The sequence below is a fragment of the Brassica napus genome, chromosome C4 (genome assembly GCF_020379485.1).
Source record: "Brassica napus cultivar Da-Ae chromosome C4, Da-Ae, whole genome shotgun sequence".
In the NCBI taxonomy this organism is placed as follows: domain Eukaryota; kingdom Viridiplantae; phylum Streptophyta; class Magnoliopsida; order Brassicales; family Brassicaceae; genus Brassica; species Brassica napus.
In genome coordinates, this window is record NC_063447.1 from 11,491,183 (window position 1) to 11,630,288 (window position 139,106).

At 36.1% G+C, this 139,106-nt stretch overlaps 18 protein-coding genes and 1 long non-coding RNA gene across 26 annotated transcripts; 8 read left to right on the plus strand and 11 right to left on the minus strand.

Moving 5' to 3' along the window:
- Positions 1–8,737: 8,737 nt before the first annotated feature.
- On the minus strand, positions 8,738–18,330 carry LOC106451165. Of its 2 annotated transcripts, none has more exons than XR_007322010.1 (4): positions 18,320–18,330; positions 9,700–9,819; positions 9,428–9,568; positions 8,738–9,358 (listed from the first exon to the last, which is right to left on the minus strand). It is a non-coding gene; the product is annotated as an uncharacterized LOC106451165 (long non-coding RNA). The 2 variants fall into 2 exon arrangements; XR_001289512.3 differs by lacking the exon at positions 18,320–18,330 and adding an exon at positions 10,051–11,118.
- Positions 11,246–14,055, plus strand: LOC106451162 (serine carboxypeptidase-like 46). Its single transcript, XM_013893032.3, has 10 exons — positions 11,246–11,763; positions 11,866–11,967; positions 12,055–12,150; positions 12,454–12,546; positions 12,639–12,718; positions 12,811–13,092; positions 13,171–13,295; positions 13,413–13,505; positions 13,577–13,694; positions 13,773–14,055. The coding sequence occupies exons 1-10, from the start codon at positions 11,511–11,513 to the stop codon at positions 13,920–13,922; spliced, it is 1,392 nt and encodes a 463-aa protein (XP_013748486.1). The 5' UTR covers positions 11,246–11,510; the 3' UTR covers positions 13,923–14,055.
- Positions 16,258–17,661, minus strand: LOC106451161 (histone chaperone RTT106). The gene is made up of 2 exons (XM_013893031.3): positions 17,370–17,661; positions 16,258–16,832 (listed from the first exon to the last, which is right to left on the minus strand). Exons 1-2 carry the CDS (start codon positions 17,592–17,594, stop codon positions 16,443–16,445), a joined length of 615 nt encoding a protein of 204 aa, XP_013748485.1. The 5' UTR covers positions 17,595–17,661; the 3' UTR covers positions 16,258–16,442.
- An 8,434-nt stretch (positions 18,331–26,764) lies between the features above and the next one.
- LOC106451160 (uncharacterized protein At2g33490) lies at positions 26,765–30,907 on the minus strand. 4 transcript variants are annotated; one of them, XM_013893028.3, is made up of 11 exons: positions 30,620–30,907; positions 30,238–30,310; positions 30,002–30,076; positions 29,733–29,794; positions 29,556–29,624; positions 29,341–29,369; positions 28,894–29,101; positions 28,573–28,815; positions 28,234–28,296; positions 27,133–28,059; positions 26,765–27,052 (listed from the first exon to the last, which is right to left on the minus strand). In XM_013893028.3, exons 1-11 carry the CDS (start codon positions 30,728–30,730, stop codon positions 27,044–27,046), a joined length of 1,869 nt encoding a protein of 622 aa, XP_013748482.1. In that variant the 5' UTR covers positions 30,731–30,907; the 3' UTR covers positions 26,765–27,043. The 4 variants fall into 4 exon arrangements, with proteins under 4 accessions (XP_013748482.1, XP_048609582.1, XP_013748484.2 ...); XM_048753625.1 differs by having other exon boundaries at positions 28,234–28,287; positions 30,620–30,901; XM_013893030.3 differs by having other exon boundaries at positions 30,002–30,093; positions 30,620–30,889.
- Positions 30,908–32,486: 1,579 nt separating this feature from the next.
- On the minus strand, positions 32,487–33,699 carry LOC106451159 (NAC domain-containing protein 41). The gene is made up of 3 exons (XM_013893025.3): positions 33,383–33,699; positions 33,056–33,300; positions 32,487–32,963 (listed from the first exon to the last, which is right to left on the minus strand). The coding sequence occupies exons 1-3, from the start codon at positions 33,561–33,563 to the stop codon at positions 32,634–32,636; spliced, it is 756 nt and encodes a 251-aa protein (XP_013748479.1). The 5' UTR covers positions 33,564–33,699; the 3' UTR covers positions 32,487–32,633.
- Positions 33,700–37,853: 4,154 nt separating this feature from the next.
- LOC106454728 (glycolipid transfer protein 1) lies at positions 37,854–45,275 on the plus strand. The gene is made up of 7 exons (XM_013896844.3): positions 37,854–38,022; positions 43,818–43,949; positions 44,044–44,099; positions 44,334–44,464; positions 44,539–44,674; positions 44,790–44,921; positions 45,021–45,275. The coding sequence occupies exons 2-7, from the start codon at positions 43,832–43,834 to the stop codon at positions 45,054–45,056; spliced, it is 609 nt and encodes a 202-aa protein (XP_013752298.1). The 5' UTR covers positions 37,854–38,022; positions 43,818–43,831; the 3' UTR covers positions 45,057–45,275.
- An 817-nt stretch (positions 45,276–46,092) lies between these two features.
- LOC106454726 (CRIB domain-containing protein RIC1) lies at positions 46,093–47,580 on the plus strand. The gene is made up of 5 exons (XM_013896841.3): positions 46,093–46,275; positions 46,363–46,519; positions 46,598–46,698; positions 46,795–46,873; positions 46,952–47,580. The coding sequence occupies exons 2-5, from the start codon at positions 46,462–46,464 to the stop codon at positions 47,374–47,376; spliced, it is 663 nt and encodes a 220-aa protein (XP_013752295.1). The 5' UTR covers positions 46,093–46,275; positions 46,363–46,461; the 3' UTR covers positions 47,377–47,580.
- LOC106454727 (50S ribosomal protein L28, chloroplastic) lies at positions 47,306–48,788 on the minus strand. The gene is made up of 2 exons (XM_013896843.3): positions 48,409–48,788; positions 47,306–47,816 (listed from the first exon to the last, which is right to left on the minus strand). The coding sequence occupies exons 1-2, from the start codon at positions 48,599–48,601 to the stop codon at positions 47,584–47,586; spliced, it is 426 nt and encodes a 141-aa protein (XP_013752297.1). The 5' UTR covers positions 48,602–48,788; the 3' UTR covers positions 47,306–47,583.
- Positions 48,789–48,989: 201 nt separating this feature from the next.
- On the minus strand, positions 48,990–50,874 carry LOC106451156 (multiple organellar RNA editing factor 2, chloroplastic-like). Its single transcript, XM_013893023.3, has 4 exons — positions 50,408–50,874; positions 50,245–50,342; positions 50,081–50,146; positions 48,990–49,377 (listed from the first exon to the last, which is right to left on the minus strand). The coding sequence occupies exons 1-4, from the start codon at positions 50,794–50,796 to the stop codon at positions 49,235–49,237; spliced, it is 696 nt and encodes a 231-aa protein (XP_013748477.1). The 5' UTR covers positions 50,797–50,874; the 3' UTR covers positions 48,990–49,234.
- A 1,028-nt stretch (positions 50,875–51,902) lies between these two features.
- LOC106451155 (heterogeneous nuclear ribonucleoprotein 1) lies at positions 51,903–53,750 on the minus strand. The gene is made up of 2 exons (XM_013893022.3): positions 53,254–53,750; positions 51,903–53,162 (listed from the first exon to the last, which is right to left on the minus strand). The coding sequence occupies exons 1-2, from the start codon at positions 53,473–53,475 to the stop codon at positions 52,188–52,190; spliced, it is 1,197 nt and encodes a 398-aa protein (XP_013748476.2). The 5' UTR covers positions 53,476–53,750; the 3' UTR covers positions 51,903–52,187.
- A 3,230-nt stretch (positions 53,751–56,980) lies between these two features.
- On the plus strand, positions 56,981–58,378 carry LOC106451153 (mitotic apparatus protein p62). The gene is made up of 3 exons (XM_013893019.3): positions 56,981–57,269; positions 57,334–57,428; positions 57,605–58,378. Exons 1-3 carry the CDS (start codon positions 57,186–57,188, stop codon positions 58,182–58,184), a joined length of 759 nt encoding a protein of 252 aa, XP_013748473.1. The 5' UTR covers positions 56,981–57,185; the 3' UTR covers positions 58,185–58,378.
- Positions 58,351–59,952, minus strand: BNAC04G11100D. Of its 2 annotated transcripts, XM_013893020.3 has the most exons (4): positions 59,695–59,952; positions 59,288–59,616; positions 58,713–58,766; positions 58,351–58,636 (listed from the first exon to the last, which is right to left on the minus strand). In XM_013893020.3, the coding sequence occupies exons 2-4, from the start codon at positions 59,542–59,544 to the stop codon at positions 58,579–58,581; spliced, it is 369 nt and encodes a 122-aa protein (XP_013748474.1). In that variant the 5' UTR covers positions 59,545–59,616; positions 59,695–59,952; the 3' UTR covers positions 58,351–58,578. The 2 variants fall into 2 exon arrangements, with proteins under 2 accessions (XP_013748474.1, XP_013748475.1); XM_013893021.3 differs by having other exon boundaries at positions 58,351–58,766; positions 59,695–59,951.
- Positions 59,953–62,027: 2,075 nt separating this feature from the next.
- LOC125585789 lies at positions 62,028–65,093 on the plus strand. Its single transcript, XM_048755462.1, has 5 exons — positions 62,028–62,765; positions 62,952–63,656; positions 63,857–64,143; positions 64,263–64,344; positions 64,413–65,093. Exons 1-5 carry the CDS (start codon positions 62,028–62,030, stop codon positions 65,091–65,093), a joined length of 2,493 nt encoding a protein of 830 aa, XP_048611419.1.
- Positions 65,094–65,683: 590 nt separating this feature from the next.
- LOC106453486 (uncharacterized protein At4g04775-like) lies at positions 65,684–66,106 on the plus strand. Its single transcript, XM_013895732.1, has 2 exons — positions 65,684–65,812; positions 65,882–66,106. Exons 1-2 carry the CDS (start codon positions 65,684–65,686, stop codon positions 66,104–66,106), a joined length of 354 nt encoding a protein of 117 aa, XP_013751186.1.
- Positions 66,107–66,453: 347 nt separating this feature from the next.
- LOC106453485 lies at positions 66,454–68,256 on the minus strand. The gene has a single exon (XM_013895731.2). It carries the CDS (start codon positions 68,254–68,256, stop codon positions 66,454–66,456), a length of 1,803 nt encoding a protein of 600 aa, XP_013751185.2.
- A 1,237-nt stretch (positions 68,257–69,493) lies between these two features.
- On the plus strand, positions 69,494–72,396 carry LOC106454723 (actin-related protein 2/3 complex subunit 2B-like). 3 transcript variants are annotated; one of them, XM_048753627.1, is made up of 10 exons: positions 69,494–69,648; positions 69,805–69,871; positions 69,970–70,177; positions 70,363–70,538; positions 70,675–70,752; positions 71,266–71,398; positions 71,488–71,579; positions 71,686–71,742; positions 71,838–71,883; positions 71,992–72,396. In XM_048753627.1, the coding sequence occupies exons 1-10, from the start codon at positions 69,590–69,592 to the stop codon at positions 72,186–72,188; spliced, it is 1,113 nt and encodes a 370-aa protein (XP_048609584.1). In that variant the 5' UTR covers positions 69,494–69,589; the 3' UTR covers positions 72,189–72,396. The 3 variants fall into 3 exon arrangements, with proteins under 3 accessions (XP_048609584.1, XP_013752292.2, XP_048609585.1); XM_013896838.3 differs by having other exon boundaries at positions 69,495–69,648; positions 70,357–70,538; positions 71,841–71,883; XM_048753628.1 differs by having other exon boundaries at positions 69,495–69,648; positions 71,841–71,883.
- A 20,682-nt stretch (positions 72,397–93,078) lies between these two features.
- Positions 93,079–94,897, plus strand: LOC106451152 (probable peroxygenase 3). The gene is made up of 6 exons (XM_013893018.3): positions 93,079–93,333; positions 93,470–93,619; positions 93,771–93,856; positions 94,215–94,309; positions 94,390–94,515; positions 94,602–94,897. Exons 1-6 carry the CDS (start codon positions 93,231–93,233, stop codon positions 94,759–94,761), a joined length of 720 nt encoding a protein of 239 aa, XP_013748472.1. The 5' UTR covers positions 93,079–93,230; the 3' UTR covers positions 94,762–94,897.
- A 13-nt stretch (positions 94,898–94,910) lies between these two features.
- On the minus strand, positions 94,911–98,048 carry BNAC04G11120D. Its single transcript, XM_013893016.3, has 3 exons — positions 97,553–98,048; positions 95,461–96,944; positions 94,911–95,383 (listed from the first exon to the last, which is right to left on the minus strand). Exons 2-3 carry the CDS (start codon positions 96,856–96,858, stop codon positions 95,192–95,194), a joined length of 1,590 nt encoding a protein of 529 aa, XP_013748470.1. The 5' UTR covers positions 96,859–96,944; positions 97,553–98,048; the 3' UTR covers positions 94,911–95,191.
- An 11,591-nt stretch (positions 98,049–109,639) lies between these two features.
- Positions 109,640–111,825, minus strand: LOC106453484 (the record flags this gene model as incomplete). Its single annotated transcript, XM_048755464.1, has 1 exon — positions 109,640–111,825. A coding segment is annotated over one exon (828 nt), but the record flags the coding sequence as incomplete, so codon positions are not given.
- Between the last annotated feature and the right edge of the window lie 27,281 nt (positions 111,826–139,106).

Sequence of the window (139,106 nt, forward strand, 5' to 3'; positions counted from 1 at the left end):
TGCATTTTTCCATTGTTCCCAATCATGTCTCTTTTGACATTCATAGACAGATTTTGGTTCTGGATCATCGATTTCTTCATTTATTTCACTTGACACAATATATGAGAAAGCATCATCAAGATCATTTTGTTCATTTCTATTCCATATCCTTTTATTATGGATGTAGTTGATAGAAATTTCATGATTACTTTCCGACTCATGATGCTCAATTTTCTCAGTATCCTCATTGTTTGTTTCTTCCAAAATACTTTCTGCTATTTTAGATGTGTCATTTACCTTGACATCCTTTTGTTTTCTAGGATTTTTATTCTTAGAACCAGCAGGTCTGCCACGCTGCAGGCGTGTTTTAGACTCTCGTGTATCGTCCGCTTTTCCTTGCTCATTTGATATTTTGATACAAGCAGGAGCATTCACGGCTGGTATATGAGATTTAGTTACCGTCTTGGTATCCGCAAATGCATCAGGTAGCTGATTAGCTATACTCTGTAAATGCATGATTCGTCGAACTTCTAGTTCAGACTCTTTAGTATGAGGGTCAAGATATAGTAATGAAGGTACACTCCATTTGATATCATTTTCTACATTTTTGTTTTCTCCCCCTAGAACTGGGAATACTTTCTCATCAAAATGACAATCGGCGAAGCGAGCCGTAAAGACGTCACCAGTCTGTGGTTCTAGATATCGTATAATTGATGGAGAATCACAACCAACATATATTCTCAATCTTCTTTGTGGTCCCATCTTTGTACGTTGTGGTGGTGCTACAGGCACATATACCGCACAACCGCAGGTTCTAAAGTGGGAAATGTTTGGTTCTCGACCAAACGCTAACTGCAGTGGGGAATACTTATAGTATGCACTCGGTCTGATCTGAATGAGTGCTTCTGCATGCAAAATGGCATGTCCCCATACAGAGGTTGGAAGTTTTGATCTCATGATCAATGGTCTTGCAATCAATTGTAGACGCTTAATTAAAGATTCGGCCAAACCATTTTGCGTATGAACATGAGCAACCGAATGTTCAACTTCAATTCCCATTACCATACAATAGTCATTGAATGCTTGGGATGTGAATTCACCAGCGTTGTCTAGTCTAACTCTTTTAATAGTATAATCAGGAAACTGTGCTCGCAATTTGATTATCTAAGTTAGGAATCTCGAAAATGCCACATTTCGAGATGATAATAGACAAACGTGTGACCATCTACTGGATGCGTCAATTAATACCATAAAATAGTGGAATGGTCCACAAGGTGGATGTATATGTCCACATATATCACCTTGAATCCTTTCAAGAAACTTTGGTGATTCTTTATCGATTTTGGTTGGCGATGACCTTACGATCAATTTTCCTAGAGAACATGCAACACATGTCATTTTATTCCCTTGAGAAATCTCCTGGATTTTCAGTGAATGACCATGTGAACTTTCTATGATTTTACGCATCATTGTAGTGCCTGGATGGCCAAGGCGATCATGCCATAATGTGAACTCTTCTGGGTTCCATTTTACTAAAAGATTTGATTCGATCTCATCGATATAAGTATGATGTAGTCCCGAAGGAAGTTCTGGAAACTTTTCTAATATGTGTTTTCTGCCACATTTCTCAGAAGTTACATACATGTATTTCTTTTCATCCTCAGTTGCAGACTGAGTATCATATCCGTGAAGATATATGTCTTTAAAACTCAACAAATTCCTTTTAGAACTTGGAGAATATAAAGCGTTATTTATGGAAAATTTTGTTCCATTCGGCAAAGTAAAGTTTGCTTTACCAGTTCCTTCAATCACGTCTGCAGGGCCTGATATTGTATTGACGACAATTCTTGTCGGTTTTATATCAGAGAAATATCTATTTTGTCTCAGAATAGTGTGCGTTGTTCCACTATCTGGTATGCATATTTCACGAATTTGTTTCTTGGATTTTGCTCCGTTAGCATTATGATCCATTTCTGAAATTGTCATAAATATAAAAGGAAACATAAAATTCATTCATATAAGGAAAAAACACAATAATTATACATTAAGGTGACGTTAAAAACATCATTATTTGTTTAACAGGAAATGTAATAATTATACATGACAATATTGAAAACTATTCAATAGTTTTATTATAAGCATTTCGGCTCTCTTCAGGAGTAATCTAGTCCAGCTCATTAGCGAAGTCGGAGGCATCGAGGTACGAAGTTCCTTCAAAGTTTTCAGTGAGGTTCACTTCTTTAGCTTTGCCTTTCGTGGACTCTTGATATAACTTACAGAGATGTGAAGGAGTACGACAGGTACGAGACCAACGTCCTTTACAGCCACATCTGTAACACACTGTCTCACGCTTCTGGGTGGTATCCTCTTGAGTTTTTTTACCCTTGGAAACTTTCCCGGGTCTAACCCACTTGTTAGATCCCCTCCATTTGGGATTGTAAGTTTTTCCACGTTTGTTGTTGAAACGGCGACCATGACCTCGATTGGCCTGGTTTCTTCTTTCCGAATTTTCTATCGCCATAGCATTCACTTCAGGGAATGCTTTGGCTCCCGTAGGTCGGGAATTGTGGTTTTTGATTAAGAGCTCATTGTTCTTTTCAGCTAACATGAGCGCAACCATCAATTCAGAAAATCTCGTGTACCCGCATTTTCTGTAAATTTCGGGCAAGAAGTAAAGTTGTTTGTGGAAAGTGATATATGTTTTATTCATCATTTCTGCCTCAGAGACAGGATTACCACAATACTTCAGGAATGCAACTATCCGCAGGACAGCGGAATTGTAATCCTCAACCTTCTGAAAATCTTGGAACCTCAGATTTTTCCACTCTTCTAGAGCGTGAGGAAGGTTGATTTGTCTCTGGTTATCGAACCTTTCTTTTAAAGTTTGCCACAGTTCAGCTGGGTCCTCGACGTTTGCATAGTCGTGCGTTAGATTTTCATCTAAATGCTTCTTCAGGAAGATTATCGCTTCGGCTATATGCTCGGGTGGTGATTTATTACCGATTATAATTGTTTCAGTTATCTTTTTCATCACCAGATATGGTTTCACGTTTGTGACCCATCCGGCGTAATTTTCGCCAGTTATTTTTAATGCTGGGAACTGAAGTTTCTCGATGTTTGCCATTTTGAATTTCTAAAGCACATAAATAAAAATTATTAGAATATTATTAATATTAAAATGAACCGTTTACATAAATCATGCAGGCAATTACAAGGAGAAGCGATGTAAAGAAAATTAAACCGATATTCATCTTAAATTCACTCGGAGTAAATTCTCCAACGAATAAACCATAAATAGAAACACAAATAAAAATGGCACATAAAAACAAAAGTGCGCGAATCATCTTTCTTGAAATGGAAAAATCGGAGGAGAGCGATTTGAAATTTTTGAGAGAAGATGAAATGTTTTGGATGATGAAATGGAGTGAAAATGAGTTGTATTTATAGATGGAAATCACTGTTCATGACCGTTTGAGAAAGGGAAAATTTTTGAAAAATTTTCTTTGTGACCGTTGGTGATAAATCGAGTGCACCAAAAATCAGTCTGAAAATATTGTATTAAACAGTCAATCAAATCTATAAAATTTCATAAAAATTAATAAAAGTAAAAATTATGGCAACAAATCATGCGACGGCTCAGCCGGTCAATGCAGAGTAATAAATTATACGGCAGCTCGGCCGACCAATTAACAATAAACAGAATATAAGGCGGCTCGGCCGTCCAATTAAAAATAAACAGAATATAAGGCGGCTCGGCCGACCAATTAACAATAAACAGAATATAAGGCGGCTCGGCCGACCAATAAATTAATCAAATTATTAATAAATAATATAGGCGGTATTCCGGCCATTTTAACATGATATAAATAATAGTAGATGCGGTATACCGACCATTATAGCAGGGTATAAATGATACAAATAAATTTTACCAGAACTGAGAACGATCGTGCTGATAACGTATTATAAAATAACTTATGATTTTATTGTATTGAGAAATTTAAATAAGAGTAAAAATTTATACCCGTAGGAGAAGATAACACTGATAACAAGAGAAGATGTGTTATTAGAAGGAGAAGGAATGGTGTGTTACAAACGATCGAAACGATCGTTTATATAGAAATGAAAAAGTGAAGTTACTGTGCATGCATAGTGACAGTGGACTCCACAACGTTTATAATGTCAAAAGTTTCGGCCATAAATATTGACGTTTGATTCTTTTTACGTTTATAACAATATCAAGGTTAAACTTTCCTCTGCTCCGCGGGTTAAGAACTTAAGAAGAACGTCAAGGTTATTAGGTTAAGCTCTCCTTTTGACCTTAAGAAAGAAAGAAAGAAAGAAAGAAAAGAGATTACCGTCATTTTTAAGATAAACGTTAAATTTTAATGTATTAATTGGTCAAAGTTTAAAGTTTAATGTGAATCTACATTGGATAATTCCAAGCTTGTGGAAACTTAACATATTATTAGATGTTTAATATGTTAAGATAAACACAATAAGGAAACCTAGAAATAGGAAAAGGAAGTTTCGATTTAGGTTAGGTTTGTGTTTTCTATATCCCACATGTTAAAGAGACATGTTAAAGGGAATTGTCTTTCATATAAATATAGGTCTAATGTAGAGGTGTTCCATATGATCTAAGAGAAACATATTGAGAGCTTTAGTTTTGAGTAGTTTCTAAAGCTAATAAGAAAAGTTGTTCTTATAACTCTTTGTGTTTCTAAGAGATCTGAATTGGTATCAGAGCTTGCCTCACATGAGTTCAATCTATTCGGTGAAGAGAATAGATTTGAAGCTATGGCAGCTGAGGTGGATTCTATCACAAGAAGCAAGACGTGTGAGCATGTGGATAGATCGGCTGGTGTTAAATATACACGGGTATGTGACACACGGATGGAAGCGTGTAACACGACTCACGTAGGAGTGTGTAACACAAAGGTGGAAGCGTGTAGCACAACGAACATACCAATGGAGTCAAGGTTCTCAAAGGATGAAGACGAACTAGAGATAAAATTGTTGGGTGTTGAGCAGAAGGCCGACATCCTTACCAGAGCTCACGTACGCAAGATGGCGGACGTGACCAGAGTTATCGTCGCAGTGAGCTTAAGCCACAAGACTCATCGCAACTTAAGTGAAGAGGTCAGGAGAAGGTTATACAAGAACCAGGCCGATTCTAAGAAGAAGCGGTACGGAAGCGAGGAGAGCATCCGGTCTAACCTTGAGAAAGATGTGAATTCAATGGGTGGATTCGCACACCATGGTGTGGTGAAGGAGGATTACTTGATGATTAAGTTCAAGCAAATGAGAAGCTTAATCAGAGTTCAAGAAATTGATCTCTCTAATTCAAGTTGGAATTAAGGGGGTGAATGTTGGATAATTCAAAACTTGTGGAAACTTAACATATTATTAGATGTTTAATATGTTAAGATAAACACAATAAGGAAACCTAGAAATAGGAAAATGAAGTTTCTATTTAGGTTAGGTTTGTGTTTTCCATATCCCACATGTTAAAGGGAATTGTCTTTCATATAAATATGAGTCTAATGGAGAGGTGTACCATATGATTTAAGAGAAACATATTGAAATCTTTAGTTTTGAGTAGTTTCTAAAGCTAATAAGAAAAAATTGTTCTTATAACTCTTTGTGTTTATAAGAGATCTGAATCTACATATATAAAAGATGACAATATCAATCTATCCACCCTAAAAGATTGAGACATGATGATGTTGCAAGTTTTGTTGGGGAGAGTCTAGGTCTACCAATCTGGCAACGATAATGTGGATGAGCTTTTTAAGAATGGCTTCATGATCAAAAACCACATAAGCTTTGGTTTTATAAAAAGATCTGTATAAGAGATAGTTTATTATACATTTTCAAAAGTTATTTCGAAACTAATTTTTTATTTGTGTTTTTAGTCTTACAGTTTGGCTCGGTTTTATCGAGTTAAAAATTTAACTAGTTCTGTTTTTGGAGATGTGTCACGTGGACAGATTTTATCCATCTTGATTCTTAGTAGATTGTTAATAAATGAAGTTCTCTTTGGAGAACTAGAAACATAACAAGAGTTTGAGAACAATACTAAAAGTCATTTCTACAACAATTCTTGTAAGCAACATTTACAGTTGATGATTCTCTTTTGTATTCGTACAGTGTTCTAACAAATACATAAAGTAAGTGGATTTGGATGTGTCCTAGCTTATCATTAAAATAATCAATATATGACTATATAGTAGATATATATTTTGATATAGAAGAGAAAAAGGGAGGGGACAAAAGGTACAAAATTGGTTGAAACCCTAAATGAGAAGTGGGTGTGATAGGCATGCGGCTCTTTGATTGATTTCCATTCCCCACCATATACACTTTTGCACCATTCCCCGAATCCTAATAAAACAAGCTTTTCTTACTATCGGAGAGCCTAACACATATTATTGATTTCCTATTCTGTTAATGAACTTTTCTTCCAAAGTTTCAGACCCTTTCCAGTTTGACCTAGTTAACAATCTTTCTACAAAAGTGATGTGTGATGGGAATATAGGATTGAACGCAGCAACTCTTAACATATGGGTATTGTTTTTTATGTGTGATTTACTGTTTACTATAAACTAGGTGTTTTCCTGCACAGTGTGTTTTTCTGCACCATGTGCAGTAATTTTTTTTTAAATCTAACTTATTTTTAAAATAAATTTTATTAAATATTATAGATTTTACTATTTTCTTACTAATATTTAATATAGATTTGATATAAATTAAATCAATTTGTATAAAACTAATAAAAATAATATAAAATTGTATAATTATCAAATATGTAACCTAAACAATATTTATAAAATTTATAGATATATAAGACTAATGATCTTACGATTAGATATTTAAATTTTTAAAAAATTGTATAAATTTTTGAAAGCTTTAGTAATACAAATTGTATAAGTATACAAAATAATAATATTTCGAAATTTGAAATGTTATATATGAATATATTTATTTTATAGATGATATATGAACTATTACCATATTTTTAAAAACTTTACCAAAAAGAAATATCAATATTAAATGTAATATATGAATTATTACCATATTCTAATAAGTTTGTCAAAAATATAAATCAACATTAAATGAAATTATCCATGTCATATTTTTTCGGAAGTTATGTCATCAATTTCAGTAGCCATGCCATATTTGTTTTGTGAAATTGATTGTAAAAAAGACACGTGGCAAAATCACTTCGTAAATATAGTCTAGGGAACAACTGAAAATGAAGCATATTATGTTCACATAGAAATATAAAACAAAATTTCCCGCTTAGATTTTACAGATTTAGGATTTAAATTATACTCAACCTGCTGGAACACTACATCACTATTAAATGGAGTAAACAATAATGTTATGATTGGTCAAAGTTGAATTCAACAAAGCTAAGATAGCACCATTTAACGTAGGTAATTAGGAAAGTTCAAAGTCCAGACACCTTGAGAATGAAGGTAGAAAATGGAACAAAAGTTTGACTAACAAAAGCGGTCGGGACCTATTGATTTGGTCCCCATCACGTTTTGATTTGGTGAGGTAAGTGTAGACAAGGAGATTGAACCCCATCACGTTTTGATTTGGTGAGGTAAGTGTAGACAAGGAGATTGAACGCATATCTTCTTTTGCTATAGACTAGAGACTTTTCCGGGCTACGCCCGGATTTATTTTTATAAATTGTTAGCTGTTTGAAAATATTAATTTATTCATATTAGAATAGTTACTTTATATATATTGGAAACAGCAAAAAATATAAATTATCATAATGAAGTTTAAATGATTATAATGTAAAATAAAAAATAATAATAAAACACACACATGTTACATTACTCAAAATATTATTACAGTATAAAAAATCAGGTTTAAACTCAAATCATTTTAAATTTTGATTTCCTAACTTATTCATTCCCTCTTTCTTTCAGATTTGTATTACTTAATTAGTGGCTAATGTTTTTTTTTTAGTTTTATCAATAAAACTAATCTTTCTAGAAGTATGCATGAAAAATATTTCAACTTCAAAAGTGTTGGATCTGATAAATATTTTTGCAAATACATTGATAAAAGGTAGACATTTAATTGCTTATTGTGTATTTTCTGAAAATCCATAAAAGTTGAGAAAATAGAATGGTTTCCATGAGGTTTTTATGTCGTGCAGATATCTCTACTAAGTATTATATGTTATTCTCTGCTAAATATTATTTTTCTAATTTTTCGTTTTCAGGAAAATTAATAGAGATATTAATTTATAGTTATTTAAAATCTATGATAAAATGATACATTTATGTAAAACATTACGGTGTCATTTTACATTAATTAATTAATATAAAGAAATATTAGTTGACAATTATGAATTATAATTTTTAAGAAAATTAATTGAATTTGTTGAATTGCTATGAATTTATAGTTATTTAAAATCTATAATAAATGATACATTTATGTAAAATAGTAGCGTGTCATCTATAATAAATTTTGCAGATTTTTAAGTTTTATAAATTTTAATTATTTATTAGTAGGTATAACTTGTGACTTATGAATTATTCATGTTAATATCTTATGAAAAAAGCAAGATGCTAATATTTATTGACGGAATTCGTGGTGTTTTGCTAATAGAAAATAATGTGTTGCTTTCTAAGAAACTTGGGTTTTGTTTTACTTGTCGCGTCATTGGTGTTCTTCATAACAATACTCTGTTGTTTCATTAGTCAAAAAAAATCTCTGTTGTTTCTTCTGCATATATAACTAATTTAATATATACATTAGTGAAAGCAAAGACAGTAAAATACTGCAGAATATAGATTAATACACGTAGAAAAAAGAGACTCTCAAATCTCCAAACAATAAGCCAAAACTCTAATATACTAAGAGCAGGACTTGGTTATACTTGTTTCTCCGTTGGTTGATTCAAGAGGTAGAAAAAGTGTACAATCATAGCAACATGCTGATCACAAGCACATACACACATATACAGATGTTGGCTCATAAGCTGTTTAAAGAACACTATTGAAAGAAGCATAAACTTAGGCGAAGCTCTGCCATTCAAAAAGTTTATAATCTATAATCACAGTAGTACGATAAATGTTTCCTAAAGAAAAAGGTGAGAAGAAAACCCCTTCAATTCCACAAATCATTTTGGTTCTAAGTAAACTGGTGAAGGGCAATAAATTTCTTCTCGCTGAGCAGTAGAAATGGCCTGGCACCTAATCCCTATTCTCAAATATTGGTTAAATTTTAAGATCAAGGGCCAAGAGGCAAACAAAATCTCAGTAATTGGAATTAAAAAAAAAAACTGTCAGCATCATTATAGCATACCTTTTGTACTCTCTGATATGTTTGATCATTGATCATCATCCACCTGCTGATACATTCCAACTTTAAAACAATCAATTGAATAAAAGAGTATATATAAAAACCAAAGCATACTTACAACGTTTACTGCCCAATTGTTCTGGATACAATTTACTTTAGCCCTGTTCGCTATCTCAGTTCCCGTAGTGTAAACACATTCTACGATATTTGGGTTACTCAGGAACAGAACCGAGCTACATGTGCATATATCTTTTAAGCTCTGGAAAAACAGCAAAAGTGAAGACTAACAACATATGATATATATTTTTCTTAAAATACTATACAAACAAAATTAATAGGAATCTGCACCTTAATTTGTGATTAAATAAGAAAAATATGTAGAAAGAAAACCTTGTTAGAGAAAGACTTCGTGCGGGGAATTTTTTGAATCCCCTGATTCCTATGGTTGGTCTTTGGAACAATCTTGATTCTCATTCTCTCAGATCTTCATAGAATCACAGCACCAATAACCTACAGCATGTGCATGAATGCATCAAATCATTAAGAAAAGAAACATGGTGTTGATTTCAGATGAGAACATAGCATATTTATCCTAAAAACAACAGTTTTTGAAGTTTATTCTATAATATACGACGCTGCCGAAGGTGGGGATTCCGCTGGATAAGCAAAGAATGGATACATTGATAATCCTAACTACTTAATATCATATTCGATGAGAACGATCGTAAGAAAAAAAAGAACCTTTCTTCTATGATGGCCGAACGACGAATCTAATGGATTTTACGGATATCCCTGCAACTTCCGGCGACCAGAGCATCCTAATCCTCCTTACTCAATCCCCCGCTAATCATCTGCTTATATAGTATATGATAGATTTACCATCCCAACAGACTTTTGTGAGCGTCAACTAGATACTTTTACAAAGACTTGTAGTTAGGTGTCGTCTAACAGTTTAATTTTTTTCATAATGCCATACATTTAAATAAAAGTCTGTGTTTTATTCTTTATATACATATTTTATAATGTTCTATATACAACTAAAATTGTCGAACGTGATGCCTTAAACAACCGGTTCATTTGCCTATGCTCCAAACCGGACTTGTTGTAGTGAATTGTTATCCGTTTTGAAAGGATGCGGTTCAATTTGCAAATGAAGGATAGACGAGAGACGTTAAGACTTAAGACTTAAGAGGGTGTGGATGGGGCATCAACATCTCTATAATTTTCTCAAATCTTTCGTCTCATTTACATGAGTTGTTTCTATCCACCATAGTACCATGCGTAGAGAAAAATAGGACCACACCCATGTCCTTCCTAACTTTTTTCTGTTTTTATTTATAAAATGAGAGGAATTGAATAAAGAAATTTAACAACAATGATAAAAGGACAACATGACTTTTTGTGGTTTGAGTGAAGTCCAGCCACGCTAAGCTCCATTTGCTGATCACATCATCAACCGTTTCTCATTGTTTATTCATGTTCGTTGTGAAAAGTTAATTGCAAATTTCTATGCAATAAAAAGGTTGAATCATTCATAACAAGGCCTTAAGAGTGACTACAGGAAGAAACATAAACCTACTAATTTATGGAGCAACATTTTAGGAACGCTCCTGCATATGTTAGTTACTACTACTACTACTTCAACAAAACAATAAAATAATATACAAATATTATTGGATATCTCAAAACTCCAAGCCAATAATTTCTCAAATGAGAGTTCTCTAATTATCAAATACCAATTTAGAAAGCTTTCTATAATGCTACTTATTTAGTTATTTTTGTTATTTGACACAACCTCATTAATTATATAATTTTACCTTCCATAATACAGCTAATGATATATATACAAATCTAAACTACTGGTAGCTAATGTGAGAATAATGAATAGCTCAATACTATAATATATAGCTTGTTATGTAATAGTTACATACATGCGGAAATGTTAACGTGCAACTCACTGCATTAGTACTCGACAAAGATTATAAAAACTATAACAAAAAATTATAAAAATTAACTTACCTGTAAATCACGCGGCTTACGGCTTTTGCAGAGAAGCAAAAATATTTACAAAATACTCTCGATATTAACAACAAAAAGATATGAAAAGGTGATTTCTTGATATAAATGCCGTACCATATGAGAAAGAAAAAAGCCAGAACCCAAAGTTTATCTTCTATTCTCTATTGACTTAGACAAGAACCATGATGTCTCACCGGCAATGCCTAACGATAGTGACTGCCCTAATTTTGCTTCATGCTCTGAGTTTAGTGAGCTCCACTGTTATGTCCCGGGCTGACCGGATCACCAGTTTACCCGGTCAACCCAAGGTAGGGTTTCAGCAGTACTCTGGTTATGTCTCTATAGACGAGAAGAAACAGAGAGCTCTGTTTTACTACTTGGCTGAAGCAGAAGCCAAACCCATCTCTAAGCCTCTCGTCCTTTGGCTCAATGGAGGTTAGTAGTTGAATCTTTTGCTAAAAACCAAATTCAAAATTTAGAATCTTTTTATCTTCTTTATTACACTTTGAAACCTAAAGATTATGATCTTTCATACAGGACCTGGATGTTCATCATTGGGTGTTGGTGCATTCTCTGAGAATGGACCTTTTAGACCAAAAGGATCAGTCTTGGTGAGGAATCAGCATAGCTGGAATCATGGTAAAAGTCTTTATATATACTTTAGAATTTTTCACATCTCTGTTCAAGAAATATAATTGTATTAAACTGAGTTCTTGAATTATGCAGAGGCGAATATGTTGTATCTGGAAACACCTGTTGGAGTTGGATTCTCTTATGCAACTGAGAGCTCTTCGTATGAGGGTGTCAACGATAAGATCACTGGTAACAATCACAAATGAGTTTAGTTTTCTTGTGATGATGATAATGGGGTGCATGCGATATGTTGCTTGTTAGATCACTTTCTACAGGAAAATAATGTTATAAATATACTTCCCATTAAAAACAGATACAGCTTTTTTCTATGTTTGTTCTTTCTCAGTCTGACAAAAAGTTGATAAAGGTTGGAGCTTTTTGCAGAATCCAGATCGCATCTGAAGAAATTATTCTCTTCTTGTTTGTCTTGACATATCAGACATTCTAATCTTTGTCTCTATGTGGCATTTTTCTTGAAACAAAATTTTACAGCAAAAGACAATCTTGTGTTCTTGCAAAAATGGTTCAAAAGATTCCCTCAGTATCTTAACAGAAGTCTCTTCATCACTGGTGAAAGCTATGCTGGTAAAGATTTACTCTACCTCTATGTTGAACTTTTCATAGTTAAATGTATTAGTGTTACAAAAAAATGTATTAATTACATATGAATTTTTTAGGTCATTATGTTCCTCAGTTGGCTCAGCTTATGATTCAATACAACAAGAAGCACCATTTGTTTAACCTCAAAGGCATTGCTGTGAGTTTTTTTTTTTCATTCATGCACACTTTCAACTTTGTGATTGTTAACCGGTTTTTGTTTTGTCTTTAATTGATTTCTTGGTTTTGTAGCTTGGCAATCCGGTTTTGGAGTTCTCTACCGATTTCAACTCACGAGCAGAGTATTTCTGGTCTCATGGGTTGATATCGGATCCAACTTACAGAATGTTCACATCTTATTGTAATTACTCACGGTTTGTGAGTGAGTACTATAGAGGAGACGTCTCAAGTATGTGTTCTAAAGTTATGAGTCAAGTTAGCACTGAAACAAGCAGATTTGTAGACAAATATGATGTTACTCTTGACGTGTGCATTCCTTCTGTGTTATCTCAATCCAAAGTAGTTAGCCCTCAAGTGAGTTCAGAAACCAATAATATTTTCTGATTATTTTCTATACATGAATATACTGATTTTTTTTTTTGAATGGTTTAGCAAGTGGGGGAGACGGTGGATGTATGTGTAGAAGACGAGACGGTTAACTATCTAAACCGGAGAGATGTGCAGAAAGCTCTCCATGCTCGGCTTGTCGGAACTCGAAAATGGGCCGTGTGCAGCAAGTAACGTCACTTCTGCTGGATTTTAACCTTAAATTGTCTATAGTCCATTTGATTCGCTTTTTAAATGATGAAATACCTACAATTTACAAAAGGGTTTTATTATGATGATGACGACAGTGTGCTGGATTACGAACTACTTGATGTGGAAGTACCAACGATAAATATTGTTGGAAGTCTTATCAAAGCTGGAGTTCCAGTTCTTGTGTACAGGTAACTCAAATGTTTCTAATGTGAGTTGTGTTTAACTTGTCTTAATGTGTACTATTTTGTAATAATAACAGCGGAGATCAAGACTCCGTGATTCCATTAACGGGAAGTAGAACATTGGTGAAGCAACTGGCTCAACAATTGGGACTGAGTACAACCGTGCCTTATCGTGTTTGGTTCGCAGGACAACAGGTTAGCTTCGGGTTTTCCAGTGTCAAACCGTTTTAAAAGATGTGGAACGTACGTAGTAATTAAGGTGTGGTGTTATAGGTTGGTGGTTGGACTCAGGTTTATGGGAACGTATTGGCATTTGCAACGGTGAGAGGAGCGGCCCACGAGGTACCGTTCTCGCAGCCCGAGAGATCACTTGTGTTGTTCAAGGCCTTCTTGGGTGGTAATCCTCTCCCTGAAGAATTCTGATGTTATTTCCATTTTCTGAGCTTGTAAGTAAAAAATTATTACATCCTTTGGTGAAAAATATTCCAAAAAGGTTATACATTTGATTATGGCAGATGTTAAAAGGAAAATACTTGAAAATTTTCTTTTCGTGACATTAGGTTTCGGCCGATCCCAAAAAGAAATGTATTGATTATCTAAATTGATCGGACCATATATATGCAATAACTATTTAAAACTTTTTAAAAAAGCTCAGAAGTCAGAAGTCCATGTTTCATAAACAAAACAAGAATATGATTTGCTCAATACAACTAACACTTAAAAAGGATCAAAAGTAGATTAGCATAGAGAGAGATTTCTCATATAGAGAATTAGTAACGCCTTGGAAAGCAACACCGTTAACGTTCCACAAACCAGCAACAACATAACGAGGTCAAACTGCATCATTCCAAAACCCAAAGATAGTAGTAGTATAAATGATTGCTTAAAGAACACTTATATTTCCATCTTTTATGGCTTTATCAAAGGACCTAGAACAACCTTGAGATCGACCACCAAACGATGGAAAGGAGACTAAAACAATTAGGGACCTAGGCCCAAAAATGGTGGAATCAAGATTTGAAGTTACCAGGTTCTAAGAAAAGGAAAGCAACCCTCATATTATCCTTCTCCGTAGTATTCACATCTCTAAATGGACATAGTGGCGGTGGATGTAGCTGACCGTAGCCACTGTAGTAGCCTTGAAACCTCGTCTTGGTTGGTGGTGGAGCATCCATTATTGGTGGGTATAGAGGCGACGGACCTGCAAAATTTATACAGAATATAAACGCATGCATGTTATTTATCATTTAATTTTCGAAGTACTGTCATATAAAAAAATAAAAAATTTACCAAAAAGAAAAGGAAATTATGAAAGCAAATGTGATTTGATCATTTGAGGGTTGCCTTGTGGTTGATTTGGCTCATGAGAAACATGATAAGATGTCATCGTGAAGATTTAGATTCGTAACTCGTTTGGCAATGTAAACTGGAAAGTTCAAAGAACATTGATTCAGAAAACTGATAATTTGAAAGAAATTCAGAACATACACGCCATTCTTCTGTCTGTTCTCATTTCTTTTTTAATTTTAAGAAACTAACCTGATTAGTAGTGACTAGAACAAAACCGAAGTTGGCTTTGTTGAGGGAAAGGCACTTTAGCAATTGTGGTGTATTTGACGTGTTGGCTTTAAAACAATTAGTGAACATATATTTTTCAATCATTTGAAGCTGAATAACATATACATATTAACCATTAATAATTTGGAGATCATAGATGAATATTTTATCTCCCTATACCTATGACGGTTCTGGTTGGCTTGCAACAATGTGACGAGCTACTTGGCATTTTGATCCAGTTTAATCCGAATTGAGTCGGTGCCTTCCGGTTGGGCTCGAGTCTAAAATTACAAAGTCCTCTCCTTTCTATCTACTATAGCTTTTTGTTCCAGTTAATAATTTGTAATTTTTTGTTTCCACAAAAACTATTAAATTTAAAAGGATTTTGATGCTACAAAAAATTAAAAACCATGAAATGTGGAATCACATGTCGCAATCATTATGATTAGCACTCATCTTCATCATTTAAGAGGTGGGCGCGATTCCTCAGGGCTCAATTTCATTGACCATCTTTAATGCAACACTTGTTTATAAACATTCCTCAACATTATTACTATCTCTGTTCCCAACATTATTACTATCTACGTTCCCGAAAATAAGATTTTCTAAATTTATTTTTTGTTTTAAAATAAAAAATTTTCTAAAAATTTAAGATATTTTAGTAGTTAATGTTTAAAAGTTATATATTTTTAAGAAACATTAATTGAAAATATTTAAATTGGTTAAATACTATTGGTTGATATTTATTAAAAAATTATAATAACATAAATAATAAATTTAATTGTAAATATTTATTATATTTTTAATATGCGTGAATACTCTAGAAAATCTTTATTTCGGGAACATAAGGAGTATTATTTTTACAATAAAGGCAACACAACACATTTCCCATCTGAGAGCATCTCCGATGTAAATTTTTATATTTTTCTCTAAAACATAGATCTCAGATCTCTCTATTATAGACTATATAATAGAATTCCTCTATTTTAAAGGAAAACATAGAAAATTCTTGCTTTTTTGTCTCTATATTTAAAGATAGAAATAACAATTCTCTATATTTTCCTCTATAAATAGAGAAATTCTATCATGAAAACATACATTAGAGCAAACCCACTTCTATAATAGAGTTTCTCTGTTTTAGAAAAAAAATATAGAAATACAAACAAACAGGGTGGGTTAGATATATCTAAATGCGAGTACATTTTAACTTAACGTCTGAAATATTGCCATTGAAACTCAGTTGTTAATGCCCACTCACAAGAGAATTAACCATTAAGTTACAACAATATAGGATTAAAGAAAGAAAGAGAACCTAATTAAGCAAATTCTCATCTGAATAAAAAGGGAAATTAAAGAAGAAGAAGTGGAAATAACGAGAGGGACGTTTCAAGGAGAGGCAGAATGAGGTCGATCAAAGTGAACAAGCTGTGCCGCACATTTGGGGCAGTCCTCGACAAGCTTAGGAACCATGAAGTACATGAAACAAGCTTTGCATCCAGCAACAACAAGCACAGCTTCTTCTTCTTCTTCTTCTTCTTCTTCTTCTTCTTCTTCTTCTTGTTCTTCATACTCTTCCTCTTCCTCTTTCTGATTCTCTCTTGATGATGGAGAAGACTCGGATGAAGACTCCTCACTGTCGTAATATGAGCTATCTTCTTCTGAGCAAAATGTTCCACATGATTCTCCACTGTCATTATCTGCATTCATCATCACTTTCCTTGGATCCTCTTTCACTCTCATTCCATTTTTCCAGTTTATATAGTAAATCTCTCCTGTCTAAAGAAAAAGAAACCCACCACCAGATTTGGATCAAAAAGTAAAAGATGTAACTCCTTTCCCATATAAAATGCTTTTTATCCTTTTTATTAGTACTCTACTTTCTTATGCACCACCCAAAGTTGTGTTAAGACAAAAAGCTTTGGTCCTAGATCTATAAATAAGCAAATGACTATGTACTTTATACATGTACATATGTAGTAGTATAGAATTGATTAAACAAGAAAGGATACATTTGTTTGCTTGTTTAGAAAAATCATATCTACGAGATGAAAGATTGACTGAAAAAGTATTATAACTATAAATAAACTACGAACTGAGCAATATTTATACGATCTTGGAAACAATAAATGCATCAGAAGGAAACAAGAAGAGCATTAAATAAAAAAGAGTTCTTGCCCCTAATGTACTAAGAAAAATGCATTTAATGCAATCTAAAGTACGAAAACGACACGAGTTCGAAGTTTCTGTAGTGATTAATTTAACCTAAAAAGCGTTTAAAAAAAAGAACGAAGATGAGGAATCTTTTTTGGTTACCTTGAGATCAAGACACTGCTCCCAGTGACAAGGAAGAGATATGTGAGAGTTAAGCTCCAGTGTTCTGTCTGAGATCGGAGGAACATGTTCGTTGCTGCTCTCTTCGGTCGTCGTTGACGATCTTCCGAACCTGTCTCCAACTCTTCTTCTCCGATCACTCAGAGAAAAATTCTGCATTGATTTCTCAAGAGATTTTGTTATCGAATCCATGTTCGGTGCCTTCATCTTCTCCTCTCTCTCTCCCTCAAGAGTAAAGAAAGAGGAACAACGAGAAGATTGTGATGAGAATATTTTTGAAGAAGAAAACAAAAAAAAGAAAGTGAGAGATTGGTTGTTGGTTCACGCGCGCGGTGAGGGTAAAACGCGTGGAGATTCGTTGGTTAAAAGAGAAAGTGGACCAGTAACTGTCAGGACACAAAGTGAATACAGAGGCTCGCACTTTGTCTCACGTCCGTGTTACCGTGTTAGTTGAAAAATTCAGGAGTATACTGGACACGCGCGGGATAGGTGCGTGTAGATATTTAGCTTGTGCGTGTTATTGAATTGGTAAGAGAATAAAAGTTTAAATCTTGGGAAGGGTTAAAGTGGCAAACCTGAGAATTTTATTTTTTTGAAAGAAGGGAAAATTCTGTAAATTTGTTTTAAAATTATAATTAACGTAGGTTTCGAAAAGAATGCCCAGAACATGCTTTATTCTGTTATTACATTTTCTTTTGAGAAATTCTTGGGTTCATCCGGTGAACCTCTAGATTCACCAACCAATAGTGTTTGAGTATTAGATATTTGATATCTTTTAAAAAAAGAAATAAAATTAAATATCCAAATTAGATTATATTTTTAAAATAAAATAATAAAAATACATAAAAATAGTTACAAAAAATAAATAAATTAATATTGTTAAATCTTCAGCAAAATACTAAACCCTATACCCTAAATACTAAACCCTAAACCCTAAACGTTAAACCTTAAATCTTGGATAAACTCTAAACCGTTGGAAAATCTTAAACCCTAAATCATACATTAAAAACTAAATATTAATAACACTAAACCCTAAACCCTAATCACTAAACCCTAAACCCTTGGATAAACCCTGAACCCTTGGATAAATCATAAACTCTAGGATTTAAATCATAAATATTTTAAAATTAAATCCTAGAGTTTATGATTTATCCAAGGGTTCAGGGTTTATCCAAGGGTTTAGGGTTTAGTGATTAGGGTTTAGGGTTTAGTGTTATTAAGATTTAGTTTTTAATGTATGATTTAGGGTTTAAGATTTTCCAATGGTTTACGGTTTATCCAAGATTTAAGGTTTATAATTTAGGGTTTGGAGTTTACGATTTAGGGTATAGGATTTAATATTTTGCTAACGGTTTAACAATATTTGTTTTTTTTTGTAACTATTTTTATGTATTTTTATTGTTTTATTTTAAAAATATTGTCTTATTTGGAAATTCAATTTTGTTTTCTTTTTTAAAAGATATCAAATATCAATTACTCAAATACTATTGGTTGGTGAACCCAAGAATTTCTCTTTTCTTTTTACCCTTGAAAACTTACAAATTTACATAAACACAGCTCACACTGTACGTTGATTGTTTGAACAAAAAACAAAAACTCACAGTATACATTGGCTAGTAAATTTTAAGTATTCGCCCACGGATACTTTTGAAATATTGATTCGAAACATGTGAATACTACACTGTTGGCCTCCCGCTTTTACAAAACCAAATTGAATTTCTGGAAAATTTCAGCAACATTTTACGAAAATTTCACCAATTCTGCAAACTGATGTGACGCCCTTTGTCACCAATGCAACTCATGTTGTCGGTTTTTTTACATGGACATCAAATTAACATTTAACAGTTCACAAAGGCTTGAGGTTTCTTCTAATTTTGTTTGGTGGCTAGTTATATTGAACAAATGGAACGTTTTATATAGCAGAGCAATAGTTATGAAAAAACTGAAGGTTTGAGGTTTGGTGCATACATTAAAACTCAATAACAAACACGATGACATTCCTGGGACAGTGCAACTATGCGACAAGTATTAACCTAAAAATTGAAACGAATTGGTCATGAAATGGCAATATTAAATAGCCAAACCTCGTAATGCAATATGATGCGTGGAACAAAATAATTGAAGGATGTTTTCTTGTATTTTTGAGTGTTTTATATAAAAAGTTAACCGTACTATAAAGAAGTGAAGGCAAAATGTCAACATTTAAGCCAATTAGAGTAAAGGTTTTTTCTAGTGGATACCGGCTTTCAAACTTTAGCTCCAATGATAAACTGGAAAAGAAATTCATAGATATTTCACCTTATAAATCTTTAGAATAATAAAGTCAAAAACATCACGTCAAAAAGAAAATAAAAAACTAAAAGCCAAGACCATCACTACGTTCCGACTATCATTTTTAGGTTATGTAACAATACACAAGCATGAAACAGGCCACAAAAGAAAGACGATTTATATACGTTTCGCACAACCAATTGAAAGCCATATGACACTTTAAGTTTAAGATATTTGTTATTAACATCAAGCATGCTATATTTATATGTATAGTGTGGTCAGGGTTATATAGTGTGGTCAGGATGGTCTTGACCATAGCCAAGCGAAACGTAAGGCTGTAACTCTTAAAATTTTAGAAATAATTTACTTAAAAATAAACCCTTAAATTTGTGAAAAAAATATTGTTTATAAGAACTCTTACTAATAGCCAGAGCCGGCCCTGAGTGGAAGCGGACCAAGCAGTTGCTTCCGGCCGACAAATAATAATTATATTTTCGGCCGAAATTTGACAGTAAGTTCCTTTAGTTAATTTGGTCATGGCACTATGGTTAACTGTCCAAGGTGATGAGTTCGAACGCTTCCCCCATCATAATACAACTATTTTTTATTCAGTGTTAATACTTAATACTAATCGGCCCAATAATTTTTTTTTGCTTCTGGCCCCTAGATTCCTAGGACCGGCTCTGCTAATAGCTCCCATAATCTAGGACCACCCTTGAGCGTACTATATTATGTATGATGTATATATGTATGTATAAAAAATGATGTATACATGAGCATGTGTACGTTTATTACCAAACTGGTAAAAATGAAAACCCTTACCATGATATGTCCATACGTACACTCACACATGCAAAGATAACTATTACAAAAGTACAAAAGAGAAGAAACTGTAGGGGGGGAAAGGAATTGTGATAGACGAATATATGTATTAGTCTGAAGGAAAATGATGTTTCTGTAAATCTTTTCAACCAGGAAAAAATAAAACAAAATAAACAAACAAAAATAGTGAAAAGAGAGAAGTCGAAGGGAATCTGTCGGAAGTGTACAAAGGGAAAGCGACGAACCACTCCAATCTAGTGTTGTTGTTTTTGCTTAGATAAAAAGATTTTGCTTTTACCAAATAATATATAATAGCTTATTGCTGGTAAAGAGGGTTTCTTAGTTGTAATATATACAGAAAGAGAGACAATGGGGCCTGAGAAGGGAATCTCTGAGGAGAGATAGAGATGTTTCAGATCGAAAGTGACATCAAAGTGTGTCTGTGACCCTCTCTCTGTATCTCTGGGTCTCTCCTCTCCCTTCTTTATCAAAACCAGATACACCATTCAGCTCTTTCTTTTACTTTTCTTTTGTGTTTTTAGTTTGGGAGATTAGTAGGAACCGAATTGAAACATAATCTCGTTTTGTTTAGTATGCATGGTTCAACAAGTTAATGTGGTTCTTATTTACTTGTTGCTGTAAGTTTTCTTTATGAACTATTCATATACTTGTCGTAAAAATCCAAGTATGGAATTTGAAAGAATGCTGAGTGCCATATTAAGATAAAACAAACAATTTGTAGATTTTGCTAACGAAAAAGTTATGACAACTTAGAGCATCTTCAATCAATCTCTTTTTTTTCTTTTATAAAACTTAAACATATATGAGTTTTGCTCCATTGTGTTCCTCTATAATAGAGGAACGTTATATTTTTTTCTAATGCTATTTTTTACCTCTGTATTTAGTTGATCAATTTTAAGGACCTTTGTTTTAACCCAAAAAGTGAGATCAATGTTGATAACTGTATGGTTCATCCAATCTTCCATGCTGAAAAACATTTTGATAATTGGTTCTTATGAAAACTTAGAGCTATGAGTGTTTTACTATCGAATATGTTCCATTAAACAGTGAACTCTAGGCTGATCTCAAACTATGGAGCAATCGTTGATGTTAGGATTCCAAAGAGTAAGTTGTTGCCTCATAATGTGGGGGTGGAAAAAGAGTGTAAGTAAAGGTATTCCCCGTGAATTGTTGTGTTGTATTGATATGATCATATATACTACAAACGGGTGAGTGATATCAGGGATCACCACGATTCTAGGAGAATATACTAGGAACAATATCCTAAGATATCTGAACTATACAAATGATGTTCTTATCATCTAATACCCGCCCGCAGTTGCAGTGTGGGCTCTGTCACACCAAGACTGGAGCGGAAGCTTGTGAATAGCGTAGTAGGCAAGCCTTTGGTGAAGATATCGGCGTATTGCAGAGCAGCTGGGATGTGATGAACTCGTACCTGACCCATTTGAACTTTTTCTCGGACAAAGTGTATGTCAATCTCTATGTGCTTTGTGCGCTGATGTTGCACCGGGTTTGTGGACAAGTAGACAGCACTCACATTGTCGCAGTAGACCAGTGTTGCCTGTGATAGTGGCGCCCCCATTTCTAGTATAAGGTTGCAAAGATAACATGACTCGGCTACAGCATTTGCGACTCCTTTATACTCGGCCTCGGCGCTGGATCTTGAGATCGTTGGCTGGCGTTTGGCAGACCATGATATAAGGTTATCGCCTAAGTAAATGCAGAAGCCACTGGTGGAGCGCCTTGTGATTGGACAGCCGGCCCAATCGGCGTCTGTGTAAGCCGTCATCGACATATTTTGGTTCTTCAGTAACTATAAACCCATGTGTTTCGTGCCTTGCAAGTATCTAATAACTCTCTTCTTAGCTTATAGGTGACCGTCTCTAGGGTCATGCATGAAGAGACAGAGTTGTTGAACAGCATAAGAGATGTCGGGGCGCGTAAAGGTTAGGTATTGAAGGGCACCGGCGAGGCTTCTGTACTCCGTAGGATTGGAGAGTTGTTGGCCGTCGTTTTCAGCAAGTTTCGACTTCATATCCACAGGCGTAGAGCACGGCTTGCAAGCAGACATGCATGCTCTGTTGATGATGTCTTCAGCGTAGTGAGACTGATTCAAGAAGAGGCCTTTGTCGTTGAACTTGACAGAGATGCCAAGGAAGGAGCTGATGCGACCACAGTCTGACATTGGAAACTCTGCTTTTAGAACTTGGATGATCGTGTTCTTAAGCGTTTTTGTCGATGCTGTGACTATAATGTCGTCGACATATAGAATTAGATAGGCCACCAGTCCTTGTTTCCTGTAAACAAACAAGCTTGTATCTGATTTGCTTTGAATAAAGCCAGTGTTAGTTATAAATTTCACAAATCTTGCATTCCAAGCACGAGGAGCTTGCTTAAGGCCGTAGATGGAGCGTTTTAATTTGCAAACATGATTTGGCTTGTTGGGATCAATGAACCCTGGGGCTGGAACATGTATACATCTTCGTCCAATGTACCGTGGAGGAAGGCATTGTAGACGTCGAGTTGGTTAACTTGCCATCCATTGACGAGAGCGACGTGTAGAAGTGTTCGTATCGTGGCTGGTCGCACGACTGGGCTGAAAGTCTCGTCGAAGTCTATGCCATGCTCTTGCGATTTTCCATTGGCTACAAGCCTGGATTTGTGCTTTTTGAATCTTCCCTCTGCATCATACTTATGTTTGTGTAACCACATAGAGCGCACAATATTAGTGTTAGCAGGACGAGGAACAAGATCAAAAGTCTCACTTTTAACAATAGCATCATACGCTACTGTCATAGATGGATTCCAATTTGGATCATTGAGAGCTTGAATATAGCTTTTTGGTAGAGGTGAGATAGCCTCTGTGTGAAGTGATAGAATCGGTTTGGGCTTTGATATTCCATGTTTAGAACGAGTAGACATGGCGTGCCGTGGGGCCTCCCTCGCCACTTGGGTCGGAGGAGTTGGCTCCTCAGAAGGAGGATTGGCCGCAATAAGAGGAGATGGAGTTGCAGCCGGAGCTTCGAGAAGTGACTTGAACAAAGGTGATGGCTCGTCGTCTGTACGTAAGAAGTCGTAGTGAGAGTCAGGTTGTTTCCTTGACGTCTCATACAGGAAACATCCTTCATCAAACGTCACATTGCGTGAAATGATGATCTTCTTAGTAGACAAGTCGAAGCATCTATAGCCACGGTGATATGTAGGATAGCCAATGAAAATGCACTTAGAGGATCGAGGAGAGAGCTTTGGGTGGTGAGAGTGATTTATGTTTGGATAGCACAAACAGCCAAAGACTTTTAAATGTGAATAAGAGATAAGCTTTTTGAAAAGTACCGAAAAAGGTGTTCTGTTTTGTAGAGTTTTGGTCGGTAGGATGTTCAGAATATGGACTGCCGTATGAAGCGCTTCTACCCAGAAAGAGGATGGTAGCTGAGCTTGAAAGAGAAGAGAGCGCACTGCATTGTTAATGGTACAGATCATTCTCTCTGACTTTCCGTTCTGCTGTGACGTGTACGGACATGAGAACCGGAAAGTCATCCCATTAGATGCGAAAAAATCATGAAACCGTGAGTTGTCGAACTCACCTCCATTGTCACATTGCAAAGACTTAATCTTTGTTCCAAACTGATTTTTGACATAGTTTGAAAAATGGAGAAATTTTGAGAATGTTTCATGTTTATACCGCAAGGGATACACCCAGAGGAAGTGAGAGTACTGATCGAGAAAGAGAACGTAGTACTTGATCCCACTCAAGCTCTGGATTAGCGATGTCCATAGATCTGAATGTATTATTTCAAAAGGTTTTGTGACTGTCGAATTTGAAAGAGAGAAGGGAAGCTTTGTATGTTTTGCAAACTGACAAGCTGAACACAAATGAAAAGAATCTCGTTTATTGCAAGGTAAAACAGAAGTAGAAAGCAAAGAATTTAAAGTTTGATTGCTGGGGTGAGCCAGTCTACGATGCCACACATCTGAGGAAGCAGTAAGAAAAACAGATGGTTGCTGCGTCGCTTTATTTGTAGAAGAATGAAATGGATATAGATCTCATGTGCTATCACTGCGGAGTAGTGTCTCCTGTGTTCGAAGATCCTTCACAGAAAAAACGAACGGGTCAAATTCCACAGAACAAAATTTATCTTTTGTAAAGCGTCGAACATAAATTAAATTTTTGATGATAGATGGAGTACCAAAACAGAATTTAGAGAAAGAGGTTTATGGTGAGTTTGAAAAGAGAATGATCTGGTGGAGTTGATCGGAATCTTACCACCATTGGCCACTGTGACAGTTTTTCCGATGCTATTACTAAAAAAAGACTTAAGATTACCTGCCGTGTTACTGAGATGAGCTGTGGCTCCTGAGTCCATGAACCACTGGCTGTCGGTTGGGTCGATCAAAGTCATGGTGTTAAAGGCTGAAGCGAAGTCCGTTGTTGGTTCGAACTTCTGGCTGCCGCCATTGTGTTGAGGACCCTGATGGTTTTGTTGTTGTGGGCGTGGTCCGAGGAGACCTTGTTGAGCGAAGGATTGCTGCGGGAGTTGCATCCAAGGATTGAACTGCTGTTGAGGCCACATAGGGAAGCCGTTGTTCCAGTAAGGAGTGTTCCATTGTTGGAACTGCAGCCGCTGATGATTGTTGTTGTGTCTCCCTCTGCCTCGGTTGCGACCACGTCCTCTGTTAGAGAAGTGGCGTTGTTGTTGATCTCCTTGGGATGAGCTCCTCTGTTCTGTTGTGGAGGTAGTGACAGCAAGTACCTTAGGCGAAGATGGTGAGCCGTCGGTGTTAGCCGTGCCTTTCTTGCCTTTGCCCAAACGATCCTCCTCTAGAATTAACATCGAACGTGCCTCCTCGAAGGTTGGAAAGGGTTGTCTGTGCATGATGACGTTGATAATGTTATCATACTTTCCGTTAAGACCATTCAACAAATATGTAACTAGAGTTCTCTCTGTTACGGGCGCATCATGATTAGCCAGGAGATCGGCTATAGACTTCAGTTCTTGACAGTAGGCGTGGATCGTGAGATCCCCAATCTCTTGATTGCGAAGCTTGTGATCAAGTTGGATCGCACGAGCTTCTTTGTTGTTGCGGAAGAAGTTCTCAAGTCTGATCCAAATTTCTCGAGAAGTACCGCCCGTTTTGAATGTGGTTTTGAAGAGATCTTTGGAGAGAGTTCCGTAAAACCAAAGTTTGACTAAGCCATCACGTTTCTTCCAAGGTTGATCGTCGTCGTTGGCCGGTACGAGCGATCCATCAAGATGTCCAGAGACATCAAAGCTTTGGCAATGAGTTAAGAACAGCTCTCTCCATGCGTCATAGTTACCATCATCAATATCCAAGAGAATGGGGATGTTGTTTTTGATGTTGGTGACGCCGTAAGCGCGTTCAATTGGAGGTTGTTGAGCCGCTATTGATGATAAACGAGCGAGAGAAGGAAGAGTTTGAGTGAAAGAAAAGAAGAAGAAGAAGAAGACGAGAGAAACGTAGAAAAGAGGTTTTAGGATTTGAAACCCTCTGATACCATGTAAGTAAAGGTATTTCCCGTGAACTGTTGTGTTGTATTGATATGAACATATATACTACAAACGGGTGAGTGATATCAGGGGTCACCACGATTCTAGGAGAATATACTAGGAAAAATATCCTAAGATATCTGAACTATACAAATGATGTTCTTATCATCTAATAAAGAGAAAATAGTTGCATGTGAGCTACACGACAAATCAAAAGGGTTAAGTGTGAACTTCAAAGAGGGAGATCATGAATTGGGGTTTGGAAAGTGCTTTATCTTTCTTGAGGAAGTTTGCACTACAAGTGGGATTCATATGGCGCAAAATTTCCCTTTTTGTAATAAAAATAATACAATCAAATTGTTATTATCACATAAGCATCTTGACCAAGATCATGCTGATCAGAGTGGGAATATGATGCGATGTTTGAGCGTGAATGAGTCCATGTATATTGGTTAGAACTTAGAAGTAACTCAGTGTTTAAAATTTTTAGTTTTGAATCTCCACACTGGAGAGTTTCGTGATATCAAAATACCACCTGGAAGAATACAACAGCTCAGGCCAGGTAGCAAACCTTGAAAGTTGGGAACAATCAATATAACGTAAAGATCTTGGAGCATGGATGTACAAGAAGAAACATAGAGCATCATTTACTCTCTTCATTTATTCCCTCAAGAGAACAACATTGACCACGACCTTTTCCACTTCTAGTTTATATAATCAATGTCTAGGTCACAAACGCAGACTTCACATCAGTGATCAAACCAAAACCTTCGTTAAGAGTTTTTAGAATATACACTTTTAACTGAGTCTATATGAAGAAGTTCAGAAAGAAGAAACTCAGACATTACTTTGACCCCTATAGTATAATATTATGATTTATACGAAAACCAAAATTCCTCAGGCAATTATTTATTACTGTATGCCTCTCATCCTCGGAACAAAACAGGAGGATATTTACATATCTGCAACTAGAGTGAATGTCTTCCTCCTCCTATAAGCGTGTTTAGGTAGAGCTACAAACAACTTACACCTTTAAGTCCTCTGCAATTCACCCATTACCATAAATATCAGAACAATCATGGATTTTACACTTAGAACACGTATCAGAACTTAAGGTTTACCTCTTGTTTGGACATCGTTAGGTGGTCTGCAAGCTCAGGGAGAGCAGAAGGAGGTGGATGGGTCAATGACATTGGGGTTAAAGGAGGCGAGGGAGTCGTCTTAGACATATCTAACTCTGCTGCTCTACGGTTGCTAGTAGGTATAGAGAAGCTACGAACGATTGCAGTTGGTGGTGTTGGGAGAGGAGATGGTGAACTTGAAATTAGAGGTTTACTAAGCAATTGGCTTTTTGAAACCAGAGGTGCTGAGTATCCAAATGCCCTAGAGGACTTAGCATAGCTGCTTGGTGGTGGTGGTCTAGGAAGCTCATGGAGCTCGCTTATTTTCGGGGTTGAGACAAAAGTAGGAGAAGCAGTTGGAGATGATGATGACACTTTTGGTAACTTGGAAACTGGATTCCTTGGGATAGGACCCGAGTACAAACGAGGTGCTGAAGACAGAGGCTTGTTAGGCAAGGGTCTACTTGTAATTGGACCAGAGAAGGATCGTCTCTTGAGTGTCCCGATACGAGAGTACATTAGTCCATCTGATAAAGGCGGAGGCAACCGAGAAGATATATTCTTGTTACTCTCTCTCAGGACTTGTTCTTTCAAGGTTGCCATTGGTCTAGAAGAGAGCTTTGCAGGTCCACGAACATCCAATGGGGATGAATGCCATATCTGTTTTGTAATTGCCTTTGCAGGGTTAGATGAAGCCATGTTGTTGTTGCGAAGACTTGTAATCGATGAGGGACTTCTTGTTGTTTCCGCAGGTGTCGGCAATGCATAAGTGCTGAACTTCCGTGTCAGAGATGATCGCATCCGTAATAGTTTATCTGAAGAAGGAAGAGTTGTCCGGTTCTCAAAAAAGAGAGGTGCTGATTGGCTCTCTATCCTAACATCTCTCCTAAAAGAATAAGACTTCCTGTAATTTCCTTCCTCATGTTTCTGATGAAAAAGCCAAAAATAGTTTAGACTGGTGACATACTCGTGCAACTTTCAAATAATTTGAATGGTTCTCCTGTTAGGTGAATGAAATTAAACTCCTTGAACAATGAGCATTCTGAGATTTTTTCTAAGTCAATTGAAAGGAAAAGTAGAGAAGAGAGGATCATAAGTTACCTGCACAGTGTTTGGTCCTGCAACTAGTGGAAACGTGATGTCTGACTGACCCAACTGCATGCACTAGGCGAACATTTTTTCAGGAAGCAGGTTTAAGAAATAATATAGCACCAATTTCAACTAATTCGTCCTCCCTACTACAAAATCGTAGTCATGTAGTATAAACCATTTCCAGTTTACTAACCTCATTTCTAATTTTATTTGTTATATTAGTCACCTTGAGAAGAAACATTGGCACATGGAGTAAACTATTCTACTAGTGGTCATCAGAACTCAGAAGCACCAAAAAAAAGACAGAAAGGAACTATCATCAGAAACGTAAACATATGAAACAATCACCTCTGAGGAGAGAACGGGTGAAGAATCCGCATGGTTGTCCTTGTCATTCTCTCTATATTCAAAACTCAACTCTCCATCAGTATGCACCTCAGAACCATCGTCGTCATTGTTTTCGATTTCATCATCCCCATCATCATCGTCTAATCCACTGAAATGGTAATCAATATGCTGCGACTCAGTTACCATCTGCACATGTGGCTCAACTTCTTCAAGGGAATTAAGAGCCTTCTTGAAGAAGCATAACTGCAGAAATCCAAAAATAGGGACATGAACACGGTGCGCTCTGGCGAGCGAAACAGAAGGACAGCTCAAGATGAAAACCTGTGCTGCATGGTGCCGTGCTGCCTGAGTCAAAAGACTACGTGTTTGCCCTTGTTTTAAGGATTTTAAGCGGAAAACAAATAAAGTTGTCTCGTTATCATATTCATCATGAGCTTCTTGTATCTGCTGAGTCGAAAAAAATTCTCCTTTCCCAGCCTTCGACCTCCCTTTCTCCTTCTGTCTTGCAAGCATCCCTTCGTAAACATTCCTGAAAGGTAAAGAGTTCCATGAATAGATTATTCACTTTTTCCCCACTAACATGAGAGGAAGTCTAGATAAATGAGACCAATCAGATTTCTGAATAATTCCCCTACAAAACTCAAGTATCTCTAAAAAGTGACAAATTAACTTTTATTTTTTAATCATGGTATAGGTGTATTTTTTTTTTTTGGACAACTCATGGTAATAGGTGTTTAGAAACGAAAAAGACGGCAAGGCAAAAACAACCTTTTCTCATCACAAAGCCGCATCATTTCCTGCATCACCAGTAAAACACATTACCATCGTCACTTAAAAGGGCTGAATCAGAAAGCATATTAAACAACACTCTAAATCTTGCTCTGTACTCAACATGGAAGTTCATATATACGCAGCAAGAATGGGCAGTTCTGATTTCTGACCAATGCCGAAAGTAAAATAGACTAGATTCCAAGTGAACAAACCTCAACTATGCGGAGTTCATTAAGAAGTGACTCTGAGGGGATTGTGATTGTTTGGAATATATGAGACCGCTGAATCAACAATACAAATATTTAACTGATGTTTTGGTGGTTAAACAGAGGAAATCAAAATTTAAAAAAAATATCGAAGAAGGTGAAACTAAATCCCAAAAACCTCACATATTTATCAACAAGTTTTTGCAGTTCAAACTGCAACTTTCCCAGCATAAGCAACACTCTACCTGCATAAGAAGAATAAGAGAAGCAGGATGTTTCTTTTTCAGATGCACATTATATATATATATATCAAAGCAACGTAAAAGAAATATAATGTTATGCGTAGAAAACTTGGAAAAGGATAAATGCACAAACTGTGGGTTTCAAAAATCTTAAAACACTAACGAGATAGGTAAAACGATGTATTTAAGGAATCTGCTTGCCAAGCTTACCACTTTCTTCATCGTCATTTAAAGCAGTTTTCTCAAGAAGACAAGCACCCAATTCTCGCAAAGATTCAGAAAATTCTGCAAGCAAACGAAATCTGCAGACGATAAGAATAATATAATACATTTCTGTAAGCTGCAATGCAACAGTGCAAGTATTAGAGCAATCGAATTAAGGAAACATCATTATCCATCAATTCTGAATTAGCAAAGCTTCTGATTAACAATAGAGATTAGATTACCATATGCGCTATTAGCAGTAGCAGCCGCAGCAGAGAGCAAGCTATCATAGCAATCCCTCATCTCTTGCACGTCCTGCAAAACATTTTGAGAGACATTTCAATAATCTCATCCCAGAAACACAGGCCACACACCAAGTGAAGGAGAATGATTCAATTCAACAAGTTGCAAGGAAAGCTCCAGATCCACCCCAAGCTAACATTGGATCCAACATCCGAATCAACACCATTTCCTAAATTGTTCCTAATTAGCTCAAATTCGCAACTAATTTTACGTACAGCGACGAAGATCCGATTGAGATATATGATTGAGAAGCGCTTCTCATCAACAACACAGCTAACAAGGAGAAAACGAAGGTAAGTCGAGAGAGAGATTGGCGGCTACCTGCGAAGCCTGGGCCAGCTCGTCGTTCTGAACAAGAGCTCGGAGATCTCTCGGATCCTTAGATTCGTGCCTGTGAAGCACCCCTCGCAACCGTCGGAGAGAGGTTTTCATGGCTCTTCTCCGGCGAATCAAGCGAAATCCAATGTTTCGAGAAACGGCCAAGTTAGTAGACGATCGGTTCGTATCCTTTCTCTCTAGCTATGCCATTTGAAGAACGTAAGGAAGAAAATTAAAACTGATAATGGCAGAAAAAAATCAAAAGAAATTAGAAAATTAAAAATTAAAGAAAAAAAAAGAAAAAAGCGATTGTTTAGAGGAAAAGGAAAAACTTGAGCCTTGACTTCGTCGTCTCTTTTGATTCTCTTTCGTCCTTTTTTTTTTTATGATTTTCTTTTTTTTTCATATTATTTTTATTATTCTCGCTCATGTTTACGTCGGCAAGTGCAATTAGTGATGTCAGCAAACAACATGCTAAATTGCTAAGGCTTTCAAGTTTCAATTACACCTTGCCATTTTTAATTTTACATGAGATAATTGATCAAATTTAAAACACACAGATTTTCATATTATTAATATGATCTTCTAGTGTGTTATTCAATCTTATTATTAGATGTTTTTTTTTTACAAAAGGCTTTTTTTTTTAACACTGACAAAGGACTTTTTTTTTTGTCATACTTATTATTTGATGTTGTTCAATGTTTATTATCTTTAATTTAACGATTTTAAGTTTTAACCCCTCTATGTAGGCTATTATTCTCAATGCTAAGTATAACTTTTTATATATTCTCGAATCAAAGTTAGATGTGTAATCTTTTAGCTTAGTTAATTGAATGATTTTGCTGAGAACCAGGATTTATTGTTTACTTGCACGCTATTTTGTTATAAAAAATTATTTACATAAAGCGATTAGTATCTTGAGAGAGTCCAGTCCTTTTTGGGCCAATGGTTAATTTAATGGTATAGAATATTTTTAATATTTTAAACATGTTGATTAAAAAAACATTTTGAACCAAGGGTTGGATAAAAACCTAAAGAGTCTGACTAACAAAAGATTACCATGAGAGCAGAATAGATCTTCACTCCTTGTTAACCAGATGATTGATTACTTAAGTAGGGTCATACATGTAGATAAGAAAATGGTGTATTAAGCCAAGTTACAAAAAAAAGGTGTATTTCATAAGAATATAAAATTGCAGCTGATCTACAAAAATTAAAATATGATTTATTGAAATGTTTGACAAGTAAAAAGCAGGGGTGGGCACAGCCGGGTATTTGATATTTTCGGTATACTTGGTACTCGGCTTGGTTTATACGAGTAGTAAAAAAATTTACTTGTACGGTTTGCTAAAAACGAGTACTTACAATTTTAAGTACTTCCTAAATATTAACGGACTTGCAAGTTACTTGACTTGTTTTATTATTTGTTACATGTAAATAATTTGCAAGTTTTTAATAATTATTTGTAATTTTTTTGCTAATTCGTCGAAATTCAAAACTCTAAGTAAATATATTATGCATAGAGAATATTTCATTGTTTCCCAATATTTTAGTCAATTCGAGAAAGATAATATCTAAGAAAGAAAAAAAAACATCAAGATATATCACATATGTTTGATTCACTTATGGAAATAGAAATATAAACAAATTATTTTACTATGATTTAAAAATGTATATTTGTTTATCAACAAAAACAAGTAACAAACCAAACAACGTCAAAATAGTTACTTTGATTTAAATATTTGATACTTGTCTTTTACTTACGAATAATTTAAATAGATTATTTGATACTCGATTTGGTCAAACCAAGTACTTGACTTTACCAAGTAGCGAGTACGAACCAAGTAACGAGTAATTGTGTCCAAGTAAAAAGGTGTTCAAAATTTTAAATGAGTGGTATTAAAAATACAAAACAATTAAAGGCTACCAACATTGGTTATAGATTGCATTATCACTTGGTAATCATACTGATCTTACTTATAAAGTTTTAAAAAAACGTGTTCCCAAGTTTTACTATTTACAGGAACAAATGAAACTTATTTCCCCGACAACTAGTTTCTTGATGATGATTATCAGAGTCACTATTTAAACATGTCTGAATTAAAGCACTTGAGCAAACCGACGAAGACGCTGAAGGAGAACTACAACGAGTCAAGTTCAAAGTGCAGCATTTTCCTTTTTTCACGTCATTTCTCATAAAGTCATAGAATATCGGACAAGTACTCTTGTTGTCGTCACTTTCTATCTCTTCCTTCTTCTCTCTCTCATCTTCTTTTTTCTTCTTCTTATTATTATTGCTCCTCTTCTTCAAGAACACTCTGCATAGAACCCAATTCATGTTCTCGCCCTTTTTTGTCAAACAAACAAAAGAAAAGAGACAGGTTTAGTCTAGTTTCAATAAAAACGAATAATTTGATCGAATATGTGAGTCTCATGTACGTATGATTCATGTTGAGAATCAACAAGACGATACTCATGAAGAACCCAACTCGTTCTTGTCCCGTTCGGAGGTTTCCCTTTATAGAAAACCAGAGTTTTCTTCATCCCAAGAACCTTCTTCCCGATTTGCCTATCGATTCCGGTCGCTTTCCAGTAACCCGAACCGGTTGATCGGTTCGACCGGTTTCCATTTGGGTATTTAGCTTCCCTCATGCTAAAAAAATACCTCTCTGAATTACAGTCACCTGGATCATCCATACATACATGCAAAACCATCAAAATTTTGGATTGAATGAAACTCACAAAATAGGATTTGTATTCCATTACCTGGTAAATCCCATGGTTCGGCTTTACAGATATCGATTTCCGGTATAACATAAGCTGGTAAGAGTAAACCGGAAACTTTTCGACTTAAATAGTGAACCACTAGCTCTTCATCTGTTGGGTGAAATCGGAACCCTGGTGGTAATCTCAGCTCTCTGTTCTTAATGGAGCATGGTTTTTCCATCGTTTTAAGGATTTTTTAAGGTTCAAACCGTAGAAAGAGATACAAAAAGAAGCCGAGAGGTTATTGAAATGGAGAGGGATCAGGGAACGTTGAGTTTTATTTTATAGCAATGGATGCAGTTGAATATGTGTTCCTAGTTTTATATTCTTACCCATGTCGTAATGAAGTGAATTTAGTAGCATTACTATTCTAAATTGACCAAGAAAGCGATCTAGAGCATTTTCCAAGTCACAACGTCAATGGATTGTTCTGGTCGGACCGCACATTAAAAGATTATATAAACCGCTGTCCTGATCATTTTCGACCGTTAGTCACCTTTTGCCGGTTTACTTACTTTCCGAACATCACACGAATACCATACCAACAAATACATTAGGAAGCATAGTTTCGTATATTTGTGTTAGAAGAACTGGTAGTGGATAGAGATGCGTATGCAACTAAATTTCGATAACATTCGATGAAAGAGATTTGATTTCATGGGGTCCATGAAAGTAATTAATGCCCTGCAGATTCCTCTACTCGGATGTATGGTCCAGTTGTCTTTTCCGAATTCAGATAATGAATTGCATAATCCCTGGTTTTGGTAAACACTATTAGCATAAGTATATTTCATTAATATGGCCTTTTCTTTCTTTTTTTGGTCAACCCTTAATATGGGGTTTTACAAACCAACACGTTACTCAATCAACACTCTTACGTAAAACGGAAGAAAGGAAATTCTAAAATGGTTGGCTTTGTGTAAACATAATAAAATTAACGAATAAAATTGAATGGATGTGCTTCAAGTATTTCCATTTCGAGGAAAACGTTTCATATGGCATATTGTTGTATTATACTTACTTTTATTGATTGATTATTTTTATGCTTTGATCGTTCGCTGAGTTTGAAGTGGCACGAACGTGTTTTGTTATGCCAATGTTCATATATGTAGTGATTTAATTGGGGAATGCATGGATGCATTATCAGGGCCGGCTTGAGATTTTGGTATCTTTAGAGCATCATTATCCCTAAAACCCCAAATGGGGTTTCTTAATTTTTTTTTTTTTTTTTTTTTACTTTTTCGAATTTAGAAAACAAAAAAAATAAACGAACCAATCGTGAGCCGCCACTAACCCGCGAACAGTGTAAGAAACCCTTAAGAACCGACTACTATTTAGTAGTTTTTGTAACAGGTTTCTTAAAAAAAAGTGGGTCCTACGCGGGACCCACACGCTAAGAACCACTCTAGTATCTCCGGATAAAGATGCTCTTAGATGATTTAGTAAATATTTTAATAATTTGGAGGCCTAAATTTTTTTCTACAAATCTGGAGCTTGAATTTTTTCAAAAATTTTGGAAGTCTAAATCGAATGTTTCATCACGTTTGGCCAGGCAATGTGCATTATACATGTGCCGTTGCAAGAACAAGTTGCTCGTGTAGTCGCATAACGTCTTTTAAGAGATATTAACCATTTCAGGGCTTAAAGAAGTCGAATTAATATGGTTGCCAAGTTGTAGAAAAACAAGATAAACAAGTAAAATGTGCGATTAGGTAAATGCGTAACCGTAAGGAGAACATGGAAAAGTCAAGAGGACCCCTTCAGTTGCTTCTAAAACGAGATAGACCCTCCTCTCTTTGAACTTATTTTGTTTCACACAATCCTCCGTACAAACTACACACCTCACAGTCTCACAAGTCACAAATGATGAACCCTTGCTCTAACAAAACTCAAAAGGCTATATGAATGAAAGAAATAGGTGCATATGGAGCGAAAATAACATAAACAAAAACGAATATAATAGATTGCATGAAACAACCATGACAAGCACTTGTAAATGTAAAATCACATACCTTTTTTTGTATTAGTGACAAAATACGGTTAATGTATATCTAGACTATTAATGTTTTATGGAGAATAAAATTTGATTAGTTTGGCATTAAATGTGGGGTCCAAAGAGAGATAGTGGAGACTTCAACAATGCCGGTTGCGTGAGGAGAAGGTTAAAGTCATGTACAATGTGGATTTCTCGTCAACGAAATTCATGATATCGACTTCTTTTCTTACAAGATGAAGTTCTCGTTACCTTTGGACTTCAAATGACGACGTAGACGCCCGTAGAATATCGTTTAGGGAAAGGTTTATTTCAGCAATTCTGCCATTATTTATATATACAACCGGTCAACAATTTCTCAGCTCCAGTTCATTACACGCATATTAGCAATATCTTATCACAACATGTGCGCGAGCGTAACGTGTGCTGTTCGTATCTCCATATATCATCTCCATCCGGCTGCTCCACATATGTAATCCATCCAAATGATCCATCCAAATTTTAAAAGCTGTTCGTCTCTCCATCTAGATGAACCATCTAAATGAATCATTTGGATGAATTTTATGTTTGTATTTTTATTTCTATTTCCATCCAGATGAGTTTAATAAACAAATTACAAATATACGATTACTTTGATTTAATCATATGTTTGATATTAATTTAACTATATTAAATTTTATTATTTAGTATAAAATATATTCACACTGAAATTATTTTAAAATTAGCATTTCACATTTATAAATTTTTATTTCATAGAAATTTTTTTATTTTTATTTAAATTTGTATTAAAATTTAACTACTACTTTAACTTTTCATAAAACTCAAAATATAAACTCAAGTTTGAATAAAATTTCAAACAACTCAAAGTAAAAACTCAAAGTGCAAACTCAAATTGTATAAAACTAAAATTTAAAAGATGAAAGCAATGGTAAGAGCATCATGTACTCAAATTTTATAAAATTAAAATTAAAAAAATGAAAGCAGTGGTAAGATTTTAGCGAGAAACCGTATTTTTACGGTTTTAGCGAGAAAACACGCTTTTACTGTTTTGGCAAGAAACCATGTTTTGCGGTTTTGGCGAGAAATCGCGTTTTGCGGTTTTGGCGAGAAACCGCGTTTTGCAGTTTTAGCGAGAAACCGCGTGGTGGGAAAACGTGTTTTGGTGGTTTTGGCGGGAAAACACAATTTTACGGTTTTGGCGGAAAAATGTGCTTTTACGGTTTTGGCGGGAAAATGCGCTTTTACGATTTTGGCGGGAAAATACATTTTGTGATTTTGGCGGGTAAACGTGTTTTGGCGGTTTTGGCGAGAACCCAGGTTTTCACGGTTTTGGCGGAAAAACGCGTTTGGCGGTTTTGGCGAAAAATTGTGTTTTGTGGTTTTGACGGAGAAATGTTTTTTTGTAGTTTTGGCAGAAAAAATGTTTTTTTGTAGTTTTGGTGGTAAATTGTTTTTTTTTGTGGTTTTTTCATTTTTCATGAGTGATAAAATGATATTAGATTTGAGTTTGTAATATATTTATCAATACATGTTTGTTAACACAATACCTATATAAATATCGATACATGTATAATATAATTGATAATAACAACATTTATTATGCAAATACAATAGTGTTAGGTTCTTAAATATTTGATTCGATTTATTATTTGCAAGGTAAAATTCTAACATTATTGTATTTGCATAATAAATTTTATTATTAATATTAATTAGATCATATAAAAGTATAAACTCTAGAATAATTAAATGTTATTATTATTAAGTAGATTATAAATGGTTATATGCAAATATAATTATATATTGATGGAATATTATATTTTCGAAATTATGTATATCTAATAATATTTTGATGAATAAAAAGAAAATTAAATAGGTTGTTAGGATTTTATCATGAAAATACAAAAGAAAAAGTATAAGCAAATTTTTAGGAATGGTCCATTTAAAATATCACACATGAAAGAAGTCATGACTTATATCTTAATAGTATAGATTACATGAGGATATAATAGACATTATACTATTTCGACAAACTCATCTCCATCCAAATGATCCAATTTGGATCAGCCAGCTGATTTTCAAAATTAAGCCTAAATTTTTAAAACTCATTAAGATGAATCATCCAAATGACCTGTACTTTTAATGCCTAAACGAACAAAACTCTCGTCTTTATTCAGATGGCTCATCTGGATAATGGAGAAACGAACAGCCCCATAATATATTTCTTCATATATGTGAATTCAGATGAAAAGATGCAGCAACCCAAAGGTAAATTAACCCGAGGTTGCTTACTTTAAAGCAGACTAGAGCCATGTCAATGATGTCATGTTACGAAAACTAAACATACGTGGGTGGCGCCCATCCCGACCATGCATACGAGACTCGTTGACACCAAGCGTTTATAAAAAAAAATAAAGAACTGGTTCCAAATGCTAAGAAACTGCGCTTAATTTATTCTTCACCTATGAGATATGGGGTGTAAATGACAAATAAATAAAAAATGCTAGGGCTATTATCAGAAACTTCCGTAACATTAGCGTATAACATAACTATTTAACTTTTTAATGTCTAAACAGAACCGTTTAAAGAGAAATAATAAGTTCTCTTTAGAGAGAAGAGCAATCTCCCTGACTATCAGAATCTGATCAAGGTACGACTATTTTTTTTCTCCTTCTCCGTTACGGATCGTCCTCATGGATTATTCTCGGTAGCATCATCGATACATCTCTTGTTTTTGTGTATTCCCACATTGTGGTGTTACGCTGTTATGTTTGATCGATAGATCGGATTGATTTTAGATCTATTTTTCGATCCATTTGATAAAATTAGCCATTTTATCAGCTGTAATGTTGCTGATTTGAATAGGTCTGTGTGTGCATGTTAGCATGTATAGAGAGAATCAGAGATTGTTATCTGTTTCATGTTCTCATACGTATATGGATTTAACTTATCAGTGATTTTCGTAAATTGTTAAATCAATTCATAACCTTTTTTTCATTTTGCTTTTTTCTTTCCACCGAATTTTTTATGAGGTTTTTTTTAATATGGGTTTGTAAAATGTGTAGTGTTAGAAATTAAAGAACATAGTGAAGAACAAGAGAGAGAGAGAGAGTAAAGAAAGATAATCTTATTCACTTGATTAATTTGCTTATGAAAACATCTCATATATATAGTGGTTACAAGTATGGTAAATGGTAGATGAGATATGATAAACTAATAACCCATTGTTTTGAGACCTTAACCCACCATGCATGCTTGTCCCTTGTAGTGGCATCTCCATTGTCTTGAGACCTTAACCAACCATGCATGTTTGTCCCTTGTAGTGGTATCTCCATTGTCTTGAGACCTTAACCCACCATCTTGTTTCTTATTGCTTCATTTTTACACTCCCCCTCAAGCTTGACCATAGGAACTGGTCAAGCTTGGAAACCATGAAGCATTCCCTCATTAAAACCTTTAGCTTGGAAAAACCTCATGGGATAAAAACCAAGCCAAAGAAAAAGAGTAGAACACTTCATGACTAAGAGGATCAGTGTGATGAAAAATCTACGAGTCCTAACTTGGAATGTATGAACTCGCAAACCTTGGTGCTTGCGGCCTTGGTGAAGATATCAGCTAGTTGATCCTCACTTCTTGTATAGCAGGGTAAGATGATCCTTTGTTCCACTGCTTGCCTAACTTTATGACAATCCACCTCAATGTGTTTAGTCCTCTCATGGAACACATTGTTGGAGGCTATGTGTATTGCCGCTTGATTATCACAATGCATGGTGATTGGAGTTGATGTCTCTATACCAAAGTCTTGAAGTAGGTTTCTGATCCAAATCAACTCACTAGTGAGCTTCCTCATTGCCCTATATTCAGCTTCAGCACTTGAGCATGACACTATCTTTTGTTTCTTGCTCTTCCAAGTGACAAGATTGCCTCCAATGAATGTACAATAACCGGTAGTGGATCTCCTATCCACTCTGTCTCCTGCCCAATCAGCATCACAATACCCAACTATCTCTGTATTTTTGTTGCATCCCATCCACACTCCTTGCCCTGGCGCCTCTCTTAGGTATCTTAGGATCCTTTCAACCATGTTCCAATGGTGTATCTTGGGAGCTTGCATATTCTGGCTTACTTGGTTAACTGCAAAGCATACATCAGGCCTGGTGATGGTGAGGTATATCAGCTTTCCTACCATTCTTCTATAGTGTTTAACGTCAGCATAAGGCTTATCTTCAATCTCCCCCTCACGCAGCACCTTATACCCATCTTCTAGTGGAGTCTTGGCTATTCTCGCTCCAAGCTTTCCTGCCTCATTCAAAAGATCAAGTGTGTACTTCCTTTGAGATAAGAAAAGCCCCTCTTTAGAGCGGCATATTTCTATCCCTAGAAAGTACTTTAGCTCACCCAAATCTTTAATATCAAAAGTAGACTTAAGAAATACTTTGGTTGAGATAATACCTTCCTTGTCACTTCCTGTGATGATAATATCATCTACATAAATAAGAATCACTACAATTCCTTGCTTGCTTGTGAGTGTGAAGAGTGTATGATCAGCTTCTGATTTTACAAACCCTCTTCCATTGAGAGTTGTACTCAATTTGTGGTACCAAGCCCTTGGTGACTGTTTTAATCCATAGATTGCTTTCTTCAACCTTAGGACATTCCCTGGCTTGACCATGTCTTCCATACCCGGAGGTGGCCTCATGTAAACCTCATCCTCCAGCTCTCCTTGAAGAAAAGCATTCTTGACATCCATCTGCCATAAATCCCATTCCAAGTTTACTGCCAATGAGAGTAGAATCCTTATGGTGTGGAGTTTAGCTACTGGTGCAAATGTATCGAGATAGTCTTCTCCATAGACTTGGGTGTATCCTCTTGCAACTAGCCTTGTTTTCTTTCTTTCTGGTTTCCCATTGGCAAGGTACTTGATGGTGAAGAGTAGACGGCTTGTAACAGCTTTCTTTCCTTTGGGGAGCTCAGTTTCATACCAAGTATCATTCTTGATCATGGCACCAACTTCATCCCCAACTGAATCTCTCCATTCTTCATGCTTCATGGCTTCTTCATAAGTCTTTGGTACATACTCTTGATCCAGGTTGCTGATGAAGACTACATGCTCTTCAGATAGTCTCGCAAAAGAACATGTTGCTTGGATAGGATGAGCTACTGCATTGTTGTTGAAGTATACTTTGGTGTCCATCCACTGAGATGGTTTCTTCACCCTTGTACTCCTCCTTAATGGTTGAACTTCTTGTTGCATTCCATCTTGATCATTAACAACTTCTTCTTGGATATCTTCTTCTTGGATAGCTTTCTCGTGGATGGCTTCGTCATGGATAGCTTCTTCATGGATAGCTTCCTCATGGATGATAGCTTCTTCATGGATTTGCAAATTAGGTTGATTTCCCCCCTCATGATCAGGATGGACTGCTTCTTCAACTGATGCAGCTTCATCCACAACTGGAGGTATAGGTGAAGTGCTCGGTACACCACTTGTTTGAGGCTGGCTGATGCCTAGGTTTTCCAGAATGATTCTCAAGTTGTTTGCCCTATCTGAAGATCCTTGTGGGAGATCCTGAAGACTGTCCCAATTCTTCTCATCATAGTATCCCTTTGATTCCACAAACTTAACATCCCTTGAGACCATAACTCTTCTTGATTCAGGTATGTAGCACTTGTACCCCTTCTGCGCATGAGTATATCCTATGAACATGCCTTTGGCACTCTTGGCTTCAAGCTTGTTTCTCTGTTCCCCTGGTATCAAGACATAGCACACACACCCAAAAACACGCAAGTGATCAATTGGAGGTTTTATTTTGTTTAATACCTGAAAGGGAGAGATATCTTGGAGGACTTTGGTGGGGATCCTGTTGATCAAATAACATGCTGAGACCACAGCATCTCCCCAGAACCTCTTTGGAACATTGGTATGGAACATCATGCTCCTTGCAACCTCCATAAGATGGCGATTCTTCCTTTCAGCAACTCCATTCTGTTGTGGTGTGTATGGGCAACTTGTTTGATGGATTATGCCATGTTTTGCTAAGTGATGTTTGAAAGCAGTGCTTGTGTATTCCCCGCCATTATCAGACCTAAAAATTTTGATCTTGGAATTGAAATGGTTAGATACATAGTTTTGGAAGTTAATAAAAGCTTCTAAAACTCTATCTTTAGTTTGAATCAAGGTGATCCATGTATATTTTGATTTTTCATCTATGAATGTAACAAAATATTTATGGTTCTCCCTAGACACACAAGGTGCTGTCCAAACATCAGAGTGCACAAGATCAAAGCAATTTTCATAAATAGTCTTAGAATTAAGGAAAACAGATCTCTGATGTTTACCAAGAATACAAGCCTCACAACTTCCATTCTTTAAAGATAGATTAGGTAACATCAATCCTAATGCACGAGAATGAGGATGACCTAATCTAGCATGCCATAAAACATCACTAGCTAACACAGAAGCAGAATTGAAAGCACAAGATAAATCTGAAAGCTTGGTGTTTTCAAGCAAGTAAAGCTCTCCCTTGCTCACACCCTTTCCCAGCATCTTCCTGGTCTTAATATCCTGAAAGCACACATCATTAGGACTGAAAATAACATTGCAATTTAAATCATTGGTTGCTCTCTTGACAGATAATAAGTTGGATGTGAAAGTAGGCATATAAAAAGCTTGAGACTCCTTATCAAACAGTTTCAAGTTTCCTACTCCTTCAATTGGAATTCTATCACCATTAGCAATCACTACACTCCCTAGAGCAGGTTTAACATCACTAATCAGTCTAGCATCCCTAATCATATGATGAGAAGCTCCAGAATCAATGATCAAAGGTCTAGTAGTATGTGAAGCACTGTGAATAGAATTTAAAGCATTGACACTGATGTTACCAGAGTTTGCATTGATAGCCTTGATAAGCGCTTCAATGTCTGACTTGCGGATGAAGGCATCATCAGGGGATGGCTGAGACATGGCATGGGATGTGGATCCACCAGTGTGGGTGGTTGAGATCATAGCTCTTCCATCTTCTCCTATGTGCATGGAGCCTGATATTGTGGTTTCGTGAGCTCTTGCTTCATGTGCTTTGGCCTGGTTGTATCTGTTGGTTGAAGCAGGTCTGAGGTGAGGATGGAGGATCCAACAATTGGTTTTGGAGTGGCCTAGATTCTTGCAGTGCTCACAAGTCACAGACTTGTCTCCTCCTCTTCTTGATTTGAAGTGTGCTTTGTTGCCTGAAGCACTCTCCATCTTCTCAGCTTTGTTTGCCATAGACAGCTCCTCTTTTCCACCAAAGAGACCATCTGAGCCTAGCTCCTTCCAAAGTTGAGCACACACATCATCATAGCTTGGAAGCTCTTTAGCTCTCAATATGTGTTTAAGTACATCATTGAAGCTTGGGTTGAGTGTGAGAAGCAATCCAAAGACCTTGTCTTGCTCACGCCTCTCTTCTAGTGTACTAGGATCAGTGGTACTTGGTCTCAGCATCTCAAGTTCAGACCACAACTGGCTGTACTTTCCAAGGTGTTTGGTGAAGTCCATCTCCTCTTGCTGCAAGTTGTTGATTGCCCTCTTAACCTCAAATATTCTGGTGAGGTTTGAAGTGTTGCCATATACCTTGTATAAGGTATCCCATAGCTTCTTTGCAGTCTCACAATGTGAGTAAGACTCCATGATAGGAGTATCAAGTGAGCCTTGCAAGATAGACAGCACCATGAGATCCTCCTGACCCCATTTGCCTTCATCTACCACTACAACCTCCTTGCCATCTTCTCCTTGGGTGATTTGTCTTGGGGTCTCACTTGTGGTGATGTGCTCCCATAGACCTCTTCCTCCAAGAGCTGTCCTGGTCAATCTCGACCAAGTAATGTAGTTAGGACCCTTCATGGTGACTGGAATCCTCACTAGCTGGTGTTGCTCCATCTTTGCTTGCTACTGGGTAAAAGAAAATGAAAGAGATTCTGAAGAAAGTAAACCAAACAAGTGAAAGAGTAAGGTGAATAGAATAGATTTGCGGAAGCAGTTTGGTGTTCAAGAGCTTTGATGCTCTGATACCATGTTAGAAATTAAAGAACATAGTGAAGAACAAGAGAGAGAGAGAGAGAGAGAGAGAGAGTAAAGAAAGATAATCTTATTCACTTGATTAATTTGCTTATGAAAACATCTCATATATATAGTGGTTACAAGTATGGTAAATGGTAGATGAGATATGATAAACTAATAACCCATTGTTTTGAGACCTTAACCCACCATGCATGCTTGTCCCTTGTAGTGGCATCTCCATTGTCTTGAGACCTTAACCAACCATGCATGTTTGTTCCTTGTAGTGGTATCTCCATTGTCTTGAGACCTTAACCCACCATCTTGTTTCTTATTGCTTCATTTTTACATGTAGTGATGTGGATTTTTGTGTAATAAAATATAAATTTTCCTCTTTTTGTTCTCCTTTTCAGTTCTGTTTGAAAAAATGGAAGGGAGTGTGTTTACGCCTTGTTTGGAAGGAATGAAGCATGTCAAGTCTGAACATGGCGAGATGCTTTCTAAGCCTTTTCTTGACCTCTGCAAGACAATCTTGCCTGTTTTAGGTTACTTAAGGGATCAGCTTTGAATGGAGTTGTTGATCGTTGTGTTTCTTATATGAATGTTTTTCCTATTCTTGGTTCCTGTTTCTTTTTGCAGATAAGTTTGGACCCGCTATGACTCTCGTGAAATCTGACATTGGTGGCAACATATCGGTAAAATTCATTTCATCTAGTTTAGGTGATCACAAATCCAGGTTTAGCATTATATTACAAACCACTGATAAAATGTGCATTGCCTGGCTCTCTTCTTGCTTTTCTTGCCTAGTAATGTGTAACTCTTATAGCAGAAAATAGTGTATCGAAAATATCCTGTACCTGCGACATGGCCTCTCTGTGCATTGGATTTTTGTCTTACAATATAGTACATTACCTCCGTCTCTTGTGTAGAGGTTGGAGAAGAACTACTTGTCTGATCCCGACAAGTACAAGTACTTGTACACCTTTGTTCAAGGTGAAATTGAGTCTAAGACTGCAAAAGGGTCCTCTAGTTGTACCAACGGTCTTCTCTGGTTAACCAGGTAAACATATCGACATGTAAACACAATATATACCTTAATTACTGCTTCTTAGAAACAGATATGGATTCTTTCAGAGCAATGGATTTTTTAGTGGAGCTGTTCCGCAATTTGGTAGCACATCAAGACTGGTCAATGTCACAAGCTTGTGGCGACTCGTACCAAAAAACACTCAAGAAGTGGCACGGATGGCTCGCTAGCTCTAGCTTCTCTGTATGAACTTACTCGCGCCTTTTTCTCCTTGCATTCACTGCTCGATTCACATTTTCTGTAAACCGGTCTCGTTCTTATTTCCTGATAAATTGTAAATGTTTTTTTTTTCTATCAGATGGCTTTAAAGCTTGCTCCAGACAGGAAGAAATTCATAGATGTCATATCTGGTACTGGTGACATCTACACTGACATGGCAAGGTTTTGCTCTGAGTTTGGTCCGTTGCTTCAATATAATCATAAGTTCCTGGTAAAGAAAAACTTCAAAAACCTTATATTCATCATGGTTTCTTCAGATTTTTTCACTAGTTTTGATTTTGTTGTTCTTGTTTTTTTTCTCTATTCGCAGGCTAGCGTTCGTATGGACGACATGAAAGCTTCTTAAGCCATCATTTATGGTTTTGGTTATCACCGGTATTGTAATCTGCTTTGCCGGAAACCTCCTCCGTTTTAACTTTCTTCTTCTGATTCTAAAACTTTTAGACCTTCCAAAGAAACAGAATAATTTGTCCATTTCTATCTGAATGTTAGTTCATTTATGTTAGAAGTTTATAACATACGAATCAATCTTATCAACTCTTTTCGTAAGTGTTTGTTACAGTGATTTTGTAGCAATCTTTTTTTTTTTTCGTAACTTATTTTGTAGCAATTTTTTTCTTCTGAGAAATGTTTTAAGTATGTACATGAATCAAGAATTTCAGACCACCAAAATTCAAAACCGTTATAAAAGAAACAAACACTTGCTTAGACTATTATGGATATATATCCCACATCGGGAATTCTAATGGACATTAAGTAATATATAAAAGATTGGGGCCAATCAACTAATCGTCAATTGGTTTTAAGTTGGAAGTCCATAATTAACCCGAATCTAACATGGTATCAGAGCTTAGATCCTAAATACTCTAAAACTCCTAATTAATATTAATCCTTCCGACCGGGTATAAATATCGTATTAAACTCGCTCGACCGAGTATAAATGTCCTAAAGTTCTGAGATTTCTGACCGATAAGAGCCATCATCTCGAAAGGGGGTATTAAGGATATATATTTCACATCAGAAATTCTAAAGGACATTAAGTAATATATAAAGGGTTGTGGCTGATCTATTAGTTTTAAGTTGGAAAAACATAGGCCGACTCAATCCACTAACCCGAATCTATCATAGGCCGAACATATGTTTGCATAGCAAGAAAAAGGGATTGAACAACAAGAAAAAATGAAAAAAGGTATAAACCGGTATTGAGTCGGTTTGAATAATAAGAGTATATGTTTTGGTGTTGTCTTTTGTATGCTTCCTTATGACCAGGAAAATCGTCTTGACAACTTGCTTCCGGGATGGTTTGATTATCAACAATCTAAATATAAAAAAAAAAATATATATATATATATTATCTGTAAATTACAACTTTTTTCTGTTTCTCTTTCTATGGTAAAAACAAAAAAAACAAAAAAAACAAAAACGTAGTGCTCTCCCTCTTCTTCTCTTTGTTGTTCTCAACCAATAACTTCTGAGGGATCTCTTGATCCCTCCTTTCTCTTTCTCTCTCCTCTTCAGAACATTTCAACATTTTTTCTCGTCAAGAAAAAATCAACGCGTTCAAGGTTTTGAGCCTTTCAGATTTTGTTACATTGTATTCTTTGTTTGTTTGTGTTGATTTGTTTCTCTGTTTGCTTTCCCTGCAAGTTTAGGTCAACGGGAAGATCGTTAAATCTTGAACGGAAAAGGTTGTCTCCGGCGTGTGGGTGGTGGTTACACACTAACCGGGGTCAACCCTCCATAAAAATTCAATGGCGACAACAATGAAAGGCCTTCTCAAGGGCCTTCGTTATATTACTCAAATTTTTGGTGAGTCTCCTCAATATTCCCCCTTAATATAAGCAAAACTCTGTAATTTCAGTCATAGTAATCCTTCTGTTATTGCAGACGAAGATAAAGAGGATGAGATGCAGATAGGTTTTCCGACCGATGTAAAGCATGTTGCTCACATCGGCAATGATGGTCCAGCCACCAACGCGCCGAGCTGGGTACGGTCTCATACATTATTACGTATTTTTGTACATATCCATATGAATGTATACTCATCATCATTGTTTTTGCCATTTTATGGAAATAAACGGCAGATGAATGACTTCAAACCTCAAGAACATGAGCAAGGTCAAGTCGTTTCCAGAGGAAACTCCAACAAATACAACCCTCAAGGTTTAGTTTTTCTTTTTCTCTGTGTGTCAAACTTTTAATGGAAAAATCTGTTGATGATGTGTTTGTTTATGTCTACAGAGATGAACCAAAGTGGAGCCGGGCTAAAAGAATTGCTTCCTCCAAACACCAACGAGAAACAAAAACAGAAAACAAGGCGTAAACCGGGGTCAGCGGCTAGTCCAAACCATAATGGTGGTTCTGCATCATCAGATGGATCAGTGAAGCAGTCAAGACATAACAGAAGCAAACACGGGTCAATGGACTCATCATTGAGTGATCAAGAACCTTCAGTACGTAGTAGAAGGCGTGGTGGTGGTGGTGGTAGCAAAGACACAGAAGGTTCTTCTAATCTTATTATTCCTGATGGTTCAGCTCCACCACGGAAGGCTACATCGCGACCGAGGAAACTAAAAGGATCAATAGGAGGTGAAGGGTCTGTGAAGAAATCATCTAAAGGAAAACCCGAGAGTTCACTTGATGATACATGTAATGATATTATCTGAGAGATACTTAAAAACAAAAAACATGAAATGTAACTTGTGAGGCCACCTCCGTGTGAGAGTTTGTTTTAGTTTCTTGACTGCTCAAGAAGGGAAACAAAAACTTGGCTCACAAGAAACAAAACAGTTTCTGAAGGAAGGGAACAGAAAGAAAATGCATATAAACTATATATGTGAATCAATCATATATTAGATTGTTGTTTTTTTTATCTATTTTTTACGAAGATCTATGCCAGCTTTCTTGGCGACAGCGTCGAGTCCGTTCTTCTCGATTGTCTTCAAGGCCTTGGTGGATAAACGGAGTTTGACAAAACGGTTGCCAGCTTCCCACCAAACTTTCTTGTACTGTAAGTTGACGAACTGCAACTTCTTGATCTTGTGGTTAGAGAAAGAGACTTTGTTAGCTCTGTTTGCTTTCTTCCCAGTAAAAGGACATATCCTCCCTGACACAAAAAAAAAAAAAAAAAAAAAATTCAAAAACAGTTTCAACAAAAAGGAGACATACCGTTCCTGAATCAAAATAATCATATAAATCAACAGTAAATGTGTTTTCTTAGGGGGACTTGATTTAGGCGTGACGGCGCAGTTAATTGTAACAAAAATCTATGTATATATACATATGTATCTATACATTTTTCTTATACCCTTAGCATTAAACTAAAGTCAATGGTCTTAGGGTACAAGAAGATGACACTATGCAATGGAACTTAAAACATATATACACATTTTTTTACAGACATTATTGCAGAGAATCAAACATACAGAGACAAGTCCTACCCTAACAATACTCGCAAGAGAACCATACGAGAGCATGATTATTGGGAGGTTCTTAGGGTGAAGTTTTTAGCGGAATATAAGAACCCGTCTCTTAACTTTTAACTAAAAAAACTAAGAGCCGTCTCTTAAAACTCTTATTTAAGAAGAGCTTCTTAGTTTTTTTAGTTAAAAGTTAAGAGTCAGGTTCTTATATTCCGCTAAGAACTCCATCTTAAGAACCCTCCAATAATCATGCTCCGAGGGAGGAGAGGAATTTACGTGCGACAACTGGCTGAAGACGAACGGGAAAGGAAGGAAAGGAGATACGGTTGCTGACGTCACTAGAGGGACTATGCGAGATTCTTAAGCCACTGAGCTGTGACGTGACAAATCGGAGCTCCTTTGACTTAGCGACGAGCTTTGCCGATGAGGTCATTCGCAGCCAAGCGCCATGCGTAGCCATTGTCGTCATTTTCTGGATAATGAAGGAGATTGGGCTCTTCTTCTTTTCATTTATTTTGTCGAAAAGCCTTCTTCGTCGTCCAGAAGGTTATAACATGTTTAGTGGGGTTCTTAGGATGATGTTTTTATCGGAATATAAAAACGCGTGTCTTAACTTTTAACAAAAAAAAGCTAAGAACCGGTTCTTAAAAATTAAGAGACGGATTTTTATATTTCGCTAAAAACCCCAATAATCATGCTCTTGCATTCCCTAAACCGTCAGTTTTATTTGATAACCAGATAGCGTTTATTTGAAGGATAGTAAGTTCGGTTATCGGCCAATCTCAGTTCCAAGAGCAAGCCGGTTAAATCAAAATCAAAATCAAAACCGGGACCTTAAGCAACCAAAACAAAATGTATGGTTTCAACTTCATTTTTTAAATTCTTGAATGCACAAATGTAAGGAGACACAATTTACATTATTATATAAAAAAAGTTGCATGCAATCAAAACTTGGCATTTCAACAATATCCAAAGTTGGTCGATTCACTGCAAAGTACTTCCCACGGTAGCAACACCATCATCTTCCTCATCATCATCACTATCATACTAGCTTGCCTTTGCTTCCATACGGTGTAGGTATATATCCTCTTCAAGCCGCACTTCAACGTGTGTTTTCTCTGCGGCGAGAATAGCGAGTTCTGTCATTGTATCTCGGTCTATCTTGAGCTCTCTGGGGCTGCGGCTCAACTCTCCTCTGCCTCTCTGGTGATCGTTGGACTATCTCTCCATTCACAAACAGCTCAGCTGTAAAGTCAACAACAGAGCCATTAAGAAGATATTAATCAGTAACTACTAGATAACTTGAGTAAGAATTGAGATCTAATCGAGAAATACATATAAAAAAAAAGAAGCTGATGTATCTCTCGCAATTGATATAATCCATTAAGACTCACTACTTTGCTAAGATGGATTAAGTGAAGCATGAAGCAAAACAAGGGTTGCAAATATATGTTCCATCTCAACCAGGCTGCAGTTAGATTATAATACAACCAATCTGCAAAAAATCGGCTAAGATAAAGTACTTGATGTCAGTCCATTAGCATTCAAAGCTAATCATAGCTCAAAGACTCATTAGCTTCGCCAAGATGGACTGATAATCAAAAACTGTTTTCATGTTTCGAGAGGAAGAAAAAAAAAAAGCACTCGAGAGTTACATGCTATATATGTTCTCTCCTAAACCAGCTTGCAGTTAGATAATATTAATAACTATCTGCAAATATTAGCTTAGAAGAGAAAAATAGTTTTGGTGTCAGTCCATTAGCATTCAAAGCTAATCATAGCCAAAAAGACTCATTAGCTTTGCCAAGATGGACTAATCAAAACATTGCTTTCATGTTTCAAAGAGTTGCAAAGTAAATGGCACATGTAAAGATTTAATTTTGAGAACTAAAACCATACCAAAACCAAACACATTGAACAAGAGGTGGAACAATTATTAGTTTATTACCTCCGTAATCTTTGTTTTCAGGATCCACATAGGAATCAGGAAGCACAAACAGAACACCAGGCAAACCTGTTGAAATTGTAAACAAAGAAAGAAACACTTAAAGGACACTCTTTTATTAACACTAGCGAACACAAGAGAGAGTGAAGTGCAAGTAAAGACAAGACCTTCAAGCTTAGTAGAAGTCTCTTCATCAATCTCACACCCAAACCCTAAATACCTCTCGCAAGAAACATTGTAGATTCGCTTCTTCGCCTCTTCCTCACTACACAAAACCAAAACAAAACAGAGTAAACACACAGCGACTCAAACACATCAGCTAAGGTTTACCTTCCAACGACTTTGGCTAAGGTTTGGATGTAGCAATCAATCATCTCCTGCTTCGTCGCGCCTTCGCCTCCAGGCTTATCCATAACAATCAGCCAGTGCTCGTAATCGCACCCCGGAAACAGAGGCGCCATCTCCGTCGGAGGCCGATCGCTGAAGTTCGAGCCAGAGTTCAGCGGCGAGTAAGCGGAGCCTGACCGGTTAGCTCGGCATCGGATTGAGACGAACCGGGTCGAGCAAGCTAACCGAGATCCAATCACATCGCAACCGGAACTAAATCCGCTGCAGTTAACGGAGGAGGAAGTCTGAGGAGGTGCCACTAAGATGGAACTGGACAAAAGTGGGAGGAGCGTGAGGTGGCGCGTGCCAGAGATAGGCAAAGACAAGGCCATTGTAGTAGGTAGGCGACTGAGGAAGCGAAACGAAGGTACTAGAGGTTTTAGTGTGGATAGGGTTTTTGGTAGATTTATTCATTTTTGCTTTCTTTATATTATGGAAAATTATATATGGGCTTCTCATAAACTTGGCTTGAAGCCCACAAAATCTAGACCTTCGCAAATTATCCGGATATCAAGTCCCCCAAACCAGAAGATCTTGGAACTGTGAAGTTTCCTCTTTCAGCCCACTGCTAACATGACAGACGTTGTCTCTCCTTTTGAACACACGCGACAGACATGGAAGAGAGTCGTTATGTAATATGTATGCTAGGCCTGGGCGTACGGGTCTTCGGATCGGATTCGAGCCGGTTCTTTTCGGGTCTTAAATATTTAGACCCAATAGGTATTTAGAAATTTCCGGTTCGGGTTCGGGTCGGTTCTTCTCGGGTTCGGGTCGGTTCGGGTTCGGGTCGGTTCGGGTTTGGGTTGGTTCGAGTCTATAATTAAAACACCCGTAATTTTTCGGATCCATATCGGGTCCGGGTCGGGGTCGGTATTTAAGATCTGAAAAAGACATGATATACCCAATTTCATTAACTTTAGTTGAATATTTGTCATATATATCTAAAATTTTACAAAACAACTTAAATGAAACTATTAATAACTAAAATAAAACATTTTAAAAACTCTAAATTTTACATTTTAAAGCTTTATATTACTTTAAAAATGTTAAAAAATAATAACAAATGTTGTTAACAAAAGATATTTCAACTAAATCATAATATAATATATATATAAAATAAACACAAAACATCATAGTTTTAGATATACATGTTTTTAAGTCGGGTACAAATCGGTTCTTATCGGGTCGGGTCTATTCGGATCGGTTTTTTTCGGGTCCGGATCTATTCGGATCGATTCCTTTTCGGTTCCGGTTCTTTCGGGTAAAAAAAATTTAGATCCAAAAGATACTTGTAAATTTTCGGTCCGGTTCGAATTTAGGTTAAAATGCGCAGGCCTAATGTATGCAATCTCTAAGTGGTTTATAACAGCTATGGGTTACTGCTGCCACCAAGAAGCTCTTTTCAGTAATAATCATCCCATCCCAAACAAGCAGAAACTCAAGGCCAAAAAAATACAATAAAGGAATATTCAAAAGAATGAATACAACAAAAAGATAAATAACGATAATCTGGAGTTATTGTTAAACAAGAATATAATTAAGCACGCAAACTTCAAAAACTACAACTTCATATGAAATACTGAAAACAACTTATTAAGAAACTAGCAAAATAGATAATCCAGCACAGGTCGACCTCCTTGCCAAACCGCATCATTACAGCGGAGAGTGGAGGTTTCAGAGGTCAGGGATAAAACCACCATTGCAGTAGTCTTTATTCCTCCAATCACTGTTGTTGAGCTTGTCTACCATAACCTCCGCCATATCCAGCTTGCCCGTTCACTTGGTGGTTTCCATAGCCTCCAGACCCATCAGAAACATCAGCATAGCCACCACCATGGCTGTTAGGCCGCCCACCGACTGCACCATAACCAGATTGTGTTCCATAAGAGGAATCATTTCCACCATAGCCATAACCCTGGCTGCCATAACCTGCAGATGCACCTCCTTGACCCATCACTGCTGAACCTGGACCAGAACCACCCCAAGGAGGAGCAGCAGCAGCATTTCCATATCCCACGTTGTTACCATAACCCGATGGTGCTTGACCTTCCCATGAAGGTCTCGGACCACTTCCAAAACCAGCTCCAGGGCCACCAGGATTCCCATACGGCGCACCAGATGGATTGCCATACCCTCCTCCAAAACCCCCATAACCTGCACCGTTGCTTCCATAACCATAGCCAGTACCATACCCAGAAGCAGCACCATAAGGAGGATAACCACTTCCAGCGTTTTGAGGCGGCATGTATCTATTGGAATCAACACGACTCTCGTAGCCACTTCCACCAGAACCACCGTAGCCCGGGAAACCACCGCCGCTGCGACCACCACCTCCTGCCATTCCAGGGTTAGCATCTTTAGGAAGAGCTCTCTTAACTTCCACTTGTTTACCGCTTAAATCGTGGTAAGTCTTGTGTAAAACAAGGTCAACCGAATCTTCAGAGTCGAATGAAACAAACCCAAACCCTCTAGGACGCTGTGTGGCCTGGTCAATCATAATAACCGCATCGCTCACAGGACCGTAAGTCTCGAAGTAAGCCCTAAACTCATCTGATGTTAAAGCAGGAGGCAAACCACCAACGAATATCTTCTTGGTCCTAACGTTAGCACCACTATCAAAACTCCTAGAACCATTAAAACCCCCTTGTCTCCCTGCAGGACTCTGCTCGTCTCTAGACATTGCTCTCTTCACATCAACCTAATATGAATTAAAACCACATTAGAGCTTGAATCTTTAACGTTCACTAGAGAAACCCAATTCGTAAAAAAGAGAAATTTTGGAACTTTACATCTCTATTATCGATATGATGCTTGTCCTGGAGAACTCTATCAATAACGGCGGGATCGGAGAATGCGACGAATCCGAATCCTCTGGGACGACCTGTAGCTTTATCTCGCATCACCGTCACCTGCAAAACCTCTCCGAAATTGCTGAAGTATTCTCTCAGAATATTCTCGTCGGTTTCCCATGAAATCCCGCCGATAAATAGCTTTCCCTGATCTGATTCCATTGCTTACACTCTCGATGTACCCAAAATGAAAAACCCTAGATTGGTCCCCGACGAATCCTCCCCGGTGAAGAAGGGGAAAGGAGGTAGTGACTCGAGAAAATTAGGGTTTGGGATTGTGAAATCGAGTGAGAGTCAGAGAGAGAGATGAGGAAGTAACAGACTTGGAAAGTAGTAATGGGTCATTGGGCTAAGGAGAATGAAAGAGACCAAACTTTAAATGGCTTGACAACATTAAGCCCAAAATTAAAGACGTGTGAGAAGAACATGAGTAAAAACACTATACTGATTAAAGACTAAATGATCAATACATATTTTAAAAAGATTTTTGAGAACCAAATGATATACATATTAATCAGAAAAAAAAACTAGACCAAAGTAAATGTTTCGTCTCGCTATGTTCTAGATATCGTCAAGCGCAATACCCGAACTACGAAATTTCATGGTACCACTGTAAAGGAGTTCCCTATCAATTGAAGCAGAGTGAAGAAATCAATATGTAACATCCCGAGTTGTGATATATGGAAAGGCTTAAGAGAATTGATTTGGCAACCTATGTCACCAAAATTAACTTACCTTTTTCGTTACACATCCGTTTAGAACTCCAGAGTTAAGCGTGTTTGGACTGGAGTAGTGAAAGGATGGGTGACCTATCGGGAATTGATTCGCGATAGCGTGCGAGTGAGGCCAAAGCACGGAGAAATGTCATGTGGTGATTGCAGGGTCAGTAAACAAGACTTTCGGGCCTTGGAAAATTAACGGACCGACCGTCGGACGGGATGGAGCCCACAGGCCGACAGAGCAGGCATGGGCGGCCCATTAGCCATGGGCGGTCGGAGCGTTATAAATGGTATCAGAGCTGGTTAGCCATCTCGGTTCTGACCCGAGAGGCGTCTTGAGACCTGTTGTGGGGCGCAACGAGGACGTTGCGTTCTTTGAGAGGGGGTGAATTGTAAGTTGTAACATCCCGAGTTGTGATATATGGAAATGCTTAAGAGAATTGATTTGGCTATCTATGTCACCAAAGTTGACTTACCTTTTTCGTTACACATCCGTTTAAAACTCCAGAGTTAAGCGTGCTTGGGTTGGAGTAGTGAAAGGATGGGTGACCTATCGGGAAGTGATTCGCGATAGCGAACGAGTGAGGCCAAAGCACGGAGAAATGTCATGTGGTGATTGCAGGGTCAGTAAACAAGACTTTCGGGCCTTGAAAAATTAACGGACCGACCGTCGGACGGGATGGAGCCCACGGGCCGAGAGAACAGGTATGGGCGGCCCATTAGCCGTGGGCGGTCGGAGCGTTATACAATAATTGTCTGTGTAGTAGGACTACACCACTCTTCTCCGACCATCAGGAAAAAAAACTACACTCCATAATCTAATCTTTATAAAGCTTTTCCAAACATAAACTTCACTCCATAATCTATCATTAATAAAGGTCATCTATGGCCCGCGACAAAATAGTCGGGAAAAAAGAAGGAAGAAAACATTATTTCTTTTTGGGAGATGATATTGTTATAAATTGTGCATAGTCAAGAATCTCAACGTTGAAAGAAGAACCATGCATATCTATTATTCCCATAAATAATTGACAAAATTACTCATAACGATAAATTTAGAAATAAAAATTTGAATTACATATTTAGTATTCTTATACTTGAATCGTAAATCAACATTTAGTATTAAAACAATATCTAGAAAGTAATATGCTTGCCTAGTTTTCTAATGATGATTAGATGTTATGTTACATAATAATAGAGCTATTAACCAAATAATGAATACATCTAAATATAGGAGATGGATTACAACAAGAGAATGGGATCTAATCTTCCTAAATGAAGATTTGTTTCAAATCATCAATCATATACTAATTCCTATCGAGACAGTGGTAGTTAGGAGAGTGGACAATGAATGGATGAGTGACAACAAAGAGTGGATAATGCATGTATGAGGGATAACAACGATTGGACAATATCAAGTCTACAGAGAAAATTTTCTCACCAAGGAGTAATGTTTAAAGTTAGATTGTCTATTGAGATAGAGTTTGTGGGTTTTAATGCAACGCTATACATAAGAGTGATGGGGAGGGTGCCTAATGGATTGCCTGTCAAAACAACATTTGTGCAATTAATATTCAGAGATCAGTAAGATAAAAATACATTAAAATGCAGTATTGTGTTAGGTGTGTTTTTTCTAAAGTTTAGTTTTAATTTTCCACGGTTGAAGATGCGACTTTTAACAAAGAGTCTGTATGTGATTTTAGCAAAACTAATATAGCCGTTAGATGGTATTTGTTATCAGGGAGACCAAAGAACAGTCTATCATCCCAGGTTTGCCTGATGATTTGGCTTTGAGATGCATAGCAAAGCTTTCTCACGGCTATCATGGAACGCTCGAGTGTGTCTCTAAAGATCGGAGAGATCTAGTTCACAGTGAGGCTTCCTCGTGCTATAAAGCTAGAAATAGATGGTCAGAGAGATGGTTGTTTGCTCATTCTAACAACCAATGAATTGCTTATGACTCTGATGCTGATCGGTGGCATCCATTGCCTAGGAATGGAGCTATTCATGATGGCTGAGATCATTCTTTGCGTGTGTTTGTGTTTCAAGCTGTCTTCTTGTGATCGGGGGTTGCTATGTGTCATCGTTTCCTTATGAGGAGCATGTTGTTGTCTATTAAAACAACATTAAGATGCAGTATTGTGTTAGGTGTGTTTTTTCTAAAGTTTAGTTTTAATTTTCTGCAGTAAGTGAATTTGTGCCAATCTATTGAGAGAGGAAGAGAAAAATTTACATATTTGTGCTTTTTGTGTTTATCTTTCATAATCTGGTACAATAGACTAAGAGTTTTACTTGTATAAATTGATGTGCACTAGTGGTTTCATACTTGTCCATTTTTCTATCAACCACAAATTCAAGTCCCAATAATATCAATTTTGCAGTTTAAAAAAAAATTACTCTTAACGGAACTCTGAAGCATAATTATCACATTTCCAGTATCAATTAAACGGGCTACAAAGGTCCACAACTCTCACACATAAACCAGTAAAATGACTAAATATGGATTCAACTAGAAAAATAAATGTTTAACTAATTATAAATTTTCTATCCAATTTAATAATTTATCCTTCTTGGTTTTATTTGATAAAATTACCGGCAGCTTTTTCTTCTTTCTTGAATATTTTTTAGGCAGATAATTTTACTATGATCTATCTTTGGCATAGAAGACACAAATAAAATGAATGCATTTATTTAGCACAAAATGAATAGAAGACAGAAAAAAAAAGAGTTGAAATATGCTTTGAAATATACTAGATTTGGGCTAATGGACTTAATCTAAAGTCGAGTCTGTAATGTGGGTTAGACAATTTGATTTCTTTTGTAACCTGCCCTTTGGGCTTATAATGTATAAAAAATCTTGTTGACAAAAAAAAAAAATGTTTTGAAATATTAAAAATGGCTCCAATAATTGATTTTGTTTTTTTCTTCTTAAACAAAACATTAAAGGATTAAACCAACGGCATAAACTCCGTGAAGCTACCGTCACTTTCATCTTTTATGAAATCCCCCCAACGTTCCTATTTCTATTCAAACACATCATCGAGCCAAAACATAAAATAAACACAAACAAACAAACAAAACCATCTCTCTTTCTTCCTCTCCCTATCACAAGAATCAAAACCGAAACAGAAGAAACATCACCACCACCACCAAATGGGATGTTTTATGGGCTGTTTCGGTCTCTCTTCCAACAAAAAACGCCGAAACTCCACCAGGAAGATCCTCCCTCGACATCAAGTAAGCTTCTTTCTTTCTCCAAGTCCAACAAATCAAAAGAACACTCTAACACTTTCTCTTGCAGAGAATCTGTAGCTATGAGCTTCTACATTCTTCAGATCCGACAGATGCAAGTACCGTTGCAGATAATCCTGAAAAGATCTCGAGTTCGAACCTCAGGTCAGTGTTCCTTCCCTTTACTCTGTTTTATGGATTTGGATTTACTCAAAAAAGATGATACCTTTTTGCTCTAACATAATCTATCTGATGATAACCGGTTAAGAAAGCCAAACCAAGACCGGTTTAGCAGTTCATGAGCTGGATTGTAACATACTAATATGTGGGTATTGTGTCAGGTGTGAAGTGGAGACAGAGGAGGAAGAGAAGAAGGGAACAAAGAAGACGAGAAAGAGAGTTAGATTTGACTTGAATGTACAAACCTTTGAACCAGCTCTACCTTCAAGATATGAGAACTACTGCAGTGATGATGATGAAGAGGGAAAAGGAGAACCAAGCAAGTCATCTTCGGTGGATATGTCAAGTAGTTCGGTGTATCCTCCGAACTATAGATACCACAACTGTGTTGACAGTTTCGAAGAGGAAGAAGATGAATTGGGCTATGGTGAGAGTGATCTGGAGGATGAAGACTATTACACAGACGATGAAAACGACTATGAAGATGATGCTGATGATGAAGAAGAAGAAGAGGATTATGAGGACAAGGACGTGACTCCTCTTTTGAATCCAGTGGAGAATATCACGCAGTGGAAAGCTGTTAAAGCAAAGCCAGCAAGAGTTAAGGAGCTGATGAAGGAGAATGTTGAAGTTGTTACTGATGATCAAGCAAAACCGCTGCTGAAGGAGATAATAGTCAATACTAGCCTTTCCAGTTGGGTATCACCAATTGTGGATATCACCAACATGGAGAAGAGGTAAAAATGGTGAATGAGAAGAAGAAACAGTGTGTGTGTTTTGTTTTTTGTTTTTTTTTTTTTGTAACATTTGCTGATTCTTTGTGTGTGTAAGGATATAATTATGATTTGTTTGTTTATTTTTTCCCACTGGTTGTTTTCTGCAACTAAAAATCTTGATAAAGTTGTGATGTTTTTAAAGAAGTGCTTACAGTTTAATTAGCATTGGTATGTTGCAGAAAGACATTACATAGTTTGTTTAGTTATCAAAACCCCTGTCAAAATCAAACAGCACCGAAACATATTTTGGTTTGAAAGATTAGCCTCTATTGAACAATACAGCAAGTAATCTTATATACTCTCACTCCGATATTAGCTTTTATCTGAGTCTACATCCTTCGTTTGGACTGGTCTTCTTGTCACAACAAGTCCACTCTCTTATGTTGGTTTCTTCTGTCCTCACAAAAAAACTGTTTGCTGAAAAGAAGCCAACGAAGCTCTTTGTTAAACTCCATGTTAATGTTTGGTTGATTGCGGGGTTTTGAAGGATTACATAATTGTGCAGATGCAGGAATCTGAATCATCGTCATCTGTATCGCTTACTTCGCTGCAAAACATAAAAATGGAAGTAATAGTAAGAACTAAAGTAAATTATCTTCAATTGCAAAGGGAACAGACAACTGGTCCCTATAGCAGAGGAACTACATCGAAAAGAAGTCACCAAGTAATCTAACTTCTACAACAGTTGCATGAAATGAAAAAGGGGATAAGTTAGTTCATTATCTCCAGGTGTTTGATGCTTAATTCAGATTCTACAATCCCCAGATTCATGTGAGGAACTAAACACAAACACTAAATTGCAAAACCAGCTGTTTCTTTTGGAATAGAATAAAGAAAAATGACAAAGGCAAACCTAAGTCTTTCTCACAGACACATCAACAATAACACTGAAAGCTAAATGAGTCCCAGCTTGACAACCATTCCTAACCAAAAAGGCCACAACTTATAGATCAAGAAGACCAATCCAAAACCACTTAAATCAGCACCAACCTAGAAATTACTTATTAACATCTAATCTAAGCAGCAGAGGTCCAATCAAAACAGAGATTATTATTCCTTATATTATACCTTGGTTCATAAACTAAAACCTCAGCAAGATTATCTCCTTTGATGTCATTCCACTGGACAGTCCTCTTAATCTTGTCAGTACTTCTCGACATCCCTCCTTTCCTTGGAGGCAACAAACACTGCGACTCACTTTCTTCCTCTTCCTCCTCAGATATCTGATCCTCAGGTTCACTGCTCTTTAGACTAACAACAACAACATCCTTATCACCATTCTCACGCCCATTGGCTTCCTTATCCTCTCCACAAGTCGTCTCCATAACACAGACCAAAAGGGCAAAGAAGATAAAAGATCCTTCCTTTATTTCCTAATCCACGAATTGCATCACACCCTAATCACCAAAAAGCAAAAGTCAACGCTTTGAAGCAAAACCCAGATCGAGATCGGAAAAAAAGAACGCGTTACTTACGTAGTCACTCGCGACGGTTTCTCGGAGGAAAAAAAAAACTCAAAATTTTCTCGGGAAAGTTAAGATTTTTGAGAAGGATTAACGTGAACAGAGAAACCCTTTAATCGAATTCAGCAAAAAGTTTGAAGAATCTTCTCACCAATCCAGAAGAAACCTCAAAATTTTCCAAATTGTTCTGATCCGATAATAATCAAAAGGGGGAAAGTGGGAGAGACGACGCGTTTCTCTCTGCTCTGTTCTGATTGGATGCTGACAAGAGCGAATGAAAAGTCGTTAAATTGAATCGACGGCTGAGATTTAGCGTGAGGGTTTGGTAGATCAGATTAAAGCTCGCGGTAGGTAATCTCGTTATGTAGTTTTATTATGTGGGCGTTGACTAATCATTTTTAATTAGTAAACTTGCAGTATTTTAATGGTTTAGTTGTTGTTTTTTTCTTTTATAATTACGACTTACAAGTACAACTTGATGATGTATAATTTAATTTAATTTAAAATGCTTTGAATTTGTCATAAAAGTTAACAACCAAACTTGTAGATTTATATTTAGATAAATTGATAATCTATGGTGACTAGTTTTAAAATTATCAGGAAAAGTTTATATTTTACAAGTTCTATCATCCAAATGAGTTTATATTTTAGTATTAATGGTCATCATCACAAAGATTTTTTTTTTATAAAAGTTATCATCATCACAAAGATGGCGGATGAGTTTTAGTGTTTTTATTTTAATCTGTACATATAAGAATAATAAGAAACTCTTAGTTCTGAATTTGTAGAGAAAGATATACATATGGCTATATACAGTGGCCACTCTTTTACGCTAAGCAACCCAACATCAAGGATAAAGAAGAAAGGTGAATTAGTACGTGGGGTGATGTATACGTTAGTGAAGTCAAAAGCATATAAGATTCGTGTGAAACCGACCCTTAATCATACAATCTACCTAATCATTTGTTTTTAATTGTAAATTAACTTGGATTACATTTCAAGAATTGCTTTTTACCGGTAACGTCCACAGAGGAAATAAACAATCGATACTGTTCTTTAACAGTAGTAGCATTTTAACTTTAAGGGTTTATGGAAACACATTAGCTCAAGCAATCGAGACTAGTGGGTACTGGGTACTGGGTACGAAACTATTTATCATTTCAAATTTGCTAGGGTTTAATAATATAAGATATATAATAGTGGTTTTTTAGTTTTTCTCAAAGCTTAAATTATATTTGATGAATCAAAGTAGCCATTTGAATTTGATACAGCATTGCTTTGTATTATGCTATAGAATTAATTATAGGGTGCCAATATGGAACTAAATCTCTAAAGTATTGTCTCCTTAGAACTAAATTCTCTAACCTTGTCAGTATAGAATTAATTCTTGTCCCCTTAGAACTAATACTTTGTGAATCTACTGTTTTGTCTTTTTCTTTATAATATAATTAATAAAATTTTAAAAACTATATGAATTAAAAAGGAAATACTTAATTAAATAAAAATAGGGCAATTTTTTCCCAACACTCGGTCCCGTTCTCTCCGACTCTCTTTCCCAATCGAGAGACGATTTCTTTCTCGCCGGCGACACCTTCCACCTCTGAGATTCTTGGTTCGTCGGAGAGCTTCAACGAGGAGTCACATCGCTTCTCCCTCCTGCTCAAGCTCGGGAGTAGCTTCTCCTCCGCCGATCGAAGCTGCTCAAGCTCGGGAGTAGCTTCTCCTCTCCGATTAAGGACGATTAGTTTCACAGTTGTTTTCTTTTGCTCTTCCTTCATCTCGGTTCTGACAATTTGAAGGTTAGGCTTTGAAATCCCCTTTACGATTTTGTTTTTTTTTTGTTTGTTCTTTATGTTTATTTGCATGTACTACAAATTGTACTAGATAGAGAGTTAGTTTAAAACACAAATCGAAACAAGTTTATTGTTTTCAGAGGCGGAATGTGGTTGAGTGGGGAGTGAGATTGGCTTGTTGTTGAGGTGATTTTGTTGTTGAGGTGATTTTGAGTTCTAATTTGTTTGGTATCGGCTTTATTAAGGTTTAGAATTCATAATAGACTTGAAAAAGCTAATGACTTTGACATGCTTTAGACATCGATTTTACATACTTGTTTTGGGATCGAGTTTGTTATTTGAATTGAATTTGTCGATAGTGTGTAGTCTTTTGTTATTCATTTGGTGCGTAGCTTTGACTCTGTTTTATTTTAGAGGTAAACACATTTGCTAGTTGATTATATTTTGTTTCGATTTGTGTTTCTAAGTAGTTTTGAATTGTAAAAAACTAGTTAAATGTGAGATGGTTATATTTGGTTCGCTGTTAACTTATGGAATTCATGTTTTTTAGGAATGGCTCACCAGTTTCCTAAACGCATTCTTCAAGAAGGTGCTGAGACGCAAATGGATAGGATTAACAACACATGTAGAAGGACGCTTCTGAAGGCGGTAAAGGTGGCTCTGAAAGATGAGTATGAGGAAGTTTTGAAAGACCCTGTCTTCGGGCCTCTTCTGGCGATCATAGAGAACAACCTCATCTACTCAGGGAAGATTATTCACAGCTTCATGTGCAAGCAGCTCAGGGTTTCCAAGCTTCACGAGCTGTGGTTTATTTTTGCGAAGAGGCCTCTTAGGTTTTCTATGCAAGAATTTTATGCTGTGACTGGATTGAAGTACAAAGAGGAACCCGACGTAGACTTCATTAACTGGAAGAATGATAAGGGGTTCTGGGCTAATGCGCTGAAGACCAATGCGAAGATCAACTTATATACTATAAGGGATGAGCTCCTTAAGGTGTGTAACGAGTGGTCGTATGTGGACAGAGTGAGGTTAGTGTATCTGTCCATTATACAATCATTCCTCATGGCTAAGGATTGGAAAGTGTATATCCCTCAAGAATACATCCGCTTGGTGATGGATTTTGAGAAATTGAGGATGTATCCTTGGGGTCTTCGCGCTTATGATGAGCTGATTGCATCAATACTCAGAGCAAGAGAAGATGTGCATACGAAGAACAGCTACGTGTTGGATGGATTCTCATATGCGTTTCAGATATGGATTATGGAGGCAATTCCAGACATTGGTTCTATGGTGGGTAAAAAATAAAAAAAAACGTGAAGAAAATGAGATGTAGGAATTGAAAGGTAGTGGTAAAGTATCCTACCAAGATATCACCAGCCTAGAGTCCCACTTTGATAAGGTAACTGATATTTCTTCTTTAAATATTGAGTTCAATAAATGTTCAATGTAAGCTTAGTGTTTTGTTTGTTCTTGCAGGGAGAGCTGTTCACATTTATATCATCTACTGGTGATTTCGATGTGATTGCTGATACTGAGTTCCTTAGGGAAGATGAAAAGAAGGACGAAAGAGTTGGTCGTATTGTTGAATTGATCAATGCGAAACAAGACTGGACGCATTTCGATTGGGAAGTTGAGTCTTTGCCTGCACATATGGACCTTTCTGATTCAGAACAAGATGAACCGGCTGATGTTGCAGAAGAACCGTCAGCTGTTGCAGAGGAACCGACTGTAGTTGCAGGGGAACCGGCTGTTACTGCGAAAAGAGGCAAGCGCAAGCTAATTGATCCTGGTGCCGAGTCTCGAAAGAAACAACTGCTTTGTCAACGTGCGGCTGAACACAACAGTGGTGTCTCTAGTGAAATGAAGACCTTCATTGAAGGTTTGTTCACCGCTTCTTTCAACTCTTTTAAGGAAGTGGTGCAGAAGGACATACATGAGCGTTTTGACAACGTTGCCAATGAGGTGGCTCAACTCAAGGAACAAGTCTCTCAGCTTAAGGGTCTATCGGAAACAGTGGGAAAAGGCAACACATCTGAGATTCTCTCTCCTTCAGCAACAATTGGAAAAGACCAAGGACCATCATCTCATAGTACGGGTCCTCCCGCAGCAAAGGGAAAAGGCAAGGCATCTGCAAATGTGGATCCTCCTCCGGTTCGTCGTAGCCCTCGGCCAGTAAGAGAGGTAACCAAAAAATGAAGCTCTGTGTATTTTGCTATGTCGACTCTTTTGATGTAATGTCCTTGTATTGTAATATGTAATATATCGGCTTGTATGAACTAATGATGATGACTTGTGGGATTGACTATTTTGTAATGTACTTTTCTATATTTTGCTATGGACTGTCTTTTTAGTATTAATGTTATGCTTGTTTTTATTAACAGGATGTTCAAACTGATGAAAATGAAATGATGGATTTTTTGAAGAATTTGACCAAATCAGCGAGATGTGTAGATAAGGGGACCCAAGACTCTTTACAAGAAGCCATGGGAAACCTTTCTCAAGCATCTCATGTTAAAGGTTTTGATCCTTCACAACATCTGGATGGTGATGAACCAGCTGAATTTGCCACTCCACTGTCTTCGTTTAAGCCTGCGGATTGGAGACCACCTACTCTGAAAGACGTGGACTCACTTGAGGACCGGATACATGATCCCGATTACTCACTAGTGTTTGTCCCTGAGGCATTATGGGGCAAACTTGTTGACTGGACCAAAACTTTCTAGTAAGTTGATATTTTTAATTTTTTTTAACAATTCTACCATTTTGATACTGAATTTTGTAATGCAGAGAACTAAAAATTGGACCATCTATGCTCACAAATGAGTTAGTATCTCGTGTCGTCGGACCTTCAGAGTGGCTCCTGAATAAGGTCAGTTATTACCTTGTTCCTTTTTATTTTGTGTACACAAACTTACAGTCTTTTATCAAATTATGCAGGAAATTGATGGTATGATGTGGTTATTCACTGAGAGGACTTCCTTGCGGCGATGGTTTCCAAATAAAGTAGCCTTCATGACATGCTTGTTCAGTAATCAAATTACGAACTCTTACAACGAGTATAAGAAGGACAAGAAGAAATTCAAAGTGGGCGGACTGCTACAACAGTACGGCATTGGCGAACTTCCAGCACACGGACGAACAAGACTAATGTGGGATCTTGATGTTAACCGCATGTATGTCCCCCTAAATGTTGGTAAGCACTGGATCTCTATGTGCGTCAACTTTGTTACTCGGTCGATAGAGGTCTTTGACTGTGAGGGACTGAGACACCCCGGTGCAGTAGAGCCATTTGCAGTTCTCATCCCTAGAATTGTCAAAGCCATTCAGTCTTCTAAGAATCGACAGTATCAAGTCAAGCAGTATACCGTCTCCTACGTCTCAATGCCCTTCTTATTGAACAAAAGTAGCAGTGACTGTGGAGTATATGCCTTGAAGCACATTGAATGCCATCTTCTAGGCTTGGACTTTTCCCTGGTGAATGACAACAACATTCGTGAAGCGCGGCAGAAGATTGCTTATGACCTATGGGAAGCTGCTATTGATCCTGTCCTTATTGAAAGGATGGCAAAATTTTCTCCCCCGAAGACAATTTCAAGTGCTCTAGTGGAACTTGAATAAAATTCTTTTCGTTATGACTTGTGTAGGAAGTATATTGTTGTTTTGTGATTTTATTTGACTCTTTTAGTTACCATTTTACTCCTTTAGTTACTACCTTATTTCACTGTTTTATTTGACTCTTGAAGTTGCTTTCTCTTTACTTTTTAGGTGACAATATGAAACCCTATCTATACCCTAAATGATTGATATGCGATGTCCTAATTCTTATCAAAACATAACCGAAATCTAAACCTATCTATACCCTAAATGGCATTAAAGTAGGACAAACTATATTAAACCTTATACCTTAAATGACACCAAAGAAGACAAACGATTTCAAACCCTATACCCTAAATGACACTAAAATACCACAATCTATTTGGTGCCAAAATTTATCAACACAATCATTAGTAATCTGAAAAATTCATAATAATCAAAACAAATCTTTATAATGAAAACACATACAAGTTGACCATATGTGCCGATCCGATTAGAAACATTGTAAACCCTAATTATATTGCTTATATAAGATCATAAAGCGGCCACAAACACTACATCTTGCGGTGTTTTTTTCTCCTACTTGTTCTTAAAAAATCTCTCCTCAAAAGAGAATGACGAACACGAAATACCATGGAGCGATCCCTTCCAGATGCTGGTGTGGAAAGAAGATTGTCACTTATGTTTCAAAAACGGAAGAGAACCCATACAGACGATTCTTCAGATGTGAGATTGGTTTACAGGTAAATCTGATAATTCATTACTTCATATTCTTCTATATGTCAATTGATTTGTTTTGTGTTTTGAAACAGAGAAAAAAAGAAAATCATCTTTTTAAGTGGGTGGACGAGGCTCTGCTTGATGAGATTGAAAGGATGTCTGAGCATCAGGCGAGAGTTGCTGAGGAAATTGAAGATCTGAGAATTTCCATGAAGAAGACAGTGCAGGAAGAAGTTATGAACCATAAGCATTCGCTTGATGTAGGTTGCGTAGGAACCCTTTTCAGTTTGTTATGTCTCTGGTCCAAATGTGATTGATATTGTAATGGTTCTCTGATTCAAGTTACATTTTCAAATATTGAACCAATCTGATTTCCAGTTTTATTGTCGTGTTATGAACAACGTTATCAAACAAACCTAATTTTCATAGTCTCTGAAACATAGTATCCTAAAAAATGTGAAACATAACTTGCATAAATCAAGATGAACAAAGCTGAAACATAACTTTAATAATCTCTGAAACATAACTTGCATAAATCAAGATGAATAAAGCTTGCGTAAACAGAACTTGCATAAAGTCTGAAACATAGTAACCAAAAAAAAACCGGAATCATAACTTGCATAAATCAACATAAACAAAGCTTGCATGAAACAAACTGAGTATCCTATATTGCTCGATCACATGTTCTCCTATCGTGCCCTCGAATCCCACATCGGCTACATTTGCGACCTTTAGAGCCTTGATTTCCTTGTGACGAACGGATCTTATCTTCGGTTGTCTCGTATCTGCGTTTCTTTCTTCTACCTGCAGCTCGTCTAGACTCTGGAGGAAGGACTTTCGTCTTCTCCACATGAGATGGAACAGTCCAAGCATCTTCAGGGACACCAATAGGATTTATGCTTTCTTCATAAGCCGTGCGCCATGACGCAGTAGTGTATATGTCGTCTGTGAGTGTGTGTGCTTGTATTCCAACACTGAAGCCTGCTTTTATGGCGTGCCTGCATGGGATTTTCATCAGATCAAACTTCCCACAAGAACACGTGCGTCTGACCAAGTCAACCATGCAGTCAAAAGTGTCACCTTGAACCAAAAACCTGTCATCGCTAATCGGGAAGACCTTAAACTTTTTACCCTTCTCAATCCTTCTGTCTATCTTCTTCTCCACAGCAATGGTCAGTGGCTTCGAGTGCTTAGAACTTAAAGTTCTACGTTGGAAAAACCATCGAGTCATCATTTCCCTAATGCTGTCCATTAGAGGTATTACTGGAAACTCTCTAGGCGTACGCAAAGCAGAATTTATCGACTCCGCAGGGTTAGTAGTGTTGATATCATACCTGTAACCCGGGAATTGACAACGAGCCCACTTCCTCACATCGGCTTCTATTAGATAATTTCCAATTTCAGGACTAATAGAGTAAATAGCAGTGAACAGCTTACGAAAATCAGCAGCTCGATAAGCTTTAGAAGCCTTTGCAACCAAACCAGCCACACCTTTCCCACTAAAATATGTTACGACATTATTCAGCAAGTGGTGAATGCAAATTCCGTGATGAGCTTGCGGGTACACGTTAGCAATAGCTTTAGCAATCGAGGAATTCCTATCAGACACAAAAGCTAAACTATGCTCGTCAGCAATGACCGCATTAAGTTGTCTCATAAACCAGTTCCACGCAAGGTCATTCTCTGAGTCGACAACTCCAAATGCAATAGGATATAAACTAGAGTTTCCATCTAATGCAGTAGCAACCAGTAATACCCCTTTGTATTTGCTCTTCAAGAACGTCCCATCCACAACAATAACTTTCCGAATTGCAACATAGAAACCGCGAAGACTCTGACCAAAGGAGATGAAGAGGAATCTGAATCGCCCTTCAGAATCCCTTTCATAAGACGTGTGTGACCCTGGATTAGCTTCCCTCATCATGTGCAAGTATTTGGGAATTTTTTCATAGCCTTCCTCTGGAAGGCCTTTCACTTTGTTGATTGCATACTCACGTGCATCCCATGCCAAAGAATAGGATATCTCAAGTCCATGTTCTGAACGCATATACTGGACTATATCATTAGATCTCGGCCCTTCTTTAGCAGTTTCATACATATGCATAACCAGAGTACCAATTGTTTTTGCTGAAGCTGTCCGAACAGAACCCTTCCTTTTGGATGCAGCACATGAATGATGAGGTACATACTTTTTGATGATAAAATAAGATGAACCAGGTAACCCCTCTGCACGAACACGCCAGCTGCAATCATCATCTGCGCAACGAATGTACCATATTTTTTTATCCGACTTGACAAGCTTATAGTCGAAATTATGTTTCATTGCACATATTTCGAATGCTGCCTTCAAAAGCGTTTTCGAAATAAAATGTTGACCCTCCTTCACAAAATCCACCAAAGAAAATCGCACATCATTTCCATTGGTCTTCTCTTTGTCACACCATTCAACCTCTTCTTGTGAATCCATAGTTTAGATAGGAAAAAATTAGAGAAGAAGAAAAAAAAAAGAAGAAATCGTTAGACAACGATGAAGAAGACCACAATTTAGGAAAAATAACAATTAAAAAAGGAAAACAAAATATTTAAAAGATTTAGAGAATATTTCATAACCGTTTTTACCAAGATTTCCGGATTTTGTTTACTAACCGTTATAGAACTTGCATTCTACCAATTTAGAAAATAGAATAATAAATAGGATGTTATATACTACTACAGTAGATATAAAGACATATTGTAGATTGTATTTTCTTGCGTGTTTTATAATAAGGAAGGATTTAGATTTTATTTTCTAGCGCGGTTGATGAGATGACATTGTTTAGTGTTTTAAATCTACCAGAAATATAGAGCATAGAGGAAATCGTGAACTTCATATTCTGCCTTACTAGTTGTATACGTTTCCGTTATAATATGCAGCCTACATGCCTTAGAACATTGTGTTTCTTTCAGATTACGTATTCTAAACCGCCGTAGATGGCAGATATGGTTAACTAGCACATTTAGCCAATTTTTCAAATTATTATGTAAACATCTTTTGATGTCAAAAATATTTTTCTCACATGCACATGCTTATCTACATTAAGTTAACTATTTTTCCATATTTTTTTCCTTTGTAAAAAAAATCTTATGAATTTTTATATACAAAAAGGGTAGTCACTGTCCAAATGTGTGAAAAGTTAATTTAGTTCTAAGGGGACAGTACTTTAGAGATTTAGTTCCATATTGGCAAATTTCCCTTAATTATATGACATGGAATAAATATATGAAAAATAAAAAGTAGCTGCTCCTGGTATTATGTGTTTCGCAAGAATATATGCAGGTGTGTTTGAAGTCATTGGAACCCTTAGATTCCGTTTTACAATCCCGATAAAACATCAGATTCCTTCTTTGTCATTATCTGTGATCGTGCGAACCGGCGTCTTATCAGATTCTACATCTTCAATCTAACGGCTGAGATGCCATCAAAACTACTTGTGTGCTCTTAATGGGCCTACATTTCGATTGGGCTGACAGAGTGACAGGCAGGTCTTCAAATCACACGTATTAGCTTGTATGCTTGTTTGCTTAATAAACAGATTAAAATGATTGCAACTTTAGAACTTACATTGTACTCAACCTCCAATAACTCACCTACACCCACACAAACATACAAAACGCACTTAGAGACCACACAAAATACATATATATATATATATATATATATATATATATATCACATACATATCATAATAGTACCAAATGATAAACAAAAAGTTATAAATTCTTTTGTCCTCAAGTTTCTTCCGAACCCTTTAATTTCAAGAATGGCATATCTCGAAAGATCATCTCCAACATTGAAAGAAACACTCCTCAAGATATACCGGTAAGCCACACTCTCATCTCTTTAGTCAACTTTAATCATTGATCAGTCCGATCTTTCCCGGTTTAGCTTCAGTTGAGATTATTTGATTTTATTTTTTCCGGTATACAGTCCTACTACAAAGTAATATAATGTTTCATTGTCCTCAATTAATGGCAGTGCTGAAAAACCTATCGAGATCGATCAACATTTCTATGAGTTTGGTTCGATTCAATATCACATCAAGGTATATATCTATTTTATGGTCATGTTAATTCTTTTATATAGAGTTCTTTATTTTGAAGTTATTACAGAAAACATAAATTATATGATTTGGACATGCAGTGCTCCGTTTTGGATACAAATATTGTGTATGTATCCACGTCGACGTTGCTTGAGACACAAGGAATAGTGACGTCAAAGGAGATTTTAAGTGCCACTTATGAGGTGATTAAGAATATAGCAGTTGGTGTGATAGATATTGTTGATCCACCAAGATTAGGGTTTCAATTGACGCTTAAGCTTCACCTTGATAATATTCCACGTGGCAAAGGTAAGCATATGCTATTGTATTTTTTTTTTTTTTTTGCTAAAAGCATATGCTATTGTATTCCTTGCTTTTGCAATGAGTCAAATTACTAAATAGAAATCTTCAATAATATCAAATGAGTACACGATACACCAGCTATATGTTTTCTCCCGCTACTTATATCTTAATTCTTACTCTTTCAGCTGCAGAGGCTATTAAAATCATAACAAGGATTTCTGAAATACAAGCGATAATACTAAGTAGCCAATTAAAAGAGATGCTAAAACGCTTGAATTTTCAAGACGATTCACAAGCGATGAACAATAACAACAGGCCCGTCAGGATTGTTTATCACCCAAGTGAACCTTTCTATGTCTTTAGACAGGTTTAATTTTCCCGGTGTTGTTTTCTAATGTACTTGTTTGAGTTGAATACAACATGATTCATATACATAGTGTACATACATGTAGCTTGTCTCGAATTTATATAACTATGAGGGTAACTCTTGAATGTTTTTTCAGGCGGAGAAAATCACGGCGGTGTTTCCAATGAATTTTAAAGACAACTCGGATGTAGTCATTGCTATGTCATTCTTCCAGGTACACATGATCATTTTAGTATTGAGAAAGTGTTATCACTGAGATTAAAGACTCAAATGGGAAATCAAAATGACAATATGAGTTATCCAATCAATTAGAATTGTATTTTGAAATCTAGAAACAGTAATTAATAGTTTTCAATAAAAAAATTCATCAACCTCATCTATTTATTTTTTATACATGCAAAAGAGTAAAAAGTTGAATAAAATTTAATCAGAACATGGAACAAATGAAGATATGGACAATCAGCTACATACTTATAATTTTAATAACATTTTACTAGTTCAAAATGTGAAACAAATTATCTCATTAACCGCTGAGTAATACAAAATACTTGAAGATATCATATGTATCAAATACCATTAGTCAAATTTGGTTTAGAGTATTAAAAATATATTAACATCCAAGAAGGATAAACATCTTTTTGTATTTATATGAAATACATATTGTGCTCAAATTTAAAGTAGTAAGCTTTATATTTTATCGAAAATTTTCAATATTGGAGAAAAACAGGAACTAGTGGAAGTGGGAAGCCAAAAAGAAATGGGAAAGGCACCACAATGTAGTTGGTCACCAGTTCCTCCTTTCCAACTTAGAGGAGAACCGGTCCACGACTTGACCACCAATGCTGGTTTTGTCTCTTTTGGTAAATTTAAAACCCTTTAATCTTTTTATTAGTTTCGACCTCTCTAATTAGTATTATATTCACGAGTTCCAATCTTGTTGTTATCGCAGATATCACTTCACGGCACGTTGAAGGAAAGAGGCTAGACAAAACGGTTTGGAATTTACTAAATTTCTATGCATACGTTAAATACCATATAAAGGTAAATTAGTGATGACTTATTTAGAAGGAAAAAAAACAATAGATTTATTATTGTTTTAACTGAAAATTTCAACCTCTTGTGGGTACTTGGATTCTTGGTAAAATAGTGTACAAGAGGGTACATACAGAGAAGGATGAGAAAAAGAATGGACAGTTTGGTGAAGGTAGTTTAATCACATTAATCACACATGAATTTACAACAGATAATATAGATTTGATCTACAATAAAGCTTATTTTAGTAAATTTTAACTATATAAGCAGCGGCTAAATAACACAAGATTCGAAGAAGAATCTCCCCAAAAAGGTATTCTTTTATCTTATTTTAGTTTTGTTACCTCTTATAATAGATTTTTGACGTTTGTATTACCTGAACATTATTGATAATTTATTTTGCATTGTCTCCAACTTATAGAAAATGGAGCATGCAAATACGTAAAGGAGCTTGTGAAGGTACAAAAAGGCAAATTGATGATGCAACAGAGATGCAAGGATATGACAAGGAGAGTGAAGATAAGCAAATTTCGGATCAGAATCAACGGCTGTGCTCGATTTCGCTTCAATCAGCGGTGGATATCTATCCCCAAATTCTCTTCGAAATCCTCAAAATAAATCATACACAAAATTGGACTAAGCAAATCTCTTAAACTACTATATATACATATTTGCACATATAAATGTAATTTTTAGATTCCCTATATTACTATAATATATACAACAAAAAGTAACCTAACGAAGAGTTGACAATGAATGCATGCATGTTACGCAAGGGATATATTGTCCAAATGCCATATACATCAATCAATCTTTTTGATTCTTATTTTACGTTATAATGTTCAATTTATTATTTTGGGATTATATCAACGGAAATACTTTGTCGGTGTGATTCGGTAGAAGATATATTTTATAATGTTTACTAGAAATAGTCAGGACGCAACACATTCACTCATATTTTTAGGCTTTGATTGGTAACCATGCGGAATGGCGGAATGGCATATGAAACGCGAATCCGCAAATATTTTACCAATCAAGAAAATGTTGCGGAATTGAAAAAAAACGCAAAAATGCAAATCTGCGTTTTTGCTGAAAAAATTATAAAGAGAAAGTTTATTAAGTGGAAAAGTGAGTTTTAGTAGATTATGGTGGAAATGTTTACAAAATTAACATTTTTATATTATTCAATTATATGTTAATACTATCTTAAAATTTAAAATACATACTAATAATTTTTTAATGATGAATAGTTATGTTGTAAATACAAATTTATTATAACTTTTATATTATAAAATGTTAATCTATTGTTAAAACATATTGAAAGATAAACTAGATATTTATAATAAAAACTAAAATATTTTTAATACATTTTACTTGTTTTCAGATTTATAATCATTAGTTTAATTATTGCTATTTGTTTTATTTGTTATAAAAATTAAATATCATATAAAATAGTTTAATCAAATTAATATATATTCCACCATTCCACAAATTTTAAAATTTTCCGCCGCTTAATTAATTTTTTCCGCAGCTTAACTATTATTTATGTGATTCCGCGATTAAGCGATGGTTACCAATCGGAGCTTAACTTTTAGATGTAATCAGCCAAAATGTGACAAAGAATAACTTATGAGCAAAACAATAATCTTAAGCCCGATTCAATTTCTACAGCACATGTATGGACTAAATCAGCGGTTCCTGATCACGTGAATAAGACCACAAATGTGGTCACATTGCTCGTCCTTTTTCTTTTGTAACCGATGAACTCGTGAACACACGTCTCCACCATTTCCAAATCGTACCCATTACTTCCATTTTCTTCCATACATTGGACACGTCGGCGGCATTGGATACTTATTACCTCTTGAGTCATAAGTTCAATTTTGTTGGGGCATGTTATGTTTAATCCCTAAAGGTAAAATGCAATAAATGTTGTGAGTTGTGACATGTTATAAATAGAGTTGGTTGCTAACTTGCTAGCTATCGCCATTATTACCGACTTACTGTACATATTGCCAAGTACCAACAAACGCCAGGCCAAACATGGAAGTGATTCAAGCGACGTACAGATACATAATCCTCTTTGACGTTTTTATATAAACACTTAACACAAATACTCAGTTATAACATGAATTTGATTATAACTCGATCTGTAAATTACGATCGTAAGTATGCTCTTGCTAATCTCGATAACATATTTGGCAGATACGTGTACGTATATCGGATATGTTACAAAACATTCACCCAATGGCATTTGATGATCTATGTGTATGGTAGTGCACAATATTCCCGGTTCTTAGTTGTTTGTACCAGACATTTTCTCCTAAGTAACGTTGCAAAGAAAAAAAAACGGTCTGTTTTGATAACTGTTAATTAGTGAATTATTCAAGATTCTTGTGAAGGAGAAGGAATGGTTCTTGTCCGAAGAAGCGACAAGAGAATGCTTGAAGTTTGATGTAATGGGAGCTCGATTAAGTATTGTAATGGGCCCATTTGGGGTGCTTATTATTTTATTTTTTTTCAGATTAAAATTAAAAACTCACCAATCGTGGGCCGTCACGTGTCAGAGGGGCCCGCGAACAGTCGAAAAACCTCTCCAAAATCGCTGATTATTTAGCCAGCAGAAACCCCCTATTTTCGAAAGAAAATATTACACCATAGGGCAGTTTTAAGTTTTCTATAACACTATGAAACAGTTCTTGCTACTAGAGCAGTTTTTTCTAACCAAAACCCACTTTCTACCTATATAAATTGAAAGATTTACAGTATGAGTCACTTTTCATGTTTGTTATTACATTATAAGACACTTATAGCTACTCAGACACTTTTATTAACTAAGACTACGGGGAAGCCCATAAACCAAATCAACAAGTATGCTTCTAGTTGTCTTTTATGCTAACTAAATTACAATTGATATCAGTTTTGGCGGGATTCAAGCACAGCCTTGATTACATTTGCTTATCTAATGGCTAAGATTCTACGGACAAAACTTGATATGACACATATCTACTACTACATAGTGACAATTAGATATATTAAAATAAAAATGATCTGATGGCCTAGATTTAATCAACAATTCAGATAAATTAATTTTATTTCTTTCTCATCTCACATTGTCTTCATTATTTTCTCATTCCAATAGACTGCGACAACTCCGGGTGATGAGCCGTGGTAGCTGGTGAAAGCGGAGGTGAAGAGTTGTGCCGGTGATGGTGGTGGTGACGCAATACCACAACTTAAGTTATGATCGTCTCTTCTCTGCAGTCTTGGATACAATTATTAAAGATGACAAAATTTCGCGATGGCTCCGGCTCGACAAGGATATCAAACTCTATCTACCTCCGGTGAGAGTGATGAATCTGGTGGTGATGCTTCATAGCCACCATTGTGAAGCTTCTTTTGGTCGTGGCACACCAACTCCATTCACAACGACAACGGTGATGTATACGAAGGCGAACATGATGGAGATGACAGTAGAAATGAAGATGATGTATGATGGCGGAGACGGTGGCGACATCGATGTAGACGGCATCGGAAATACAGTAAATGCTATACGCCTTCCCCTCCGTATGTATATTATGCTCTCTTCTCTGGTATCCTTTCCAGTATCTCCTCCACCATTCGTTGCAGTCTCCAACACCATTCTTTGTGGTCTCAACCATTGTTCTCTGACCTCTTATAAACTTATGGAATCGTTCTATGGCATCTCCGCCACCATTCCCCTTTATATTTACATCCTTTTGTTCCTTTTTAAATTCTCACGGGTCATCTGAAGGAAGAGATAAATGTGTAGAGGAGGTTAAAGTACTCAAATATATATTTTTGAGATCTTTCAATAGTTTGGTCTTTGTAAAGATGAGATTTTGCTTTGTGTTTGTGTGGATGATAGATATCTCTAAGCAGTGAGAATGAGAGAGATATTGTTGAGGTGTGTATGGACTGATAAACCAATGTTTCAAGTTGTAAAATTCACATTGCTCATAAAATATCTGAAGAAGAGACTGAGGAAGAGTTTGAAGTCAAGGAATGCACTAACGATGAGTTTCATGTACATGTGGATACTAGTATTCCGGTGTACATGTGGCCATCGGTTTCAGGTGTACATGTGGATACTGAACTTTCGTGTACATGTAGATAGTATACTTCAATGTACATGTGTTTTGAGATGAAATTTATTTCTATAATAAGTCTATGTGTGCTCAAACTCATATGTACATTTATACACCTCCTTTTAATTTATTGATGTACTCCTTTTAAGAGTAGCTCTATGATTCCTTCACACTTACATAAATATAACAATAGCTTACACCCCCAAATCTCATGTAGTCATATTGTAATGCATATGTTACCAACTTTGAATAGCACTAACTTGTTTTACACCATTTAAGTTTTTGTTGTTTGTTCATGTGTTCTTGTTATCCATGTGTACACCAATTTTCACGTGTACACACATGTTCATTTGTACATATGTACACCATCAACATAAGCACATGTCTTTTGGCTTATTTTGCTTCAAATTTATAGACACTATAGCTTACATTTACCTTACATGTGATTACAGTAGTCAAATTTTTATATATTGTGTCAGATTTGGCATATCGCCATTGTCTACTAAGGGGTGTCAATTCGGGCTGGTCCGGCCCAAACCCGCTAAGCCCGTAAACCACTGTTCTCCGACGTCTTATGAGCTTATGCTATCGTTCTATGGCTTCTCCGTCACCATTTTCCGTTATGATTTACATCCTTTTCTTCTTTTTTAAATTCTCATGGGAGGATAGATATCTATAAGCAGTAAGAATGAGAGAGATGTTGTTGAGGTGTGTATGACCCATAAGCCGATGTTTTAAGTTGTAAAATTCACATTTCTCCCAAGATATCTGAGAGGAGACTGAGGAAGAGTTTGAAGTCAAGGAATGCACTAACGATTTTTGGTGTACATGTGGATATTGAACTTTGGAGTACATGTAGATAGTTTACTTCTCTGTACATGTGTTTTGAGATGAATTTTATTTCAATAATGTGTCTATGTGTTCTCAAACTCATATGTACATTTGTACGCCTCATTTTAATTTATTGATGTGCTCTTTTTAGAGTAGCTCTATGACTCTTTCACATTTACATAAATATAACAATTGCTTACACACCTACATCTCATGTAGTCATATTGTAATGCATATGTTACCATCTTTACATAGCACTAACTTGTTTTACACTATTAAGTTTTCGTTGTTCATGTGTTCTTTTTATTCATATGTACACAAGTGTACACAAATTTTCATTTGTACATATGTACACCATCAACATAACCACCTGCCTTTGGCTTATTTTGTTTCAAATTTATAGACACTATAGCTTATATTTATATCTATTAGGTGATTACACTAGTCAAAATTTTATATTGCATCATATTTGACATTTTTTCATTGTTTACTTACTTATACTGCTATGTACATACACCACTTTTTACACCTTGTGTACACACCACCATGTACACATGTACACAAAAAAATATGTACATAAGTCCACAAAAACATAGCAGTATAAGTATGTTTACTTAAGTGATTTGTCCAGTCAATTACTTAAGTATCTCCCAAAATGTTCTACCTCCTGTACAAAAGTCCACAAAAACAATTTTTCCCACTACCGAACTTAAGGGATTTACCAAAAACATAAGTCCACAAAAACATAAAAATATGATGACACAACCAAGTATACACCATGTGTCGCGTACACATGTACATCAAAATTGAATCTAAAAAATAGTGATTGTATATTATAACTGACAAATCGATCAATTTTTTATGGTGAAGTTGTACACAGATAGGTGGATTGACGATTAGCTAAATATTCATTGATATGTTACTATTTAGTGGTTTTTAACATCTCATTTTAGTCCATAATAATTATTAGATTGCATTTAATTGCTAATATTACATTTTGATTACACAATGAGAAATATGGTGCAAATTCAAAAGGTTAATTATGCACATTTGAAAATTTTGAGGTCAAAACTATAAACTTGCAAATATGAGGGACCAGATGTGAAAAGTAGTAAATTGGCCACTGAATCTCTCCATCCCCGATAGTCAAACCAGTTGGTTACCGGTGAAAGCTTGTAACTCAGATCCCGAACATGACCACCACGGCGAGGAAGATTGCGTTAATCTGACCATGTTGCGACGGAGAGGAGTGGCGGCAGATGATGACGAGACGTGGCTGCGGATGGCAGTGGTGCTATTGTGGCAGAAGAAAAGGTTCGTTCAGATTTTAGGGTTCAATTTGATAGTAAAGGAAACAGAATCGGTGAGCTGGGATCTCGACACCGTCACTTCTGTCGCAATCCAAAACGCATTCACGATTTTTGCAAGGGCAAGTCATCATCGTTTCTATTAGTAAAAAATGTTTAAGAAAATGGAAACTATGAGTAAACCCTACAAGTTATATGGGATAAATAAAGCAAATAGGTAAAAAGATAAATTTCAATCTACTTTCCTTTTCGTGTCCACCAATTTAAATTATTTCAAATTTTAACAAAATTCAACCGAACAAAGAAAGTAACTAGAAAGTACTCTCTGGTTTCACTTTTCAGAGACAACTAAGTAATTGACAGCAAAAAACTACCTCAGTAGCTGTATGTGACCTGCAGTGTAATAAAAAGACAAAAACTATCTTAGAGTGAAAATCACTCTAAATTGAAAGATTTACAGTATTTACAGTATAAGCTAACTAACAATAAAATTAACCAACTAAACTTTTAAAAGGTACCTGGGTTCGAGCATCTTTCTCTCTCCCTTCTCGATTTTAGTCTGACATTCTCTTTTTTAAATCTCATATGAGATGCTTTTTATTTTTCCAAGTAGCTTCACATCTATATCACTAATCGACAACCCAACAGCGGCATTCGATTAGGCGAAATGGCAGCGAACAATACTAAGAAGCATACAATTTGCAGGGAAGAAAATCCAAGAAAAGTAAGAGCAAATTGTTGTCGAAGACACGAACATTGATGAATTTGAGTTCTGGATTCAAGAACTGTGAAACCCTAGATGATGAAAGCTAAAGAAAAATTGATTCTTTTGGTGTTTGTAGTTGACGGGTCAAAAATGAGTTACAGTCCGAGAGCTCCAATTCTCCTCCCCCTCTCTGTCCTCAGCTCCTCCGTCCAAGATGCCAATGAGTTAAAAATCTCCAATTTCTGCAAAATTCGTAACCCTAAGGAACTTGGGAAGAAGATGACATAATTACGATTATGCCATTAATGAATTAATTATTTTAAAAAATTGCGTACACGTAGAGATGTGTACATATGTACATTCTAAGTGTACATGTTTATTAATTAAGTGTACATGTTGATGTTTGTGAAAACCATTAAAATCACCAATATATTATTTACACCACTTTCATCCTTTGTTTTTCCTGATATTTTGTGTTATGATTTTACACTTCTGAAATGTAATGTGTATAATCATGTTGCATTTGTACATTCCAATTCCAAACCATATATACACAATTGCATTTTTTTGGAGAAAATCAACATTTATTTTTGGTAATCGATGTATTGTGATTTTGCATAGTTTTATGTATTAAGATTGTCTGAAGTTGTACACCTTGATTTGGAACTAGTTACCTTGGATCATTTATCTACCACCCATGAGTTCTGTTTTGTCATATTATATAAATCTTTCAGTTACTGTCTTGTTTCATATTGTCACATGTTACCAACAAACAACCAATTGATTGCATTTAGATTGAGCCAAATGACATGTATTCTTAGTGCTTGAAATCCCCTAGAGTTTGGATTGACACCTTAACTACTACAACTACTAAAGGATTAAACTTATCCTACATCAGTAATATTACAACAACTCTCGAAAATATATTTTACATTATGCAAATGTACATTTCTTTAATAATATGTACACAACATGAATGTACAAAATCGACAAGTGCATACGTGTACCATATACATATTATCTTTTAATGGATATTTACATGTACACATATGTTTGAGACACATGTTACATGTTCAACATGTTGTAAAGTTGTGTACATTCGTTAGTTTACATGTGTAAATTAAAGATTTGTGGCGTACATGTGTCCAACAAATGTGGTAGTGTACACAACATGGGTGTACAAAATCACAATGTACATTTACAAAATCACATTGTACATAAATTTACATGTATACATATATAAGGACAAGAAAAAATCAGAATGGACATATGATACATTCCTCTTGTTGGACAAACAGTACTTTCTTATTTTGTGAAAAAAAATTGTGTGTACATTACATTCAAACTGTACATGTGTACACTTAATTTTGTATTATACATCAAAGTGAATATGTATCCATTTTTGACTTTTTGTAGGTTTTTAATCTAAATAACTAAGCTTCTGCGACTTAACCATGTACACACAGGGTCGGGACATCCTTGAAATTTGACTGAACCCAAATATCATTTTTCACACCTATATGTTGTTATAGTTTGAGATTTTTTAATTAACATGTACACATGTATATATTTATTTTGACATTTTTAGTAAGCAACAGTCAGTCCATCTATATAGGCCTAATGACACCACATATTTTGGTATTTTCAATCAATCTATATGTGTATAATGACACCACATATCGTTGCACCACTTCTTACAAATTCGTAAATGTCTAATTGAATTTATTGTTGAGCTACTTGTAATATTTCAAAATAGTGTACATATGGATTGTTGTACATGTAGATAGTGTAATTGTATGTACAACATATCATGTACATATGAATCATTTTTTTCATGTTTTTTAATGAGTGGCATTTTCCTAATTTTAACTTCATCTTCCCCAAAATCGATTAGGGTTTTCTGCAATTCTCTCTATAGCCGCCAGCCATTATTCTCACCTGAATCATCAGTTTTTTTCATTTTTCTTGCTTATTATACCTTTAAACCTGTAGAAATATGGTTTAAGACACTATTTCAAGCTCAAAATTACTCTGTTTCTACAATAAAAACGTAAATTTTGCTTCTTTTTTTTATTACTGTCACAACGCGAAGCGGATGAGTTTCAGAGCACGGCGTGGAAGGAGAAGCTTGGTCGTGTTGATTCATGGCGAAGAAACAGAGGAACCGCAATCGTGTTCTTCATTTTGTTTTCGGTGGCAGATATGAAGAGATTGTATTCTTCATTTTGTTTTCCAGATTTTCTCTTGGGATTTCTCAGGATTTTTCATTTTGTTCTTCAACATCCTGTTCAGATTACGATCTATCAACTTCTTCATTTTGTTACTTTTAGAATTATTTCTCTATTAGAGAAAGAGAAGAAAAATGAGATTAAGAATTGTGGGACTCATTTAGTTGCAAGAATAAACTTAGTTAGCTTGTAGTTGTAAAAAACTACCTTAAGAGCAATAACTGCTCTATCTTGTAATAAAAAACTTGAAACTACCCTAGGATAAAAATAACTTTTTTCGAAAATGGTGGGACCCACCCACTATTTTATTCTTATTTTTTAAGCACTCTCCTAAGCTCCATGGTTAATGCTGCTCTAATGATTATCACAACGGTTTTATATAACACGTGAATTCTCAAACATATCGTATAATATTGAAAATATTACACCCAAAGACAATTTTAAGTTTTTATTAACATAATAAGTCAGTTTTTTCTACCAAGACACTTTCTCCTAACAGATTCCCTTCTACCAAACAATCTAGTTACATTGAAACTAAACAGCTGTGTAACTAAACATGCATTTTAGCGGGAATAAACACACACCACACATCCTTATTTCCAATCGACGGTCCATATTAAATCTGACATTTTTGACAAGACTGATATATGTTTCTCTCCCCAGCCTTTGGATTTACTTTATACTATGTATTCCAATGGTCCAAATTAAATCATGCTGTAAAATCCTTCTTCATATTTGATATTCACTTTTTTGCTTGTTTGGATTTTCTGCAAATCAAACGTTAAGCATTTTCTGCCTCCATTTCCATCGGATTACTACTGTTAATACTCTAACATGTTCTCAAAACCAACGTAATGATAACTCCTTAACAAATAGGCTTATGCTGTAATCTAATCTTTTTATGTTTTTATTTGCAGATCCGCCATGGCAAGTCACTACGTGGTTATTCCTGGAGAGTAGAGATCCACTGACTCCCTCTGGAATTTTGCAATTGATAAAAAAAAGATGTTAAAGATTGCACCAGTCTGTCCCAACATGAGCTTACTTGAATTACAAAACAATGTCAAGAAGGATTTCTTCACCTTCATTGATCCGCCCCTTCCAGCTGTCTTGAGTTATTGGTCTCCTAACACTAAAGAGCTTGTTATTAGACTCACAACACCACCGGTTATACTCACAAATGACGGGGCTGTCTCTTTCTTCTTCCATCACCTAGCATCACCCCAAAGCATCAACTTGTTTGTCATTTTAGAGCCCAATCGAGTCAAACATCAAAGTAGTCAAGTTGATGAGAATTCTCTACATTTGTCTAACGTGTGTACATCTATCAAACAAAACTTGAAAGGCTAAAACTTGTGTACATCTAGTTAAACCAAATCATATGTACACCAATATGTGTACGTACACACTAGTCTGCAAACACTGCTTTATAAAACGTACAACTCTATACGTACACACTAGTTTGCGGACACTGCTTTATAATGTACACAGACCATATGTATGTACATAATGTACACAGATCATATGTACACCAATATGTACAGACTCCATGCTTTATAATGTACACATATCATTCTACATGTACATCGCTTTAATAATATACATATGTACACAAGTAAACATGTACACATGTACATATGACATGTGTACATGTGTATGTTATGAAGCGGTGTATGCAACCATGTGTGTACGTAATAAATCAGGGGGTATATATGCACACAAATCATACATATCCCCCAACAGTTCAAATATACAAATCGTTGCTTATTCACATTACAGTTTTTTTTTCATTTAATCTTCCACCAAAAGACGTATATTTCAATTTTTTCACTAACCATAATGTACACAATGATACTAAACCCACCAAATCTCTAATGTGTCTTTATCTATCAAACAAAACGTACACATGGACACAAATCATATGTACACCTATCATATGTACACTTATCAAACAAAACATACATATGTAAATAAAACATACAACTCTATTACGTACACGTTAGTTTGCGGACACTGATTTATAATGTACACCAATATGTATATAATGTACACAAATCATATGTACACCAATCTGTACAGACTTCCTGCTTTATAATGTACACATATCATTCTACTTGTACATCGCTTTAATAATATACACATATACACAAGTAATGTACACATGTACATATTTACAATGTACACATATTTTGTGTACGCTGCAAATCTGGAACGTATAACATCAACCAAATAAAACATAATACCCTTATGAAAACCACAAATAGGTGCATGTCTTCTGAAAAACAATACCATAAATAGGTCAACATGTCTTAATACATAATACTCATACATAACTCCACACCAAAATAGGTCTACATGCCTTATGAAAACATACTAAAGGTCACTCCATATACACCATCAGTGTTAATACAGAGGGACATCCAAACCCTTTTCCATTCATCCTCTACTGTTTTACAACTGGTTCTCCACCACCACCACCCTTGTGTTTACTTTTGTTGGTCTTTGATTTCTCGTTATACACAAATAGTGGGTCCACTGCATCATCCCCACCCTAGTAGCCTTCGTAATCTCCATCATTGTAATGTCATTCCTTCAACAAATTAAGCATGTAATAGACCTTTTTATCAAAATTTTCTTCATTCCAAACACCTCACCTTTCCTCGTTGCTCCCACAAATCTCCATCATTGGTTTGACAGGCAGCTGTAAGAAAACAAAAAAAAAACAGTATCACATACAAGTACTTGCACACATGCGTACACCACCGTCGGAGTATCTGTGTAAACAACTTTTGCTACATACACATGTACGCTATTGTTTTTGTACACTTATACGCTTAACATCCTATGTACACGGCCACACATGAGAAGTAAGCTTACTTCAAAATCGTGTTTTGCCTTTTGTACGTCCGCCACATTCAGTCTGAAACAGGAATTTTGAAGAGATTTTCAAATCATGAACCCATCAGCTTCGCCATCTCCGGTGTGCCGTTCAGCGCATCTCCGATTTGGGTTTCGTCAAGCACATATGTAACCTACAATAGACGATCTATGGCTGAGTACACATTGACCCTCTCTCACGGGAACCGGTCGATAGCAAATAGCCTCTTCGGTGGTCTTTCGCACACATCCTCAATCTCCACCACCTCTGTCATGATACCAACAGTTTGATGCGGGCATCAAATCCACTGCTCACAAAGTAGACAAGACTTTCCATGTTTGGACTCGGATGAACCTAGACGACATCAAACTCATGGTTCATTTTATTCACCTGGATGTCCCCAAACAAAGGCCACCACTTAAGCCTCCTTATCGGCTAATAAAGATGTGGATCAAATGTATTAAAGGCGTGGTCAACATCTCCTTAATAAGCAGATTTCAATCCCTTGAGATCAGCCCTTTGTACCAGCCATTTGATTCTCTCTTAATTACGATTTGTCCTAAAAATCCGCCTTTCATTTATGTCTTTGATCTTGTCCAAGAGCTATATATAAAGCTCCTCTCATTTCATTGTAAAAGGGACTTGAGTATTGAATAGAAAGTGAGATTTTATCTTGAGAGCTTTTATGCTTGTTCTTGTTATTTCTAAGTTATGTGAGATTCTTTCTTAGGATGCAAGTGTGGAACCTTTATCTTTGTGTGTGATTCATTTAGATTCTGGTTCATGATCTTATCTCAAAGCCTTTCACATCTTTGAGTGGCGATCTTCATTCCATTTAGGCTATCAGTTTTGATTTCTTGTGAGATTAGCTAAGCTGCGATTCTGAGGCTGTATCATTTGGTATCAGAGCTAAAAGCTCCTATCATCTATCCTTTTGTCTTTGTTTTGTTTTTCATTCTATTCTCCAACGAAAACCCAAACAAAAAAAAAATGTTTTCCTCTTTCTTTTTTTCTGTTTTGTTTTTTTTTTCTAAGTTTCAGTAAAAAAATATATAAAGAGATATGGAAAACCAGTCCATCAACAGCAACATGGCGAACCATCCTTGGAGTCTTTTGAAGCAAGAAGATTATTATTTTGCAGGAAGATCAGGCCCTGGTGAGTACTTTGAATGGGAGCACAAGATGAACGAGTTCTTCAATTCTTGCGGCTGTCCAGATTTTGAGAAGGTATACATTGCCGCTGATCAACTCATCAACCAAGCTCAATACTGGTGGAGCCAATCTACTGCAAAAGAAAATCATCGCCGGTATTTTCGAGAATCAACTTGGGATGAGATGAAAAATCTGATGAGGAAGCAATACATCCCACGTGATCAATATCAAGAAATCCGGAGGCAGTTTCGTACACTTTTCCAAGAAGATAAAACGGTCATGGAGTATCACAAGCAATTCAACCATCTTCGCATTCGGCTCAATCCAGGAGTAAGCAATGAGAATGTCATGGACCAGTTTGTTTATGGGCTAAGAGATGAGATTCGTTTTCACCTACAAAGGTACACATGCGATGGTTTGGACGGGTTGGCCCAACAGGCGGCCCAAATGGAGCATGAAAACAAAGAGCCTGACCCGCTTGATCCATCAGAAGAGGTCCAGCAAAATTCGAGGTACATCCTTATATCACATGAGCAAGTTTTGAGGACAAAACTTTTTCAAGGAGGAGGGTATGATGCGGGCATCAAATCCACTGCTCACAAAGTAGACAAGACTTTCCATGTTTGGACTCGGATGAACCTAGACGACATCAAACTCATGGTTCATTTTATTCAGCTGGATGTCCCCAAACAAAGGCCACCACTTAAGCCTCCTTATCAACTAATAAAGATGTGGATCAAATGTATTAAAGGCGTGGTCAACATCTCCTTAATAAGCAGATTTCAATCCCTTGAGATCAGCCCTTTGTACCAGCCATTTGATTCTCTCTTAATTACGATTTGTCCTAAAAATCCGCCTTTGATTTATGTCTTTGATCTTGTCCAAGAGCTATATATAAAGCTCCTCTCATTTCATTGTAAAAGGGACTTGAGTATTGAATAGAAAGTGAGATTTTCTCTTGAGAGCTTTTATGCTTGTTCTTGTTATTTCTAAGTTATGTGAGATTCTTTCTTAAGATGCAAGTGTGGAACCTTTATCTTTGTGTGTGATTCATTTAGATTCTGGTTCATGATCTTATCTCAAAGCCTTTCACATCTTTGAGTGGCGATCTTCATTCCATTTAGGCTATCAGTTTTGATTTCTTGTGAGATTAGCTAAGCTGCGATTCTGAGGCTGTATCACAGTTAGAGACCAAATATGCAAAAGGACATATCACTAAAAAAAGGGAACTAACCATCGGTCTTCTCCTTCCCACGCCGGCTCCGTCTTAGCGACATCTTCTCCGCACAATCTTCTTCTCTGAGCCTTCACTATTAAGAAACTGCTGCCTTCGCCATCTTCTTTCGAAATCGTGCCTTCGTCGCCTCTCAGATTTATCTTTTTCACCTCGATAAAAGCAACAAAAAGTAAGAAATATAATTTTTTACATCCGGTTAATTAACACGATCTCTAAAACTATTGCAGGGGTCCACTCCGAATTTTAAATTTTAAAAACGTAACCAGAAAGAAAAAAAAAACACATTTACCAAACTACCCCATCGGTTACACTTTATCAGGGGCAAGTTGAGACTTTTCAGACATAAACTGCCTCAGTAGTCACAACTGCCCTATTGTGTAATTAAAAGATGGAAACCGCCGTCCAGTGTTAATAACTCTATAATATTTTACCTTTCCATTATTATACAGCTGCAAGTAGTCATATAGATTGTGACAGGTAACAAGAAGGGACAATATGTTTGTAAAAGATATTTAAAGCTTTAAACATTTTACATTTCAATACAGAATGAAGTAATTTAAAAATGAAAAAATGTAGTAATTGTTACGAAAGTCAATAAAAGGAGGAGCCGATTATGTTGAAAATATAAAAGATGTGGGGCCCGCTGCACTATTTGCACAGTAAATCCTACTTTTTAACTTCTATATAAACGATCGATTAGATCGTTTATAAAACACACCTCAACCTTCTCTTCTCTCTCTAATAAACTCTTTCTATCAGTGTTAAAAATTCTACGGGTATAAAATTTCGCCCTTATTTAAATTCCTGCGATACAATAAAATACCAGTTCTTTTTATAACACGTTATCAGCACGATCACTCTGCGGTTCGGTAAAATTTATTTGTATCATTTATACCCTGTTATAATGGTCGGTATACCGCCTCTACTATTATTTATATCATGTTATAATGGCCGGAATACCGCCTATATTATTTACTAGTAATTTAATTTATTTATTGGTCGGCCGAGCCGCCTTATATTCTGTTTATTATTTATTGGTCGGCCGAGCCGCCTTATATTCTGTTTATTATTTATTGGTCGGCCGAGCCGCCTTATATTCTGTTTATTATTAATTGGTCGGCCGAGCCGCCGTATAATTTATTTATTACTCTGCATTGATCGGCTGAGCCGTCGCATGATTTGTTGTCATAACATAAATATTTCATTGCCATAATTTTTACTTTTATGAAATTTTATAGATTTGATTGACTGTTTAATACGATATTTTCAGACTGATTTTTAGTGCACTCGATTTAACCCCAACGGTCACAAATAATTTTTTTCAAAAATTTCCCATTTCTCCAACGGTCATGAACAGTAATTTTCATCTATAAATACAACTCATTTTCACTCCATTTCATCATCCAAAACATTTCATCTTCTCTCAAAAATTTCAAATCGCTCTCCTCCGATTTTCATTTCAAGAAAGATGATTCGCGCACTTTTGTTTTTATGTGCCATTTTTATTTGTGTTTCTATTTATGGTTTATTCGTTGGAGAATTTACTCCAAGTGAATTTAAGATGAATATCGGTTTAATTTTCTTTACATCGCTTCTCCTTGTAATTGCTTGCATGATTAATGTAAACGGTTCCTTTTAATATTAATAATATTCTAATAATTTTTATTTATGTGCTTTAGAAATACAAATGGCAAAAATCGAGAAACTTCAGTTTCCGGCATTGGAAGTAACTGGGACAAACTACACGGCATGGGTTACAAACATGGAGCTTCATCTAGATTCCGAGGAAATACTCGGAACAATAAAAGACGGCAATATATCAACCTCTCATGAAAAGGCTAAGGCCGTGATATTTCTGAGAAGGCATCTAGATGAAAATCTTACGCATGATTATGCGAGAACCAAAGATCCCTTAGATCTTTGGAAAGCTCTGAAGGAGAGGTTTGATAACCAAAAGAAAATTACTCTCCCCCATGCACTCGATGAGTGGAAAAATCTACGATTTCAAGATTTTGAAAAAGTGGAAACGTACAATTCCGCTATATTGAGAATAGCGGCGCAATTAGATTATTGCGGTAAGCCTGTCTCGGAAGCAGAAATGCTCGAGAAAACTTACCAAACGTTCCACAAAAATCATTATGTTCTACAAGAACAATATAGAAATTGTGGGTATACGAGGTTCTCTGAACTCGCTGTGGCGCTTATAATAGCGGAGAGAAATAATGAACTCCTCATTAAAAACCACAATGCCCGACCCACGGGAACCAAAGCATTTCCTGAGGTAAATGCAACGGATATAAAAAATCCGGAAAAAGGAAATTATTCCTATCGTGGGCGTGGTCGTGGCCGTGGTCACAATCGTGGTTTTGGTCGTGGTCGTGGTTATCGATTTAACCGCAACCATGAAAGGAGTAACAACCCAAGAGGAAGGGGATCCAACACATGGAATCGATCTGATCGGGTAAAAGGGAAAGAAACCCAAGAAAACCCTACTCATAAAAATGAGAACGTCTGTTACAGATGTGGATCGAAGGGACACTGGTCTCAAGTATGTCGAACTCCTCGGCATCTATGCCAATTGTACCAAGAATCTATTAAAGGCAAGGCAAAGGAAGTAAATCTCAATGAACACCTTGTGGGTACAACATCGACATACCTCGAATCCTCTGACTTTATGGGAGATTTCGACGAGGCCACTCATCAAAATAATTGAAGTGCTTGTACTGATCAAGCTTAATAATGCCTAGTGATGCCATAAAATATTATGTATTTCACTTTCAAAATAATGTTGTATTTCAAAATATCTAATGTATAATTATTGTGTACTTGTTATTGATGCATAATATGTTTACTTATGAAAGTTTATTTTCTTTATTAATATTAACTGTGTGTTACAGAAATGGATAAGAAAGCAAATGGAACAACAACTAAACAAATTGGTAGAGAAGTTTGCATACCAGATAGTGGCACAACGCACACTATACTGAAGGATAAGAGATATTTCTCTACTTTAAAGTCAGTAAAAATGACTATAAACACAATATCAGGTCCTACAGACCTGATCGAAGGAATTGGCAAGGCGAACTTTATGTTGCCTAATGGAACAAAGTTTTCCATAGATAATGCCTTATATTCTCCAAATTCTAAGAGAAATTTGTTGAGTTTCAAAGATATATACCGTCAAGGGTATAACACTCAGTCTGCAACTGAGAATGGAAAGAAGTATTTGTATATAACTTCTGAAAAATCAGGCAAAGGCCTTGTACTGGAAAAATTTCCAGAACTTCCTTCTGGATTGCATCACACTTATATTGATGCTATAGAATCACATCTTGTGATCAAAAGAAATCCAGAAGATGTTACATTATGGCATGATCGCCTTGGTCATCCAGGCACTACAATGATGCGAAAAATCATTGAAAGCTCACATGGTCATTCAATAAAAACCCAAGATATATACCAAAGTAATAAAATGACATGTGATGCGTGTGCTCTTGGGAAATTAATCATAAGACCATCACCAACCAAAATTGACAAAGAATCACCAAAGTTTTTGGAAAGAATCCAAGGTGATATTTGTGGACCAATACATCCACCGTGTGGACCATTCTACTACTTTATGGTATTAATCGATGCATCGAGTAGATGGTCACATGTTTGTTTGTTATCATCTCGAAATATGGCATTTGCGAGATTTCTAACTCAGATAATCAAATTAAGAGCACAGTTCTCAGATTATCCAATTAAAAGAGTTAGATTAGATAACGCTGGTGAATTCACATCCCAAGCTTTTAATGATTATTGTATGGTATCAGGGATTGAAGTAGAACATCTGTTGCTCATGTTCATACACAAAATGGTTTGGCAGAATCATTAATTAAACGGCTGCAACTAATTGCAAGGCCATTGATCATGAGATCAAAACTCCCAACATCTGTATGGGGACATGCTATTTTGCATGCAGAAGCACTAATTCGGATAAGACCAAGTGCATACCATAGATATTCCCCATTACAGTTAGCATTTGGAAAAGAACCAAATATCTCTCATCTAAAAATCTTTGGTTGTGCGGTTTATATTCCAATAGCACCACCGCAACGTACAAAGATGGGACCGCAAAGACGGTTGGGAATATATATTGGCTATGATTCTCCATCAATAATAAGATACCTAGAACCACAAACTGGTGATGTGTTTACGGCACGATTTGCCGATTGTCATTTCAATGAGAAAGAATTCCCAACTCTAGGGGGAGACAATAAACAAGTAGGAAAAGAGATCAAATGGAGTGTACCATCGTTATTACACCTTGATCCTCCTACGAAACAGTCAGAACTAGAAGTTCGACGTATCATGCATTTACAAAATATAGCAAATCAGCTACCTGATGCATTTGCTGATACCAAAATGGTAACTAAATCACATATACCCGCTGCAAATACTCCTGCTCGTATTGAAATACCACAAAATGGTGGAACGGCAGTTGATACACGTGAATCAGGAACACGTTTAAAGCGCGGTAGACCTATTGGTTCAAAGGATAAACTTCCTAGAAAACGTAAGGAATGTGAAAAGCATGATACTCCCAAAATAACAGAAAATATTTTGGACGAAGAAAATTGTGAATCTAACGACAATATAAAGCATCTTGAATCTGAAGGAAATCATGAGATTTCTATCAATTACATCCATAATGGAAAGATATGGAAACGAAATGAGATGGATGATATTGATGACGTTTTCTCATACCTTTTAGCAAAGGAAATAAATGAAGAAAACGAAGATCCAGAACCAAAGTCTGTATATGAATGTCAAAAGAGACATGACTGGATAAAATGGAAAGATGCAATTCAAGTCGAATTAGATTCGCTTAACAAACGAAATGTATTCGGACCTATTGTGCTCACACCCAAAGATGTAAAACCTGTTGGGTACAAATGGGTGTTTGTCCGAAAAAGAAATGAGAAAAACGAGATTACAAGATACAAAGCTCGTCTCGTAGCCCAAGGTTTCTCTCAAAGGCCAGGAATTGATTATGAGGAAACTTATTCTCCTGTCATGGACGCAATCACATTTAGATTCCTGATGAGCCTAGCGGCCAATGAAAATTTAGAAATGCGTCTCATGGATGTCGTTACGGCATATTTATATGGATCATTAGATACTGATATCTATATGAGAATCCCAGATGGATTTAAAATGCCAGAAACGTTAAGTTCCAAACCTAAAGAGTTATGTGCAATAAAATTGCAAAGATCATTATATGGGTTAAAACAATCTGGACGAATGTGGTATAATCGTCTCAGCGAACACTTAACAAAAGAAGGATACACGAATGATCCTATATGCCCTTGTGTTTTCATAAAGAAAACAACATCCGGATTTGTGATAATCGCGGTGTACGTTGATGATCTTAATATTATTGGAACTCAAAACGAAATCCAAAAGGCATCAAACTATCTGAAAGGAGAATTTGAGATGAAAGATCTCGGGCAGACAAAATATTGTCTAGGATTACAAATTGAGCATTCTCGAAAGGGTATATTTGTACACCAGTCTACATATACCAAACGAGTATTGAAACGCTTTAACATGGATAAAGCAACTCCTCTTAGCACCCCGATGGTCGTTAGATCACTTAATGTTGAAAATGATCCGTTTCGACCATCTGAGGAAAATGAAGAAATACTTGGTCCTGAAACTCCATATTTAAGTGCAATTGGAGCTCTTATGTATCTTGCAAATTGTACTCGACCTGACATATCTTTTGCCGTTAATCTTTTAGCGAGATTCAGTTCGTCTCCTACGCGAAGACATTGGAATGGAATTAAACATGTCTTTCGTTACCTTCAAGGAACAACTGATTTAGGCTTGTTTTATCCTAAAAGTTCAAAAGGTCAAATGATTGGTTTTGCAGATGCAGGTTATTTGTCAGATCCACACAAAGCTCGATCCCAGACAGGATATGTTTTTACAATTGGAGGCACCGCCATATCTTGGCGTTCTCAGAAGCAGACACTTGTTGCTACTTCTTCAAATCACGCTGAGATCATTGCACTCCATGAAGCAAGTAGAGAATGTGTATGGCTAAGATCAATAAGCCGACACATCTGTTCAAGCAGTGGGATTGACGAAAATACGGAGCCAACTATTCTATATGAAGATAACGCGGCATGTGTTGCTCAAACGAATGAAGGATATATCAAAAGCGATAGAACCAAACATATACCTCCGAAGTTCTTCTCATACACTCAAGAGCTCGAGAAGAATAAAGAGATTGAAGTAAGATATGTTCGATCATGCGACAATGCAGCCGACCTCTTCACAAAATCACTCCCTACCTCGGTATTCAGAAAACACATCCATAACATTGGGATGCGCCATCAGAAAGATCTATGACTGTTCATTCGAGGGGGAGCTTACGTAGTTGTACTCTTTTTACCTTACTATGGTTTTTCCCATTGGGTTTTCCTGGAAAGGTTTTTAACGAGACAACAAAGACGTTAAGCGAGAGCGGATAGTGACACCGGCCCCCAAGGGGGAGTGTTACGAAAGTCAATAAAAGGAGGAGCCGATTATGTTGAAAATATAAAAGATGTGGGGCCCGCTGCACTATTTGCACAGTAAATCCTACTTTTTAACTTTTATATAAACGATCGATTAGATCGTTTATAAAACACACCTCAACCTTCTCTTCTCTCTCTAATAAACTCTTTCTATCAGTGTTAAAAATTCTACGGATATAAAATTTCGCCCTTATTTAAATTTCTGCGATACAATAAAATATCAATTCTTTTTATTACAGTAATATTATATTTTCTCGCATTTTCTATCTTTTTTAGTAGTATTATATTTTCTTCTAATATGAAAATTCATAAATCAGGAGTCAGGACGATGTTTTTTTTCGCCGACCCTCCCGTGATAAAAAAATGTGATTCATTTCAACGAACCGGAAGTCACCACGTGCCTGGACCATATTAGATGTGGTCATGTTTGCTTTGTCCTTTTGATTTCTCCTAACTCGTCATACCACATAATTGAGACACGTGCCTCTTTTTCACATCACGATTCTTTATATCGTTTTACTACTATTAAAGGCCCACGAAAAACCAAATAACACAACAGTGTTCATCTTTTACAGAAGAGGAAACTGAGAACATCTTCAATTATTAACACTTACCGAAGAGAGAGAGAAAGAAAGTAAGAAGGAGAATGGGAGATGGGTCAGAAGCTTTTGCCACGACGGCGCCGTTAGCTCCGGTGACTAGTGAGCGAAAAGTACGTAGCGACTTGGAGGAAAAACTACCAAAGCCATGTAAGTATATGCTTGTCCAAAATGTATGTTTAGATGGTAAAAAATCAATAAGTAGTCACTATATAAGTTAAAGACTTAACCTTATATAAAATTAACTGAAAAGTATTATTCAAAAATAATTAAAAAAAAAAAACAGATTTGGCAAGAGCACTAGTAGCTCCAGATACAGAGCATCCAAATGGAACAGAAGGTCATGACAACAAAGGCATGAGTGTTATGCAACAGCATGTTGCTTTCTTCGACCAAAACGGCGACGGTATTGTCTACCCTTGGGAGACTTATGCTGGTAAGTACTCTTTATTATAGCTTTTGATCTTTTTAACTTCATAAAACTAAGAAATCATATATTTATGGTTACAACGTAACATATCCTCTTAAGCAAAAAAAAACGTAACATATCCCTTTTTCATCACAACAATTATTGGAGAATTTTGTAGGATTCCGTGACCTCGGTTTCAACCCAATCTCCTCTGTCTTCTGGAGCTTAATCATCAACTTAGCGTTTAGCTACGTTACACTTCCGGTATAGTAAACAATCCTTAATTAACCCTTCAAATTTAGTTTTAAGTTGTAACTATTACTCCCTCGGTTCTTAAATGTAAGATGTTTAGAATAATTTTTATGTTCCAATATATATATAAGATATTTTTTTAGGTAACTTTAAGTTTATCAAAAACTGTATAGCTAATAAAATTTAATAGTTCTATTTTGTAATTGGTTGAGTAGTTTTTAATTTATAATTTTAATGATACTTTCTAAGTAAAAAATAGTTTTCTTAATCATTGTGTACTACCCAAAACATCTTACATTTCAGAACAGTGGGAGTATTATTTATATGAAATCGATATAACTATGTTGTGAATGCTTAATATGGTAAATAGAGTTGGTTGCCATCACCATTACTGCCTGTCTATATCGACAACATACACAAAGCCAAGCATGGGAGTGATTCAAGCACCTATGATACCGAAGGAAGGTTACATTCATTCAAACACACCCAAACATTTCAGATATAATTTTCGTGATACTGATCAATTTGTAAAATCACTATTATAGGTATGTCCCATTTAATCTGGAGAACATATTTAGCAAGTACGCGCTAACGGCTCCGAATAAGCTAACATTCAAAGAGATGTGGAACTTAACCGAGGGAAACCGAATGGCAATCGATCCTTTTGGATGGTTAGTACCAAAACATTCTTGGTTCTTGGTTAAATAACCGTTAAAATCAAATTTAATAGGTCTGCTTTGTGTATTGGTTATGACAGGCTTTCGAACAAAGTTGAATGGATACTACTCTATATTCTTGCAAAGGATGAGGAAGGGTTTGTGTCCAAAGAAGCTGTGAGAGGTTGTTTTGATGGCAGTTTATTTGAGTACTGTGCTCAAAAGAATAAAGAGAAGGCTAATTCTCGCAAGCAAGACTAAGAGTTTGTTTTATCTTTTGTACGAATAAGTATGCAGTATTGTATTTGGAGCCTACTAGTATTATACTATTATTAAGCTCTTTGTTCTTGGTTAGGGGAAAAACAAAACAAAAAATGTGTAAGAAAACGTTTGTGTATGTCGTTGTTGTGTAAAACTGAAGTTAATCACTTAATTGACAAAACAAAGTCTATAGAAAACCAGAACATCATAAAATGTCAAAATCGAAAGTCAGAAATTTACATTCACACCAACAAAAACACACCAAACTTGCATATGATTTCGAGTAAAGAAACATTTTTTTCTATCAAAAAAATATATTAAATAGAAAACAAATAAACTAAAAAAAAAAAAATATTTTAACTCAAGAACCTGCTGAAATTACGAAGGCTGAGTTTGTGCCTATCTTTTACTCTGTGCAATCCTCTCTCTTTTAGCTTAAGTTAAGCTTCTCTCTACACACTTTCCCTGACAACCATGGCCTAAGTCTCTGGCTCTGACTATGAACATACGCCAAAGCCGTTGAAAAAGATTGCAACACAGACATCTTTGCTTGAAACTGGACAAAGTAAAGACCCTCTCTTACACTCATGATCCTCAGTCCAGGACTCCCCTGCTTCGATCCCTGAAAATAAGAATTAAAACAAACCTGAATCTAATGCCACATCACGTATGGTTAAATGGTTCTTGAATGTTAGTTACCTCAGTGAAGAGCTCAAAAAGATTGCATTGACCTTCACTCTGATCTTTTCTAGCTTGCCCTTTAAAGACGGTTAAAGGACAACCTAAGTCCCATCCAGAGCAATCACAGCTTCCTCCAGACTTCCATCTCTCAACCAAACTCGAAGGACCACCACCACCACCGTTTCTGCTTCTCGGCCCTCCGTGAACCCCTGAAGGAATCACAACATCTATGCTCATTTGCTTTGAATCTCCACAAGCCTGCTTGGTTCTTCTAGACAAGGAGGTTTTCTTCAGAAACTTCATGCCCCACCCTCCAACTTTCTCTTCTTCATTGAGAAACTTCTCTCTCACAACAACAGCTGAGGCTTCAAGATTATGCGGAAGCTCGCTATCTAGCAAACTCACGGATTCAAGAACTTGATCAGGCTCTTGAAACGGCTCCCAAGAACTAAAATCAGTTACGGAGCTTGTTCTACTGAATCTTGAGATGCTTCTTTGCCTTGAGCCGCGTTTGAACGCATCAACCACTTTCTTAGACAATCCTCTGTGTTTCTTGATCTCACTGTGGCCTAGCAACTGCTGATTCCCACCGTTACTGAACAGAACAAACTGTCTCTCAACGGTTCTTTCATTAGCGGATGAGACAGAGAACAACGTTGATACCTTTAGCTTACCAACCAGTTCAGAGCCGACACGCCCTTTCTGCAAATGGATCAAATAAGAATAGTCTAGAGAGCTACGGTCAAAACCAACACTACTAGTATTGCTTAAGGTAGCTACATAGATCTCTTTCTGATCATCCAATGAGAAAACAAAATGAGGAATCTTGTTGTCTTTCATAGTGAACTGAAGTGTTCCTTGAGAAACCGTTGATGAAGAAGGAGACCAACATGAAGAAGACTGCTCAGAAGAAGAAGAAGAGGAGCTCACTGAGCTTGTGCTCGATACTGAGACCGCCTTTTCAGGGCTATCAAGCAAATGCGTAACTCTCTTGCAACCTGTGATCACAGGACTAATCACTACGTTCCCTGAATCATCAACCAAGGGAAGATCAAAGAGAAGACGAGCAACGTTCTCTTTAGGGATCATACTTGAGTCAAAGTGATACGAAGAGAGGCTGCAACTAGCTGACGGCTTAAAGGCGCTGATGTTAATCAATTCAAGGCATCTGCGGAGATACTTCTCGTCTAGCGACACCAAATGCCTTGGGATCTTGTTATCAAAGAAGCTGGTGGCTCGAGAGAACGAGCCTCTGGGACAGTTTTTGACAAGGTGTAGCCACTTCCCGCTGTTTGAAACTAAACTACATTGCTGTTGTCTTTTCTGGGTCAACAAGACAGGGAGATTCTCATGAATGTTTAATGAATCTTCAAGCTCAGGATCATCTTTCAGAGCATCAGGTGTAAGACTTCCCATTGTTTTGCTAGCTAACTTGAAATCAAAACCGAACAAAACTCAGTTTCCCATCCTACCATACAAATTTTAAGACCACTTCCAAGTATCTGAAAAAGACAAACATGAAGAGAGAGTAATCTGAGATTAGTACAAGACATGTTACATTGTGTGATATTTTACAAAAATGGTTAAAAGTATGTAGAATCCAAAATGTGCAATGAATAATCTACTGGGTCCAAACAAAAGGCCACAGATTCAAGACCCTCTCTCTAAGGCTACAAAGCTAATAATTTTTGATGAAAAGTCAAGGTTTTTTAATAGTTACCTAATCTCTTACCTAAAAGGCAATTAAAAAGGGTAATAAACGAAGAAACCCTACAAGAAATTGACAATTAAAGAAAAGCTTGAATTTTTAGATGAACCCATTAATTGAATTAAAGAAAAGACTAAAACTTTAATGGATTGGAGGATTTTTGCAAGTTGATGAAGAGCAGAAAGTTTACTAAAGATTTGACCTAGAAGCTAATTCAGAGCACATGACTATGAAACAAGGAACTGGTTGTGCTCAATTGGGAATGAAGTGAAAAAAGAAAAGAAAAAACATAAACTGAACCAGTAAAAAGGAACACAGAAGCTAATTAGTTATGCAATTAAGACACAGAACAGCTTTAAGAAAAGGAAAAAAGACAAATCTTTCATTTAATTTTCTTTGTACCTGAGTAAGAAAAAAATAGGGGTTTCGATCGGGATTCTGAATCCTTGTTCTTCTGTGTCTCCAAAGTTCTATCTAAGAGAAAAGAAGAATCAGATTCTGCTTATGAATGGGAAGAAGAAAATGGGAGAAGTTTGAAAGCAAGAATTTTTCTGGGTTTCTATAGAGAGAGAGAGAGAGAGAGATGGGTGGGGGTGTTTCACTAAGCCGCTCACGTTAATGTCTGACTAGTACCAATGGAGACGAAGGGAAAAAAGGGATGTCTTTCTTTTTTTGGGTGTGTGTGAGAGACTTGACTATGGCCACTACTAAAGGAATAGAGGGTTCTTACAATGTAGGGCCCCACCTCTTTGTGTGTGTGTGTGTGTTTTTTTTTTTCTTTCTGTTGTATCAAAAAGTAGGCTTGAGATTAGGGGGGGTTTTGTCAAAAGTGGAGATTGGAGAAACAAAGTTAGTGAGCTGAGCTGGTGGGCACGATCGAGATAGAGCGGGAGGTGGAGGTGGTGGTGGTGAATGGTGATGGCTACTCGTTGGCTAAAAAAGAGGGAGTCGTGAATTTATATCGAAAGTGCCCACATTCAATTTAATACCCATTTGCCTCTATCCACTTTTTATTTTCCTTTTTCTCGGTTTATTCAGTTTTTACCATTGCCAGGCAGTTAGCTCATTGTTTTTGAAGAATATAACTATTTAAAACATACAATAAGGCATATAACAAAAAAAAATATCTACCTTTTTTTTTGAATTAACCACGGTGTCCGGCGACCGAGATCAACCGACTTATCTGTGGGCCAAAGAATGCAATGTTAAATTATCTGGTCTAACGGAGATCGAATTGCGGGTTCACCGTATTTGAGTTATCCCTCGAATGCCACTAGCGCAAGGCCGTTGGTTACCATTTTTATTTTTTACAAAAACAAAATAGTAATGATATTATAAGTTCAAATAACATAGAACACTATGTTTTACTATTTTCTAACAGTGAACGGTGATTGATTAACTATCTTTAAAGAAATCATTAAGAGGCAACCACATATATGAATGATATCACATGCAACCACCGCTGTTTCTAACGTTGGTTCAACCGAAGATGGCAAAGATTAAATTCTTAGATCAAACCTTAAACACTGATCTCGTAAAGCATCAATCTATGCATGACTTAAATGACGATCTTAGGTCAAACCGAGGATGAATCAACCGATTTATGGATATGTTTTTGAGGCTGATCGGTCCTTCATTAAGATTGATGTTCGAGACAACTAATGTTAAGGCTCCGAATGGTTGGTGACGTACGGGACAACCGTGGAACAAATCTATATATAGGTATATTAGATATATAAGTATAACTATTCATATCGGTGCGGGGTAATTAGTGCTTTTCCGATTGTAGATCCATGGCTAGTTTTTTTTTTGCTTTCTAGATTTGATTGATTAGAGGAAAAACCACAATCGGTAAGAAGGTACTTTTAAATATAAGAGCAACTTCAATGGTGGGTACAACTCCAATGGTGTTACCCATCATTGGAGTCCTTAGCAATATAATATAATTTTTTTTGCTTTTTGAATAGTTAAGGACTTTACTTTAAAATGTATGTCCAATGGTGTTATCCAATATGAAGTCCTTAAGAATTAAAAAATATTAAATTTGTAAAACATTTAAATTTAAAATTTTTATTTATTCAATGATTAAAAACGAACATACAATAATTATACATCTTCATCATTACCAAACTTGTTCCAAATATTTTCTATTAAATCATTTTTCAATTCTTCGTGTGTACGCCTATCTCGAACCTGATTCCGTAGGCCAAGCATATTACCGAAATGTGAAGGCATGTTGTTAATATGCTCTACATGTGAACTTCTGGCTCGCTAATAGGTTAACATAACCATTGTTATTTGCCATTTAGGAAGAAGTTTGTGTTTCTCTAATAGAAACACAAAGGATTAAATAAAGGATTCTACATTAACAGCATTGAAGCCTAGTAGAAAATTGTCATATCAGAACAGCTCACGACAATTAAATGAATGTTTTAGTCTAAAAGAAGCAGTTAGGGCACAATTTAATGGTGGTTTGGTGTGCATTTAAACTACGAAGTAAGCTTAGTTTCAAACTACAACGTTAACCAGTCACAATCCTAGTTTGTTTTCAAACTACAAGGAGACACATGCACAATCCTAATTTGTTTTCAAACTACAAAGTTACACACACACGAACCTACTTTGTTCTCAAACTACAAGGAGACACACACACTATCCTACTTCGTTCTCAAACTACAAAATTAAATCCGTACGAATTCAAACTGGTAATTTTGAACTAGAGATTTAAAGAGTTCAAAACACTAACCTCAGCGGACTCTCTCAAGTTCAGACACACGCTGAAGCAACATCTTAACCTGGGCCTGAAGAGACATCAGAGAAAACAAACAATATGTTAGAAAGATTGTACAAACAGCAATCAACATTAAGTTATAAACTAACCTTAAGCGCCTCGCACTCTCGCAGAAGCTTCTCCTGCTCGTGAAACCATTGTTTGAGCCTCTCAATCTCTTGTTGCACACCCATAACCCATGGTTGCCTGAAATGCAGCCCGTCATTCTGCCAAAACATAAAATGATTTATCAAACAGCAAATCAATATGGAGTATAAAGAGACAGAACATTTCGAACCTGGTAGTCTTTGCAGATGAAGTATCTTTTCCCAGGGAGGTAGTCATATGTATCCTCTTCGTCGACGAACTCCTTCGTGATAGATCAACAGGGGCACAACTTGGGAATTCCCTGTTGGGCATCTGAAACGAAATGAAGCATGTTGTAGTATGCTTTGTGTGCTTTCATATCTCGCAGTTCTTCCTCCATTTAGAACCTACAAGAACAAAAAAAATATAATCGAATCAAAAGTCCCAAATTAGAAAACCCTAAATCGATTTAGAAAACCCTAAATCGATTTACAACTCAATCTCAAACCTTTAATCGCGACGAAACAACAAAGAAGCTTGTCGAAAAGAAGAGAATAGCAAACCCAGACGGAAACCCTAATTCGAATTAAATCCCCATTTCGATTTTAAACCCGAAATCTATTCAAACCCCACAACCGAATCCCTAAAAACTGATGAAATCAACATGCATCAACTCCATAAGAAAAAATAATGAGTTAAACGGCCGGATTTACCTTCAACGAAGCGGATCGCCGAATCGCCTTTGCTTTCGCCTTTAGAGATGGAGAGGGTTTTTTTTCAGCTCGAGACGCGAAAATGAAAGTTTCACTTTCCCCATACGAAACACAACACTTCTCCGCACGAATCAGATGTTGCCAGCTCATTTAGGACCAAAGCCGAAAAATCCTTAATTAAGGATTCTTTCTTAGCTTAAGCTAATTTAATAATATAATTTTATCCTGATTTTCCTAAGGATTAGCGCTAAAAAATAGCTAACATCCCGCGTTGCGTGTGGTCTAATACATATTACACACATAATATTTTATCTACACAACTCACATAGTTATTTTATTGATTATTATATTTTTAGGTTAGTGCTGCTAAGTTATCTTTTTGGTTTGTTATTATTAAAAAAAACAATGAGGTAGAAAAAACATAAATGGACTCATCATCCTGACGTTTAGCTACGCGTACAAAGAAGAAATTTGTTATAAGCATGTGAGTATATCTCAACAAAGTTTCTAAATTTTCTAGCTAGTTTGTAATTTTGTCTCTCTTTAAGCTTAACAAGAGTATCAGCACACCATATAATATATGGTACTAGGCGTTCGGTGGTCCGTTCGGTTTCGGTCCGGGTGATACGGATTTTCGGATTTTCGATGTTATGTTCATAAGTACCATTCGGTTTTTACTAATTATCGGATCGGGTCCGGTTCGGTTCCTTCCGGGTTCGGTTCGGATCGGATTTAACCAATGTTTAAAATCGTACAAAAATATATTTTTAAAAACCTCAAAAATTGACAAAAAAAGTTCAAAATATATACATTATCTACAAATCTAAATAAAAATTAGTTAAACTATCGAAATTAACTAAAAAGTATTAAAATAACAAATAAAACAAACTACAAAAATATTTTGAATACTCTAAAATATCTAAATCACCTTAATATATATAAAAACATTAACATATTTAACTAATTTCGGATATCTTCGGATCCTAATTCGGATTTCGGTTCGGTTCGGGTTATAACCAAATTCCAAAGTAGTAAACTCATAAGTCCCATTCGGATATTTTTGTAAAACAGTTCGGATTCGGATTCGGTTTTTTCGGTTCAGATTAAGGTCGGTACTTCGGGTTGAGTTAAAAACGCACAGGCCTACCATATACAAAATAGCACTAAAATGTGGGTTAACATCTTTTAAATCATCCATCAAATTAAGCAAAAGTTACTTAAAGTTATGCATGTATATTAGGAAAACGGTAGGTTTTCAATTGATGGTCTATTGGAAAACGGACTTGTAATATGATTACCTCCGTGTACAATAATGGGAATAATTAAACTCATTTTGCTTGGAAAATTTAAAACAAAACCTACAATACATATTTCGCCTTTCTAAAAAATATACATGATTGGAGTCTTTAGAACATGTATTGATATTTTAATTAAGGATATTTTAATACAAAAATGAGAATATATGGACCAACTAACAAATTGACAAAACTGTTTTGTCTCATACCAAGCCGTGAGCTTGCGGCACATGATTGATTGTCTCGACCATTTTGTTGCTTCTTCATTTGCATTTTATGCATTTTATTAAAATTCAAAATTCAAACATGTACGCCTCTCCATGTAATAATATAGTTTAAAAAAATTGAAAAGAATATAGTTAAAAATTAGTTCCGCTATTTATGTGTGTTTATTCTTCTTGAATGTCGTAAATGTCAGCTCAATTATTCATCTAGAAGATCATATGCTAGTAAATACATATCTATGTAACATTAAATATCCGTGTAAAATGAATCGACCTACCGAATTTGAAATTGATGCCACGGTTTGTATATAATCTAATACTCTTCTCCACCAAATCCGGTCCATATGCTTGCACTAACCGCATGAACGTTTTTTTAAATGTGGAACATTAGCCACAATTCGTGAAGCATTGGCTGTAATTCATGTCTTCTCATGCATGTGATCTAGTCGGTTTATTTGTTTTTAATAGTTCGTTAGTTTGTCTGGTCTGAAATTGCTATTTTATAGTACACGTGTAGGCGTTCTGGAAAATAAACTACAAAAAAGATTCGAAGTTGATAAGAATGTGTCATGACCAAGTTGTGTGAGTCTATTTTCTATAGATCGAGATGAAATATTAGTTTTTAAAAGAATAATCCTTTTGCATTATTAGAAAGTTTTGGATTGAAGTTTGTAATCCTTTCAAACTCAAAACCATATTATCTTATATTAGCTTCGCTAGAAATATCATCAATTTTGTGACATAAGGAGATCTATAATATTTGAGCTAACAGGTTTTAAACTAATGATTAGTATCGTGGTTTTTCTTAGAAAGCATCGTGGATTTTATACTTCATTCATTGGGATCTCAATATAGGTTTAGGTGATTCCTCTGCAAACTCGATTAAACGATAAAGTAAGGAAAACAAAAAACAATAATGAATCACTTTGTTTTATTGGGTGCAATTTCTCAAAAATATATATATAACTGTATGTCTCGTGATTAGAAGTCAAATGACATAGTTAAATTCTTCAATATATTTATATTAAAAAACCCATATATATACTTCATTGACTTTGATAAAAAGACCTATCAAATTGTCCTTGTCATATTTCTCTTAAAGTCAATATCGTTATAGTTTAATCGCTGCCTTTTTAGACGTTTGGTTGAAATTACTAACTTGCTCGTGAATTCCTTTAACAATTCTCGTTTAAAGTCAGTTTTTGCTATAAACTTAGATTTAAACCGTAAGTTTCTATATATTATTAACGAATAAGTGTTTCTTTTATATAGAAGTTACAAGAGAGATAAATGAAAATACAATAATATGAAAGATTACAAATCATAAACATAAACAAATTAAGAATAGACAAGTTGTAGCCGCCTCTCTCTGCTCTCCAAGTCTCGCGGCCGCCTCTCTCTCTCTAGGGTTGGACCGTCTCTTTCTCTAAGTGTATGGACCGGTTATGGACCGGGCCGGTTATGGACATCCACCAATTGATTTATAACACTCCCCCTTGGATGCCATAACCATACAGATTGTAATACGCTTAATGTTGCCTCATTAAAACCTTATCAGGAAAACCCAGTGGGACAAAACCATGATGAAGGAAAAAGAGTACAACACGTACTACTCCCCCTGATGTGAACCTCAGTGGAGGTCCTTCAGCCTACGCATCCCAATCTGATGCGTGAGCTTCCTGAACGTGCAGGTAGGAAGTGCCTTGGTGAATAGGTCAGCTGAATTGTCACTGGATCGTACTTGGACGACCTGGACCTCACCGGCTTTCTGAAGCTCATGAGTAAAAAAGAACTTAGGCAATATGTGCTTCGTCCTATCACCTTTTATGTAACCGTCCTTGAGCTGAGCAATGCACGCAGCATTGTCCTCATACATCACGGTTGGCTTTTTGCACTCGGCCATCCCGCAATCAGCTCGGACGTGTTGGGTCATCGACCTCAACCAAACACACTCGCGTCTGGCCTCATGTATGGCCAAGATTTCCGAGTGATTAGATGAAGTGGCCGCGATGATTTGTTTCATGGAACGCCATGATATGGCAGTACCTCCATCTGTTAAGACATATCCTGTCTGTGATCGAGCTTGATGTGGATCTGATAAATAACCAGCATCAGCAAAGCCAACTAAACCATCTTTGTTATGGTTAGTATAATATAGACCCAAGTCTTTCGTTCCTTGCAGGTAACGAAGAACATGTTTGATCCCATTCCAATGCCTCTGGGTCGGACAAGAGCTAAACCTAGATAGTAGGTTCACGGCAAAGCTTATATCAGGTCGTGTGTGAGTTGCCAAGTACATTAAAGCTCCTATGGCATTGAGATATGGCATTTCGGGACGTAGGTCATCTTTATCGTCCATCTTGGGACGGAATGAGTCAGTGTCCAGGCCGAGAGACCTCACCACCATGGTACTGGTCAGAGAATGGCAATCAACCATATTGAATCTCTTGAGTACCTTTTCAGTGTTATGCCATCTGATGCACAAGGATCCCATCATTTATGTACTCAAGTTGTAATCCCAAACAGAATTTTGTTTTCCCGAGATCTTTCATCTCGAATTCTTTCTTAAGGTATTCAACCGTTTGGGAAATTGTATCCAGAGGTTCCTAGGATATTCAGATCATATATTTCGATGATTATCAATATTGTTCTCGAGAACTTGTTGTACATTCAGCTCAATACCCTCTAGTATTTTCATTATCCAGTGGACCATATAAAGATGCAGTCGCTACATCAGTTTGCTGCAAGTCTAATTTTCTCTCTTATATAGCCAGACTTATGAGAAATCTTAAAAGTAGTTGCATCCACCACATGGGAGTATATCTTCTCATAATCTATTACTGGTCTTTGTGAGAATCCTTGTGCAACATTAGCTTTATATCTCACGATTTCTATTCCTCACAAGACTCATTTATATCCACTGGTTTTAACATCATATGGCGTCTTAATCATATGGCCAAATACGCCTTTCTTCTTTAAACTATTTAACCCTACGTTTCCATTCAATCTGTTCTACGAGTGCGCACTCTTATATTGATATGGGTTCATGATCCTCGCTTATATTCATAAATTCAAGTGTTACCTTGTATCATCTTATGTCGACATTCCTTATTGTGTTCCATTATGTTCCAGACATGATATAATCGATTGAGATTCATTATTATCGGGACCTTTAATACTTTGCAGCTTGGCGTCCCAAGCTACATTGTTTGGTACCTGTTCCTTAGAGCCGGCCGGCCTTATCTCTATGTCTAGGATGGTTTCCTTGACCTCAGATTTGTTTTATCATTCTATGCACCTTTCTCTTTTGTTTCCGAGGATTCTTATCTTTGGAACTTATTGGTCTATCTTGTATAGACTCTGTAGTAACTTGACTGTGTCTCTCTTGGACATCAATTTAGTTGGTGCTTTACAAACTGGTTTATATATGACTTAGTCATTCTTTTTCCGGTCAGCAAATGTGTCTGGCATTTGATTAGCTAGCTTTGTAAATGTATAATCTTTGGATGTCTATTTTACATTCTTTAGTCCGAGGATCTTGCCAAGACAATGATGGTCGATGCCATTATGTTTCTCTTACCAGGTTATTATTTACTCCCCCTAATGTTGGATAGTCGGATCCATTTAAACTTTGAAATCCGTGTTCTTGGCCACTAAATAGATCACCCATATTTAGCTCAAGGTACTTTATTATTTGTGGGAGATTCATATCCAACATATATCCCCATCCTCATCCTCTTCTAAGGATCCATCTTAGACAGCACATATATTTGTGGTGGCTTATCCAAATATCTCAAGATGTTATATGTCTGGCTCATGAACCGTAATAAATTTGAGATGGGAATATCTATGCTCACTTAATGGTCTGATGCTTATTAGTTAAGATGCATGTAAATTCGTTTGTCCCCAAGCCTTGGACTGAGAGTTTGGACCTATGGGTAATGGCCAATACAGATTTATAAAAGGATTCAGCCAAGCTATATATAGTATGGACATGTGCGGATTTGTCCTCACTGCCCCCTCATGGACATACTATAATCTTTAAGTGCTTTGGGACATCATGGCCTATTGAGTTTCCCTTGTGTTCATGCTACACACGTGAGATTCTATGGGATAACTCTTTGTGCCCTTTCCAATATCAATTTCGCTTCATGTTTTGGACCAGGATGGCCAATCCGGTCATACCATAAAGTGTATAATTTCGTGGGTAAACCATTCTGGTTACCATGACTATTGCCTCTATCATACTGATCTTGGCATAGTCTAGATCAATAGAGAATGCATGTATAGTTTTTTTTTTTTTAGGACTCATCATGGCCTTGGGAGATTTTATACATATATCTGAAGGAACTTTTTGTTTCTTTCGCTCATTGTTTCAATATGAAAACCATTTATTCTTATATCTCTATATAATCTCAGTGGATTTTTCTGGGTGAATATAAAGCATCTAAATGCTTTTCCCTTATACATATCTGGCCATAGCCCTTAATTTGTACCATACCCGCAAATCATATTGGCGTTTTCAAAAATCATTCATTCCTTTTATTAAGTTTTAATAAAACAAGTTCACAGAAATGAAAAACATAGAAATGAAAAACATCAAAACAAAGAACATAGAATTTAGATTACAAATGTCGAAATCAATCTTCAGTTTTTTTTTTTTATACAATCTGAAGTTTCATAATCCATAAGATCGTCCTTCTCATGATTGAAGTCGTTTTCATCATCTTGGTAAGTCATATGGGCTTCAGGATTCTTCCCTTTCAAGCTCTCTTGATAGAGGTTAACTAGATGCTTGGGAGTCCTACAAGTCTTAGCCCAATGATTGCTCATTCCACATCTATGGCACACATATTTCTCTGATTTAGTCGAGTGTTGGGGTTTGAAAGAAGATCCACGGCCACGACCATGGCCTCGTCCAAATGAGCTAAGGTCCCGTCCGTGGTCTCGACCATTTCCTCGCCTGCGGCCATAGGATCTTCGACCGCGGCCACGTCCATTCGATTTGTCTCGACCACGGCCATGCTGGCCATTTCCTTGGATGTGGTTGGACTCTTTACTGTCCTCTGTAGCGTGTGCATCAGGTATTGGAGCTGATCCAAGTGGTCTCATCTGATTGTTTCTCATTAGTAATTCATTGTTCAGCTCAGCGAGCAAGAGACAAGAAATAAGATTAGCATAGGTTTTGAAACCTTTCTCTCGGTACTGTTGTTGTAACAGCACATTGCTTGCATGGAAAGTGGAAAAGGTTTTCTCAAGCATATCCTGTTCCGTAATACTTTCACCACACAGTTTCATTTTAGAAACAATCTTAAACAGTGCAGAGTTATATTCGTCCACAGACTTATAGTCTTGGATCCTCAGATTCGTCCCATCAAACCGAGCTTTTGGTAAGATCGCTGTTCTCTGGTGATCATATCTCGATTAATTCTGTCCAAAGATCTAGTGGATTCTCAATGGTTAGATATTGATCCTTGAGACTCTCAGCTAGATGATGATGAATGATCAAGATGGCTTTGTAACGATCCTTTTCATTGGAATTATTGTTCTCGGTGATACATTCACCGAGACCCTTGGATTTCAAGATGATCTTAGCATCGAGCGCCCACTGAAGGTAATTGTCTCTAGATAGATTTAGGGCAGCGAAATCAAGGTTGTTGATTTTCGACATCTGAAGTTATAGATTAATATTTTTAGATCTTTTAGGAATAGTTTTTAATGTTTAAACGATTAGGGTTTTATGTTCAAACAATCAAACAAGCCTTCACAGCCAAGATCTATGCCTCACGGCCAATGAGCAAGCCGCACGGCCATGGATGCAAACTAGTTCGTTTTTATGTATTTAGTTTGTCGTGTAATTGCAATCCTAACATGGTTTGTTTCTATCAGTTCATGATGCAGTCAAAACAAGCAAACCTATCGGCCAAGCAAAGATCAAGCCACACGGCTATTTGATTCAATTCAACACCATTCCTAGAATAAGTTCTAAGTGTAATTGCAATCAATCAATGTGATTAAGTTATGGTATAAATGCAACAAGGCCACACGGCCACGAGTATGATCAAGTCTAGAACAGTTTAACCTAATATGTAGTTTCAGATTTTGATTTTAAAATAATCTAAACTAGGTCATTAGGGTTTTAGTTTAAACAAGCCAGACAATCAGATTCGAGTTTGAACAATCCTAACAATAGTTCTAGGTGATCAAATCAACCAATGTTCAATTTTAAACAATCAAAATCGATTTTCAAAATTAAGGTTTTTGTGTTTCGATTTTATTAACAAGCAATTTCAATTTCAGGATGATCAAATTCAATCTCAATCAATCAATCAATCAGTTTTAATTAATCAATAGCTTTCGAATTAGGGTTTAGGGATTTCGAAAATTTGATCGTAGATCAAAGGGATTTGATCTGAGATTTAGAACCTTTAAGGTTCTGATTTTAATTGATCAATGGATCAATCTTGATTTTTAGGGTTTGGGGATCGAACTTATAGAGCTTCGATTTACTCGCTTAGAGATTGATCTATTATCCTATGGCTTTCATCTTAGAGATTATATTTTAGGGTTTCATTCTTTACAATCAACCAAATTCGATTCATTATGTTCTTGGAATTTGAAATACCTTTAGTTTAGTTGTTTGTAGAAATCGGACCACCATGAATGAACCTCGAGCTTAGACACGATCGGGACGCGAGCTGGCTGGGACGCGAGCTGCTTCTATCGGATCGCGAGCAGCTCTGATGCGAACCGAAGCTGTTGCTGTCGGATCGCGATGCTGTCCTTGATGTAGGATGGAGCTGAGTTCGTCTAGGATCAGGAACGCCTTGGGGCTGGAGCTGATCAGGTGGACACGAGCTGGAACTTAGTCGCGAACGAATTAGGGTTCGTCGGTATCGTCGGTATCGTCGGGTTCGGATTAGGGTTCCAAAGCAAATCGGCGCGCACTGTATCTGTGCGTGAGGCGCGTCGGTGGTCAGATCGACAAACAGTTTGCACTGACTGATTCGTCTCGGACAGGGCTTCGATTTGATATTTTGATCGTTTTGTGGGTCCTCACGGTTTGGGATAACGGCTTCTTTGAAGTTCCGAGGCAGATTCCTTTTCATTTAGGGTTTTAGGGTTTTAGCGATTTGGTTTTAGGCTCAGGGTGTTAGAGGCTATCGTGTTGATAACGTGTTGTAAACTTAAGGATTTAGAACTGTAAGTTTCTGTATATTATTAATGAATAAGTGTTCCCTTTATGTAGGGGTTACAAGAGAGATAAATGGAAATACAATAATAGGAAAGATTACAAAGCATAAACATAAACGAATTAGGAAATAAGCAAGTCTCAGCCGCCTCTCTCTCCTCTACAAGTCTCGCGGCCGCCTCTCTCTCCTCTCCAAGTCTCGCGGCCGCCTCTCTCTCTAGGGTTGGACCGTCTCTCTCTAAGTATATGGGCCGGTTATGGACCGGGTCGGTTATGCACATACACCAATTGATTTATAACAGTTTTCAGTTTTTCACACATGGTTTTCAATTTTCAGCAACGGATCAAAAGAAAACAATCAAGAAAATATAAGAAACTGTTTTACTACACAGTTACTACTATATTTACCTTTGTATATAGAAGAGAGAAGCCCTTATCAAATAATCCATCTATAAACCTTTGTTGGCCCAATCCTCCATACCGGGTATTATTAGATGCATGATTAACATTCAAATGTTTTACACATATATATAGTCTTCAGGTGAAAAGAATACAACTTAACTATTCAAAATACAAGACATCTCATATATGTAATGTAGTAAACTTTCTTCTTCACTATTGTTTTATTTCATCCAAACCTGCCTAAGCGTCCTTTATACCCTTCTTCTTTTTAGTTATTCGTTTGTTTTGTTACAAAGATAAAATATACTAATTAAGTAACAAGTAATTGCTCTATAGAAGTACTATTTAACTTATATATAAGACTATAAGAATCATGTTATAAACATGAGTCTTTAATTAAGATGTAGGACTTGAAATCAAGTCCAATATTGAATTGGGTAGTTGCACTTGAAGGAATTGGGTCCACTAATGTGTGCAAAAATGTCTGAAGAATCTACTAATTGTTCCTCATCCTTCACCCTCACCTGTAAATAGAAATGGTTTAGTTCAGATCCACACTCCAATTAAACAAAAATTTATATAAACCCGGGTTCTTACACCGTCCTCGTCTTCCTCATAATGATGGCTTGAAGAACCATGTTTATGTAGTTCACCAAATTCATCATTCTTTGCAAATCTTCCTCTAACTCTTGGACGACTATCTGCCAATGCTTTCTTACACGCATACTATAACAAAAAAATATATAAATGGAATAACAATAACCAAAAGTTTATTCCGGTTTGATAAGCAAAAACAGAACCTTGATTTTCTTGCTAAAGTTCCTTTCGTTCCTCTTCTTCATGTACCTATGAATCTTCTCTTTCCTTTGTTCGGAGGAGAGTTTCACTACTTTATTTAACGTAGAGTCTTCTAAACCGGTTACCTCGACCGGTCCTAATGGTGGATGCGTCTGAAGTACCACTAAGTGGCTCTGGTTCTCGATGCTATTAAGTGCCTTCTCAACAAACAATTACCCGGTTAGCAATATTGAACCGGTCATGTTTCTTTATAACCAAACACAAAAAGTTTTGGACTGGAGATAACCAAGTAAAAAACCCGGAATTTAGCTGCACTAGACCGGTTTATTTGATAAATTGGTTAGCATTTGGTAGGCATTTACCAAGTCACACGTTTTTTAATAAACGTGAACCAGTTAAATGTGACAGAATATCCAAATTAATTTTCAATTTTACCTGGAGATCATCTGGATTAAACCAGAAAAATCCACCATTGTCCGCTTGAAAATCCATCAAGTGATCACGTGGTTTGTTGAATTCTGGTCCCATATGAACATGACCAGGATATAAACCGGAATTACTTTCAGAAGATAATAAACCGGTGTTCATATTCACCGTATGTGTTGGTAAACCGGATGCACGGAAGAAAGGGGAAGTAGGGTTTAAGCCAATACTGTAACTTGGGACAGAAGAAAGGCAATCTTCTTCGAAAATCTCTAATGGTAAAGGAGGAGGAGCTAAAGAGGAAACATGTGGTAGAGTCAGAGTGTCTCCAGAGTATGATATGTTAGGAAGCTGATGAACAGCTTGAACTCCTGGTGCGAAATCAAACTGATCTTCATTTGTTGTTGTAAGGAGATGATCTAGAGCTGGATATTGCATAGAGGATGATGAGAAATCGATTGAAGCGACTATGTCGTTTTCAAAATCTTCATGTGAATCGAAAATTGTGGACATATCTGCATTAATATTGTCGTCTTCATCATCTTGAAATTTGTTGTTTGTGTAGGTGTTACTGTTCTCGGTTGTTGTGGTTGTGATTGTGTTGGTATTTGAATTACCACTGTGGTTGTCATGGAAGCTCCCAGATTTGTCAAGAATGTTTGAGGCAGAGGTGACTTCAGTGGACTGATTGAAGGTTTCTTGAAACAGTTGCGGATCACAAAAATCGAAAATTTGAGCACCAAGAGGGCTCGTGATATCATCCTGGTGAAATAACACAAACAGACGTTAGATTTTAAAGAATATGTCAAACAAAGAATTTAAATTTATCAAAGATCTTTTGAAGACATTACGTTAAAGCCAAGCATCAAAATAAGAGAATAATATAAGTTTTGGGTTTAGTCACAAGAAACCAGAACTATGTGGGATCCTCGAGAGATAACAAAACTGGCTCCTAAGACAGATTTATGCTGGAGTATATAAATTTGTTTTCTTGCGCTTAATTTTCTATATAGAATCTATAAGATATGTCTTTATTCTGTTTCTCGACATCAAAACACTCCAAGATTTTTGTGTCTTGATCAAATCCAATCTTTTTGGTTATTAATATCAGTTTAGAGCAGCGCTAATGTTGTTAAAGAGAGATTAAATGCATGTGTTCTGCTGTGTGATGTGTTTATAAGAAGTGCTCCAAAGTTCCAAAGGCTAAAAAACAAAAGTAAAGAAGAGTGGAGTTTCTATAAACGGAAAGTTTCCTGATTCTGATATTTCATTTTGGTGTTTAGAAGATAACTTAACATTGCCTGGTATGCACCAACAATTAGATATTTATCCCACAGAGAAGTGGTAAATGCACTTCATATGATATAAGAACGTGTAAAAAACCTTCACTATGAATCTAGATCATATATATATATATATATATATATATATACATACATCAAAATACTCCTAGTAATGTAATTAACCACATTTTATAAATTCAAAGGTGAGAAATTGTTTACTCGAATATGATAGAAACAATTGAAATGGACTCATGCTTGTAGAACATATTCTATATTATGTGACGATTTTCTATTGGCTTAAAAATAACAATCAAGCACCCCAGGCGAATAAGTACAATAATGGTAATGTTCAAAAATCGTATGTAAATAATCTTTGGGAGATATAATTTGAACTGTGTAGAGAAAGAAAAGAAACTAATACTAAGACTGAACAAATTTAAAAGTGGAGATAAATGCAATGTAAGGAGAAAAAAACAATGTTACACCAAAAAGAAAAAGAAAACGTATGAACTGAAATTCTAGGGTTGTCCCATAAGAGAGACTAGAAAAAAGAAAAAAAGTACTCAGTTTATAAGATCAAACTTGAATCTCTATGATCTCTACATGGTATTTAGATAAAAATAGAGTATGAAATGTTCAACTCAATGCTTAAAAACAAAATCCCAAGAGCAAACAATAACATTATTTAATTAATCCATGATAATGCAAATGAAAAGGTATCGAAAAGAAGAGAATAATTAAGATGGAAAGCTGATCTTGCAACATGGTTGTGTTCTTGATCTCCAATGTTTAATTTGAAAGTTTTCTCCCAAAATTAAGGAGAGAAAATCTCCAAAAAAAAAAATGAAACTATAGCAAGAAAATTAACGTGCGGGCCTGCACGGATGCTTTGTGGAATAACGCTGGAATGAGTGATGTATGAACGAGAAAATCCATCGAATAAATTCAAACGTCGAAGAGAAAACAAAAACAAAAACTGAAAAACAAAGAGATGACCAAATGAAAACAGAACAAAGGTTCTTCTGTTTGGACAGAAAATAAATGAAAAAGAGGTTATGGGAGTTTCATGTAACCATTGTTAATCTTTTACCAACCGCTTGTGTTGCACAACGATCACAGTGTCTTACACACGAGTTCGAGAGAAAGAATAAGATAGACGTTTCAGGCTTATAAACTTTTCTGAAAATACTTTTGTATTATTGAGATTCTGTATTTTTGTTTACAACAAATGATTGATCTTTATATAGAGATCGAATCATTAGGTTAAGAGACACACCTTGTAACATGAAGAGTTACAACTCTTTGTATAATAGCATAAATAACTAACTTATGTAAATGTATTAAGGAGAGATTAGATTATATAGTTTAACACTCTTCCTTATTCATATCTCGACTTGACTCCAAGCTGCTTCCTTAGATCTTCAAACCTTGAACCGCCCAATGCCTTTGTGAGAATGTCTGCGAGTTGATCATCCCTTTTGCAATACTTCAGTTCAATGATTCCCTTTTGCTCAGCTTCCCTCACAAAATGGTACTTGATCTCTATGTGCTTCGTCCTTCTGTGTTGCACCGGATTCTTCCCAATTGCTATTGCTGATTTGTTGTCACATAGGATCGGAATGCCTCCTTCAAACTTCTGACCAAAATCTTCAAATAGTCTTTGTAACCACACGACTTGATTTGCTGCTGCACACACGGCTATGTACTCCTCCTCAGCCGCTGATTGAGCCACTATTTGTTGCTTGCTTGACTGCCAACAGAACATGGCTGATCCAAGAGTAAACACATAACCTGAAGTGCTTTTCTTGTCTTCCTTAGAACCACCCCAATCGCTGTCCGAGTAGCCTACAAGTCTTGGTTCTTTCACGCTTGTGAAATACACTCCATAGTTTGATGTTCCTTTGACATATCTTAACACCCTCTTGGCTTCTTGGTAGTGTTTCATGCGAGGTGATGACATGTATCTTGAGAGATAGGCGCTTGCATACATCACATCAGGTCTTGATGCACACAAGTACAAAAGTCCTCCAACGATGCTTCTATACTTAGTTGGATCTCCATACTCCTTGTCATCCTCAACTCATTTTCCTTGTGGTGTAAGTGGGTTGCTTACACTCTTGCTGTCTCGCATCCCAAACTTGTCTACAAGTTTGTTTGCATACTTTTCTTGTGAAAGAAATATGCCTCCATCGTCTTGAATTACTTCCATTCCAAGAAAGTAGTTCAACAATCCAAGATCCACCATCTCGAATTCTTTCTTCATGTTCTCCTTGAATGTGTTGATGCTCTGAATGTTGCTTCCTGTGATGATTACATCATCCACATATAGACTCACGATCAACACATCTCCTCCTTGCTTCATGATGTATAAGGCCGTATCGTTCATACTTCTCTCAAAATCATTTTGAAGAAAGTATGAATCTATCCTTCCATACCATGCTCTTGGGGCTTTCTTTAAACCATATAAAGCTTTGTGTAGCCTTAACACTTTGTGTTCCTTCCCGTGTGTCACATACCCAGGCGGTGGTGTGACATACACTTCTTCCTTGAGGTCGCCATTGAGAAAGGCTGACTTCACATCCATCTGATACAATCGCCACTTTATCTGAGCCGCATAGGCAAGTATGGCTCGTATTGTATCATGTCTTGAGACAGGGGAAAACGTCTCAAGGTAGTCAACACCATACTCTTGAGAGAACCCTCTTGCAACTAGCCGCGCCTTGTGCTTGATGTGATTGTCGTTTGCATCGGTCTTGATCTTGTAGATCCACTTCACACTTATCACATTCTTCTTCTTTGGCTTGTCCACTAGTTCCCACGTCTTGTTCTTCTCAATCATGGCTATTTCCTCATTCATTGCTTCTCTCCATTCTTTGGTACCACACGCTTCATCATAAGTGTATGCTTCTTCATGTGCATGAAGACAAGCTTCTTTCGCTTGAGCTGCTTCATCAAGCTATACTCTCGGTGCCCTTTCCATGATATCAACCATGGACCTGAACTTCCTTGGGGCCTCAGAAGCTTCTTCATCTCCACTAATAGTATCATGATCATCATTTTGAATGAAAACAAGACTGAAAGTACCTCCGGATTGTTCCTCAGGGCTGGATGTACCTTCGGTTTGTTCCTCAGGGCTGGATGTAACTTCGGTTTGTTCCTCAGGCGAGTGAGAGTCTTCCATAGACAACTCAAATGTCTTCCTCACTTCTTCTTGCCTTTTCCAATCCCACTTCTTGCTTTCTTCAAACTCGACATCTCTTGATACTTCAATCTTCTCATTCTCCAAGATGAGAACTCTATAGCCTTTGGATTGGTTGCTATATCCAACAAAGATTCCACGCTTTGCCTTGACGTCTAGCTTCTTCCTCTTTTGATCCGGGACATGTATGTAGCATATGCTACCAAACATTCTCATGTGTGAAACATCTGGCTTGTGTCCATACCACTTCTCTATAGGAGTGACATCTTCTTCTATCGCCTTTGATGGCAGACGGTTTTGAAGATATGAGGCAGTATATACCGCTTCTGCCCATAACTTGAGCGGTAAGTCTTGCTCTGCCAACATGGATCTAGCCATCTCCACGAAGGTACTATTCATGCGCTCCGCTGCACCATTTTGTTGTGGTGAATAAGGCAATGTGACTTGCTTAATGATTCCTTCTCCTTCATAGAACCGGTTGAATTCTCGTGAAGTGAACTCACCACCTCCAGCTGATCTCAGCGTCTTGATGGTACAATCCGATTGCTTCTCCACCATTGCTTTGAACTTCTTGAACAGTGAGAATGTCTCTGACTTTTGCTTCATGAAGTATACCCAACACATGTGTGTATGATCATCCAAGAATAGCAAAAATATCGGCTTCCATCAACAGACTGGTGCTGCATCAGCCCACATACATCAGCATGTACAATCTCAAGCTTTTCCTTTGTCTTAGTTTGAGATTCCTTTGGGAAGCTTTTGCGTGATTGCTTTCCAAGTCTACACGCCTCACATGCTTCCTTCTTGACTTTAAACTTTGGTAATCCCTTTACCAAGTCTTTGTCTTGCATTTGTTGCAACCTTTTGTCGCCTACATGACCAAGTCTCTTTTGCCATGTCTTCATCTTTCCTTGATCACTAGCGCTCATGGCTTCTTCTACCTGAGCCGAACTCATCCTGATTCTATAGCTTTTGTGAGTCATTGGGATATCCATTATCCTCCTTCCTTTTGCATCATCTATGATGCATCTCTTCTCTTGGAATCTCACCCGGTATCCGCTTGAAACAATGTGTGGAACACTCAACAAATTTTTCGCCAAACCCGGAACCAAGAACACATTTCTGATGGTCTCTTGCTACCTTTAGTCATGACGGTAATATCTCCTTTACCGGCTGTCATGACTGTGCTTCCATTTCCAATCTTTATTGAAACCTTGGTACTCCTATCAAGCTTTGAGAAGTAACTCTCCTCCTTTGTCATATGATTAGTTGCTCCACTGTCTACTAACCAGACATCTTCCATCACTGTTGTTGCTGCTTCGCTTGCACTGAACAACATGTGATCTTCATTCAAGTCTTCTTTGAGACTTACATGTGCCTTCTCTTTCTTCTTTGAGTAGCACTGATTTGCAAAGTGGCCTAACTTGCCACAATTGTAACACTCCTTGTTACTTCTGTGATCCTTCTTTGGATCATCCTTCTTCTGTTTCTTCAGACACTCGCTCTCGGTATGGTTGTTCTTTTTGCAGTAACCACACCACTTCTTGCCTCCTCGGCGCTTTGAGTTGTCTTGGTGTAACACCAGAATTTATGTGTTTAACAGAGAATCGAATGCTCCTTCACTTGTGCTTTCTTCTCTTGCAGCCAGCCTTGCTTCGTGAGCCTTCAAAATCCGATCAACTCTGCCATCTTTGCTGAAGTAAAATCACTTGTTTGCTCCAACACACAGACTGTGCTATCGAACTTGGCTGGGAGAGAGATGAGTATCTTCTGTATGAGTTGAACATCTGTCTTCAGTTCACCATGATAAGTTAATTGATTTGCCAATTCAACTATCTTATCCGTGAAAACCTTAATGTCTTCATTCTCATACATCTTCAGATTCTCATACTCCCTTCGCAACGTTTGAAGTCGAATCAAACGAAATTGAGGAGAGCATTCATACTCTGCCTTCAATGCATCCCACGCCTCTTTGGATGTTGATGCTGCTGCAATCCGTGAGAAGATATGATCCGATACGGCAGTTTGCAAAATTTGCAAAGCCAATGTATCGTTCATCATCGCTTCTTCTCTAAGCGATCTTGCCATTGCTGTTTCAGGGGTTTCATCCACTTGTGCTGGTGGGGCTCCTACGCCTTCTTCAACCACAGAAAATAACTTCCTGGTCTTGAGAATGGTTGTCATCTTAATGCTCCAGAAGTCGTACTTCTCTCCATCAAATATGGGGATTACTTGATTCTTCATCGTTTCGTTTGGTTCCAAAATCGTATGCCAGAATTCTCTAGCTTCCTTTTCTCCACGCCAAGTGTTTCTCTTACTAGTGCTTTTTTCTTCGTCCTCTCAATCGTAAAGCTTTGATACCATGTTAATCTTTTACCAACCGCTTGTGTTACACAACGATCACAGTGTGTTACACACGAGTCCGAGAGAAAGAATAAGATAAACGTTTCAGGTTTATAAACTTTTCTGAAAATACTTTTGTATTATTGAGATTCTGTATTTTTGTTTAAAACAAATGATTGATCTTTATATAGAGATCGAATCACTAGGTTAAGAGACACACCTCTTAACATGAAGAGTTACAACTCTTTGTATAATAACATAAATAACTAATTTATGTAAATGTATTAAGGAGAGATTAGGTTATATAGTTTAACAACTATGACACATATATAGTTTTGGTTTATGTGTATGTATCTATCTGTTTCTATATGATCTGAGGCATGCCTGTATCAGTGCATGTAAATACTATTTTCATGTAACAAGACGTAGTATATGCCAGCGTGGCATTTAAAGTCAAATGTGCTAGCCTAGATTTTCCTCTTCTGTGACGTGGTAGTATGACATGGATATTTTGGTGTTGATATGGATATTTTGGTGTTTTGATCGGTCAATGAGTTTGACCCAAAACTAGTTGCGTGGAATTTGACGTTTTTGACTCGAAATTATCCTAATTTAAGCCCTATATTCAAGGAATTAGTTTTCTATTTTTTTTAAGATTTAGATATGTTAATCTTGTGTTTAATTTGCTAAATTTATTGATTACAAATAATTAAATATTTTTAATATTTTTAATATTTTTAAAAAGGTATAGTTTATGCATCAATACTGTTAAAAGAAAAGAAATCCTAAAAAAATTACTTAAAACAAGTCATAGTTAGACCATTTCATTTAACTAAAATTCCTATTATTTCTCATACTACTAACTTCATTATTCTTCATTAAAGGCAAATTGGCCATAAAAAATGGTAGTAACCTAATTCTCTACATATACATTTACTATATACACATTATTCCATCATAATTATTTTGTGTTATTATTAAATAATGTCCACCCTATATTTGTATATATGGTTACTTGTGATTTACTCAATAGTAAATACATTCGGAGACTATAAACATAATACAATATCCATTGTAAAAAAAATTGCATCTTTTACAGAGATCTAACCATTATTTTATACCAACCTTAGTAACTAAACTGATTTAATTAACCATGTTATATATATGAACACTTCAACATTATCATTCACAAACTAAACGATGTTTGTCACAACTTAATATTCCAAATTGGTGGTATTATTTAATACCAAACCCGTTCCTATACAAATCCATAGATATGATTATGGTCTACGTAAAACCGGTTCAATCTTTCCATCTGCTATATTTTCAGAAAATAACTATTTATCTTCGGTTCTATTAAATATTTAGTCTAACCAATTATAAATCGGTTAGTGATAACTTTTAAAAACTTTGAAAACACATTGTTATTTATTAACACTATATCGATACTTTAAAATATGTTAGCAGTAGAATTGTGTTTTAGAACAAAATCTACTTATTTTAAAACATTATACTATTTTGAAAATAGTTTTGATACTATGTGTTATATTAAACATAGTTATATATATATTTGAAATAAATAATTATATACATAAATTATACTTTTGGTTAACTAAATTATTTATCAACCAAATAAAAATATTCGGGTAATTCAAGTTTTCGGGTTCTCCGGTTTATAAATAGTATTTTTAGGATATTTGGTTATTTAAAATTGAATGTAATTAATATTTTTAAATATATAATTTTTATTTGAAAATTTAGGTACTCATTTGGTTCTCGGTTCGGTTTCAATTTTTCAGTCATAGATATATGATTTGTTGTATTATTTATGCAATTCAGTTCATTTTTGGTTTTTCAGTTTGGTACAGTTTGGTCTGTGGTTTTGGATAAATGTGCTCAAACTTATACATTATCTTATATAGAAATTCGCTTAAAATATATTTAATTACAAAAACAAACCCGCGCATTTCAAGCGCGGATCAAAATCTAGTATAACGTTTAAAACTTAAGATATGGTTATGTCCATGAACAGGATTTGGCTAACGATTTTTAGGGCTGGACAGATAAACCGAACCCCAAAATCTGAATCGAATCCGATCCGACAAAAATAAATCCGAACCAATTCGAACCCGACATAAATACCAAATGGATTATGTTTTATGGTATTTCGGGAATATTATCCGAACCGAACCCAAACCTAAATAGATACCCGATAGAACTCAAAACATTTGAAATCCCAAAAAAGAACTTGTACCAAACATAATCTCAATTTCTAATATGTATCCAAAATACACTAAAATATTATTGAACTTCTAAAATAATTATCTATTATATGAAAGTTGATGGTTGAAGGTGGCGGTTGAAGCTTGAAGTTTTTAGATTTTGGTTTTGTTTTCACTGAATAATGTTTTTCATTTCATGAGAACTTGGTTTTCGTTTTATACTTTTATTTATTTGGTTTTCTTTCTATCAATAACTATGTTTACCTTTCGATTGATTTTGAATGATCACATTTGATGCTCCTTTTTTTTATTTTTGAATCGATTTTACTTATGTTTTGGTTACAAAATAAATATCAATCAGGTACTTTAAAACCGAAGAACCAATTTTACTTATATTTTGGTTACAAAGTAGATACAAATAAGGTACTCTTAAACAAAACCTATTGGGACCCGAACCTGAAAGTACATCTAGTTGTACCGTTTTTTTGAAGCTTTACTAACCCCGACACGAACCCGAACCGGTCCCAAACCGAAATTTCATATAATCTAAATGTGGCTGATTTTGATAAATCCAAAAATTCGAGACCTGATTGGACATAACCGAAACCCGATTGGGACCCCGAATGCCCAGACCTAGTTATCTTGTGCAAAAGAGTTAAAAAGTTCGACAAGGTCAATATACACTATCATAATATATATGTTGTGAGATAGATGCCTTCGGACCATGCATATTTATCTGCAGTTAAGTAAATTTATTCAATAGTATAAGAGAATTTGAAAATAATGTGAAAGCTTTACATATATAGGTACTTTGGGCTTCCACTTTTATAGTTTAACATACTTGTAGCTGGTGGTATACTTTGTTCCCTTGCTTTTGAATTATTGTGACAAAAATGTCTTTTACAAAGAGTTTCGTGACCAGAACCGTGCAAATATTAGTTAAGCATTTTATGTTGCAATTAATAGTTGGTAAGTTTACAGAGTCTTGTGCCTTTATAGTAACATTGGATTAGTGCAAATTAAATTTGATCCGCTGGATGTGTGTTTTGGTCACGCAAGAAGTTTTTTTGTTTTGTGATTAATTGTATGGTAAGTTTGTTTGAGTTATGCATATCGTTCTTATGATGGTTGGAAACATAATGTATTGTTGGTTTGGGAATGAGTTGTTATGTTCTAATAGAAGGTGTGGTTAGTAAGAACATACATTTGTGGTGAGGTTGATAGTGTAGGGGTGGTCATTAAAAAGTGTGGTCATTTCCTTGAAACGCATAATTTATTTTGTAACAATTTTTTGTTGACCATTACAATTCAATAATTGTGGTTATGGAAAAATTATTTTATAGGCAAGCGCGGTTATAATATTTGGTTCCTTGGCTTATTGATGTGATCAGGCAAATGTGGATATAAATTTTGGATTTTTTGTTTTCTTTCCAACTTTCTCACCTTTCGTTTTGAATCTGACTGTCCATTAAACAAAAAATCAAAATATAGAGGAAGCGAATCATAAATTCACCATATTTATGATTAAAAGATATATGATTTTTAGTGATTTAAACCTTAAACAATTTTTAGATCGAAAAAAACCCCTTGGGTTGAATCTGGGTTCCTTGCATTCACAATAAGACATTCGCCTCTTGGACTAACAAATAATTGTTGTTGTCTTCCACATGGACCACATCCTTATTTATTTCATACTTCTTGGCTCCTACCATCACTCACGATGGGGAAAATCCTGAACAGGGAGCTGCTTATACTTGTGTGGTCTCCCATCACACTTCAGCTGGATCGATCCATCGATATTATTAGATCAAAGAAATGGGTAAGCTGTTGGTGCGATGGTTGTTTATGCTGTGCAATGGTTTGTGCGGCGGCTGTGCATATCGTGCGGCGGATGCAAAGCTCGTGAAAATGGGCGCGTGTGATATTGATCCTGAGGATGATTTGCACAATGCCAATCGGAAAACTGAGATAAGTGGCTGATGCAATGACGGTTGAGAATGAGATTCACGCTGTTCTCTTGAGTGACGGTAGGAACAAAGAAGCATAAAATAAATAAAGATGTAGTAGACAACAACAATTTTCGATTAGTCCAAGCAGCGAAAGTCTTATTGTCAAGCCAAGGAACCTGGGTACAAACTACGTGTTGTGTTAGCCTTTTAGATAAAAATCATGTTGTTTTTGGGTAATTACATGTCATTTTCTCTTTTTAATGAAACTCATCGTTTCAAGTTAACGTTTTACATCCACTCTAGATGGAACTGTTCACGGAGGGGTTAATACATTAACGGAATCTTAGTTGAGGGTTTTAAAACATAAAATTTTAATTAAGGATTTTTCTTACGATCTAAAAATAATTTGGGGTTTACATCACTAAAAACCCTAAGGTATATGACATCAGTAGTCTTCGCTTAAGCTTTGGTTTTACTATCTTTCATCTTGAGATCTGCAAGCAAAAAAAGAGTGAAGAAGCGAAGGTGACTTAGACTTGACTCAGACGACGCGGTGAGAGCGAGCGAGCTTCACCTCTGGGCGTTAAGCTTCCTTGAGATCCATCGCTTCCACCATTGTAGAAAACGTTGTCATCATCACCTCCGACTGAATCACCTCTTTCAATATGTCTTTATTTTTTGGATTCTTTCCTTATGAAATAAAAATTAGTATTGAAGAATAAAAGGAAATAAAGTGAAAAATAACTATTTGAGGAGTTGGATCACGATAAAGGTAAAAAGAAAGGTAAAGAATTGAGGAGTTGGATCACGAGAAAGGTAAAAAGAAAGATAAAAAATTCTAGTTTCGAGGATAGTTAGACAATAGCACATAAGAAAGTACTTAATATAGAAAAAATATGCTAGAATGATATGGAGTAGAGATAAAATATGACTAAGAGTAAATTTTTTAATGTTTAACCAACTTGTAATATTTAAAGTTTTTCATATGAAAATGATTTCATCTGCGCAAAATGCTGTGACACTGACAATATGAGCATACGGTCAACGCTTACTACCTTTAAGATACTGGTTGTGATCGTATGTCGCCTATAGCGAGAAACTTCTTGCGAGAAACATAGTTACGCTCGGTTCAGCTCAAATTGTACCAATCAGGTGGAATATCTTTTTAATCATTTTTTATTCTTTTTCTTTCATCACTGTTTATCAAAGGTGAAACCCTTTTGTTTTTATTTCTCATGGTTATTGTGGAGAAAATGAGTTGCGCTCATTTCAACTTTTTATTTTATTTTACTGTTTCAACACTTTATAAATTTTCCACTCATTTCAGCTATTTGAATTTACTCCATGTTACTCTCCTTTTACCAATCACACTCATTGTGTCTGATTGGTTAACATATCAGAATAAAACGGAGTAAAACTATTTACATTGGACCCACTATATCTAGAGTAAAACTTTTTTTTTGTTATTATGTGTTTTAGTTTATTTCTAGCGCAACTCTTTTCTCCACTAATAGGAGGTGGAAAATATATCGCCCATTGAGGGGAAAATGGGCATTTAATTCCCGAAGTATTTGAAATCGGCAGTTTTAATACTCAAGTATTGCTTACGCATATTTATTCCTCAACTAATAGTTGACTGCGCAAAATTGGGAACAAAATAGTCAGCGGTTAACTGATGAACGGAAAATAACGGTTTCCGTCAACTTTTTAACGGTAGAATATTCTAATCATGATTTTATGCAGTCAATGATTAATTGGGGAATAAATATGCGCATATAATACTTGAATATTTAATTTTCCGACTGAAAATACTTGAGGAATTAAAAACTCATTTTTTCTTTATATTTCGTATAAGATTGAAAGTCACTAACATCAATCCCTTTAAAAAAAACATAAGTAAAATTTTTTTCAAGTTAAATAAAATCATTATACGAGATATTTGCCTTTAGAAATAGATTGTTGATTTTTTACAATGACATATAAAATAATACAAAATAATTACAGTTACATCGTATTGTTGATGTACTTCATGTTTAAATCACTTTAGATGATTTTTAAAATAATTCATAGTTAGAAAGGTTCATAATTTGAAATAATATACAAGATATTTAATCCCAGAAAAAGATTTATTTAGTTTATAAAAGCATTTAAAATAACATAAGATAATTACATTTGCATTGTATTGCTGATATACAATATATGAATGTGTAAAGTACATATAATTATATATGATCGTCTAAAGTAGAGATCCAATGTACAACATATAATTGTCTAATAGATAAAACTCTCGTATATTGGTTATATCTAACTTGAGAATATTTCAAATTATGATTTTCTATAAAAAAAAGAGTGTTGTTTTTAATTCCTTAAGTATTTTCAATCGGAAAATTAAATACTCAAGTATTATATGCGCATATTTGTTCTCCAACTAATCAACTGCGCAAAATCATGATTAAAATATTCCACCGTTAAAAAGTTGACGGAAACCGTTATTTTTCCGTTCATCAGAACAATTGACTATTTTGTTCTTAATTTTGCGCAGTCAACTATTAGTTGGGGAATAAGTATGCGCAAGCAATACTTGAGTATTAAAACTGCCGATTTCAAATACTTCGGGAATTAAATGCCCATTTTCCCGCCCATTGAGTGGGGTTTATATAACTTTACCTTTACTTTTTGGTTACTCCACTTTACTCTAATATTTTACCAATCAGAGCCAAAGTCATTCCATCTCTTTGGAGATTTCACTTTCGTACACTTTTTTATTTTTATAGGCAGGCCGTTTCGAATTATTTACGGACTCTGTTCAAAAAAAATATTAATTATATATTTAACGATGTGATGAAGTAGTTTTTTTAAAAATATATAGCTTTATTTATATATATTTGACGTTTTTTGAAATTATAAACTCTAAATTTAGTATATATCTAAAAGTGTAAAGTTTTATATCATAACTTATATATTTATTTACAAAAATTCTTAATTTTTCTTTTTTTTTTTACTCAGACCCTGTTCGACGGTTCCACTTGCAAGTGTTGTCAGACGGTCCTCGTTATAGGCTTATGGCCACATGACTAAAAGGTATGAAATTAAAGATAAATACTGAAAAGTACGAATTGTGTTTTTTTTGTTTGGACAACGAAAAGTACGAATTGTGTTATCAATGAAAACCATAACTTACGAGGATATGATATGTAGTCTAACTTCTTTTTTTTTTTGACGAAATGTAGTCTAACTTCTTACCTAGAATATAATTTCTAATCTTAATAGTTGCATTTGGTTTACCTTTCACCTTTTTGTCTTCGACCAGATCATATATGACATAATCATCCAGTTTAAGATACTTCAATTCATAATAGGTTAAATTTGGATTTAAGCTCCTATCTAATAGAACTAATTGTGTTACAATATGCATTTCAAGATGATCAATCAAAGTTGATAACCTTACATGATTGATATCATTCAAATGATTGAAAAGACTTCCTAGTACATGAATGATACAGCATTCTATAGTATACTCATTTAATTTATATATTGATGATAAGCACTTATCAGGTAAATGATCTTTCAAATAATCTCTGACACAAGATCCTTTATTTTTTAATAAAAGTTCAATTAAAGTAAAAGAACTTTTAAATATTGTTTCTTTATCAAACTTAACAGTAAGATTTTCAATCTCAAGTTCCAACTTTTCAAGATCTTCATCTCTATTAGGATTATCTTCATTCAAAAAATATATATATATTTTTTAATAGTTTAAACACAGATTGATTGTATTCACTGACTTGTAAAGTTGTATTATTAAGACCTCTTTCTTTAATGGTAGATTCAAAATCCTTCCAGAATTTCTTCAATAGAACATTTTTTGTTTCATCATATTTTGAAATTAAAATTTTTATATTATAATCCATATTATCTGAATCTGAATTTTCATCTGATGATTCATTTGAATAGCATCTATAGAGCATAGATGTTGTTTGATTCATTTTTGGAAAACAATTATGAATTACTCGAATAGTAGCCAGATATTTTATCATGATAAATTAAGATTTCTTTCTAATGCTGTTTTTTAGCCTTACCTAAGGTCCAATATGATTAGACATCCTTCACCCACTTATTATATAGACGTTACAATAGCGTAGAAGGACACATGCCGTTTAAAGAGAAGTTTTTCTCCCTAAGCGTAGGATTTTTTATTGCAACAACATTGATTTTTACCTCTATTGGTTGTAACTATATATACTAGTATATTCACACATTTGGAACTGTGTTGCGATTAAAATATAATGTCAGTTTATTACATCTTAAAACTCTTTAAGGATTACGTATACGATTTTCTAACACTATCTCCGACTCACCTCTATTTTTATCTCTATATTTTCCTGTAAAATAGAAAAACTCTATTATAGAGGTGATGCTCCAATCACTACAAGAAAACAGCGGCATACTGAGAGAAAAAATCGTCGGTATGTCGTTGGAATAACGCTATTCCGACGACATACCGACGAAAAAAATCCTCGGAAATAACTCCTCGGAAATTCATCTTTCCTCAGAAATTCATCTTTCCTCGGAAATTCCTCGGAAATTTCCGACGGAATTCCGAGGAAATGAATTTCCTCGGAATATTCCGAGGACTTTTTTCGTCGGAAATTCCTCGGAATATTCCGAGGAATATGTCGTCGGAATATTCCGAGGGATACACTTCCTCGGAATATTTCCAAAATTCAAAAAAAAAATTATAAATTTATTTTTTTAAATTGAAATTCAAAAATATAAAATTAAAATTGAAATAGAAAACATATTTAAAATAAAAAAAAATAATAAAATAGTTTTTATAAATAAAAAAATGTTTTATAAATACAAAATTAGTTTTAATAAATATAAATATTTTTATAAATATTAAATCATCTTCTTATAAATACAAAATAGTTTTTATAAATACAAAAAATAATAAAATAGTGTTTATAAATAAAAAAATGTTTTATAAATACAAAATTAGTTTTAATAAATATAAATATTTTTATAGATATGAAATCATCTTCTTATAAATACAAAATAGTATTTATAAATACAAAAAATAATAAAATAGTGTTTATAAATCAAAAAATGTTTTATAAATACAAAATTAATTTTAAAATATGAAATCATCTTTTATAAATCCAAAAAACGAATTTATATACAAAGAACGTTTTGTATATTTAAAAATAGTTTTATAAATACAAAAATAAAAAAATAGTGTTTATAAATCAAAAAAATGTTTTATAAATACAAAATTAGTTTTAATAAATATAAATATTTTTATAAATATGAAATCATCTTTTATAAATCCAAAAATCGAATTTATATACAAAAACGTTTTGTAAAATCGAATTTATATAAACGTTTTATAAATACAAAAATAATAAACAATTTATAAAAAAAGTTCTAAATCAATTCAACACAACCAAATCACAATTCTAAACCTATTACACAACAAATCACAATCCTACCCAATCACCCTAACAAAAATCTATCAAAAAACTTCTAAAATCATCAAATCTACTTAAAAACCTAACAAATAGGACCTAAGAGAGTGGGATAAGGTCCTTACATGATTTGTAAAGGAATGGAAAGGATTCGCCGGAGAGATCGTCGCGAGAGAAGGTGGAGAACGCCGGAAGGAGAGAGAGATCGCCGGAGAGGAAGAAGAGAGAAATGGGGAAGAAGATGCGGTTCGAGTTTATAAAACCTTGGGTCTGACGGATATTTTCCGTCGGAATTCCCTCAGTATTTTCAATTTCAATTTTCGCGAAATATTTGGCGGCTTGTTTGCCCGGTTAAATGAAAATATTCCGAGGAAATTCCGACGGCCACTTAAATATCCGTCGGAATTTCCTCGGAATATTTTCATTAATTCGAGGAAAAAGAATATCATGTGCATGTATTTCTATTAATTTATATTGTTCCTCGGAATTTCCTCGGAATATTCCGAGGAAATACCGAGGAACTAGTGTTTGGGGTTTCAAAACATCAATTTTTTTGCCGTATTTCATTTCTTATACAATTGTAATGCATACCATTGAAGATTCTTTGTATAGATGAGCATAAACCATGAAATAACAAATTTCAAAACGAATTGTAAGTATTCCTTTACCGTTCATTAAAATGTATAAGTGTTTCTCTTATGTTGTGGGGATTTCGTTCATACAATCGGAAAAGTGTTTATTATAGGGTAATGAACAAATTTTTGACTTCATAATGAACGTAAGACACTTAATAAGGGTTATATAGGTGTTATTCAAACCGCAAAACGTTGTTTTCGGTTTAAAAATCCTATTTCCTCGGAATTTCCTCGGAATATTCCGAGGGAATTCCGAGGAAACCCTTTTCTTCCTCAGAATTCCGTCGAAATATTCCGAGGAAATTCCGAGGAACTAGTGTTTGGGGTTTCAAAACGTCAATTTTTTTTTTAAACGGATCGATCGATGGATATATGTCCAAAAACGCATCGATCGATCACTAAGATGGACCAAAGCGTAACAATGTGATCGATCGATGAGATTATCCCATCGATCGATCGAGGATATCAAGTGTTCCTCGGAATTTCCTCGGAATATTCCGAGGAAATTCTGAGGAACTAGTGTTTGGGGTTTCAAAATCTCGAAAGTTTTTTTATAAACGGATCGATCGATGTATTTATGTCCAAAAACGCATCGATCGATCACTAAGATGGACCAAAGCGTAACAATGTGATCGATCGATGAGATTATCCCATCGATCGATCAAGGATATCAAGTGTTCCTCGGAATTTCCTCGGAATATTCTGAGGAAATTCTGAGGAACTAATGTTTGGGGTTTCAAAATCTCGAATGTTTTTTTATAAACGGATCGATCGATGTATTTATGTCCAAAAACGCATCGATCGATCACTAAGATGGACCAAAGCGTAACAATGTGATCGATCGATGGGTATATGTCCAAAAACGCATCGATCGATCACTAGTTCGTCGGAATTTCCTCGGAAATTCCTCGGGAAATTCCGAGGATTTCATTTTCCGTCGGAATGTCCGTCAGAATACCGATGTTTTCTTGTAGTGAATGTATGCCTCTATAATAGAGTTCTTCTATTTATAAGAGAAAATATAAGATATTTTCGCCTTTAAATATAGAGGCAAAAGGTAATTTTCCTCTATATTTTTCTCTAAAATAGAGGAACTCTATTATAAAGGCATACAATGGAACATTTTCACATCTATAATAGAGATCTAGAGGAAATTATAGAAATTTACATTGGAGATGCTCTAAACTATTTATATCTTTCATTTCACTTGGTAAACATTGTCAAAGGAAAATTAAAAATATATCTCATTTTCTTATTTGTTCTGATGATGAGACATCAACATCGCATGTGGATCTTACTTTGGTCACAAAAGTCTATCAAGCATGTGAATATCACTTCCATGCGAATATAGTTACTTTTTGCCTCAGCGTTTCCAAAAGAATAAAATAATATTTATATTTCAAGCCGTCTCCAGTCTCCGAACAAATATATGTTTAGAGCTTAAAGTATACTAAGCATTAAAGCATGTACATATGAATTGCAGTGATTCTAGAAAACAAGACTTCGGGATCAAGAGTATTGCAGTAATTATATTATTTTCATAAACAAAGAAATGAAAAATAAGAATGGAACTGCTTAAGATCATAGCTATTTTGGTGAATTGATACTTTGAAGATATGACCATCTTCATGATCTAAAGTTCAACATATATGCACACGCATTATCCAAATAGAAAGCGACCACCACTTTCACGATATAAACACTACAAGAAAACACAAGCTTAACGAGGAAAATTAATGAGGAATATTTTTCCTCGTTAATTTACGTCGATTTTACGAGGAAATTATGCGGAAAAGTAAAATTAGCATTATTTCCTCGTAAAGTAACGACGAAACAGTTTCGTCGTAAAGTCGATGTAAAGTGACGTGGCTTTTACGAGGAAAGCGTATTTCCTCGTACATTCCACGTAAACTTAGCGTGTTTTTTACGAGGAAATAATTTACGTCTACTTTGCGAGGAAATTTTGAATCCACCAACTTTGTTTGTCACACGTTTTCTTTTCGGCCACCTAACTAATTTTCGTCGTAAATTCGTAGGAAAATTACAACTACCAGATTCAAAAATTTTCTATAAATAAGGACGTTTGAACATCATTTTAAACACACCAACAAAAAAAACGTGAAAGAAAAAAAATGGCTGGCTCCGGGAATATTTTCGAGTTGCGGAAGTGGATGTATATGCATAGAGATGCTAACGGAAGAGTGACGAAATAATACCTTGCGGGGCTGGAGACATTTATGCATCAAGCAGATTCAACACCGCTCGCCCAAGAAAGTGGTAAGATGTTCTGTCCTTGTCGGAAATGCAACAATTCGAAATTGGCAAACAGTTAAAATGTTTGGAAGCATTTAATAAATGGATGTTTCACGCCAAATTACTATATCTGGTTTCAACATGGAGAAGATTATAATTATGATCAGAATGAAGCTAGTAGTAGTAATAGCAATTTTCAGGAAGAATCGGTTGATCATCATTTGCATAATGAACATAGTTACCATCAGGAGGAGATGGTAGATTATGATAGGGTTCATGATATGGTAGCTGATGCATTCGTAGCTCATGATGAAGACAAAGAACCTAATATAGATGCAAAAAAGTTTTACGAAATGTTAAACGCGGCAAATCAACCACTTTACAGTGGTTGTAGAGAAGGTCTCTCTAATTTCTCGTTGGCTGCTAGGATGATGAATATTCAAACTGATCACAATCTATCTGAAAGTTGCATGAACGAATGGGCAGACTTGTTTAAAGAATATTTGCCGGAAGACAATGTGTCTGCTGATTCTTATTATGAGATTCAGAAACGGGTTTATAGTCTTGGGTTGCCTTCGGAGATGATAGATGTTTGCATCGATAACTGCATGATCTACTGGGAAGATGATGAGAAGTTAGAAGAATGTCGATTCTGCAAGAAGCCACGATTCAAGCCGCAAGGACAGGGACGTAATAGGGTACCGTACCAAAGGATGTGGTACCTACCAATTACAGACAGAATGAAAAGATTGTACCAATCAGAACAGACTGCTGGAAAGATGAGATGGCATGCCGAGCATACTCAGACGGATGGTGAGATGACTCATCCATCAGATGCAAGAGCCTGGAAATATTTTAACAAAGTACATCCGGATATCGCTAGCAATAGCCGAAATGTGTATCTCGGATTATGCACATATGGATTTAGTTCGTTCGGAATGTCAGGGAGACAATATTCATAGTGGCCAGTCTTTCTTACGTCATACAACCTTCCACCGGAGATGTGCATGCAACGGGAGTTGCTATTCTTGACCATATTAATACCTGGTCCGAACCATCCAAAAAGGTCCCTGGATGTTTTCCTACAACCACTGATAAAAGAGTTGAAGGATTTGTGGTCAACAAGGGTGAGGCCGTATGACTGTTCAACGAAGACGAATTTTACGATGCGAGCGATGCTTTTATGGACCATAAGTGACTTTCTTGCCTATGGGATGTTGTCTGGATAGACTACACATGGGAGATTAGCTTGTCCATATTGTAATGGAACGACATATGCGTTTCAACTGAAGAATAGTAGGAAGACAAGTTGGTTTGATTGTCACAGTCGATTTCTTCCCATTGACCATCCGTACCAAAGAAACAAGAATTTGTTTAGGCACAAAAGGGTTGTGAGAGACACTCCTCCTCCATATCTAACTGGAGAACAAATTGAAGCGCAAATCGACTAGTACAGAGCTAACGAAACAGTTCGTTGGGGTGGTAATTGGCATGTCCCTCGTAATATGCCTGATTCTTACGGCGTTCATCACAACTGGCACAAGAAGAGTATATTTTGGGAGTTGCCATATTGGAAGGATCTTCTTCTGCGCCACAACCTCGATGTGATGCATATAGAGAAGAATTTCTTTGAGAACATTATGAATACAATATTGAATGTCCCAGGGAAGACAAAAGACAACATAAAATCAAGGTTGGACTTGCCGGATATTTGCTCAAGAAGCGATTTACATATAAAAAGCAATGGACAAGTTCCAGTTCCGATATTTAGATTGTCTTCGGAAAAAAAGTCGGTGTTGTTCAACTAGGTGGCATCAGAAGTGAAGTTCCCCGATGGGTATGTTTCAAATATCTCTAGATGTGTTGAAAAAGGTCAAAAGTTCTCTGGGATGAAGAGTCATGATTGTCATGTCTTTATGCAACGACTACTGCCCTTTGCATTTGCGGAGCTACTTCCAACAAACGTACATGAAGCACTTGCAGGTAGTGTTTTATAGCGAATAATTTTATAACGGTTTAGTTTGCAAAATAATATATGACTAACAATGTGTTTAATTTTTTTTGGAATATAAAAGGCATTGGAGCAATTTTCAGGGATCTGAGCACACGCACTCTTAAAGAAGAAGTTGTGGAACAGCTTCAGGAGAACATTCTCATCTTATTGTGCAACTTGGAGAAGATATTTTCTCCCGGATTTTTTGACGTCATGGAGCATCTAGCTGTCCACCTCCCATATGAGGCATTGCTTCGTGGACCTGTACATTACGGATGGATGTATCAGTATGAGCGAGCCATGAAATATTTGAAGGGAAAAGCAAAGAACCTCGCCAAAGTTGAAGGTTCTATAATTGCTGGAAGTTTGACGGAAGAAGTTTCTCACTTCACATCGTACTACTTTGCGTCAAAAGTACATACCCGGAGAAGAGCTCCAAGAAGATATGATGATGGTGGTGTTGCGCCAACATATGCAGTTGCTAGTGTTCCAGACATCTTTAGCCAGATTGGGCGACTCGGTGGGAAGTCAAAAGAGGTTTGGTGGTCGAGTGAACAAGACGCTCATAGTGCACACACCTATATTCTACTCAATTGCGAGGATCCATTGATGCGTTATTTTGAAAGGTAACGTATATGGACACTTCTAAACACATATAAGTATAAATTATATAATTGCGAGAGATTCATTCATATAAAATGTGATTTTACAGCCTATTTGTTTCTCAAGTCGAAGAAACATTTCCTGGGGTTTGGGGTTTCGGATTTTAGGGATTTAAACATAATACTCGTTAATTCTTCGTAAAGAAACATGGAAATTACGATGAAATATAAAAATAAAGAACGCGAGACTCGTTAATTCCACGTAAGCAGAAATCGTCTTAAAGCACTCGTACACCAACAAAGAAATAACGACGAAAAAAAAAGAAAGCGGGGCTCGTTAATTCCACGTAAGCGCAAATCGTCGTAAATACCACGTAACCAAAAAAAATGAAAGCTGGCCTTGCTAATTCCTCGTAGAATAAAAACTAGAAAAAAAAGAAGAGAAGAAAGATACATGAATCACATGTGGTGAGACTTACGTAAGTCTAGCCCACATGTGTTCCAATATCTTCTTCTCCTCTTTTTTTTTTTCAAATATTTCTAATTTGAAAATCATTTTGCTGAGTTGTGTGATTTGAAATAGGGTGTGATTTGTGAGTTTGTGTGTGGTTTGAGAAGGAAAGTTGCGGGTATTTATAGAAAAGCAGGGCTCGCTAATTCCTCTTAAAAGGTTGACTCGTAAATTCCACGTAAGCTTAATCGTCGTAAAAAACTCGTAAAGCTAAACGCGGGCCTTTGTATTTCCTTGCTACTTCCTCGTACAATAAAACACAGGCCTTTATAATTCCTCGTAACTTTACGAGGAAATAACGAGGATAAGTAATCTTATATATACTCCCGTGCGCTCACTCTTTCTTTCCTCTCCACTTACTCTCTATTTCGTAGCAATGGTAAGTCTCTCTAATTTCTCTCTAATTTGATTAGTTTATGATAGATTAGGTGGTTAGTATAGGGAATTTAGATATGTTTACGGTTTTTATGTTAATTAGTGTTGACCAGGTGGATAATGTAGGGAATTATACTGTTGATATTAATTTTAAAAATTAATTTTTTTTTCCAGGTTCGAAAGAGCAGACTTACTGCCCATTACAGAGAGATGTTCGGTGAGCCGGGTAGTCATTTAGACCTGTCTTCTTCAGCTCCCGGTTCTTCGGGTCAGGAGACTGTCCCCGAGACTCAGTCTTCTCAGAGAGTCTCTCGGTCTCCTTCTTCTAGTGCACCATCGGTTCCTCATGTGCCTCTTCCGATGGCTCCTCCGACGATGCCTCCTCCGATGGCTCCTCCGATGCCCGCCGATATTCATCCCGATTTGATGGTGCCTCCGAGTGCTCCTTACTCGCAGTACATTGTCGAGGACATTCTCCGTCTGCGTGGCAGAAAAGGTTTACCAGTCATCGACCCCGACCGACCGGACGGAACTTTGTGGTATGTTACATTAAGTTTAAAATTCTTTTATAACATTAAAAAATAATTTATATTTTAAATTTGTTTTTTTCAGGTTTGGGGTTGACGGATGTCTTGCATCGGACGTAACCGACACGATCCAAGGTTACTTCTCCATGCCACATCCGAACTGGAGTAATACGCCTCACTACGTCAGAAAGATCATGATTAACCTGGGCTTTTAGGATGAGGTTCTTAGCTTCGGCTAAGAACCGTTTCTTAGTTTTTAACTAAGAAAAGTTAAGAACCGTCTATTAAATAAGAGATATAAGAACCGGCTCTTAATCATGAGTTAAGAATTCCAAATTAAGAGTCCGAGTTAATCACTAAACCATCTGCTGTCTGAATATGCTTTCTTGGTATATATGGAAAATTTTGAAGTTCGAAAATCTTTAAGCAATGCTAATATAAGTATCAGAATTAATTATACTATAATTATCAAATCACATATTAAAACCCTAATCGAATATTTTTGAAATCAAAACTGTTTTCGGTTTTCATCATTGAGGTTTTAAATCTGATTGAATCTGATGCTATGTTGCTAGAATTGTTTGATTAAATCCGACCTGCTTGTTTTTATTAATGCTTTGATCACAGTTAGGATTGATAGATTTATTTTCTCATCATGCTTGGTTAATTGTTCATCTGATTTAAAATTGATTAAATCGACCAGCCTGTTAAAACATTGATTGAATCCGATAGGTTGCTAGCTTGCTTTGCTTATATAATCCGATAGGTTGATAGATTCATGATAAAATCTAATGTCTTGAGGTTTAAGATTGTATGCTAGGTTCGATTTTATTGATTGATCTGATTAGAAATCATGAAACCCTAATTCTAGTCCTAACCTTAATCCTCATATCTGAAACTTGAAACCCTAAATTCATTATGCTTATGAGTTCTATTAAATTGATTGATCTGATTATATGTTTTTGAGGTTTAATAAATTCGGATACTAGATAGATTATTTACACACGGTTTATGTTAAATACCAATCAGCATTGAAACTGATTCATTGAAATTCATGCTTGAAATCTATATTCTAGTATTGCTAAAATCAGCCTTGAAACTGATTGAGTGATTAATTGAATCCATTTTTGCTAGTCTTAATAAACCATAATATTATGAGCACATAGAAATAGTATTGCAGAGACTTGCTAGAAATTGACTGATTGATTAAATGCTTTTAAGATTGATAGTTTCATTGTCCTAACAAGATTGAAATCCGAATTGATAGTTTTTAAGAATAAGGCCACGTGAAAAATTATACCTAAATATTGAGTGATATATGATTTGAGATGTCGAAAATCAACCTGGATTTTGCTGCCCTAAATCTCTCGGGAGATAATTATTTACAGTGGGCATTGGATACAAAGATTATCCTAAAGTCAAAAAGACTTGGTGAATGTATCATAGAAGACAATAATGCAAATGAGAAAGATGGATACAAGACAATATTAATTATTCGCTATCATCTTATTGAGAGTCTCAAAGATTAGTATTTGACAATTGAGAATCCTCTAGACCTTTGAACAGAATTCAAATCGAGATATGATACAAAAAAAGGTGTTATTACTAAAAGCTATGGAGGAATCTCATAATCCAGGACTACAAGTCTGTGGATGAGTCTGTTGCTAGCTAAGCCTCCAATACTGATGAGAAACAATGAATTGAGACATCCTCGATCAACCCCATTACCTGAAGCCAATAAGACCGCAAAGGAAAAGAAAGAATCCAAAGAATCTAACCACGTTCAGGATGATAGACCACACGGCCATGGCCGTGGAGGGTAGAAAGGACGTGGCCATGGCCACTATTATACATTTGGCCGTGGGAACCACTATGGCAAAGGCCGTGGGTATCAACCTAATTTGATACCATGGTCGAGGCAGAGACCGTGGTATATCCTTTAAACCACAAAGCTCGACCAAATCAGTGTGCCATAGATATGGAATGGGGAACCATTGGGCTAAGATATGTAGGACTCCTAAACATTTTTGTGACCTCTATCAAGAGAGTCTGAAAGGGAAGAATCTTGAAGCCCACTTGGTATATAAAGATGGTAAAGATGATTTTGATCATGAAAGAGATGATCCTACGGAATATGAAATTTCTAATTGCCTAAAAGAATAATGTTGATTTCGACTTCTGTGTTTGTTTTGCTTTTATACTTTCTTTGTTTTATCACTTTGAATTTATTTTATTGCTTTGTTTGCTCCGAACTTAATAAAAGGAATGAATGATTTTTTCAAATATATAAGTTTATAAGAAATATAGTTGCGGGTATAGCCATTCTCATGATAAGTTACGACTAGACTAGAGAAATTTAATGATTTATATTCACTCATAGAAGCCCATTGAGTTTAAAAGATATAAGAGTGGTTTCCATATTGAAACAATGGGCAAATGAAATAAAAAGTTTATTTTAGATATATAAAATTCGCCCAAGACCATAGAAAAATGGTCGAAACTATACTTGCATTCTCTACTGGTCTTTACTATGCCAAGATCAGGATGATAGAGGCTAAATGCCTGCGAAAAATATTCACTTTATGGCATAACCGGATTGGCCATCCTGGTTCAAACATGATGCGAAATTGATATACAAATGGGCACACATTGAAAGAAAAAAAAGAGTTATCCCAAGAATCTCACGTGTGTAGCATGTACACAAAGGAAACTCATTGATAGGCCATCACCAGTCAAAGAGACTAAGTAAATAATAAACTGGTGAATACATGTCTCAAGCGTTTAAATGATTATGGTATGTCCATAGGGGTAAGTGTGGATAATTCTGTGATACATGTCCATACCAAGTACGGCTTGGCCGAAATCTTTTATTAAACGCATACAGTTGATTGCTAGACCATTACTTATGAGGTCAAAACTCCCAGTCACAGCTTGGGCCACACAAAATTTACATGCATCTAAGTCAATACGCATCAGGCCATTTAGTGAGCATAGATATTCCCCATCGATTAGATAACGGGTCAAGAGCCAGACATATCCCATCGTAAGACATTTGGATGTGCCGTCTATATACAAATTACTCCACCATAGAGAACTAAGATGGGACCTCAAAGGAGGATGGGGATATATGTTGGATATGATTCTCCCACGATTATTGAGTACCTTGAGCCAAATATGGGTGATCAATTTGAGGCCATGTACACCGATTAGGGGGGAGAAAGTAATAAGCTGGTAAAAGAGTAAAATAAATTACATGGAATCATACATCCTTATATTGGCAAGATCCTCAGACTCAAGAATGAGATTTAGAAGTCCAACAGATTATACAAAAGCTAGCTTAAACAATTGCCAGATTCTGTTACTGACCCGAATAGAATGACTAAGTCATATATACCAGCTGTAAATGCACCAAATTCGAATTGATGTTCAAGAAGGACACAATCAAGTTGATACTGAGTCTAAGGCACGTTTGAAACGTGGTAGACCAATAAAGTTCCAAAGATAAGATCCCTCGGATATTAAAGAAAGGTGCTAATGAATCCGTGGACGAGGGAATCCTAGACATGGTCGATCCTAAGATGGACAAACTTAAAAGCCACGGCCGTGGATGAGGAAACCATAAACATGGTTGTACCTAAGGTGCCTAACAATGAGGCTTGGGACGCCAAGCTTCAGGGTACTGAAGGTCATAATGAAACCTCAATAAGTTATGTCATGTCTGGGGCACAAATGGAACAAGAGAAAGAAAATCGACATTGGTGATATATTTGCATGCAGTGTAGCACTTGAGATTATGAAATGAATGAGGATCATGAACCCACGTCTATACATGAGTTCACTCAACAAATCAGATTAGATCAAATGGAAAGGGGGCGTGGAGTTAAGTTCATTAAGAAAAGAGAGGTTTTGGTCCCATAGTTCGGACACCTCTAGATGTGAAACCGGTTGGACAAAAATGAGTCTTTGTGAAAGAAATGATACATGGCGAGATAGCAAGATATAAGGCACGGCCATATGCACAAAGATTCCACAAAGACCAGGAATCAATTATGAGGAGACATACTCCCCTGTGGTGGATGCAACAAACATTTAGATTCCTAACAAGTCTGGCCATAAAAGAAGAAAAATAGACTTGCGGTTAAAGGATGTAGAAACCGCCTACTTGTATGGTCCACTGGATAATGAGATATATATAAAAGTCCAGAGGGTATTGAGTTGTCAAATGCAACAGGTTCTCGAGAACTAAAGTATACAAGTATATGTTAATGATCTAAAATATCCTAGGAACCTCTGGAGAGACTTTCAAACGATTATCTAAAGAAAGAGATTGAAATGAAAATTTGGGACAAACAAAATTTTGTTTATGATTACAAATTGAACATCTTAAAAGATGGAATCCTTGTGCATCAAATGACTTACAGAAAGGTATTCAAACGGTTTTAACATGGACCAAAGCTCACCCATTGAGTTGTCCCATAAGGTCCTTTGGTTCGGACTCAAACCCATTGTAAGTCCCAAGAAGGACATGGTCGTGAGTACCCCTGACTTGGACACGGATCCTTTGGTCCCAAGAAGGACAAGAAATATGTCCTTGGTCCGGTAAAGTCCCTTACCCAAGTGCCATTGGCGCTTTGATGTAATAGGCAAGCCATACTAGGCCGGACATGTGTTCTTGCTGTGAATCTCTTATATATG

What these genes read in the sequence shown, in the direction of transcription:
- LOC106451162 (XM_013893032.3), top strand. Translation starts at nt 11,511, where the DNA reads ATGATGTCTCACCGGCAATGCCTAACGATAGTGACTGCCCTAATTTTG. An exon ending in CACTGGTGAAAGCTATGCTG is followed by an intron (nt 12,547 to 12,638) that starts GTAAAGATTTAC and finishes TGAATTTTTTAG; the next exon opens with GTCATTATGTTCCTCAGTTG. An exon ending in TTAACCTCAAAGGCATTGCT is followed by an intron (nt 12,719 to 12,810) that starts GTGAGTTTTTTT and finishes TTGGTTTTGTAG; the next exon opens with CTTGGCAATCCGGTTTTGGA.
- LOC106451161 (XM_013893031.3), bottom strand. Translation starts at nt 17,594, where the DNA reads ATGAAGGCACCGAACATGGATTCGATAACAAAATCTCTTGAGAAATCA. An exon ending in AGCAGTGTCTTGATCTCAAG is followed by an intron (nt 16,833 to 17,369) that starts GTAACCAAAAAA and finishes CTTTTTCTTTAG; the next exon opens with ACAGGAGAGATTTACTATAT.
- LOC106451160 (XM_013893028.3), bottom strand. Translation starts at nt 30,730, where the DNA reads ATGAAAACCTCTCTCCGACGGTTGCGAGGGGTGCTTCACAGGCACGAA. An exon ending in TACTGCTAATAGCGCATATG is followed by an intron (nt 30,077 to 30,237) that starts GTAATCTAATCT and finishes GTTTGCTTGCAG; the next exon opens with AATTTTCTGAATCTTTGCGA. An exon ending in CACGGCACCATGCAGCACAG is followed by an intron (nt 28,816 to 28,893) that starts GTTTTCATCTTG and finishes GGATTTCTGCAG; the next exon opens with TTATGCTTCTTCAAGAAGGC.
- LOC106451159 (XM_013893025.3), bottom strand. Translation starts at nt 33,563, where the DNA reads ATGGAAAAACCATGCTCCATTAAGAACAGAGAGCTGAGATTACCACCA. An exon ending in CGAACCATGGGATTTACCAG is followed by an intron (nt 33,301 to 33,382) that starts GTAATGGAATAC and finishes TGGATGATCCAG; the next exon opens with GTGACTGTAATTCAGAGAGG. An exon ending in ATTCTCAACATGAATCATAC is followed by an intron (nt 32,964 to 33,055) that starts GTACATGAGACT and finishes TTGACAAAAAAG; the next exon opens with GGCGAGAACATGAATTGGGT.
- LOC106454728 (XM_013896844.3), top strand. Translation starts at nt 43,832, where the DNA reads ATGGAAGGGAGTGTGTTTACGCCTTGTTTGGAAGGAATGAAGCATGTC. An exon ending in GACAATCTTGCCTGTTTTAG is followed by an intron (nt 43,950 to 44,043) that starts GTTACTTAAGGG and finishes TTCTTTTTGCAG; the next exon opens with ATAAGTTTGGACCCGCTATG. An exon ending in AATATAATCATAAGTTCCTG is followed by an intron (nt 44,922 to 45,020) that starts GTAAAGAAAAAC and finishes CTCTATTCGCAG; the next exon opens with GCTAGCGTTCGTATGGACGA.
- LOC106454726 (XM_013896841.3), top strand. Translation starts at nt 46,462, where the DNA reads ATGGCGACAACAATGAAAGGCCTTCTCAAGGGCCTTCGTTATATTACT. An exon ending in CCACCAACGCGCCGAGCTGG is followed by an intron (nt 46,699 to 46,794) that starts GTACGGTCTCAT and finishes AATAAACGGCAG; the next exon opens with ATGAATGACTTCAAACCTCA. An exon ending in CAACAAATACAACCCTCAAG is followed by an intron (nt 46,874 to 46,951) that starts GTTTAGTTTTTC and finishes TTATGTCTACAG; the next exon opens with AGATGAACCAAAGTGGAGCC.
- LOC106454727 (XM_013896843.3), bottom strand. Translation starts at nt 48,601, where the DNA reads ATGACGACAATGGCTACGCATGGCGCTTGGCTGCGAATGACCTCATCG. An exon ending in TCTTCAGCCAGTTGTCGCAC is followed by an intron (nt 47,817 to 48,408) that starts GTAAATTCCTCT and finishes TTTTTGTGTCAG; the next exon opens with GGAGGATATGTCCTTTTACT.
- LOC106451156 (XM_013893023.3), bottom strand. Translation starts at nt 50,796, where the DNA reads ATGGCCTTGTCTTTGCCTATCTCTGGCACGCGCCACCTCACGCTCCTC. An exon ending in TTAGCCAAAGTCGTTGGAAG is followed by an intron (nt 50,343 to 50,407) that starts GTAAACCTTAGC and finishes GGTTTTGTGTAG; the next exon opens with TGAGGAAGAGGCGAAGAAGC. An exon ending in TGAAAACAAAGATTACGGAG is followed by an intron (nt 49,378 to 50,080) that starts GTAATAAACTAA and finishes TTGACTTTACAG; the next exon opens with CTGAGCTGTTTGTGAATGGA.
- LOC106451155 (XM_013893022.3), bottom strand. Translation starts at nt 53,475, where the DNA reads ATGGAATCAGATCAGGGAAAGCTATTTATCGGCGGGATTTCATGGGAA. An exon ending in ATCATATCGATAATAGAGAT is followed by an intron (nt 53,163 to 53,253) that starts GTAAAGTTCCAA and finishes AATTCATATTAG; the next exon opens with GTTGATGTGAAGAGAGCAAT.
- LOC106451153 (XM_013893019.3), top strand. Translation starts at nt 57,186, where the DNA reads ATGGGATGTTTTATGGGCTGTTTCGGTCTCTCTTCCAACAAAAAACGC. An exon ending in AGATCCTCCCTCGACATCAA is followed by an intron (nt 57,270 to 57,333) that starts GTAAGCTTCTTT and finishes TTTCTCTTGCAG; the next exon opens with AGAATCTGTAGCTATGAGCT. An exon ending in ATCTCGAGTTCGAACCTCAG is followed by an intron (nt 57,429 to 57,604) that starts GTCAGTGTTCCT and finishes GTATTGTGTCAG; the next exon opens with GTGTGAAGTGGAGACAGAGG.
- BNAC04G11100D (XM_013893020.3), bottom strand. Translation starts at nt 59,544, where the DNA reads ATGGAGACGACTTGTGGAGAGGATAAGGAAGCCAATGGGCGTGAGAAT. An exon ending in GTTTTAGTTTATGAACCAAG is followed by an intron (nt 58,767 to 59,287) that starts GTATAATATAAG and finishes TATGTTTTGCAG; the next exon opens with CGAAGTAAGCGATACAGATG. An exon ending in TCCTGCATCTGCACAATTAT is followed by an intron (nt 58,637 to 58,712) that starts GTAATCCTTCAA and finishes GCTTCTTTTCAG; the next exon opens with CAAACAGTTTTTTTGTGAGG.
- LOC125585789 (XM_048755462.1), top strand. Translation starts at nt 62,028, where the DNA reads ATGGCTCACCAGTTTCCTAAACGCATTCTTCAAGAAGGTGCTGAGACG. An exon ending in TTCCAGACATTGGTTCTATG is followed by an intron (nt 62,766 to 62,951) that starts GTGGGTAAAAAA and finishes TTGTTCTTGCAG; the next exon opens with GGAGAGCTGTTCACATTTAT. An exon ending in GATCCCGATTACTCACTAGT is followed by an intron (nt 64,144 to 64,262) that starts GTTTGTCCCTGA and finishes TTTGTAATGCAG; the next exon opens with AGAACTAAAAATTGGACCAT.
- LOC106453486 (XM_013895732.1), top strand. Translation starts at nt 65,684, where the DNA reads ATGACGAACACGAAATACCATGGAGCGATCCCTTCCAGATGCTGGTGT. An exon ending in GATGTGAGATTGGTTTACAG is followed by an intron (nt 65,813 to 65,881) that starts GTAAATCTGATA and finishes GTTTTGAAACAG; the next exon opens with AGAAAAAAAGAAAATCATCT.
- LOC106453485 (XM_013895731.2), bottom strand. Translation starts at nt 68,256, where the DNA reads ATGGATTCACAAGAAGAGGTTGAATGGTGTGACAAAGAGAAGACCAAT.
- LOC106454723 (XM_013896838.3), top strand. Translation starts at nt 69,590, where the DNA reads ATGGCATATCTCGAAAGATCATCTCCAACATTGAAAGAAACACTCCTC. An exon ending in ACACTCCTCAAGATATACCG is followed by an intron (nt 69,649 to 69,804) that starts GTAAGCCACACT and finishes AATTAATGGCAG; the next exon opens with TGCTGAAAAACCTATCGAGA. An exon ending in CGATTCAATATCACATCAAG is followed by an intron (nt 69,872 to 69,969) that starts GTATATATCTAT and finishes TTGGACATGCAG; the next exon opens with TGCTCCGTTTTGGATACAAA.
- LOC106451152 (XM_013893018.3), top strand. Translation starts at nt 93,231, where the DNA reads ATGGGAGATGGGTCAGAAGCTTTTGCCACGACGGCGCCGTTAGCTCCG. An exon ending in TTAGCTACGTTACACTTCCG is followed by an intron (nt 93,857 to 94,214) that starts GTATAGTAAACA and finishes TATGGTAAATAG; the next exon opens with AGTTGGTTGCCATCACCATT. An exon ending in GCAATCGATCCTTTTGGATG is followed by an intron (nt 94,516 to 94,601) that starts GTTAGTACCAAA and finishes TGGTTATGACAG; the next exon opens with GCTTTCGAACAAAGTTGAAT.
- BNAC04G11120D (XM_013893016.3), bottom strand. Translation starts at nt 96,858, where the DNA reads ATGGGAAGTCTTACACCTGATGCTCTGAAAGATGATCCTGAGCTTGAA. An exon ending in TTTTTGAGCTCTTCACTGAG is followed by an intron (nt 95,384 to 95,460) that starts GTAACTAACATT and finishes TCTTATTTTCAG; the next exon opens with GGATCGAAGCAGGGGAGTCC.